Genomic DNA, 106942 nt, shown 5'->3' with positions numbered 1-106942 from the left:
GAAGGGGTCACATCGAGGGGCAGGGCGCACTCAGTGGAGCCCATCTGGACGTCAGTGTTGGGTTTGCTGGCACCCCTGAAGCTGCCTTTCACCCAGCTCTCTGCCTTTCAGACCACCAAGGGCAGGCGGCCAGCTCACTTGGATTCAAAAACCTGATGACCTTGCTTCTTGGGTGACCCCGTGCAAGCAGTGGGGCACAGCCAGGCAAAATGGGTGTCAATGATAGCCAGCTTGGGTTGGCAGCCTGGGGACCAGCAGGGGAGCCAGAAAGGTGCGGTGAAGTGGGTGGGGACGGGGACCCAGGGCCAGAACGGCCGACCAGCTCTGTGAGCTCTGGTAACTCTTGCCACGCCCTGGGCCCAGCCGCCTCTTCATGAAGTCAGAGTGTTGAACTACTAGAGTTTTAGACCATTTCTTGAACCCCGCTGGGCCAGCTGCTGCACTGAGCTCACATGCAGATACACATGGAGTGCAGACATGCCAATGAGCAGACACATGCAGAGACACACAAACGTGCAGACACATAGGGAGAGACATACATACACACACCTGCAGACCCACTCAGAAACGCAGGCACACAGCAACACATGCTGACACTTCGCATCTCGTTGCATTTTAAACACAGCCAGGTTAGGGAAGCACCCCACACATGGGTGTTACGCCGCTTCACACCCAGGGCTGCAGGTGAGGCAAGTGGAGAAGACGCTTGCAGGGTACTGGGGCCTCTCGGGGGACTTCAGAGGGAGCCACAGAGACCTCTCTGGACCCAAGTGCAACCAGCAGGTGGTCTGTCTCCTTTGTCTGATGATGGCCAGGCTGGCCACATTTCTGCTGTGACGGTTACCACTTCAGAAATTGCCCTTTCTTGTCTTGAAATGTTCTGCGCAACCAGAGGTAAGGGTTCCGCTGGGCCTCATGTGTGGGTGCAAAGCAGAGCCTGTGCCGCCAAACGAGCACAAGGCCCCCAGGCTGGGACTCGGTGGCTCCCCTCAGCCTCTGACCTTGGGGAACTGGGAACACTCAGGCCGAGTTCCAACTAGGTGTCATCACTGAGGGCACTTGGGCTCCCACCCTCACCCATCTCTGGCCAGACCATGTGCCACCAGACCAAAGCTGCCCTGTGAGCCCCAGGAGGCTGAGGGCAGGAGGGAGGGGCGGGACACCGTGAGGGCCCCAGGAGCCCGGGGCAGGCTGGACTGGCAGGAAGTGGAGCTCAGCGCACGGTCTGCATCATACCCTCCTGGAGCCCGGGAAGCATTCAGAACAGCTGGGGGTCTGGGTGGATGGGAGCCAGGGGGCAGCCTGCCTGGTCGCTGCACTTCTCAGACCCGGCCCCACCCACCCCGTGCCCCACGCAGGCTCCTTCCAGCAGCAGCCTCTCCCTTGGCCCTGGGCCCTGAGCCCTGGGCCCTCTGACCCCCCAACCCCTCTGACCTCTTGCCCCCTCACCCTCTGGGCACGGGGTATGCTTGATGCCACCAGGGTGTCATTGGGCACAAAGAAATATAAATAGCAAATCAGCCTGTAGTTAGTACTAAATTAATGTTCACTGAGTGAATAAAGGAATTGACACTTCAAAATAGTCCCAAGGTGGATTTCGAGCAAAAGGCTTATTCCTCTTCCTAAGAAATGTTTTAAATGCAAATAAAAATACATTTGTTCACATTATTTTCCCTTATCATTTCTCCTCCCTGTATTTGGAGAGTTAATGCAAATACCTGACTGATAGGTCTAGATAGTTCTGCAGCCCCTTCTCAGCCCCGACCAGTCCTGACACAGCACCTCAGCTGAAGCCCAGTGACCAGATTGCACGCCCAGTGACCATAAAACTACACGCTTGCACAGTCCATCAGTCCTTACCAAATAAAGCGGGACAAATGCCTCCTGACAGCAGGTGGCCGAGGGCCCTCTGGGTGCGAACTCCCGAGAGTATGCCCACCACCTGGCTTCTCAGCCCTGATGCCCTCTCCTGCCACTTGACAGGGACTATTCTACTGGTTTTTCTTCTCTCTGATAAATTCCTTTAGTGACATTTTAACTGCATTAATAGCAACTTACACAGACTTTTAGTAGAAGCTTCTCTTCCTGTGAGGGCACAGGCCGTGTGTGGCGGGCATCCCTCCCAGCCCCTCACTGCAGGGTCACTTGTCACACCTCCGCCTGGTTTTGAGACTTTGCGTCTTCCTCTTCCATCGGACCGTGAGGTCTGGGAGGGCAGGGCCCAAATGTGAGAGGACTACAAAGGGCCTGGGTGTGCTCCACGGCAAGCTGCGACACTGAAAGGTAAAGGGCACGAGGTACACACTGGTGGGAATGCTGGAAAAACAAAGCAGACGCAGGAGAAAGCTTCAGTGATGCTACACTGAGAAACGACGGACTTGGAAAACTGCTTCCCAATAAAATGGCATGAATTCATATCATGAACCTGCCAGCAGTTTGGGAGCTGTGTCCATCACTGTTAAGTCGAGAAGCCAGGGAAATGCAGGAGCCATGATTGGCGATGGTGGAGATATAACAGGAGGCTTCTCTGCAGAGGCGCTGTGGGGAGTGGAGGAGACCACAGCCTTCAAAGGGAAAAGCCTTGGGGTTTTACAGCAACCAGTCTCCAGCTGAGGGGATGTTCCCAACAGCCTGGGCAGGACACAGGTGCAGGAATTTCCGTCTCTTGGTGGGCGGGACTGGAGCCCCAGGGATGTTCTATCCCAGCTTGTGTTGCAAAACAAGCTAATGTAAGCTTTGCACGTATGACTAACTGGTTCTGTCTGCTCAGGGGATTTTCAAGGCTGTTCTCCGTTTGTGTTTGACTTAACACTTCTGTGACCCAGTAACTACCAAGATAAAATGACAAGAAGGTCCCAGGCTGGGACTCCCTGCCAGCAGCAGTGCCACTACGCCCCAAGTGGGGCTCAGACGGAATTCTGCTGAAGCGAGCTGGCAGCCCTGCCGGCAGTGCCCAGGAAAACGGGCAGCCAGAGAGGCCAGCAGGGATAGCCGGTGGGGCCCCCCTGTGATCACCTCACGACTGTGTTTAAAACGGTTAATTAACAAAGAATGAATCTAGGACAAAAGAAAAAACAAAAAATGAAAACTAAGCAAGAAATGAAAAATTAGCAGGAAGATATTTTAAAAGAACAAATAAAACTTTGTCTTATCAGTTCAGCTGCTATAACAAAAATGCTGCTGATGAAGCGGCTTAAACGTTCCTGGTTTCCCACGGTTTTGAGGCTGGAAGTCAGATCGGGTGCCAGCGTGGTCAGGCCCTGAGGAGGCCTCTTTCTGGCTCACTGGTGGCGCCCTCCATGTCCTCCTGTGGTGGGAGGGCCAGGGGGACTCTGGGGACCTCTTCAGGGCACCAGTCCCTCATGGGGGCTCTACCCTTGTGACCTCCTCACCTCTCAGGGTTCCCCCAGTTCTGACACCATCACTCTGGGGGGTAGGATTTCATCACACGAATCTGGGGGACACATTCAGTCCATAAAGAATGAAGTATATCATCATTGAAATTAAAAACACACAGAATGGGATAAATGACAAGTTAGAGAAAAATGGACATCATGTTTTGAAAAAATAAGCCACACTGTTCATTCCAAGAGAAAAAAGTTGGATGGTGGAAGAGGTTCAGACACAGGGAGAGGCGGAGGTCCTGCTGGCCTTCAAGGGTGTCAGGGAGGAGTAGAAAAGCAAAGCTGGAATGACTGCTCCCCTCCTCCACCACGGGGCCCTGGGAATGTGGATGATGAAGATGCTTGAAACATTTGAGAAGAGGCGAAGGCCAATTGACACGGAGAGGGGCGGTGGCTTCTCAAGATCCCTGTGCTTGCCAGAAACAGGGCGGGGGCGCATGCAGCCAGGAGGAAGGACGGTGGTTCGGGGTCTGCGTGCAGCCAATGGTGGTGATGGCTTCACAGGCATCTGTCTCTCTGCCGAAACTTAGCAAATTGCACACTTTAAATGTAATCATCTTCTGTATTTTTGTATGTCAATCATTCCTCTAAAAAGATGTAAGAATTTTTTACAGAAAGACAAACCTTCGCAGTCAGGTTAGAGAGCAGATTAGATAGGAGGTGAAAAGTGGAGGCAGAGGGAAAATGCATTCAAACAGAGTAAAATAAAAACAGCTTAAAAGGTGAAGACATGATGAAAAGTTGATACCATGTGTGTATTTGGAATCCTAGAGTCAGGAAGCGTGACCACTGAAAGCTGAGCTACGCAAAGATAAACCCCAGCAAGCTGCTGAAAACCAAGGACAAGGGGACATATTTTAACAGCAGCCACAGGAAAAATAAAAGTCACTTTCCCAGTAGCAACAAAATGATGGAATCCAGAGAAGAACATACCTGCCTCTTATGGTGCTTAAAGAAAATGACTGCCAATCCAGACTCCATTCCCAGCATAGACAGCTTTTGTAGAAGGTGAAACAGATGCTCAGATTCAAAACCAGAGATAGACATTGCCACTCGTGGTGACAGTGAGAAGTTTCCACAGTGATAAAGGATCAGTGCGCCAGGAGGTTCAGCATCCTAAATCTGTGTGCACCTGCTGACAGACTGGCTATATGATGTAAAAGCAGAGCCAAAGGTTGAAACACAAATCCACAATCACTGTGGGAGGTTTTAACTCACAGATCTCAGTAACTCTTAAAGCTGGTGATACTCTGCTGAAAGATACATATGTGTAAAACAAATTTGTGTGACTGACAAATACAGACACTGCATCAGTGCATAAGCACAGACTTTCCAAGTGCAGACCCGGCATTTAACCAGACTGAGAATACATGGGCATAAGGCAAGACTCCACAAAATGTAAAAGATGGAAATCGTGTACAGGTTTTTCTCTGACCACCTGGAGTAATAAAAACGTGACTTAAGAATCCTCAACCATTCGGAAATTAAGCAATCACCTTTTAGGTGATTCACAGGTCAGAAAAATAAGTCAGTGGAAATTGGAATATATTTGAAATGAATGATAAAAATATGACAACACTTGTGGGATGAAGTGACTTTATCATCTTAAATGAATATTTAAGAAAAAGAATTTAAAAGTAATGACCTAATTATCCATCTTAAGAAATTAAAGAAAAGCAAATTAAAGACAAGGAAAGTAGTGGGAAGGAAATATCAAAGATAAGACAGAAGCTAATGAAATAAAAACCGCACAATAAAGATTGTTTTTAAAAAGATGAGTCTTCGAAAAGACCAAGCATGCTTCACCCTGCTGAAGGCGAAGGAGAGCAGAAGAGGCACCAGTCACTGGCATCCAAGAGGAAGAGCCGCCCCAGACAGCCTGCGGATGCTCAGTGACAGCAGGATTGTTTGGGGACACTTTGTGCCACTTGACAATATAGAAGGGACAACTTCCTCTGCAAACACAATTTTTCAAAACTGACACCAGAGAAAATGGATAAATCTGAATCCATTAAAGAAATAGAGTCTGAATCCAGTAGTGACTCTGGCATCTCACTGTGCTGGTGGGCAGTGCCTGCGATGGGGTGTGTGGGGGACTGGATAACGGGGGGATGCAGTAAACCACAATGTTGCTCATGTGAAACCTGAGAGAAGATTGTGTATCAATGATACCTTAATAGAAAATGAAGAAAAAGAAGAAATGGAGTCTGACATTAAATCTTCCCACAAAGAAAACTCTGAATTCTTCCAAACATTTAGGGAAGAGTTAATTTAAGAGCAAGCTTGCATAAATAACTCCATATAAAATATAAAGGAGGGGGGCGGAGCCAAGATGGCGGCGTGAGTAGAGCAGTGGAAATCTCCTCCCAAAAACACATAGAGCTATGAAAATATAACAAAGAAAAATCTTCCTAAAATAGAGACCACAGGACACAGGACAACATCCAGACCACATCCACACCTGCAAGAACCCAGCGCCTTGTGAAGGGGGTAAGATACAAGCCCCAGCCCGGCGGGACCCGAGCGCCCCTCCCCCCGGCTCCCGGCGGGTGGAGAGAAACTGGAGCGGTTTTTTTTTTTTTTTTTTTTTTTTGGCGAGCGCTTTTTGGAAGCCTTAGAGGGACGGGCCCCCGTTGCTGGGGAGGCAGGGTGGCAGGACCGGTGAGGAGGTGCCTGGGAACGGCGGCGGAGGACAAAGAATATCCCGCGTTTCTCCCTGCGAGACCTGGGGGCGGGTGCCTGAGACCGGTGCCTGAGGACGGAGGAGGTCGCGCGTTTTTCCCCTTTTTTTTTTTTTTTTCTCTTTTTGGCGAGCGCTTTTTGGAAGCCTTGAAGGGACGGGGACCCCAGTGCTAGGGAGGCACGGTGGCGGGACTGGTGAGCGGGTGGCTGGGACCGGCGCCTGAGGACAAAGAATATCCCCCGTTTTTCCCTGCGGGACCGGTGGGCGGGTGCCTGAGACCGGCACTTGAGGACAGAGGAAATCGCGCGTTTTTCCCCTTTTTTTTTTTCTCTTTTCTGCGAGTGCTTTTTGGAAGCCTAAAAGGGACAGGGACCCCGGTGCTAGGGAGGCAGGGCGGCGGGACTGGTGAGCGGGTGCCTGGGACCGGCACCTGAGGACAAAGAATATCCCGCATTTTTCCCTGTGGGACCGGTGGGTGGGTGCCTGAGACCAGCACCTGAGGACGGAAGAAATCGCGCGTATTTCCCCTTTTTTTTCTCTCTTTTTGCCGAGTGCTTTTTGGAAGCCTTGAAGGGACAGGGACCCCGGTGCTAGGGAGGCAGGGCGGCGGGACTGGTGAGCGGGTGCCTGGGACCAGTGCCTGAGGACAAAGAATATTGAGCGTTCCTTCCCTGCGGGACCGGTGGGTGGGTGCTTTTTGGAAGCCTTGAAAGGACAGGGACCCTGGTGCTAGGGAGACAGGGTAGCAGGACCAGTGAGCGGGGGCCTGGGACCGGCACCTGAGGACAAAAAAAAAAAAAAAAATCGCTTGTTTTTTCCTTTTTTTTCCTTTTTTTTTCCTCTTTGTTTCTGTTCCCTCTCTCATTGTTGCTGCTGTTGTTTTGGTTTGGAGAGTGCTTTTTGGAAATCTTAAAGGGGCAGGACAGGTCACTTAGACCAGAAGCAGGGAATCTGGGGATCTCTGGGCACTCTAACCCCCTGGGCAGCAGGGAGCACAGAGGCCCCTTACGGAGATAAATAGTCTCCTGGCTGCTCCCCCTCCAACGGGGCTCCACCATTTTGGAGGAACAGCCCCAGCCAGGCCAAGCCCACAGCAACAGCGGAGATAAACCCCAAAGCAACTGGGCAGGAAGCAGAAGCCCTGTCTGCGCACAGCTGCCCAGCACAAGCCACTAGAGGTCGCTATTTCCCAGGAAAAGGCTACAAACCAACAAGAAGGGAAGCTCTTCCAGCGGTCACTTGTACCAGCTCTGCAAACTATCTCTATCACCATGAAAAGGCAAAACTACAGGCAGACAAAGATCACAGAGACAACACCTGAGAAGGAGACAGACCTAACTAGTCTTCCTGAAAAAGAATTCAAAATAAAAATCATGAACATGCTGACAGAGATGCAGAAAAAAATGCAAGAGCAATGGGATGAGATGCAGAGAAAAATGCAAGAGCAGTGGGATGAAGTCCGGAAGGAGATCACAGATGTCAGGAAAGAGATCACAGAAGTGAAACAATCCCTGGAAGGATTTATAAGCAGAATGGATAAGATGCAAGAGGCCATTGAAGGAATAGAAGCCAGAGAACAGGAACGTATAGAAGCTGACATAGAGAGAGATAAAAGGATCTCCAGGAATGAAACAACACTAAGAGAAATATGTGACCAATACAAAAGGAAAAACATTCGTATTATAGGGATACCAGAAGAGGAAGAAAGAGGAAAAGGGATAGAAAGTGTCTTTGAAGAAATAATTGCTGAAAACTTCCCCAAACTGGGGGAGGAAATAATCGAACAGACCATGGAATTATACAGAACCCCCAACAGAAAGGATCCAAGGAGGACAACACCAAGACACATAATAATTAAAATGGCAAGGATCAAGGACAAGGAAAGAGTTTTAAAGGCAGCTAGAGAGAAAAAGGTCACCTATAAAGGAAAACCAATCAGGCTAACATCAGACTTCTCAACAGAAACCCTACAGGTCAGAAGAGAATGGCATGATGTACTTAATGCAATGAAACAGAAGGGCCTTGAACCAAGGATACTGTATCCAGCACGACTATCATTTAAATATGATGGTGGGATCAAACAATTCCCAGACAAGCAAAAGCTGAGGGAATTTGCTTCCCACAAACCACCTCTACAGGGCATCCTACAGGGACTGCTCTAGATGGGAGCACCCCTAAAAAGAGCACAGAACAAAACACACAACATATGAAGAATGGAGGAGGAGGAATAAGAAGGGAGAGAAGAAAAGACTCTCCAGACAGTGTATATAACAGCTCAATAAGTGAGCTAAGTTAGGCAGTAAGATACTAAAGAAGCTAACCTTGAACCTTTGGTAACCACGAACCTAAAGCCTGCAATGGCAATAAGTACATATCTTTCAATAGTCACCCTAAATGTAAATGGACTTAATGCACCAATCAAAAGACATAGAGTAATAGAATGGATAAAAAAGCAAGACCCATCTATATGCTGCTTACAAGAAACTCACCTTAAACCCAAAGATAAGCATAGACTAAAAGTCAAGGGATGGAAAAACATATTTCAGGCAAACAACAGTGAGAAGAAAGCAGGGGTTGCAGTACTAATATCAGACAAAATAGACTTCAAAACAAAGAAAGTAACAAGAGATAAAGAAGGCCACTACATAATGATAAAGGGCTTAGTCCAACAAGAGGATATAACCATTCTAAATATATATGCACCCAATACAGGAGCACCAGCATATGTGAAGCAAATACTAACAGAACTAAAGAGGGAAATAGACTGCAATGCATTCATTGTAGGAGACTTCAACACACCACTCACCCCAAAGGATAGATCCACCGGGCAGAAAATAAGTAAAGACACACAGGCACTGAACAACACACTAGAACAGATGGACCTAATAGACATCTATAGAACTTTACATCCAAAAGCAACAGGATATACATTCTTCTCAAGTGCACATGGAACATTCTCCAGAATAGACCACATACTAGCTCACAAAAAGAGCCTCAGTAAATTCCACAATATTGAAATTCTACCAACCAATTTTTCAGACCACAAAGGTATGAAAGTAGAAATAAATTCTACAAAGAAAACAAAAAGGCTCACAAACACATGGAGGCTTAACAACATGCTACTAAATAATCAATGGATCAATGAACAAATCAAAATAGAGATCAAGGAATATATAGAAACAAATGACAACAACAACACTAAGCCCCAACTTCTGTGGGATGCAGCGAAAGCAGTCTTAAGAGGAAAGTATATAGCAATCCAGGCACACTTGAAGAAGGAAGAACAATCCCAAATGAATAGTCTAACATCACAATTATTAAAACTGGAAAAAGAAGAACAAATGAGGCCTAAAGTCAGCAGAAGGAGGGACATAATAAAGATCAGAGAAGAAATAAACAAAATTGAGAAGAATAAAACAATAGCAAAAATCAGCGAAACCAAGAGCTGGTTCTTTGAGAAAATAAACAAAATAGATAAGCCTCTAGCCCAACTTATTAAGAGAAAAAGAGAGTCAACACAAATCAACATAATCAGAAATGAGAATGGAAAAATCACGACAGACTCCACAGAAATACAAAGAATTATTAAAGACTACTATGAAAACCTATATGCCAACAAGCTGGAAAACCTAGAAGAAATGGACAACTTCCTAGAAAAATACAACCTCCCAAGACTGACCAAGGAAGAAACACAAAAGTTAAACAAACCAATTACAAGCAAAGAAATTGAAACAGTAATCAAAAAACTACCCAAGAACAAAACCCCGGGGCCGGACGGATTTACCTCGGAATTTTATCAGACACACAGAGAAGACATAATACCCATTCTCCTTAAAGTGTTCCACAAAATAGAAGAAGAGGGAATACTCCCAAACTCATTCTATGAAGCCAACATCACCCTAATACCAAAACCAGGAAAAGACCCCACCAAAAAAGAAAATTACAGACCAATATCCCTGATGAATGTAGATGCAAAAATACTCAATAAAATATTAGCAAACAGAATTCAACAGTATATCAAAAGGATCATACACCATGACCAAGTGGGGTTCATCCCAGGGATGCAAGGATGGTACAACATTCGAAAATCCATCAACATCATCCACCACATCAACAAAAAGAAAGACAAAAACCACATGATCATCTCCATAGATGCTGAAAAAGCATTTGACAAAATTCAACATCCATTCATGATAAAAACTCTCAGCAAAATGGGAATAGAGGGCAAGTACCTCAACATAATAAAGGCCATCTATGATAAACCCACAGCCAGCATTATACTGAACAGCGAGAAGCTGAAAGCATTTCCACTGAGATCGGGAACCAGACAGGGATGCCCACTCTCCCCACTGTTATTTAACATAGTACTGGAGGTCCTAGCCACGGCAATCAGACAAAACAAAGAAATACAAGGAATCCAGATTGGTAAAGAAGAAGTTAAACTGTCACTATTTGCAGATGATATGATACTGTACATAAAAAACCCTAAAGACTCCACTCCAAAACTACTAGAACTGATATCGGAATACAGCAAAGTTGCAGGATACAAAATCAACACACAGAAATCTGTAGCTTTCCTATACACTAACAACGAATCAATAGAAAGAGAAATCAGGAAAACAATTCCATTCACCATTGCATCAAAAAGAATAAAATACCTAGGAATAAACCTAACCAAGGAAGTGAAAGACTTATACTCTGAAAACTACAAGTCACTCTTAAGAGAAATTAAAGGGGACACTAATAAATGGAAACCCATCCCATGCTCATGGCTAGGAAGAATTAATATCGTCAAAATGGCCATCCTGCCGAAAGCAATATACAAATTTGATGCAATCCCTCTCAAATTACCAGCAACATTCTTCAATGAATTGGAACAAATAATTCAAAAATTCATATGGAAACACCAAAGACCCCGAATAGCCAAAGCAATCCTGAAAAAGAAGAATAAAGTAGGGGGGATCTCACTCCCCAACTTCAAGCTCTACTACAAAGCCATAGTAATCAAGACAATTTGGTACTGGCACAAGAACAGAGCCACAGACCAGTGGAACAGATTAGAGACCCCAGAAATTAACCCAAACATATATGGTCAATTAATATTTGATAAAGGAGCCATGGACATACAATGGCAAAATGACAGTCTCTTCAACAGATGGTGCTGGCAAAACTGGACAGCTACATGTAGGAGAATGAAACTGGACCATTGTCTAACCCCATATACAAAGGTAAACTCAAAATGGATCAAAGACCTGAATGTAAGTCACGAAACCATTAAACTCTTGGAAAAAAACATAGGCAAAAACCTCTTAGACATAAACATGAGTGATCTCTTCTTGAACATATCTCCCCGGGCAAGGAAAACAACAGCAAAAATGAGCAAGTGGGACTACATTAAGCTGAAAAGCTTCTGTACAGCGAAAGACACCATCAATAGAACAAAAAGGAACCCTACAGTATGGGAGAATATATTTGAAAATGACAGATCTGATAAAGGCTTGACGTCCAGAATATATAAAGAGCTCACACGCCTCAACAAACAAAAAACAAATAACCCAATTAAAAAATGGGCAGAGGAACTGAACAGACAGTTCTCCAAAAAAGAAATACAGATGGCCAAGAGACACATGAAAAGATGCTCCACATCGCTAATTATCAGAGAAATGCAAATTAAAACTACAATGAGGTATCACCTCACACCAGTAAGGATAGCTGCCATCCAAAAGACAAACAACAACAAATGTTGGCGAGGCTGTGGAGAAAGGGGAACCCTCCTACACTGCTGGTGGGAATGTAAATTAGTTCAACCATTGTGGAAAGCAGTATGGAGGTGCATCAAAATGCTCAAAACAGACCTACCATTTGACCCAGGAATTCCACTCCTAGGAATTTACCCTAAGAACGCAGCAATCAAGTTTGAGAAAGACAGATGCACTCCTATGTTTATCGCAGCACTATTTACAATAGCCAAGAATTGGAAGCAACCTAAATGTCCATCTGTAGATGAATGGATAAAGAAGATGTGGTACATATACACAATGGAATACTACTCAGCCATAAGAAGTGGAAAAATCCAACCATTTGCAGCAACATGGATGGAGCTGGAGAGTATTATGCTCAGTGAAATAAGCCAAGCGGAGAAAGAGAAATACCAAATGATTTCACTCATCTGAGGAGTATAGGAACAAAGGAAAAACTGAAGGAACAAAACAGCAGCAGAATTACAGAACCCAAAAATGGACTAACAGGTACCAAAGGGAAAGGAACTGGGGAGGATGGGTGGGCAGGGAGGGATAAGGGGGGGGAAGAAGAAGGGGGGTATTAAGATTAGCATGCATGGGGGGGAGGGAGAAAGGGGAGGGTGGGCTGCACAACACAGAGAGGACAAGTAGTGACTCTACCACATTTTGCTAAGCTGATGGACAGTAACCGTAATGTGGTTGTTAGGGGGGACCTGATATAGGGGAGAGCATAGTAAACATAGTATTCTTCAGGTAAGTGTAGATTAAAAATTTAAAAAAAAAAAAAGAAGAAAGAAAGAAAGAAAAGGGGGATTACTCCTTAACAGGATAAAACTATTGGTAAATCAAAGATCAACGCATGCTTTAAATATCCTTAATGTTGATCACTTAAAGGGTGTCAGATGATCAGCTATGGAGGTACTCTTTTCTGATAATATTCCTTTCTCTTAATTAAAAAAAAAAAAAAAAAGCAGTTACTGTGTGCTGACCTCCAATGAGTTCTGCACAGTGGTATAGAGGGCATGTCAAAGTGTGGGCAAAGGGTCTGTTTGTTTCTACGCAGAAGATCAAGGCCTAGCTTGGATACCCAGAAAATGAACTAAGATACGATATGAGGAGGAGCTTCCGGCATCAGCACTCTCTGGAGGACTAGTGCCGGGGGATGATCATCAAAAAGCCTCCACAGGGATCCGGACGATGCTGCGGTTGTGGCTGCATCCAGCACACCGTCTCCTGGACTTGCCATAAGAAGGAGGAGGGAGATGTCTAGGCTGGCATGTGCATACAGTGAGACAACGAATTTGACTGGATCTGTACTGTTGGAACTCAACCAGGAGTTGGGAGGGGTGCAAGTTGTAGCACCCCAAAATCTCATGACTATAGACTATCTATGGTTAAAAGAACATATGGGATGTGAACAGATCCCAGAAATGGGCTGCTTTAATTTGTCTGATGGTTCAAGTACAGTTGGAAAATATCCATCATATCATAGATAAATTTTCACAAATGCCTAGGGTGCCTAAATGGTTTTCTTGGCTTCACTGGAGATGGATGGTAATTATAGATTTGCTTTGTTTATGTCACCGTATTCCTATTATGTTAATATGTGTGTGCAAATTAGTTAGTAGTTTAAAACCTATACATACTTAAGGTACTATACAAGAAGATATGTCAAAGAAATAATCAATCCTCCCAAGTTTCCTTCATATGCTACATCTATAGCTTTTCTTCTTCCTTCCTAATTACAAACCTTAAATAGAATTCGTGCCTCATATCGAATTTACCGAGTATCATAATTCCTCCAGGTGGTAAAGATACCTCGAGACAAGTGCTGGGCATAGAAGCCACAGGGCATAAATCTGCAAAGAAGTAAAAAGCTAACCTTTGCAAACAATATGGCTTCTCTCTCACTTACCAACTTTACATTTCCCTGTATGGCCCCGGAAGATGACTGGTTAGCCAGAGACGGGTAAGATTCCTCAAGGGAGGAACAACCTAAGACAGGCACAGTCGCAGGGGGGCCATCAGGTGAGAATTTGGGGATCAACAGAGGTGAGGCTCAGAACCTCACCCCCCCTGCTTTGAGAGAAATCTTCTGCATCCGTGGATGTTTTGCTGCCCTTGTCTAGCCTGGATTAATACTTAGTCCATAGGCACACACCTGATCATCTGATCATCTACATTTGCCTTCTTACAGCACTAAACTATGTTTTCTACCTTTATCTTGCATCTACCTACCACTTCAGCTTTTTATTAAAAATAAAAATAATAATAATAATAGGAGAAATGTGGGATCAACATATAAATCAAGTACAAAAATCAAATGAATATTCATATTTGACCTGATGGTTTATAGGTCATATTGCATGATCAAAACCGAAAGTTTCTGTGATGAATGCCCTTGTACTGTTCACCATGTAAGAATTTATTCACTCTGTAAGAATTCGTTCACCATGTAAGAACTTGTTCGTTATGCTTCAGAAGATTGGAGACTGACGAGAATTAGGCTTGAGATGGATTAATGATTGTACATTGAGCATTGACCCCCCTATACTGAATTTTATTGTTGTTAACAACCATTTGATCAATAAATATGAGAGATGCCCTCTCAAAAAAAAAAAAAAAAAAAAGAGTTCCGCCAAGTGCTCTGGGCTGCAGGCTGCAGGCTGCAGGCGAGCACAGGAAGGAGGGGTGGCAGCGCCAAGGACAGAGACTGAGACGGCTGCAGGAGAAGAGAGGCCCAGAGGCAGGGACCAGCTTGTTGCATGGAGACTCGCTCTGAGTGGACAGGATTCTAGTGATTGACCTGCCACGGTGGGAATAAAGTTGGATATAAACACTTTCCTGTCATTTTTCCAGTCTCACCAAATCAAGAGGGAACTTGCCAGGGGCTGAAGCTCACTGGCAAGACATACTCCCATCTATTCCACAGGCAGAGCGAGGGCCATGGCAGTTGAAGGGGCATCTATCAGGAGGGACCTTGAGGCCTACCTTATTTCAAAAGTAGAGTAGAAAGAAATACTTGAAATTAGCTCAGAGACAGAAAGGCCAGAGTTGCTGAATCAGCTGAAGTAGAGACAACACATTGGTTCAAACCAGATGATTCTATAGCCATGCAGGACCTGATGTATTTTCAGACTGCTGGTTTTCTTGGCTTGAAAATGAAGTATTTAAATTTTCCCCCACTTTTACAATTTTACAAGTAGGATCTGCTGAGTTTCAGTTTATTTATAAATTTCTTACTGAAATGATACTGCCTTAAACTATGCCAGAAATGGAAGTACAATGCATTTAAAATGTATAAATGCAAATTCAGAAAATAAGACAATGTTTTAAAAACATTCAAATCCTTTGACCCAGATTCCATTTCTATTTTTTTCTAAATAACAAAGATTTGTTAGAATATTTAAATGGTTATTTTTAAAAGCAGAAAGTCATAAAATAACTCATAATAAATTATGCCTCATTCATACCAAGAACAATTATATATATCTTAAAGTCATGTTTTTGAAGACTAGGTATTGATATTGTAAAATGTTATATGATACTATTTAATAAAGAGCAGGATATAAAACAAACAAACAAACAAACAAAATTACTCTATGCCTTTCTCTTCTTTCCTTTTTATCCTTAAATACATATATATATTCATTACTGTATATCTAAGAAAATATTACCTAAGAGTTTTAATAAATGTTTTAAAAACAGACAGAATTTAAAGTTTTAGAATAAACAAATCTGTTCTTACTGTAAAAAAAAAAAAAAAAAAAAAAATATAAAGGAAATGTTCCCCAAATAGTCTCATGAGGATGGCAAACCTTCACCCCCAACAACGGGAAATTACAGGAAAAAAGCTACAGATCAATCAGTCTTGTGACCATAAATGCAAAAACCTAAACAAAATGTTAACAAAACAGCTTCACAGAGTGAATCTTTTTTTTTTACATAAAAAGAATAATGTGTCATAACTAAGTTGTATTTGTCCAGAAATTCAAGGTTGGTGATTCAATGTGTTAACAGAATAGAGGAGGAAAACATATAATCATTCCAACTGTTGTGTTTAGAACAGCCGCTCGTGGTCAAGCCCAGGAGGAGCAGGCTCTCTGGCATCCTGGGCCCTGGAGCTCCCTCTGCAGTGGGAACCCGGTCAGTGTGTGCAATTCCTGCCCGCGGGGTGCCGGATGCCCAGCCAGGCGTGTGTGGGAAGAAAAAGAGGCAAAATACAGTAAAACTGCCACTCATGAAGGCACTGCTGCACTGTGAGAACTGGGACCAGATCGCTGTTAGAACCAGCCCCACACAGGAGGCTGTTCGTGGGGCCCCATGGGAGCTGCATGCCTATGACCCGGCAGGAAACAGTAGCTGTGTTCCAGATGCCTAGGCACAGGGTCATATCCCACCAAACCATGTGCTGGACCTTGATGGTCTAACAAAATACAGGCACCCAACACACACGCCTGACACGCTCTGATGGGCTGGAGACTTCCCAGCAGGAGGCCTTGGAGGGGAGAGGGACCTGGAGAGGGACACAGATGAGGCCAAGTGCACCGGCAGGTGCTATGGCAGCCCGCTGTGCCCTGGGCTGCGCTCCGTGTGTCAGTGCTGACGATGGCCTAGCTGCCGGCAGGAGCCCAGCTGAGGCCCGACTCAGTGGGAAGGACAGGGGCTCTGGGGGAGGCAGGTTCTGGGAGGGGCTCCAGAGCAGCCCCTCCTGCGGTGGAGACAGGGCAGAAGAGCTCAACCCTTCCACTTTCCACTATGGCCAGATGGTAGCCGCCATGCCGGTGGCTGCCTGCGTTTGGGTCAACCCTGCTTGCATTCTGAGTGACGTGCCTGCCTTCGGGGTGATGGCAGGCTGCAGGGGCACAGTCTCACGAGGGAACCCTTAGGTCCTAAACGGGACCTTGATGCACTTCAACACGTAGTTCAGGAACGAGCACCATCTTTCAACGTGCTAACTTCTGTTGACACTAACTTTGGTTTCCGTTTCCAAAGCCACGAGAGAGGCACACCTGTCCGCAGCAAGGCCCTGAGCTGAAGTTTACTGAAAAACGCTCAAAGCGGAGAAGCTGGTAACATTCCATTAAAGCAAACATTCAGACGCCATCTTGCTAAATTTCAGAAGGTCTCCCTGTAGGCTCCTAAATTACTGTTTAATCTTGTTCTAAAACATTAAAAGCAGTTCGTGCTCCTCAGGGCTGCAAAGCAAAGCTGTGTGCATGGCCGGGCTTCATTCTTGTGGATGGAGGATGGGGAGCAAAGGGCGGGGTCACAGGCTGCAGGGCAGAGGGCCAGGCTGCAGAGCAGGGAACAAAGGCCTCTGGGCAGGGGGCACAGGCCGCAGGGCAGGGGGTGCAGGCCACACCCTTGTTCTGGCGAGTTCTGCAGTCCTTCCGCTCAGTGCTTGGGGCTGGGCTACTGGTAGGGTTTCAAGTCTAAGCTGGAAACGTACTTGTTTTTTCTGCTTTGATGAAGTTCTGCTGTTTTTCGGGGCTTTGAAGTTTATTTATCATTAAATCACATTAATGACTTTTGAAGTTTATACTTTTGTTCCTGACTTTGAGGTATTGTGAAGGGCATCACATGCTGATTCAAATAACTCAGGGAAATGGGTCCAACTTTCACGTGGAGGCAGAACATGGCATCCGATTTATTACAAGCTTGCATGCTATGGTTTAGGACTGATTTAACTCCCCCTTGAGGCTGGAATTCAAAACTTCATCATGACTTGACGTGGTATTCTTGGAGGAGAATGTTTACTTCCTAACATGAAACCATAAAGATCCAGAGCGTGGATCTTTATGGCCTGACATTGTTTCCATATGAAGAAGCAAACTGGACAGAAGCCGCTGGCAGAGGCCTTGACTCCCGACAAGCACCCCTCCCAGCCTGGGGCTTGGGTCTTTGGGACTCTGATGTTTGGGGTCCAGGGACAACTCCTCATGGTCATGTGTCCCCTTCAATTGAGATCCTGCAGGGGCGCCATGAGGCACACCTCCACCCTGGGCTGCAGGGGTCCCCACAGGGGATTGCAGCGGAGAAGGCAATTCCGCCCGGGAAGCCGGCCTGCGAAACTTACAGGCCTGGGTTGTCAGGACCTTCCGTGGTCATTTTTCCCTTGGGCACCTGCGCAGACCACCAGGGCCCACTCAGCACTCATGGTTCATTATTTCTTCGTTTCTTCCTAAATAATCCCTAGAGCACCTGCCATGGGAGGGTTCCTCCATGCTCTGGGGGCCCAGCAGTGAGGGGGGCCCTGCCCCTGAGAGGAGCTGTCATACATGCTGTGGATATGTGCGTGGCAAACGTCTGGCATCCACACAGTGGTTGATGAAAGCAGGGACCCCCATGTGGCCGCCAAGCATAGACCTGGAGGGACCGAGGACTGGCTGAGGACATCTTGGCAGGGAGCTCCCTGTCCCTGGGGGCAGGACCTGCTGCTGAGTCCGAGTCCAGTGGCTGCAGAAAGATGGGTGGGCAGGTGACGGCATGGGCTGTGGAAGGAGGAAGGAATCCCAGGGTTTGGTTGGGGGGTGGCTGGGCCTGACTCTTCATTTCAGGGGTGCTTTGGCTCCCTGTGGAGGGTACACTGTGTGGGGGCACAGAGTGAGACCCAGCCCTGGGGCCGCTGTGGGCCTGGGCGGGGTGGGGAGAGTGGCTGGCTCTGTGCAGGTTTGGAGGCAGAGCCGACAGCACCTCTGATGGGGTGTGGAGAGGACAGCCGTCCTGGGATGCCGTCTGGAGGCCTTGAGGAGGCTGCAGCTGGTTCCTGCAAGGGCACACGTGTGTGGTGGGTGTGCTGGGGTCAGATGTCACTGGAGGCTGGAAACTCACATCTGGGCGCCCAGGGAGAGACCTGAGGGTGTCAGCGTGGGGGCATGTGCCCTGGGAACCAGGGGGTGTGGGCACCTCTCCCCAACCCAGACCACACAAGCCCCAAAACCGGGCTTGGACACGAGGCCAGGGTGAGGGGGAGTGGTGCCTGGCAAACCTGTGAGGCCCAGCCAGGGCCCCCATGGGACCCCTCGGGATGCATAACAGGTACCTCAGCCCATTTAGATTTCTGGTGACTATTGGTGCATCTGGACTTTTCCTATCATTTCTTAAACTTTACCTTGCTCTGCCTTTTCTGTCTAATTTTTCTCACTTTCTACCTTTATTTAAACTGATAACAAAGTGTTCACCCAACCAGATAATGACTTCGGTGGTCTCTCATACCCCTGGGCCTCCACATCCTTCCTGCGCTGAGTCAATATTTAAAGTCCCAGTTCCGGGTCAGTGTGTGTGCTTCATCTCTTTGTCTTAGTTCTTTAAGAGAACAAACATTATAAAGGCATAGTTTTCACCTTTTCCTTTATCCTCGTGTCTCTTGCATCTTTTCTTGGACGTGTTTCTCTTTTTGCTTTGAGGTTTCCTCCAAAAATGTTTTCATTGTGGGTTTTGTTGGCAAATCTTTTGAAACCTTATGAAAATATTTTGACTATGCCCTCAAAATAGTTCTTCCAAGTACTGTATTTTATACTTACTGTTTCTACTTTGCTCCTTTTTCAGGGTATTTTTTTCTTTTCCACATTGCTAATTTCTTCCCTTATCTTTTCAAGGTACTTGTCACACCTCTTTGAAATGATTTGAACACTTCTGCTGAGACATTATAAGCTTTCCAGGGTGTGGCTTTTTCTTTTGTGATTTTTAAGTTTCTTGGATGTTTAGTGTCCTTGACTTAGAGCTTATCTTCCCATAGAAGTGAGTTAAATAATCTCTGGAGGAAAATACATCATCCAGAACCTATATTTTCATGAGTAACATCCAAGATTACTCAGAATTTCCTATGACCAAATGGCCAAACACCAAGAGACAAAAGACGAATGGAATCAAATGTGAACAGATACTGGACTTAACAGATATGAATTTTAAACTAACTGTTGTTAATAATACACAGACATATAACATGGACAATTTCACAGAAGAGCTTAAATCACTTTTTAATCAAATAGAGATGCTAGAAAAGCTACTTAACTGAAATTAAGTTCTCGAAGATGGACTTAGCAATGGGTTAGACAGCAGAATAAAGGTCAGGGAGCTGGAAGATGGGTCAGTAGAATAATGCAATGAAATCTGAAGGGGAAAAATAAGAAAAAGAGGGAAAAAAAGTGAGATGTAATGAATGACTTGCATGGATTGTAGTCCCAGAAGGAGAGGAGAGGGAACGAGGGAAACGAATGAACACGGGCCATGGAATCTCCAGACCAATGAATGACATCAAGCTGCATGTTTATGAAGCTCTATAAACATGGAGCACAATGAATACAAAGAAAAGCACAGCTAGGCACATCCTAGTTAAATTGTCAAAAATAAAAATAAAGAGAAAAATCATACACAGATGGACAGACAGCTGACTTCTCAGCCAAAATGAGGGAAACCAGAGGACAGTTGATGATATGTTAAAAATCCTGGGAAAAAAATAAGTCACCTAGAATTCAATGCCCAGTTAAAATATTTCTGAAAATAAACATGACGTTAAGATGTATTCAAATGAACAAAAATCGAGAGAATTTTCCATTGGTGATCTTCACTAAAATAAATGATAAGGAACTTTTTCAGAAGTGAAATTATTCTCCCAAATTTTTATTCTTCTTAAGCAAGAAAATAGAGGAAATTGTGAGAAACTACAGACAGAGTAACTGTGTGGGTAAATCTGGGTGACTGCTGATGGAAAACAACAATGGCAGTAACATCTTGTAGAATTTAAGTACACATAAAATTAGGGTGCAGAATAGCCCAAAAGCCAGCACAGGTAAGGGGTTCAAGTCATGATGAGTCTCGCTGTCCAGAAAGGCCACTGTTCTCACTACAGTACGTCAAGGATGTGGGTAGGAGATCATGAAAAAAATAACAGAGATCTAATTATGGGCGAAATAAATATCTGATTAGTCAAAAACTGGCAGAGAAGGATAGAAAAGGGGCAGAGGAAGCCACTACATGGTAAATTCTAACACAAATGCAGCTTTATTTAAACACAAAATAAGGTAACTGCTATTTCATTAAACTATTAAATTGCATGAGTAGTCTAATTAAAGACAAAGATTCTCAGACTGGATTGTAAAAGTAAAACAAAGCACACTGTATGTTCCCTCTGACTACACGCATAAATGTAAGTATGTAAACCTGAAAAGGTGGGGAAAGTCATACCATGGAAGTGGACAGAAATCAGTAGAAATATTGGTGATTTGACAAACACAGTAAGCGAGTTTGACCCGGTCGGCATGTCTGGAACCCTGCATCTGGTAGATGCCCTGGAGCACCCAGCCTTCAGGTGCATGAGGAACATTCACCAAGGCTGCTGATATGCTAGGTCTGAAAGAACCACACATTTTCAAGTGTTGGGAACATACAGAGAATAGCCTGTGACACGCTGAGAGTAATTTGGAAATCAAAAGAAGATACATGGGAGAGAATTCCAAATGTTTGAAAATAAAGTGACAAACTTTTAAATGATCCATTAATCAAGAGGTCCCAATAGAAATTAGGAAATACTTTGAATTGGATGATGACGATAAAAACATGAAGTGTGAAAACTTGTGTGACACAGTTAAGGCTGTACTAGAAGAAAACATCAATTAGTCAAGGCATAAATTAGGAAAAATGTGAAAATCAAAGAACTAAGTATTTTTCTCAAGAATTTGGAAAAATAACAGAAAATCAAGCTATTACCCTCAATAGATCAGAAGAAAGACAACGATGACAACACTGGTGATTAATGAAGCAGAAAATGCACAAGAAAAACTCACCATCCAGAAATCATTTGCTTGCAATAGAAAAAAAAAACAAAATCTTAAACCCCTAAAAGTTATATCAAGGGGAAAATAAACAGGCACAGGTTAACCATATCAAAGATGAGAAAGGGGGCATCATTAAAGACCCCATAAACATTAAATAGTAAAAGGTAATGCTGGGGCTCTCTTGTCCCCTCCTGGTGTGAGCCAGAAGCTCTGTCCTTTCTCTGTATCTCTCAATAAAAGCCTCTCCCTGGCTCTCCTACCTTAACTGTTTGCTAAGTTCATTCTTCAGCTCTGCAAACAAGAAGCCCGGCATCATCTTTGGGGTCTCGTCCGGGATAACTTGGGAGGTGAGTATCGGCATCCAAGCCTGCCTTTTCTCTTGCTGTCCTTATAGACGGAAGCCATCTGTGGCACACAGCGTCGGGCGCTCGTCAGCCACTTACATGAGACCAGCTGGGCTGCTGATCTCAGAGTCTTGAGGAACAGGATCCCCTGCGTCTCCCTCAGGGGATCCCCCATTTCCCTTGGGAGCCGGGAAAGTCACCTGAGAGGAGGCCAGGATTCACCTTCAGAGGCATCGCCTTGGATGCCAGGGACTGAGGAAGGCCATGGGCAACTGTGAGAGTCTAGGCTGAGGCTACACTTCAGTGTCTCCTCCAAGGTCCATGTGTCTGGAATCAGACCCCAACAGCCTGCCTGGGTGTCCGTGAGGAGTGTCTCTCTCTGTCTCTGACTCCTAGCCTGCTTCTCGGGCCACACTGGCCTCTGGGTGAGGCAAGGTCACTCCTTACTTCCTTTACACGCTGCGTGCCTCCAACTCCATCAATCTCACGGAACCCGATGCTTACCAACGCAAAGTAGATCTACACTTTGCTCTTATTCCTGACTAAATGCTGCACTTTTTATCTCATAAAAATGTGTCTGGACACCTGTTAGCCACTTAAAAGACATTAGTGTCAGCTACCAGTCTTAAGTCTCGGGTGAAAGGTCTCCTGGTGTCCGCTGCTCCTTATCCCCTGCCTCCAGATGGACGGGAATGTCGGGGAGTGGTTGAGCTGATCTCCTTTCCTATCCTAATCTGCGGACTCCGAGGGCAGACCGGACTAGTAGACAGTGGTCCTGGATCTCAGCTCCGGCCAATTGACCCCATGGCGCTGAGTGAACCTCCTGCCTGGCTGCTGCCTATGCGAGAGTTGCAGATGACCCCTGACCTCTTGTCTCACAGGTCAGATTTGCTACAGTGGGTGACTGGCTAAATAAGTCCCAGGCAGTGGCAGAAACTGGTGTTTAAGAGTATAGACATCCTCCCCCTCCATAACTATCCATGGCAGTGTCTGTCTGAATTCTATCTCTGGCATTGGAAAAAGTTCCCCTGCTCCTCATTCAAAGCCCTCCTCCTAGGCCTGTGCCACTTTCTCCTGCCACTTTCTCCTGCGTAATGTAAATGAAGTCTGTGAAGTAATCAAGCTGAACCCTGAGCCCAGCATGTAAATGGCTCTATTCTATTGACCTCCCTTCCTTAGAGGCAGCCATCCTGGGGCTATGGCATTTCTACCTGCAGCCCCAGGGAAGCAAAACAGGCCTGTGGCTCAGACCAAGGCTCTGGCAGCCAGAGGTCACACAGTCCCTGCACTTACCAGACAGGCAGGAGCTCTCAAGGAATGATCCCGAGGGTACTATGCTAAAGCCCATGCAGAGAAACTAGGGTCTGGATCAGGACTCCCCACTAGATCTGGGGCTCTGAAGCAACTCTTGCTCAGGGGAAGGCAAGATACAGGCCACGCTGGTAAGGAGTGGTTAATTCCAGTAGGCCTGGCAGAGGTGACTGACCACTGTCACCCAGGCTCCAAGGCGAGGGGACGCCCTCACAGAGGAAAGGCCGACCAGGTGTCACACACCTGTCTTTCTATTCCGGATGGGAGCTTCTTCTTCAAGTTTAAAGCCAGACACGCCTCTCTTGGCTTGCATTCTAAAGAACTGGGAGCAATTTTGATCCCCAGACTCTGAAAAAGAAGTGTCTTATCTTCTGCCTGGCCTCAATACAAACTCTCTAATGGAGAGGCTTGGTCCCTGAGAGAAGTAAACAATATAATAAGGTTATGCAGCTAAATTAATTTTAATGCAAGGAAGGAAAATAGTCCAAAGTCCTGTGGACTACTACAATATGGGACTAGTTTTCTAAATTTTTTTGGTGAATATCTATTCTACTTATTGGGTTCATTATCTTCAAAAATTGGGAAGTTTTTAAACTAAACTCCCTGAAACAGAAGAAATATAACTTTTGCAATACAGACTGGCTTTAAGTGACTGGTGCTAGAATTGTACTTGCATTTTATCTCCAGCCCCCTGGACACACACAGTCCCTATCAGTTCAGAGCCTTCATCAGCCCTGTTCATCTGGGGCCATCTAAACCTTAACCCAGTTATGTAAACTGCTCGCCCTTAGAGTATATTCTTGAAAACTGAGATACTTTTAGTCAAATAAGCTAAAAGGAAAGAAGGCATTTGACTATCAGTAACTCAAATCTTTGTATCAGTTTATCTGTCTGTGTATATGTTCTTTTTTGAAAAGTGTTGCTAACTGTAGTCATTATGTCTCAGTCTATATGTTTGTGTGTCTAAGCGTGTGAATGAAAAACATTTTTCTACCTCTGGATGGTACTAATAAAATTGATTTGAAGACAACCACTTGTAAAAATTGGTTACAAATGATTAGCATAATAAAATATGTGCTACTCTTCTTTATCTGGGGAACATTAACTGATTTCACTGAAGAATGATTCTAGAGCTCAATGTTTAACATAGAGTTTTAGTAGGGGGTTTTCCTTGCATGTAGTTATATTGCTCTGACTGCAAATATCCCGCCCTGCCCGCTCCGGAGGCTCTCACCCTACTCTGACTACATCCACGGTCTCTGTCTCAAAAGGAGCATTACAGCATCAATGCGACATGAACGGACACAAACAGGTATGCACAAGCATCACCCAGAATGCTGAGCCGCTGAGCGCACCGGCACTGTGAGCAGGACCATGCCACGGACACCAATCTTTTCCAGTTTAACTATGCATTTCACTAGAGGCTCTTCCCAGGGCAACAAACCACATGGAGGAGACAGAAAGGAAAAGAAAGGAAAAAAAAAAAACTATCTTAATTTGTGGATAATACATAGAAAACATAAAGGAATCTGTTTAAAAAAACCTCTTAATCGATATGATTTCAGCAAGACCACTGAATGCCCAGGCCAACCTACAAAATTGTTATTCCATACGTTTGTAGCAACTAATTAGCACGACATTCCTTATAGCCACATCTTGCAGCAGCAGAGAAAAACACACCTTACAATGCAACTTCTTGAAAATGTACAGACCTGTACAGAGAAAGCTACAGAGCTTTACTGCAAGAAATCAGAGGCCCTAAACAATCAAGGGAAACAGCATGCTCACCAAAGGCAGATCCACAGAGACAGAAAGTGGACGGTGGGGCCAGGGAGGGGAGGGGGTGAGTGTTCAGTGGGGACAGAGCTTCGGTTTGGGGAGATGGAAAGTTTGAGATGGTGGTGGGGATGCTGCACAGGTGAACATGCTTCACACCCTGGGCTGCACACTTGTCATGAATAAGATGGTGAATTTTATGTGTATTTATCACAATAAATGAATGGAAAAACTAATAAGGGTAAGCAGACCTGGAAAGCACCCAAGCAGGGGCCACACACCCCCTGCCCTGCCCCTCCACCCTGCCCTATGGCCTCACCCCCACCACCCATAGTCGGTCTCCTCGGTCCGGTCTCGGCTGCATGCGGGGCTTCCTGCTCCTCCAAAACCAGATATAAGACCCAGGTCCCCTTGCAAGCCCCCACCGAGGCCGCCCCTGCCTCAGGCCTTTGCACCTGCTGTTGCCTGGTCCTGAAGGGCCCTGCACTCAGATGACCCTCGCTCTGTCTCAGGGTGGCCCACCTGCACTCCTGGTTGGCACATCTGAGACAAGCATGGATGTTTGCCGCTCGCCACCACAGGGGAGGGCCTGGATCCGGCGACCTTGGGGGCCACCGATAAGCCCTTGTCTGCCCTCCCCACTCCTAGTGACTGCCATCAGCCCACCTGCCACAGATCTGCCTGTTCTGGGCATTGACACAGGTGGAAGCACATGTGACCCTGGGTGGCGCAGCAGCGTCCCCAAGGCTCGCCTGGGTCGTGGCATCGGCCCTTCGTTCCTTTCAAGGACGGAGCTCTGCCCCACAGGGCACGCACCCCACACTAACCCGTTGCTGGCAGGCACCTGGGCTGCCTGTGCACAACACACCACATGAAGGGTTCTGTGGGTGTGTGCACTTCTCTTGGCCAGATGCCCAGGAGTGGGACTGCTGGGTCAGGAGGTCATCGGCAGTCTCCGGGGGCCACACCACCGTCACCATGGCCTTTCCTGCCAGCAGCGGAGGGATGTGACCTCACAGCCTCACCACACCACCCCCACCTGTGGGCACTGCACCCTGCTGGGGGAGGCGCTCTGGCGTCCGAGCATGAGGACCTCTGGTGGGGCTTCCTGGGCGGGACCCTCCCGCTTGGCACTGGGCAGGGCTGCTCCCTACGGGCTCTGCGGTTTTGCTAACTTCTCGGGGCCAATTTAGACCCAGAACAAACTCCTCCAGGGAGGGTGGGGCATTTTCTCCAACTGTCCAGTTTTCATGCTGAATGAGACGCAGATTCTCAAATATTCTTGATTTCACAGAATTTTATTCTACTGATAAAACCAAAGATAGGAACCTAGAGAGGACATGAACTAAATCCCAGAAGCAGCAGCTGCAGTGGTATTTACACAGAGTCGTGTGGGAAGGACGCATCGGGTCCATGCAGACCGTGCCATGGGGCACACACCCAACTCCAGAATGCCAAGGCCATGGGCCAGGTGTCAGTCGCAGCACAGGGGTGGTTTTCCATACCTTACCCCCCAATCTCAGTACAGGGACCCTGGACCAGGAGAGGCCCCAGTGCAAGGCGGGTGGACGTCACTGCCTAACTCCGCGTGGAACCCACACGGGCAGGGCTCCAGGGCCCCAGCCTGGCTGCCTGGCACACACCGTGGCCGGTGGTCAGTCCGGCAGCACTCCAGAAACACCCGAAGCTCACATTTAGCTTTGCCCTGACCTGAAATCCGTCGACCAGGTGATTCCCTAGTGAGTCCATGAAGCCAGAGAAGGAAAGGGGCCTGGTGTCTGGGCCCCTCAGGGCAACCTCACTGTCACGGAAACCCTGGGGGTTATAAATAAATAAGCCATGCAGGAAGTGAGGCAGAAAAATCACCGTGACAAACAACAGGCATAATCAAACCCAGGAGAGGCGAAGGGCAGGCCTATGAAGGTGGACGGGCATCTCGCCTGTGGCCACCAGGAGGCGGCATGCAGGCTTCATCAGGACAACCAGGGCATGGCACTGGTACCCGCGCCCCACCCTCTCTCCAGGGGCGTGGGCGAGGACGTGGCCTCATAAGCTGCTGTGCCTCAGACCCCGAACCACACAGTCTGGTCACGGTGCTGCAGGTGAGGAGAATTCTTGGCATTTACTGTTTCTGCATCTCAGAAACAACCTTGTGCCTGTGGCTGGGAGTGCAGTACCCATGAAGGGATGGGGCTGGCATCCCAGCTGCAGACCGCCCAGGCTGGGCAGGGCTCTCTCTGGGGGCACGTCACTCAGGCAGCTTCCTGGGGCATGAACAAGACTGGAACCCAGTGGGGCCGGGGGCACAGGCGTGGATGGCTCTTCTCTGCCTTAACTTACAGACACTCCAGCAGGCAGGTCACAAAGCAGCAGAAAGCACTGCTGGGCCCCCAGCCACAGGCTGATGTCTTACGTACCTCAATGGGCCCAGCAGCCCAGGGGACAGCGCCAGTGGGAGCGGCTTCCCGCGAGCGGCCCAGACGGGGCGTTGGTAGACTGTCACTGCGGAAGCCAGGTGGGCGCCGCCAAGGAAAGGTTACTCTGGATGCAAAGGTGGACACGTGGCCTGCCTCCCTGCCTCACTCTGCTGCTGTGGCTGCACGATGTGCCCGGTACCCTGACCTCCCCCAGGAACACATGGGCACTAAGGCCTCTGCATCTCCCCATGGATGCAACAAAACTTTTCATGTGTGGCCCTTGGCCTGGACAGGAGACCCCACAGCATTCCAAAAACTTGTGGGAAGCCACCCCATCAGGTGAGGCCACTGGGCAGCGTTTGCCATGTCGCAGCCCCCAGGCCTCCCCGCATGGCTGAACACTAGGAGTAGATGGTGATCACCTCCCGGCCACTGCCTCTGACCAGAAGGACCCTGTTCAGCCCCTCAGTCAGGACCTCGAGGAACTCCATGTCTGGGCGGACTCGTTAAGGACACAGTGACGCCTGCATGGAGCTGGAAGCACAAAGGAAGACCTCACTGCCCGTGTCCCCAGGACTCAGCATGAGACAGGACCAAGGTGCATCGGGACGACAGGCCCTCCCGACAGAGCCACGTGATCCCACATGGGTGGGCGCCTGCTGGGGCACACACCATCAGGATGGTGTGCAAGGTGCACACGTCCACCAAGACACCACAGGCCAGGGAGTCCTGGTCACCAACAAAACATGATTCCTAAAGCTTTAGACCCGAGAACCAGGGCTCCGCCCTCCTGGCTCCTGGCTCCCTGTGCCCCGAGTGGAGGGGATGCCTGGGGGTGGAGGGGGCAGGCACACCCACCAGGCAGCAGACATACCCCACTGACTAGGAGGGCTGGGCACCATGGGGAAGGGGGCTGGGTGCATGCCAAAGCATGTAAGACAGTAAGGCCACACACAAGGCCAGGGCAGAACCACCCGCCCATGCTCCAGGCTCTGCCCTGACTGGAGGTGGTGTGCAGCCACAAGAAGCACTCAGGACTGGAGCCCCAGGTGGGAGCCAGTGCCCACAGGCCTCACCGTGCTGTGCCGTCCTGCACCATGCAACGGATGTCAAGGCGGGGCTCCTGGTGGGCTCCAGCCCCTCCCAGGCACCTGGGGGTTTGGTCTGTGCTCATGTCCACTCCACTCATCACCCCAAATCCTGGGTGTCCTGGGCCTCCATGAGGCCTCCACTGTTGAGTGCAGAACACATAGTCACTATTCCCCATGGTTGTCACACCGCCTCCTGCAGCCCAGTGCTGACACCTGAGGCCCGGTCAGGGCCATGCGCTGGTACCCCTGGGTTATGAAGTGTCCTTTCCTTGATGCCTCCTCCCACTCCCGGGTCCACTGCAACCAGCCAAGTGGGGCCCACCCCTCCTCGGTGCCCACCTGCTTGTGGCCCCCATGTGCAGCCCAGGGGAGGGGGGCTGTGGTCCGTCAGCCTTGGGCCCCTGTGGCCGACCCCAGCTCCAGGATCCCCTTCTGAACAAGCAGAAAGCCACCCCCAGCTACTCCAGGGAAACCCGCAGGTAATGTAACCCAGGAAGGATACAGTTCTCATCCCCCTGCCGGTTTCTAGGGGGCCCTGGCATGTTCAGCAAGACCAGCTGGGCTTCCTGGGACTTGCTGAGGACAACCCCATTGAGCTTTACGGCCGTGTGCATCCTCCGGACGTTGGCCTGGTCCCTGTGGGGAGATGCACACTCAGCCTCCCGCCCATGGTTCCACACACAGGCCACCAGAGCCCCGATCTGCGTGCACCACTCACTGCAGACACAGACCCAGCAGAAACAAACCAGGTTCAGATGGCTTCCCCACCCCGGGTCATCTGCCTGACAGTGTAGCAGGCTGGGCGATCTATCCGGCCAGGAGCAGGCCTTCTGCATGTCCCTAAAGCTGCCATGACCCTGTGTGTACGAGCAGCCACCCTCACCAGGGGAGACGGATGCTCCCGGGGTGCAGCTCGCGGTCAGCCACCTGCCGGCTCCAGAACATTTCCCACTGAGATCCCTGCTTTAGCCGCTGCCTCGCTACGTGCCTGGGTGGGGCGCATGTGGCAGCCTCTCGCTCATCCTGGCACCGGCTGGGGGCCGCAGGGGCCTCAGAAATGGAAAGGAAGGACCTTCTTCCCCACCCCCTGAGGCTGCATGGGCCCTATGACCCAAGGCCAAGCATCACACCCTGGATCCTTGCCAAGAACCAGCCCCAGGGAGGCTCCACCCCGGCTCTCAGCCTCCTGCACCCTGGAGCCTGATGGCAGCAAGTGGCCAGGAGCTCCTGACATTTGCCACCTGGCCTGTGTCCCGCATCCTCACTGACTGCCCACAAGTGTGTGCAGTGCAGTGGCTTGTGGGTGCTGATGCTTCTCCAGGTGCCCAGGCCCAGCAGCGGGAGGGAGGGTCCCCAGCCTCTGTAGACCCAGGCCCACCAGCATGCCTGGGTGCTGAGCACCCACAGATCTGTGCTCATTCACTGGGTGAATTGGGCCCCAGGAAGCACACTAGATGCAGGCCTGGGAGAGCCACCTGCCCCATCAGAAAGCTGGCACGGCCTCTAGGCCTCAGGCACCTGCATGGCAGCCGTGGCCCTCTGAGGGCAGGACTCGGGCCCTGGACACAAGGCTGGGAAGAGGCTGGCAGACGCCTTGGTCGGCTCTGTCCTGAGGCCAGTGAGCCCCATGAGAGCCACCCGTTACCAGGAGGAAAGAGGGAGACAAACCCTTTATTTTCTCTCCCTGACAGAACTACAGGTTGGGCCTCTGCCCACAGCACAACTGGGGGTCCTTCGTCACAACAGCCACGAGTTAGCTGCCTGGACAGACCACAGTTCCGGTGCCTGGGGCCGACAGCAGTTCCAGAAGTGTGCGATGTCAAAGGCCCCGCTCACGGTTAGGATCTGACAACATGGGTAATGCCAGGAGCAGGCCTGGGCCTGGAAGGGCCCGCGGCTCCAGCGTGAGGTGCTCCATGCATGCCAGGCACAGGCAGGCAGGGGGCCCTCGCGTCCCAGGGAGCAAACAGGAACCTGCACAGGTTCCCACCCACCGAGAACCCACGAGGAGACATGTCATAAATACGCTGCATCTGGTGGGAGTCAGTGTCCGGGGTGGTGGGCTGCCCGAGGCAGGGGAAGGGTGGGCGGCACAAAGCGGGAATCCCGTCCTGCAGCTCCTCATGGGGCCACACACACCCGGGATGCCACGGCAGGTCACACGTGTCACCTATGGGCTGGCCTCGGCACCTTCCAGAAGCTTCTCCCAGCCCAACCCACACGAAGGAGCCATACAGGAGGAAGTCTTGTCCCCAGCACATGGCTCCCTGTGGAACGTCAACCCACACGCTTCTTCCACGCCTGGAACGCCCTTTTCCCACTCACACTGTTGACTCGGTGGGCCTGCTGCCCGAACCCGACCCCGGGAAGGGTGGCAGCCCACGTGGGGACAGGGTCTCAGCTGGCCCGGGGGCAATGGGGTTTTAGGGGAGAAGCACTACTCCTATGCCAACGTGTTCATTTTGGTTTTTTAATAAACAGAGCTGACTTGGGGGGGATGCTTTTTAGCTTACGATAAATCGGTCTGGTGGACCCCCCTGCAGTTTGCTGAGACATCTACACGTCTCCCTGAGTACGTGACTAACTCAGGTTGAGGGGCTAGAGATGGAGTGGCCGCTGCCATAGACGCCCAGCCCAGAGAGGTGCTGGGCAGGGAGGGACGAACAGCAGATGCCAGCAACCTTGGGGCGCCCTGCCCCCTGGCTCCTGAGGCCTGATCACACGGAGGTTCACCCGCATTCCCGCCACATGTACACAGAAGGCGCAAATGCCACGGGGTAGGGATTAAGGCTATCCTTGGGGAACCGCATGCCTGTGGATGTTGTGTGAGCTAAGAGCTGCCAACACGCACATATCCTCTGCGCTAGAGCTGCCGAGGCCAGCCTGCCCCCCTCCAATTCCCAGGTGTTATTGAGACTGAATCTCAGGCACGAGCCAGGAGCTGCTCTGGGCGGAGGGAAGCGAATTAAATAGCAGCTACTGAAAGCGAAACAGCAGCAGGCACACTCTGCCTGCACACAGACACATGTGCATACACAGCCGTGCACATGTGGTTCACAGGGGGCTGTGCAAGCTGGCATGCAAGGCCCTAAATCTAAGGAGTATCCACACAGTGGCGACTTACAGGCTTCCCCATTCTCTATGCGGAAGGGAAAACAAAGAACATGTTACTCTGGGAGAGAACAGGATGAACTTTCAAACAGTTTCTGGGCACATCCCAAGCTGCCCTTTTTTCAGTTTACATAGGCTTCTCCACCAGAGGGTCTGACCCCATGGACCCCAGAAAGCCCCCTGGCCCCTCCCAGCAACCCAGGAATTTAAGATTTAGTTCCACTGCCAAAGAGCCCTGGGGGCTCTCGATGCCACAGGCAGGAGCCACGGCAGGGAAAGGCCCAGCCCCGAGGGCAGTGGGCACCACTGGTGGGGTCAGGGCTGGGAGTTCCAAGCCCACCCAGAAGCCCTAACATTGCCATTGCAAGACCCAGCGGGGGGCAGGGGCGCTGCTTCAGGTGAGCTCGCTGCCCATGTCCCATCTGGCCCCCAGAGGCAGACCAGCTCCTGGCCACATACGTCCCCCCGAGGCCCATGGGGGTGTGCCTGGGGCTCTCCAGCGGGCCGCAGAAGGGAGCTGCCAGCCTGCACGGACCAACACTCACGGCTTTAGGCTGAAGAGACCTTTGAACCCAGGCATGCCAGGGTCTCTGCTCTTGTGCTTCTCAGCGGCAAGCTTTTCCTTGGTCCAGGTCATCTGCACCTTGTCTGGCGAGGATGGGGCCTGGGTCCTGGCGGCCACTGCAGAATGGGATGCGGTGTTCCGGTCGTGGATTAGCTGAGCCTGGCGGGCAGGGCAACAACAGGCTCACTACGATCAGCAGGCCCAGAGCCCCCCAGGGGAACAGGGCGGGCTGGCCCCGGGAGCCCCAGTCAGGCCCCACACTGGGGCCCCGATGCTGTCCACTCTGGCCAGACCCCCTCCTCCCGAGCAGACTCATGGATTCCACCTGTCCCAGCTCTGAAGCTGACAAGGTCGGGCCGACATGCACATTCTGCCCTGACCTGCTTCCCTCCCTCTCACAGCCCCATCCCCTCGCCAACAGCAGAGGGACCACGTCCTTCGTCCTTCGGGAGGGAGCTGCCAGTCCAGGCCACCCCAGGAAGCCTGTGTCGGAAGAGGCACCACCTGATGGCCAGAGGGCATGGGGGAGGCCCAGGGGTCAGAGTGCAGCCCCTAGAGGTCAGGGACAGAGCCTGGGGAATGACTCACTGGCTGCCTGCCTGAGGACGGAGGTGATGGGGGAGAGAGGCCGGGGGCCTCGGAGGGGGTGACACAGGGGCTGTGCCTGGCTGGGACAGCAGCAAGGGCCAGCGTTGAAGGCGCTGTGTGTGTTAGGTGGGGGGCCACCCAGCCCAGCCCCACCTGAGTGTGGCCCACGGGGGCCTGTGGGGGGAGGTGGAAGCAGGCGCCCATCCACCACCCGCCCTTCACGAAACTTCGGGGGGGACGGCTGGCTCGTAGCTGTGGGACTGCTGGAGGGCACGCAGTGCCTCAGGGGGCTGCCTCCCACCCCATGACTGCTGGCCCGCAGCGGAGGGGCATGCCCGCACCTCTCTCTCCCGCTCTGTCCTGGACAGCTGCATCTGCTTTAGCATCTGGGACCTCTGCTCCATCACCAGTGTCTTCTCATATGTGAATGCTGAGATGTCGTTTTCCACCTGGAACATCCCAAGAGCTGAACGACATGTGCAGAAAGCAAGCCACCCATAGATGCCACCTACTAAACTTGGCTGAGAGCCAGGGCCAGGGCCGGGGTGAGAGGCAGGGCCAGGGTGGGAGTGCCAAGAACACCCCATTTGAACACACCCTGGCCCTGGGGCCATGTGCTGTACACTGACACCCTAGACACCTGCCTGCGAGGAGGCTGCCACAGCCAACCAAGGGCACGCTGTTGGTGAATCTGGATGTGGGCCTGTCTGGCTGTGGCTGCCAGCAACAGACCGAGTGCCAGGACATGCTCACAAGGGCCCAGAGCAGAGCCGATCACCTGCACAGTGTGCCTGCAACTCCCCACTGACCACCGAGCCGGGATCTCCTCGGTGACCCTGGCCTTCTTGCCTGCCAAGGGGTGATTCCTCTCAGGGCCTGTGTGACCCTCCCTGAAACTGAGCTCCGTCTGGCAGGGCCAGAGGGCCTGTTTGCTGTTCCCCTGAACTTATGTATTGTGTTAAATGCCCTTAAGTTTCCTAATGAGTCACGTAGGGAAACCAATGTTCATGTGGTATATCTGCACGGGTCTGTTTACTAAATTCTCACTAAACAGGGAGTGTGTTTTCTTGGGTTCCAGATGCTTAGTCGTTTTGTCTGCAGTACCCCTATTTCTGACCCTTATGGCTCCAACATCAGCTATCCAGCAAGCAGGGTGATTGTGCATGGCCTGCCAGCGGCTGACACCACAGGGGTGCTGACCCCGACTCCCACAGCACTCACTGGGCTGGTTCTGGCCCCACTGAATGTCCACTTATCCTTACTTCCTTAATACTCCTTATAAAACAATTCATTTTAAAGAGGAGTCTCACCCCAAACCCCTCTGTGCAGACTATTCATGGTTTATGCTCCTGACTGGTTTTCCTAAGCCTTGCTGGCTGGGACCAACTCCCTCAGTATTAGTGACCCTGATTCCTTACTGTTAAACTTTGGCCGTTGGCCACTGGCCTCCCCTGTGGGCACCCTGCCTCTGCTGGCCGGCACCCTTGGGCCCCATGCTCAGGAGGGCTCCCCGTCTAGGTGGGCCCTGCAGGGGAAGTTGCCTGGCAAACTCCCCAGATGCAGTGGAGAGGATTGGGGACCCTGCCACTTCCTGGCAGGAGGACCGAGCCAGGTCCAGCCTAGCGGTGCCTGGAGCTCCACGGGAGAGCGGGACCGGCTCCCCCGACTACAAATCCAGGTGGGGTGTCCCTGGTGGCCCTGTCACCATTTCAGTGTCCCCGATGCCACAGATGTTTGTAATTAAGCCTTACTTGCAATTAAGGCTGGAATCAAGCTGAGTTATGGGTTTTGACATTTCTATTAAACAGTCACAACCAACTACCTCCTTGGAAGGGCCTGAGAGCCTCTGAAACACCGTGACTAGTAGGTGGGAATTTTGATGCTGACTCCAAGCTCCGGAATGTGGTCCTCAGCCCTGCAGCCCCTCAGATGGAGGCCAGATTGCCTGTCATCCTAATTCCCCTTAGCTTCAGATGACTTAAAACTGCAGCAGGTCCCCAAACAGGGACAGGAGAGGCCAAAGCACGGTTACAGGAGTACGGCAACCCTGGCGGCAAAAGGCACCAGAGGGCGGGGCAAAGGGGGTGAGCGTGGGGGGTGGGGCTCCACAGGCCCCGCCCTCCCCGCGCTGGCCGTCTCACCCCCACGCCCCCGCTGTCCGCTCACCATCTCCACCACCTCTACCTCGGCGCTGATGCGGAGGTGGTACAGGAACATCTGCAGGTCCTTCTTCATTTGGATGCTGTTGTCATCCTCCTGGGCCACCGTGAAGATGCGCATGCGGCATTTCCTCCACACCTGGGCGCGGGGTGGGGTGAGGGCTGGCCGGTGCCACCCCGGCGCCCCCCGTGCAGCCCACAGCCCCATGCCCGTCTCCACGCCCTGTGCCCGTCTCCACGCCCCGTGCCCACCTTGTGCTGTCGCAGCAGGAAGGGCAGCAGCATGAGGAGGCCTCCATCATGCACGACCCACCACACGTCAATGTTCCCCTCGCCGAGGCGCTCCTGGTTTTGCGGAAACAGGTCCACGTTTTTGGCCACCAGCAGGGCCTGCTGCGCAGCAGTGGTGTCACGCACAGTGTCTGGAGAGGCAGTGGGTGCCTTGGATGGGGCGGAACCGCATGGCCCCACGGCCTCACTGCCCCCAGCCAGCCTGAGGGGCGGTGGCTGCGGGCAAGGCCACAGGGTCCCGCAAAGCCCCTGCCCAGGGCGGCCCCGCCCCACCTGCACAGGTCACCCAGGAGTCACCCAACTGGGAGCAGGGTTGGGAGACTGGGTGCTTTTTAATTGAAGGCCTCCAGAGAGCATGATCGTCAGACCCAGAGGAGCACGTGGAAGCCTGCACAGGCCCTGGGGCAGGACGCACCCACGAAGTTCTTCCAGGAGAAAGGGTTGTCCTCCTGCTTCCAGGACTGTGGCCAGGCCATGAGCACCGTGTTGTGCCTCATGCCCCCCAGGCCGGCCGACTGGATCAGGTGGGACATGCCGTCCCGCCGGGTGCAGGACACCACCAGCTGGCAGAAGCCCTTCATTTTCTCCATGCTCATCAAAGACCGAATGTTCTGAGGAGACAGGTGGGGTCAGGCACCCTGCAGGCCCCAAGGCAGGGCCAGGGCTGGCAGGCGCAGCCTCCACCCCTGGGACCTGGGACCCCGGCCGGGTGCCGGAGGGCCACCTGCATGCGTGTGAGGGAACAGCTGTGTGGGTGGATGAGCTCACGCATGCATGGGCATCGGCACACACCAGTGAGGCCCCTGGTTCCCTGCCACCTCTACCCGCTAATTAGCCCAGACGGTTAAGGCCAAGGTCACCAGCAGACGCCAGCTTTCTGTCCTAGTCAGCACGCTCATGGCTCAGACACCTCCAAGTGCTTCTCAAGTGAAGCTTTCAAAGATTAAAATGATCTCCATAGAAACTGGATTTAAGGCACAAGTCAGGGGCTGCTTGCCCTGCACACTGGTCATGAGAACGACTTTAAAGCTGCCAGAGCAAGCTCAGGGCACTTCTCCCATGCTGCTTCTCAGAAGGGTGCAGTGGGCTGCCCTGGCTCAACCCTCGGAGCAGCACACCGCCTGCTGGCACGGCGGCCAGCGCCATCTCCCAGTTGAGGGCAGAGGAGCTGCCAAGCACTTGTACCACGAGCTGTGGCCACAGTCACACAGCTCTTAGCAATGTCGGAAATAAAAACCCAGGCTTTCCTGCCCACAGAAGAAGGTCTGGCAGGAAATGCCCCAGACAGGCCTGGAGTTTGTCACACCGAACACAGGAAGCAGACAGGACCCCCAGGCTGGGCCAAAACAGCAAAGGCACCAAGGTGAAGGGGCTGCCCTGGCCCAGCCGAGAACAGGCTGATGGACATCCCAAGGTCACCCGCACAGCACCTAAGCCCGTCTACAGTCAGAAACCACCATGCGGAGGCCAGGGTCCACGGTCCACAACCGCCACACTGAAACCAGGGTCTACGGCCAACAATGGCCACGCTTGGATCCAGAGTGTGTCCCTAACTACGATGCTTAAACCCAGGATCCACAGTCAATGAAGGGCACGCTTAAGCCCGGGTCTGTGGCCCACGACTGCCCAGTTAGACCCAAGGCCTAAGTCACGCTGGTGCCTTTGGAGAGAAAGGAATGGAGCAAGCGTGTCACCTGACCTCCAACGAGCTGAGCCTGCGAGCCGCTGAAGGCCAGGGCAAGTGTCTCCACAGGCACTGGCCACCTGGGTGGCCGAGCAAGGGCAGGATCAGGATTGCCATCTGCAACTGCTGACGGGCAACGCTGCCTGTAACCCTGCTCTGAGCTCTCTTGCCTGCCCCAGAATTAACTGCCTGGATCTAAGTGAGCCCAGCAGTGCTGCCTTGATTCACAGGCATGTGACCATGGCTGGGGGGTGTTCCAGAGCACCAGGTATGGGGACCCTCCTGACAGGGACAGGGACCACCCAAGAGGCAAGAGAGGCAGACACGCCACTGGCCTGGTGGGAACAATCCTTACTGGCACGGAGGGAAGAGGAGATCTGAGCAGCTAGGAGGCGAGGGGCTGCTGGGGCGCCCTAGACGTTGCAGGGTGGCTGCAGGAAAGGCCAGCCCTCTCAGAGCAAATGCGGAGAGGATGACAGAGGGGAGGGGGCAGACTGGGCTCAGAATAACCAGGCCAAGGGCAGGGAGGCAGGGTCGCAGGCTGGGGGCTGGCCGCACAGGGCTTGATACTCCATTTGCCATTTCTGTTCACATTTGGATTTCCTGTAAGAAGGTGCCTGAAGGGCAGGGAGTGACATGAAGAGACTGGGCTCAGGACCAGATGCTGAGGAGCCGAGGGCAGCAGGTCAGACGTGGTGCAGCGTCAGCATCTGAGTCAGGGAGAGGGGGCCTGGCCTGCCCTTGGCCCTCATCCCTGCCAGTCCAGAGCCTCTGACGGCAAACGCAGTGGTGGTACACAGGCCTCACACACGTGCAGACCTCAAACGTGGGAGGACGTGGTATGAAGCTGAGTGGTCAAGGGCCTTGCAGGCACCCCATCCAGGGCCTTCCCGAGGCTCATGCTGGCTGGCCCGTGGCACCAGGCCCTTGGAGGCAGGCCCTAGCTTTCCTGGGTGTCACACCTACTGGGGTTTCTAGCCCTGCACACTCCAAACTCAGAAACCACCGTCTCCTCTGACACAGCACGACACGGCAGCAGAAGCGCTTCAGGGCCTCAGACTACAACGGGCTGGGCTGGCCTCCGCATGCAGCCTGGGTGGAGTGACCCCGCTCTGCCCTCCTGCCCACCCACCCACCTACCTCCTCGGCCCGCTGGGCCTCCGCGTGCTTGTCCAGGAAGGTGCCCTCCAGCACGGAGCCCACAATGGTCAGGCCCTTGCCGGCCTTGAGCTGTGTGGTGAAGGACAGCAGGCGCGGGTGCTTCACACCCTGTTCCTCGTCCAGGCTCAGCATCACCAGCACCTGCGGCCTGCGGGGGACCAAGGTTACCATGACAACTTACCACAGCACTGCCAGGTGGCTAGGGCCACAGTGAGCAGCTGCTGCCCAGGCACCCGAGGCACCTGGCTCTTGGGGGCAGAACTCCCTTCCCTCCAGTGGGCAGGAGGCGCACGATGGTCCACAGCAGAGCCCGACACCAGCCAGCTCCCCGACACCGCGCGCCATGCTGTCTCTGCCCACCGAGAGCCCCGTGCCCCTCGCCACCATGCCTGGCTCTGCGGGAAGGAGCTAGAAGCTACTGAGACAATCAGTTCCTAGAGAGAACCATGGACTGTCCCTGGAGCCTGATTTTAGGGACAGGCACTTGTGGGTACAAAGGGCCTGAGGCAGGGTGGGCTGGGGTGCTCACCTCCAGTTCTTGGTGTGGGGGGGACCGTGCTCCACGTGCAGCAGGGCGTAGCGGGCGGCATTCAGCGACAGCCCCCTGATGCCGTCTCCCCACTCCTTCTCGGCCCTGTGGGGAGGGGGTAGCAGTGAGCCTACCCACGGTACCCACAGGAAGGCACCCGTGGGGCAGCCTCCCAGAGAGGATCCTGGGGTCTCTGCAGCACCTCTGGGATGGGGGGCTTCCCAGGCCCACCAGTGGGGTGCAGGAGGGCAGGGCACAGGGAGGGGCAGCCTGGGAGGAGAGGGCGGTGCGGGGGCACTGGCACACCCGGGTGGGACCCGAGTTGGGGCAGGGACTTGGCGGGCAGGCAGAGACCCAGCAGAACTAGCCTCATCAGCCCCCAGACCCACCCTGGAGCTGGATGGGGGGGGGTTTACCCCGCCTTCCTCCCCCTGCAGGGACCAGGGCCGCTGAGGCCCAGAGATGCAGTTCGCCCACTACCGTTGCTGCCACCATTTGGCATTCCACAGGCGCAATTGGAAGCTGGTGATCACACCGATGCCATCACCAGACCGCGTCCGCCTCCAAAGGCACACAGAGGCGCAGCTCTTACAGGCAGGCAGGCCTAATGGCACCACGGCGAGCATGGCACTGCCTGCTGCGCATCATGTGCGCCCGGGCAGCTTGGCTGCTGCGGATCCCCAGGCCCCTGCTCCGGGGGCGGAACACCAACATGCTGGCCTATGTGGACCCCAGGGAGGCGGCCCCCCTTACGAGCGTGCCTGCATGCGGTGTGGCCACAGCACTCACCCACGGTACTCTATGTACTTGTAGATGCAACCCGCTATGAGCATGGCAAAGAGCGCGTAGTACCAGGAGCAGATGAACATCAGGGCCAGGCACAGGCTCATGCCCAGGAAGGACAGCGCCCTGGGGACACAGGCCTCACAGCACTTTGCCTCGCTCGCCCCGCCCCCACCCTCTCCAACCCGCATGCCTTGCCCTGCCCCTCCCACCTGCAGCCTCGCCCACCAATCGCAGGCCCGCCCCGCCCACCTGCAACCCCGCCCACCAATCGCAGGCCCTGCCCACACAGGGCCCCCAAAGTAGCATCTGAGTAGCTGCCTCAAACACATCACCATCAGCACATGATGAAAAAACCTGGTCACAACTATGTAACAGGGCACTTGGCGGGTGGGCCCTCCGCCAGCAAACCATTCTGGGGCACTGTTCAGCCACGTGGGCTCCGACGGGGCCCCAGTCCGCAGCCACCCCCTCCTACCCCAGTGTGCTCAGCACCCCTGTGCACCCAACACAGTGGTTCCCTGTGTCTTCTGGGACGACTGACACGCTGAGGCAGGGGCCCAGCAGCCCAAGGCTGCATGACTCAGACGCCTGGACATCCCAGGAGATGACCAGTGGCTTGGCTGGAGTTCATGCCCCAGAGAACAAGCAGGGACCCCTGGGCCACCCCACGTGCTTACCAGTGGTAGTACTTAAAACGTGGCCGCCAGTTGGGTGCGCGCAGCAGGGTCTGCACTGCGCAGGCCAGGTTCACAAACATGTAGCACATGAGGAAAAACCTGAGGGCATCAGGTACAGCATTGGGGGGCAGGCCCCAGGTCCCAGTACGCCGGGTCCCCTGCCCTCCACCTCCCAGGAAGCACCCTCCCTCTTGGCCACGTCACCATCCCACGGGCAACCGTGTCCCGTGTCCATCCCTGTGTCCCCTGGCAGGCCAACCCAGAGAGTGGGTGCCTCACGCCCCATCTCCTGCCGCACCCGTGGCCACTCACATGGAGAGGATGGGGGCCACGCTGTCCAGGGAGGCGATGAGGATGCCGGCCTCGCAGATGAGGGCTGTGAGCAGCAGGGCCCACGTGGGCTCCCCATTGGCCTTTCCGTGGCCAAACACCTGCAGAAGAAGGGCAGGGAGCTGGTGGCCGCAGCGCAGGGGCCTCAGGAGCACCCTGCATTCAGGGGAGGAGCCCACTGGGCAGGCCAACCCGGGGGCGTCTCAGAGATGCGGCACCAGCAGAACTGGGTAGCCTCACATGTCAGGATTGCCTCACCATGCCCGGGACACCCAGAACTCGTGGGGATAGATGAAGGCCCAGGTACCATTAGACCCCGGGCCTCCGCACAGAGTGCTGGCCGGGGATCACTGGCCGGGGGTCTCCTGGCATCCTGAGGCCAGCCCCAAGATGGAGGTGCAGGGTCCCTTCTCACACCTGCGGGGACATTCCTGGGTGGACCCCACAGTAAGGCCTGGGCCCTAAACCCGCAGCCACACAATGTGGCAGAACCTCCCGGAAGGCTGTGCCCAGCCTCTAGGGACACCACGCTGCCTGCTGCCCAGTGGTACAGAGGGATGACCACGTGAGGACACGGGAGAAGGTGGATGTCCACACGCCCAGGAGAGAGGTGCAGGAGGACCTGCCCTGCCAGCACCTGGACTCCAGACCAGCACCCCCAGGTTGGGAGGCAGTCAGGTCGTGTTTTCTGAGCAACCCTCTGTGGCTTGTGCTACAGTGGCCCCAGGACACTAATGCATCAATGGCCTCACCCCAAAAAGCCTCACCCACACTTGAGGAAGCAGGGGCCCTGGAACATCACATCCTGGCAGACAGATACTGCCCCACAGGTAGACACCCCTGGTCCTCCCAAACCTTTTGCAGAGCCCAGGCCAGCGAGGGACTGCCTGCACCCACACCCTGCACCCTCGGCCCCGTGACCACCTCAGGGCAGGGCTGCCAGGCTGAAGGTGGGGATCTTTAACAGTAAGGAGCATGTTGTGGGGGCAGACCCTTGGGGACTCTCCCAGAGGGCACCCTGCTCTTGGGGGGCTGACAGCAGCCACCGCACTTACCTGCAAAAAGGGGACGATGCCATCTCTGGCAATGGCCTGCAGCAGGCGTGGAGCCCCTGTGAGGCTCTGCAGGCCAGCGCCGCAGGTTGAGAAGAAGGAGCCGATGACGATGACCCAGGGCGATGGCCAGGCCAGCATACCAATGACGAGCTTCCCCTGCAGGGCCTCCCCAAACCTGGGGCAGGCACGGGTGGCTTTCAGAGCATGAGCCCAAGATGTGAAACCTTCCCACGTTTTGAGAACGTAACTGGCCCCACAGCAGTGAGCAAACGAGTTCTGCCTCCTAAGGGCCCGTCCTCAGGAGCAGGGGGCACGGCCCAGCCCACGGTCCACACAGCCACTGCCCCTCCTGCCACAGCAGGGTTGCCAGCAACAATGGCTCAGTCACAGCCTCTCCATCAGGGACCAAGGGGGACCCCTGTGCCCAAGGGCTGCTGAACGCGCACCCACAGAGAGGACAGTGGTGGCAACGAGGTGGTGGGGTCTCCCAGGAGCCTGCACCTCCAGCTCATCAGGGTCTGAAGTTCCTCTGGGTCCCCAGCTCCACTCTGGAGGACTGGGGACATACTGGGACCAAATGGGGTCCCAAAGGGGCCATGGGCTTCCTGCTGCACAAAGTGTGAAGGCCTGGGGTGACCTCAACTTCAAAGCTAAAGTCTTCAAGAAAACCGACGCTGACCCCAGAAGTTTCTAGAAGGTGCAAAGGAAAACCAACATACTTATCTCGCAAGACCACGCCTTCAATGCAGGCCCCAAACAGCACAATGCAGGAGAGGTCTGCGGCTCAGGTCAAGGAAGTGGTAGGCGCGATGTGGGGGTAATGGGGGCCCAGACACCATGTCCTCCACCCACCTGCCCTGTGTGCCCAGCCATGTCCCGTGACCCCTGGGGCGCCTCCCTCACTGCCCCATCCTAGCTCCAGAGAACAGCCTCGGGCAGTCAGGATGCACAGGGCCTGCAGAGCAACCACCATGGGAATGAACTTCAGCGACAGAAGCCTTGGCTACCCCTCCTAAAACAGTGGCTCAGTGATGACCACGACCAGCCATGGGTGCACGGTCAAGCTACGTGTGTGCAGATAACTGCTGCACATGCTTTACACACAGTGCCGTGCTCCGTGACTGACCTCGAAGGTGGGAGTCGTGTCCCCACCTCTTGTTATCTTTCACAAGATCATCACCAGCCCAGCTCCCTTGGAGGGGCTTGCACTGTGGCCAGAGCTCACCTCTGTCGGCCATGAGCTGAGAAGGGTTGAGGGGGCCCGGCCCTTCCCCAGTGCCCTTGCCACCTGACGCCTCTGCCCCAAGGATACAAATAAAAGACGTGGTCACGATGGCCATGATGGTCCCTGTGGGGATTGATTTCTGGGCATCCTTGAGGTCCCCAGACCGGTTTGAGCCGGCCATGATACCTACGGAGGCAGACGTGTTAACGTGTAAACCTGGAAACACCGCAGCTGCTGGTCAAGGCCCATCTGAGGCGGCATCTGCACACAGGGCCTGCTGGCCTGGACCACACTGAGCCATGCTGGAAAGGTGTGATGAGAAGCGCTAGCCAACGCCTGCCTGCTCTGCCGCTGGGGCCCCAGGCAGAGCTAAGGTACAGCATGGAGAGGCAGTGAGCAGCCCCTCGCGGGCTGGCCTTCTGGGCACATGCAGGCTCCAAGCGGGGACCAGGAGCTGACCTGGCAAGGACCAAGGGACCAACACGCTAGCAGCCACAGGCCGTGGGGTCAGCCAGCACAGCCAGGTGGGGGCTGGGGCTCAGGTGTGCCAGACAAGCTGAAGTGCAGGCATGCATGCACATGTGGGGCAGGGGGCACTGGTGTGCACAAAGGCATGGGGTGCTGGCGTGCCCCGTGGGCAGTCCCAGAAGGTTGGCTGACTCCCTGTAAGGACAGGCCCTGTCCCCACTCCGGACCGCCACAGCTGCAGAGCTCCCTCACAGCCCATGACTTCCCGGGCCCCACACGCAGGAGATGGGGGCAGAGACCCGTAGGACGGGTTCTCAAAAGTGGGAAAGGAAAGGGGGCCCGGGGTCAGGGGCAGTGCAGACAGCCCCACCGGGAACGCAGCCTCACCAGTCACGGAGGGGAAGTAGATGCCGACCAGCATGGTGAAGTAGGTCATGATGTCGGTGAGCACATAGGGCAGCCCACTGGCTCTGCTGTCGCCCGGCACGGGTGCTGAGGGCACGCCCCCCTTCTCCACAAATGCCCCCTTGTCCGCATAGGCACTCCACAGGTTATCTGTGGAGACAGGCCGCGCGACAGGACTCTGGAACCTGCTGCCAGGGCCCTGCCATTGAGGTGGCCCAGCAGATGTGGTGGGTGACGAATGGTTCATGTGGTTCGTGTGCCCCCATGGCTGCAGCCTCAGCTGAAGACAGGGGCGACTTGCTCAGAGGAACTTGCCTGAGGGAACCTGAGCCATCGGGGAGCTGTGGCCACCGGTACACATGAGGCCCAACACAGAGGACCCCCCGAGGCAGCGAGGGTCCCCACCCCACTGCACAACAAACCCAGGGCGGATCCCAGCCTGGGCCTCCCTCTGCCGCCTGCAGGCCCTCCCTGCCTGGACCCCGACCCAGACCCACACCCCCACACCTGGGACCCACCCGTGCCCTTCAGGACAGGGCGCCCTGTGCTGCAGCCACAACTCATTCCAGTTCTCAGCTGGAGGCGGTCAGTGCCTTGCTGCCCACCCACCCCACCTCAGCATAGTACCAACCCACCACAGGCAGGCACTGGGACCCAGCTTCACGCTCAGGGGCACGGCTCCCCTCCACCGAGAGCTCAGGCCTCTCCTGGGCCGGGGGTGGGGGAGCCGGCCCAATTCCTCATCACAGAGGAAGGCAAGACCACTTAACAGGCTACATCCCCGTGCTGGCTCCTGTGGTGGCCTGAGCCTGAACCCGCTGGCCTCCACCAAGGGCCCGCAGCAAACCGCGGCTGGGATTGGCCAGGGGCCCCTGCAGGGCAGCAGCAGGGACTCTGGGATGAGCCTGCCAGCCAAGAACAGCAGGGCACTCACCCAGCAGGACGCCACTGGCCACACCAGGAATGCCCTGGATCTCTGTGACATTGTTCTGAGCAAAGTACTCGTCACAGGTGGCGCCAGGCAAGGAGCTGTTGCAGAAGAGGACCCAGAGCGTGGTGGTCACCGTGCCATTGCCGGTATTGTGGACTTTGGCACAGACGTTGAAGCTGCGTCTTGACAGTGTGCGATTCCCCAGCAGGCAGACCCTGGGGAAGGCAGAGGGTGAGATGTCATGCCGCCCTGCCTGAAATGACTTCTGCTTTTCTTGCACAGCCAGAGGGAAGTTTCCAGGGTCCCCGCAGCTGCTGATGCTCCCTTCAGTGACAGGACATTGGCATAAGCTGCTAGGGCTCAGTGTCCCCACAAGACCTGGCCCAACACCATGCTCCCTAATCCCAGGCTCTTAGACGGCTGGCGCTGAGGGATACCATCCCAGGGTCTGACGCAGGAAGCAGGGATGTCCCCCTGTGGGCAGCTTGCTCCACATGGAGACAACAATGCACAGGATTTTGGGGGGCTCGGCATCAGCCGCCCATCCAGCAGCTGGCTGCACCTCTGCTCACAGGCCCTGTGACCCTGGGCCGCCTCCTCCCATCTCAGCATCCTCACTGAGGCCCAGGGACAAACCTGCACAGGGGCTTCCGTGCACTCCAGGGAGCCAGGACACAGGGTCTGTGCACTCCAGGGAGCTGGGACACGGGGTCCGTGCACTCCGGGGAGCCGGGACATGGGGTCTGTGCACTCCGGGGAGCTGGGACACAGGAGCTGCTAAGGCTGGGCCGCACTCGGGAGCCTGTCTGCCTGACTGTCCTCCAGGCCATGGGCTACCCCCTGTGCCCCTGGGCCTCCACTAAACCCTCTATGCTTACAGAGGGCACAGCTATAGGAGCATCCTGACCTGCTCAGTCTGGAGCCCAGCGAGAGATGGGAAGGCCGTGGGGCACAGGCCGCCACACTAGGCCTGACCAGTGTGGTCAGATGTGGGCCAGGCTCTGGGAGGAAGTGCTGCATCTCTGCTGGCCTGGCACTGGGCAGAGGACCTAGGATGCCCCGGGGTGGGACCCAGGACTCACGGGATGTCCGGAGGGCCAAAGGCAGTCTTGATGACACCAGCGTAGATGGCGAGGATGGACAGCACCACACAGGCCAGGAACACCAGGGCCAGCTTGTTGACATACTTGACGCCCACGAAGACCACCACGGCCATTAGGGCCAGTGCGCATGTCCCGTACACGCGCATGTTGTGCAGCATGGCTGCGTCCTCGCTGCCGGCCATTTCAGCCTGGACGACAGCCGCGCCAGGGGAGATGTAAGTCTGCGGGGGTGGAACCAGGTCAACAGGGCCACCCGCCCTGCCTGGAAGAGGACCCACAGCGCGGAGGGACAGCAACTCTCTCGAGAAGAAACTCGAGACCCCACAGGGAGGCAGTGTCAGACACAGGATGAGCCGGTTTGGAGAATCGATGGGAAGAGCGGGGCTTCTGATAACAGGGATGTGATTCCAGCTCAGCCAGTCCGAGCCATCCCCCGAGAGCTGCGGGGGGCTGGCACCCAGTCCAGCCACACTCAGCGGGGACTCATGCCTCCTGCTGAGGCTTGGGGGACCCGTGGCCAGGGCCTTCACTGCCTGAGACACAGTGGGACCGGGTGTGGGCCCTGAGAAGCGGGGATGTCAGCCTGCCCACCATTGGGCATTTCCAGCAGCCACATCCATGGCACCAAAGCAGGTGAACATGATGGAAGGTGAGGTACCAGCGGACTCCCCGAGACAGCCTGACCTCTGAGAGGCCTGGGCAAACCGGGAGAGCACTTCTTAACACATATAAAAGATTGAGCAAATACTTCATGTTTCAGGGCAAACCTTGTGCATTTGGGGAAAACCTTGTGTGGAGGGACCTGGCACAGGTACCAGCTGACAGGGAACAGCCGAGGAGAGGCTGCTTGGAGGTCAGTGGGCCCTCTGGGCCATGTCCCATTCTCCAGGAAACCATGTGCATGCACCCCATGCAGGATGGGCCTGCTGATCTGGAAAGCTGCGAGGTCACATGCTGTGGCTGACCGACATGTGTGTAGATAGAGCAAGAAACAACAGGAGGGCCAGAGTCTTCACTGGGGGGCTCCCTCCCAGCCAGCCCAGCCTCCTCAAACCATCCAGACCAGGAAGGCCAGGGCCACACGGACAATCGTGGGCTCACACCTGTGGCCTGTCACACACGAACACCTGAGGGTCAACCCAAAAGGCAGCGAGAGGGACGCCAGGTCATGCTGAGAGGACACTGTCCAGCAGCAATCACAGCCCAGCGCTGAGGAGGTGAACACGGCCCGCATGAGCTCCAGGAGGCAGGCACCTGGGCACTGGGCGAGCCCCTGGGAGGGGATCCCACAGGGTCTGGGACAGATGGGTGCCTTTTGGTGCCAGAACAAGTTGACCCTGGGCTGAGGGCCTGGGTACGGGAAACCAGCTCCAAAACAAACACTTACCAAAAAGATCTCAATGGTCCCCAAAATATACATGGCCCCTGCGAATGTCGTGCCCAGGTAGAAGCAGAGGCCCACGGCCCCCCCGAACTCAGGCCCCAGAGATCTTGATATCATGTAGTACGAGCCACCGGCTGCAGAGACACACATGAAGCAGCAGTTAGACATGCCCTGCACTGTGCGTGATGTACAACAGGCCCTGCACTGTGAGCACCCTACACCATGTGGGCCCTTCACTGCTGGCAACCTGCACCATGCGGGCCCTTCCCCAGGGGCACCCTGCCCCACGTGGGCCCTTCACTGTGAAGATGTGGTGGGTTTGGAAGCTGCAACCCAGCAAGATCGTGAAGAACCGTCCTGACGGAGGCCCAGAGCTGCTCCCCTAGGATCTCCTCATCCATACACTGGACGACCCAACATTGAGGTTCTTTTAACTTCTGCTCCCCAAAGCCTAAGAAACCTCAGGGTGCATCACACCCCAGTGTGGGTGAGGTCCACAGCCCCAAGGGCAGTCACCAGCCTGGCTGCCAGCTGAGATGATGGCATGACCCTGGGCCATCTGGAGAACTCTCTGGGCACAGCCCCTCTTCTGAAAAGGAAACTTAGCACCAATCTGCCTCTGGAATTGTCTTCCTGAGGGAGCCAAAAAGTTTGGGGGCCGCCTCCCAGCTGGCCATGAATTGGGAAGGGGTTCCCCAGGACACAGCACAGCAGAGCAGGGCTCAACCCCGTCTGGGTGGGCAGGCCCCACATGGAGGCCCCTCACCCTCTCCTTGGGCAGAGGGACAGCCCTCCCGTCTACACCTCCACCACCATGGAGCACGCGGTGCCCTGCTCAGGGGCGGCCAGCTTCTCAAGGACCTAGAGGCCAAGGCCGGCGGGGCCTCCTCATGCACACGTGGCTGCACATGTGTTGGGGGCAGGATGGTGTCTCTCCGCTCCTGAATCCAGGTCGCAAATAAACCAGAGGCCTCTGGCCTGCATCTTTTCTCATGAGAGATAAAGAACATGGCCTGAGGTGCAAACCGTGTACCCACCTTCCCTGCCCACCCATGTGCACAGTCCCCCAGGCAATGGAGCCGGTCAGCCTGCCACACAAGGGGGAGAAACAAGCCATAATCTGGGGGCTCAAGGCCAAAGTGAACCCCACTGGGAATGGCCCAGAAGGTCCTCCCGGAGTCCCAAGGCAGACACGTGTCCCCACTGTGTGCTTCACTCTAGTGTCAGAAACGACTCAGACTGAAGAGAGAATGCTGGTCTGTGGGGGCCTAAACTTCAGAGCCAAGGGGAAGCAACAGCTCAGAGCACCAGCCCCCAACCCCGAGGGCAGCCGCATGAGCTCGGCAGGAGCCCATCTCAGAGGCGTTTACGGTACGTTCCCACGTAGGGGACGTGTTCCTCAGTGGCCTGAGCGCCTGGGCAGAGGCTGGGGGATGAGTGCACGGCAGCCCCCAGCCTGGTTTTGCAAAAGCCCACTGTGTCCTTGGGGGGCCTTGGGGGAGGGTGACGGGCTCTCAGGTGTCTGTGTGCAGGCTGAGAGCTGGGGGCCATGTGAGCATCACAGCCAGAGGCGGGGTCTCCACTGACGGGGCTGTGGGAAGGGCCTAGCTGTCTTGGGGACCCTCTCCCACCCACCCCCGGGAGGTCTCCATCCGCAGGAACAATGATGGGAGGCCCCCTTCAGCCGGCCCCCAGGTGGGAAAAGGTGCACCTGCCCAGGGCCTTTGGGACAGGGCCCCACTTTCTTCCTCACCTGAGGCCACCCTGGGTGAAGGCCAATGCCACGGCCATCATTAGCACAAAGTGGTACGAGCTCCAGCCCACAGAGAACCGGCTCAGCCCGCCCTGGGGAAAGCGCCCATGCCCAGCCCTGAGCGGCACCCCTTACCTGGGACTACGCCGTTGGTTGCAATGGCGCTCATGGAGATGGCGGTCAGCATCGTCTACAAAGACACGTGACCCCTTCAGAAGGAGGGTGCCCCCAAGGGCCACCTGGTGACAGACAGGGTGCCCACCCACAGGCCAGCCGCCCACACCCCAGCTCCTGACCCGGGGGCTGTGCTCTTGGGCGCGGGAGCCCTATGGCAGGACAGCAGCCGGCCCTTCACTCCCACTTTCTCCCCCCACCGAGTACCTGCAGGTCTCCCGGAAAACACTCAATCAATGCCCCAGGCACACTGAAGGGCTGGCTTATGCCTGGAGCCCATCCAGCCCCGCAGGGTGCAGGGGGGCCCACCCAGGTGCCCTCTCTGGGGTGGGGGGTTCTAAGGCAGCTGCCTCTGGTCACCACCTGCTCGGAAGGGGCCATAGTGTGGCTGAGGAGCAGTCAGTTTATGACCTGAAGTCCCTCCGAGGGCCCTGGACCCTGGGGCCTCTGTAAGGATGACCCCTCTGCCCTTGGGCAGGTCTGCTTCTCGTAAGGAACTTCCAGGCACATCAGGCGGAGCAGGGACAGCATGTGGGGCTGCTCAGGTGGCCACGCCAGAGCCTTGAGGGCCACGGGTGGGGGCGTCACCCAGAGCAGACCAGGGGGTGAGGAGAGCTCAGGAGGGCCAAGGGGTGCTCAGGGGGCCGAGGGGGGCTGAAGGGAGCCGAAGGCACCAGGGGTCTCTCACTCCCGGCCCTGAGCTCCCTCAGAGAATATCTTCAGGTGACTCCCGGGCCCAGCGCAGCAGGGCCACCCTCTCGTACTGGGAACAGAGGGAGGCAGGAGAAGGGTGCCAAGGAGCTGAGCCAGACACAAGCTGGCACGAGAGAGGGCAATGCCGTGAGGCTGGGTCAGGGATGTGGGGGCTGGGCCAGGGGGCCACAGTGTGATGGACCCTGAGAGCAGCTAGACGCTTCCACGCGGACCCCTGGTCCTAAGACAGGCCCCTCTCAGGTGGTGACGGTGCCCACATTCCACCACCTGTGTGGCCCCCCCTGAGAACACTGCCTGGGACGGGTGCCAGGCAGCCTGGGGCCTCAGCACAGCACATCCCGGGGTCCCAGCTGTCCACATGGCAGGCCCACGCCCAGCTGCCGCCTGGAGGGGAGGGCGCTGTGGTCACTCACACAGGTGCAGCACATAAACACGATGAGGAGGGACTCGAGGACGCCGGCTGCCCCCACGACCCACGTCAGGCGCAGGAAGAGGATCACGCCCAGGATGTTCTGCAGGCAGGGCAGGTAGACGCCGATGAAGGTGCCCATGCGTGGACTCTGCAAGACAGTACAGTGCGTCTGGGAGGCCAGCCATACGCCCAGCCCAGGGACAGCATGGGGCCAGGGGCAGGGCAAGGGGGAGCCGGCAAGGGACGCAGGACCTGGAGAAGGGCTGGCGCAGGCAGACCCCACAGGAGAACAGGTATAGGACACAAGGAACTTTCAGGGCAGAAATGGATGCCCAGGGATGCGTGCCGGGACAGAGTAGGGCTGCAGAGCCCCTGGAGTTCTCAGGCTCCACCCGGCAAGCGGGGAGCCAGGATCTCCAAGCCTGAGACAGACTAAGCTCCCGAGTTGAAACCACCCCGGGCAACCTGCTTTTAATGCCAGGCCTGGACACCAAGGGCCAGTGCCCCACCCCCACGCCAGGCCATCCCAACACCCATGTGTGTGTAAATAACCGAGGTGGCTGTGGATCCTGCACACAGTGCCCACGTCACATCTGGGACATCTCAAACGCAGATGAGAATGCAAACGTGCGGGGAGCAGGGCCAGGTCAGTGCCAGCTTCTGTCCCTGGGGTTCAGTTACGTGGGGTCACTGGCAGTGCCCTGAAGCTGCTTCCTCAGCTGCAGCCAGGAATATAGGCCCATGTGGACAATGCCTTCCCAGTCTCGCCTGATCCAGTGAGTCTGAAGCCAGCTCCCCACCCAGCGGCTAAGGTGCCCAAGCCACCTGGAAGGGCACACGGGGCCTCAATTCTCTCAAAAGGCAACTTTGAAGGTCAGCCCAACTGGATGTGGCCCAGGCAGCTGGAGGCACCAGGCACTGCAGACAGTGCCCCACCATAAAACCAGGCCCCATTTCTGGGACAAGTTCCTGTGCCCAGTCTGTGGAGGGGCCAAAGAGGGCAGGGGACCCATACTCAGTCCTAAGTGGGGCGCCGATTCAGCTCAGCCAAAACTCGCCTATCTGCTCACACAGCAGTTATATCTAGGGTCACAGGACAGCTGGTCCCCCCATGACTGACACCCACCTGCTCCCGTGTCCCTAGGGGACAGAGGCCCAGGTCCGGACCTGGCAGTGGGTCCCCACAGTGCAGACTGACCAGGTGGGCACTCGGGTTACATCTCAATAGCAAGGGGGGTCTGGGCTGTGCTTCTGTCTGCTGCCAGATAGGCAGCCTGGCAGGCTAGGGTGGTGAGCGGGGGTCTGTGGGGCTTCCAGCTGAGGCCCAGGGCAGATGCCAGGAAGCACTGGGACCTGAGCCTCCATGGGAAAGTGTCCTTTCCCTGGAACAGGCTGACGACTCCCCGGAACAGTTCCCAGCAGACAACTGCCTTCTGCACAAAGAAGGCCTGTGGGCCCCCTGCAGCCTGGAGCCAGAGCAGAGCCCAGGAACCCACAGGCCATGCCCGCATCACATGAAAAGCCCCAGTAATGAGCCTGAGAGTGACTCATCCAGAGCCAGGACTCGGACAGTGTCCTACAGCTGTGACCCCCACTGGTGCCACCCAGGACTCCATGGGGCTAGTGGGGGTCCTCACCAGGCTGTCCCAAAGAGGCCATGGCCTCACACCCCAGGTCCCCCCATCCCCCATCCAGTTCAATCCTGAACAAGGACATCCTCTCAAACACAGAGCCAATTCCTTGGTGTCCCGGAGGTGGGCACTGGTCCCGATTCCTCCACGAGAGGAAGGACACAGAAAGGGCCCCGGCTGGAGCCCAAGGGGCCAGACTGGACACGGGTGCTTGGGAGCAAGACACACCGTATGGATGTGGGACTCTGCACAGTGGCGGCAGTGCCAGCCTGTCAGGCAGGGCAGATGGCGGGGGAAGGGAGAGTGCAGGGACGCGGCCATCGGGACACCCGCTCCGCCACTGCCCACACACTGCGGGGGGGCGCTCAGCTGTCACGTCCAGCTGGTGGGAACCCCACAGACAAGGCCTGGCCCTGCGTGCCTAGGGCAGGAGCTCCGGCCCCACACCGCCGTGCTCCCTGGCCTGTGGGCCTGGCCCGCTCACCCTCCTCCCAGGAGTGTTTCCTGAGCCCCGAGTGAGAACCACCCTTCAGGTCAGCAAAGCTGCCCTGCCCGCGACCTGAGCCATCTGCACTCGCCACACGGGGAGGAGCTGAGACTCAGAAGGGTGGCGCTGCTGCCGAGGTTGGGGGGACAGAAGAGAGAGAAGGGTGGCCCCAGATTTCAGAGGTCAGGCCTGCACTTAGAGGGTGATTTTCAAAATTTTTGTTGTATCTTAGATCTTAAAGTAACACAGATGGAAGAAAACATACAAAACAGAGGAAGTGGGAGGAAACGAGAATCACCCAAAGGCTGCGAACAGAGAGGATGCGTCCGTGCACACGCGGGGTGCTCGCTCCTGGAGCCACGGCCCAGCCCAGGCATGGCGGGTGGTGGGGGGCACGGGCAGGGGCAGGGCCACTGCACACCTTGGCCTCGCGCCGCCGGCTCTCCTCGGCTTCCTCGTGCTCCACCACGCCCTGGCTCAGGTTGGTGTAATTGGCCAGCTTGTTGAGGAGGGAGGAGACCATGGGGTTGCTGTCCATCTCTTCCTGTTTGGGACCAAGACGTGGAATTAGTGACCCAGTCCCCCCAAGACACCCCAGGTGAATGGTCCAGTCGGCCTACTTCTGGGCTCTGCCTCAGCCTGAAGCCCTCAGAGGGGACATGGTGATTGGGAGCTGAAGTTGGGGATCAGGGGCCCCAGGCCCCAGCCCCTCCGAGGGGCCCCCAGGCCCTCACAGGAAGGTTCTGGCCACGGGGCCTCCTCCCAGACACTGTCCAGTCAGGCGGGCAGCCCTGCCCGGACTCTGTGCTTCCTCCGGGACTAGGGGGTCCATGGCCACGGCCTCTAACCTCGTCCTGCTGTCTGCAGAAGGCACCACTCACCTCAAAGAGCGCCATGTTCCTCCCTTCAAAGCCGCTCTCTGAGTCCCCGTCCACGCTGTGCATGAACGGGCTGCTCTCCCGAGGAACCCCATCACCTGTGGGGAGACGTTCTGGTCAGTTCCCGGGTGAGTGGACACCAGGGAGTCAGAGCCATGGGGCATCTGCTGTCCCCAAGAAAGGCCTCCCGGTGGAACACGGGCCCCATGGCCACGCTGCACAAGGCAGTGCAGAGGCCACACGGTCACAGTCCTCAGACCACAGACATGCACGCCGCCCATGGACGTCACTGTGCCCGGACCCCGAGCCAGCGAAGCCCACCAGGGTCCTGGTCCCCAGCCCTAGACACTGGGGTCAGAAGTGGGACACCCCCTGGCCTCAGCACGAACCCCACATGGCGGCCACGTGAGCACAAGACATGCCCGTATCACGGGACGGAGACATTGCCCACTCCTGGGGACCATCAGCTGCTGCCACTGGCCACTGGGCTGCCATACTCGGCCTGGACTCTGAGGCAGGGTCGCTCACCCCATCCACCCCACCAGCTGCCCAAGCCTCCCCAAGGCCATCCAGGTAAGTGACTCTGGGGTCAAGAGCTGCTGCTGGGTTCACAGCCTGGTCCTCCCTGCCTCAGTTTCCCCGCATCCTAGGACAGGACTCAGTATGACCACCTTAAGGGTGCCGTGGGAACACGGGGGCACAGGGGGCAGGTACTTGGGGGCCACACCATCCTGGAGCAACGGGTGGGGGTCAGGGGCTGCCACTCAGAAGGGCAAGAGGCAGGCATGCAGCGCGAGCCGGGCCCACGCAGCGTGGCCTCAGCAAATGTGCAGGAGGGCAAGGACCCAGGCAGGGAAGGGCAGTGTTGGCAAGACCCCGCGTCTCCCCTCAGGCCTGGGTCACCCTAGGGCCCCTGCAGGCAGGATCCGCCAGCTGCGCATGCCTAGCACCGAGGTGAGCGCTGCCCCTGGCGGTGAGACCCAGGCGGGAGGCCTCGGGGGCTCCTTGCAATATGCAGGACTGTCCACAGGACAGCTCACCCGTCCCCTGGACCACAGCCTGACCACAGGGAGGCCCATGCCTTGCGGGGACCATACCTCATGGCCACATCACCCTGCACAAGGCCCCAGGCGTTGGAACTGACACCTTAGCTCCTGTTTGCCAAGAGGGCCGGGGGTGGTCAGCAGCCTGAGCACCAGGGCCCGGAGGGAGGGTGTCCTGGTGCAAGTACGCCCCAAGGGGTTGCAGATGGAGTGGACACCAAGAAGCGTCAACACAGGGTGCCCCCTTCCCCACCACTCAGCATGGCCTGGGGCCAGGGGCCTCCTGTCCTAAACCAAAGGCCAAGTCAGCAGTAAGATACACAACTGGCTGCTTTGGAAGAACACAGGATGCAGAAAACCCCATGTATAGTGAGGGCTGCAGGAGCTGCAGTGCACGGAACCCTGCACCCCACCCCACAAGGGTATGGATGGATGTGGTGGGGCTCACCACCCTCTCCCGCCAGCAGCACCGGGAATGAGGCACAAAGGTGGCCTCAGTGAGGGCAGGGGTCACACCCTGGCCCCTGGCCAGCGAAGAAAGGGTGGCCACCGCTCACCTACTTCCCTAAGCACACAGCAGGTGCTGTAAGAATGAAAGTGCCCAGCACACACAGACTGCCAGCCTCACGCCATGTGTCCAGAGCAAAAGAATGCCACTCCCGCCTCACCCCATAGGCAAGGGGCCAGGGGCCAGCAGAGCAGAGCCTGTCTGGGGGCCCAGTGGGGCAGGGGCTCCGGTGTAGGCACAGGGTTTTAGCTGGCACGGCCATGCCTGCCAAGTCCTGACCTTTAACCAGATGCTTTCAGACACATCGTACAGCACTTTATAGGGTTAAATGAAACGGCCAAGTTGTTCATAGGCAGGAATTGGTCCTCAAATTATGGTTCAGTTCACAGCAAAAGTCTGTGATCCTATTTAAAAACAGGGCTACAGCCGACAGGAAGTGACGTCCATGGTGTACTAGAACAGCAGGTGGTACATCCCATGTGGCGGGGTTGCAGCCCCTGGGGTCCCCCAGAGCAGAGCGGTGCTGGGGCCTGGCAAGGCCAGCTACCTACAGGGTCAGGTAGGAGAAGCCCAGTGTGGCGCCTGTGAGGCCCAGAAGGTCCTTCGGAGCTGAGGGCGATGTCTCAGAGGGCCTGCACTGTGCCAGCCAACAGCCTGGAACCACCAGGACCTGGAGGGGCCCCTGGGGTCAGGCCCTCACAACGCTATCTACTGGCTTTGCTTGGACAGCAGCGGAGTTCTGGGGACCAGATCCTGCAGGACCACAGGCGTCCAACCAGTAACCCCATCAGCCTAGAGCACAGCCCCGTGAGGTGCAACCTGGGGCCCAATGTGAGCACTGCCCTCGGAGGCCTTTCGGACCTGTCAGGCCCCCGGTCATGGACTTGGGCAAACCAGCCCTCAGGGTGACCGGGCCACGGAGGAGCACAGCGCACAGGCCTGAATTCAGCTGGCGAGCTCACAGACGGGTCCCGAAATGAAGGGCCTGATCTGCCACCCTAAATTCAAAATGGATGGAAAACTCGTAATGACATCGCCCAGGTCAGCAACCCCTTGGTGATTCGGAGCCCTGCCCTGTCCCATCTGGTCGGGGGTAGCAATGCTGTCCCCAAAGCCACCAGCAGGGAGCACAGGGGCCCGGGAATGGGGCCTACCGCTCCGCCTGCACTCCCATGTCCCCACCACCTCACCTACCTAGGAGGCCCGCCACTGGGCCTCTGCCAGGTATCACACTGCCATGACGTTCAGTCAGGGGCCACCAGAGCAGGGGCATGAGGGACACGCCCAGCAGACCTCCACCCCGTCCACCCAGCCTGCCCTGGCCCTCCCAGCCCCACGCAGGCCAGCCACCTCCTGCCGCACTGCTGGGCTCTGTGTACCAACCTAACCCCACGCCAGAGGGATCTCAAGTGAGAATGAGGAAGAGGCTCCCCAAAACTGGGTTTTCTCAGGCCACCAGGGTGCCCCAGGACCCCTGGTGAGTGTGACACAGCAGGGTCACCTGCTCACAGGTCCTGGTGGTGACCCTGTCACTGTTGGGCCAACAGAACCCCCAAAAGATGGAAGGGTCACCAGCCCCTGGTGTTCAGGCAGGGGTGTCCACCAATCTGCCCCCATGGTACCTTGAGGATGTGGCAGGGAGCTGGCCAGACACCCAGGACCACCACAACCCGGCTCCTCTCACCCCGACTCAGTCGACTGGGCCCTGCCCAGCCCCACACCCACTGGTTCAGGCCTCCCTGACTCCTCCCAGCCCCTGGCAGCCCAGCAGCACCCGTCTTCTCCTGCATTCAACTCAGCTTGTGGGGCACGCCTTGCTGTGTAGCCTTTGAGACCCCACGTTCCACACACTTAGCAGAGGAAAAGCAGAACAAGGCTGAAGTGGTGGAACAGAAACAACTCGGGTGTCTCAGTGGTAAGTCAAGTGACCGCAAAGACAGTATCAGATGGCAAATGCCGGGACAAAACCTCTCAAGTGATGCTAAGCTCACCTCAGGGGGGTGGATGCACAGACCGCCCAGGCAGATGGCCCGCCATAAGCTAGCGCCATCCTGGCGGCCATGTGTGGGGACACGGCTCCGGCTCGCAGCTTCCTTTGTGGGTGCTTTTGAGGACACACGGTGCAAACCCAAGTAGAGGAGCCAAGCGGGGGCTGGGACTGGTATGGGGAAGGCTACCATGGGTGGAGCTCTTTATCCACATGCACGTGTGGGCAGGAACTGGGACCACACACACGCATTTCCCTGCTCTCTGCTGAGGTTGTCTGGCAGCAGTAGAAACACGTGGGTCAGCAGACACGAACCACTCTAAGACTCTGGGCTCCACAGAGCAGTGGCGATTCCAGGCTGGGGCAGGGGACACACCCAGGACAGAGCGGTCAATGCACAGGACTCCACAGCCGCCTGGAGACGGTCTGAGCATCACAGTCAACGGTCACAGTGAAGACCCAGCTCACACATGTGACCACAGGACAGGCGGCAGGCTGCTTCCTCCAGAGTGCCAGCTCACCCTGGGGGCCAGCATGTGGACTAGCAGGTGGAGGACAGGAGTGGACCCAGCCACGCACAGTACCCTGGGGCACTCAGCCCAGAGCAGGCAAGGACATTGAGCAAGGGTCAAGGTCGGCATCTGGGCTGAGAAACCCTGAAGGTGGGCTCCTGAGGCCCCCGCAAGGCAGCTGCGTACGATGGTGGGGCCATGACAGACAGGCCGCAGGCTGCTCCAGGCGGAAGGGACCATGGAGGGCTGGGGGCCGCCCAGTGTCTGCAAAGGACCTGCTGGGCTGGACCTCAGGTCAGTGATGATCCCTGGTTTGGGGTCCACCACAGGAAAATGCTTGTAAGAAATACACAACCACCCTCAAAAGTTCAGGAGAAACCGGACAGACAGAGGCGGAGGGAGACAAATACGTGGCAAATGTCATTTATGCAGCACAAGAACACAGGAATCCTTTATTCTTTGGATCTACCACAACTTTTCCAAAGTCTAAAGCTGTGTCAAAATTAAGTCTAAAAACAAATACACTCCAAAAAAAGGAATTTCTGAAACCCTCTGCTTAAACATGGGGTCCTTGCATTTTGAGGGGATTCCTGCTCAGAGTCTTTTCTCTGGAAGCAAAGCTCCATGCTGACCCACACCAGAGGCTCCCAACTGTGCTCACGGAGGAAGGGCCGCAGCTCTCCAGGCCAGGCCAGAGGACACGCAGGCCCGGCAGGGAGGGAGGGAGGGGACCTGACCAGGTTTCAGGTTCCAGCCCTGTGCACATGACCTTGGGCAAAGTCACAGCTACTGGGCCTCATGTTCCCTGTCCCGGGGAGAAGTAGCCGCTGTGCTGCTCAGCTCTGGCCTCACCAGCTTCCTGTCCCCAGAGGTGCACCCAGGCCACAGAGCCCAGCTCAGCTTGGAAAGCACAGCCTGGGTGCCGCGGGCTCCCACAGCGGGCGGCACAGAGACTTGTCTGCAGGTCTGAGACTTCTGCCAGCCACAGGGACAGCCATGCACCAGCACTGGGTGTCCATAACCTAAGGACATGCACGTCCCTCCCGGGGCACCCAGCAGCTCTGGTGCCATCAAACGGGGGCTAAAGCTGCCCCACCTTCTCATCCGAGCATGCGCCCCTGTGGGGCTGGGAGAAAGCAGTCAGGTCAGCTGCCACTCAGGGACTCGCTCTGCTCCAGGAATGGATGGGGAACGTGGGGAACCCAGTGAACACTGTGCCAGCAAGGCCAGGACCAGCCTGGTCAGGACCTCTGTGCCTTCGGTCACGCATCCCACAGCAGCTCACGGTGCATGCACGGCACGGGATGGGCACACACAAATGTGGACGGCGGGGCACACCTCCTTCCCATCTGAGGACAGCACCCACCTCCCAGAGTTCATCAGCAACCGTACCCGTGGTCTCCTATTACCCAAGAACTGTGAACCCTGATCTCAACCACCCGTCCCTTAAGGAGAGTGCCACCCGCTTCATTTTCTGAGAGCCTCATTTAGTCCATTGGGCGCATTTTCCAAAGCACTCCTGGGCCGGCAGAAACACCCATTGGGAAGGACAGATGTGGGGGCATGAAGGTGGAAGGAGGCCTGGCGGGCACCCCCACTCTGCTCCCTGGCCAGGTTGGCCTCGGGGACAGCACACCTCCCTTGATGCTGCGGGAGTCAAGACACTCGAAAACACAAATGCTTCTCCCTGTGGCCTCACTGCGCGTCCATGAAGGAGGACACTGGTGATAATGCTGGGGCCTCTTGGGGCCCTGGCGGCTCTCTCAATACACGCCAACTCTGGTTTATGTCTCTTTATGTGTCCTTAGAACAGGTCACAATCAAAGTTTGAAGGAAGGAAGCCTTGACCCCATAGTCCGCAGGTCCTCATGCAGCCTGAAGGCAGAGCCACCTCCTCCAGGCAGGGACTGACGACACCAGGCACAACTCTGCCAGGCCCACAGAGCTCTGGGGGCAGGGGTGCTCCTCTGGCTGGCACCCACTATCTGAGGGAGGCCACTCACCCGGCTCATACCTGCTTCATCTGTGCCTGTTCATGATGGCAGAGGTCGAGGACAAGCCTGGACAGAGGAAGACTGGGGGCATAGGTGCTGGGGGGCAGTGGCCTCCTGGGCCCAAGCGTCCTACTGTGCGGGGTGCCTGCGCTGTGCCAGCCGCCTCTCCAGGCTGCGTGATGGGGGACGGCCGGATGCCGATCAGGTGTCGCAGCCTAGCAGCAGGAAGGCACACCCAGCCGTCGCCACTCTTGGGCTGGCGGACGGACGTTCAGTCGGTCCTGGGGGTAGGGCGCTGCCACAGGTTAGCCCGAGCCGTCCCCAGCACACTCCTCTCCCTCTTCCTGCCCAAAGGTAGACCCGTCTGGGACCCGCCTCCACACCGCACCTCACGCTCACAGAGGCAATTGTAAACGCATTCCCCGCACACCACGGAGGCAGCTGCCTTTGTGCAGCCACAGCCCAGAAAAGGCGAAGGCCACTGGTCACAGGAGCCGCACGCACACACTGAGAGCTCTCACAGCCGTGCAACGGTGCTCACGGTGGAGCGACGGCGACAGCACCTCCAGACACGTGGGGTGCAGAGATGGAGCCGGGACGCCTGGCTCCTTGGGGCCGTTGGTGCTGGTTCCCACAGCACTGAGCAAACGGCCTCCTCGGGCTTTAAAACGGGGACCCTGCAGCCTGTGACATCTGTGGTGGAACAAAGGGCCTGGCCAGAGAGTCCCCACAGACCCGGTGGAGGTGGCACGGGGTGGGCACAGCTGCGTTGTGGGGACATCCCACGGGAGAGAAAGAACCTAAGGCCCTATGGTCCTGGGAGGATGGGAGGCTACCCAACTGGGGCCGAGTGGGGAGACTTCACCCAGGGAACCACATGGCGGAAACACACGTGCCGGGACACCGGCCCCAACTGGGAAGGCTTTGGGAGGTCAGTGCGTGTGCCCCAGGTGGCCCCAGGCAGATCACGCAGGGGGTGCGGGCCACGGGAGGCCGGGCATGCCTGGCAGGAGCCGTTAGCCCCACGTGAGGCCGCTGGGCCTCTCCATGCGCTCTCACACCGGTGAGCTGCTCTGTGGCGTCGCACAAGCAATTTTTCTCTAGCCTGCGAGATGCATGTGTAAGGGTCCTGCGGTGGGCAGGGAGCCGGGGCGAGCTCCCCACGACCCCAAGGTCCCGGGACGGGGCAGCACTCAGGGCCCCGGGCCCGCAGCACAGCACCACTACATTCAAAAGCCAGGACACTCGACATTCAGACACTCACCCCGCGTGACGCGACGGGCCCCAAAACGTGCAGTCTGAGCCCCAAACCGCAAGTGGTGATTGGTCACCATGCTGAAGAGAATCCACAAAACTATTTAAAAGAAATTAAAGTGCCACGGGAGGCTGGACTTAAAGCTCCAACTTCTACAGTGTGGGAAGAGGAGGCGACCTTACAGGGGAGTAGGGCACAGCAGGGTCCCTCGCGAGACCAGGAGGAGGATGTCCAGCCCCTGCCCAAGCCCACTGCCCAGACCGGTAGAGCAAACAGACAAGTCCACCACCTGCCCTCCTCCCGACGGTCCTTGTCACCAAAAGCCGGGGAGGTCTCCGAAGCTGTGGGCAGGTGCGGGCGCGGGAGTCCGGGCCGGGGCGGCCAAGGGGGTGACGGGGCACCGGAGGGGGTGGGGTCTGGGGCGGGGCCCGGGGAGGTGCGTGGGGCAGGGCCCGGAGGAGGGAGGAGCCATGGAAGGGGCGTGGCGAGTCCAGGGCGGGGCCCTAGGAGGGGGCGTTGCCCGAGCGGGGAGGGGCAGGACGTAGGGGGTTCCAGGGCTGGGGCAGGGCGGGGCTGAGCAGCCCTCCCGCCCTCGCAGCGTCCGCACCGGGGCGCCCCCTGTCCAGCACCCGCAAGCTCTCCGAACACACGAGAGGCGGTTTGTACCTTGGTGGGACCACGAAGAGAATCTGTAAGAATCAAGGCCAAGAAAACGCACTGGGCGGCCAGGGCAGCGCGTGACCTCTGCGCGCACGTTAGAAGCTCCCACTGTAACCAAGGGATTGGGCAAGAGTCTAAAACCACAGGTGCACGGAGGCGGCAGGTGCGCCTGATTCATTACAAAGGGGAGGAGGCGTCCGGCACTGGGACCGTCCAGGCTCAGCAGAGGTCGGACATCAACTCCACAGCCAGGCACGTGAACTCCATGGCCTTCTACAAGACATCCAGCGGGTCCTTCACGCTGTCCAGGTGAAGACAGCAAGGGGGGGAATGTTCTAGTGTTCAGGTCTAGCAAGTCTTCTCTGCAAAGGGAGGCTGTCCTGCCATAACACTGCGCCGCCAGGCCCCGTGTGAACAAGCAGAAGAGCTGCGTCCTCATAAAACTACTGACGGCAGGCGGCCACCTCAGGCCACGGGCAGCCCAGAGGCTGGGCTCCCCAAAGCACGGCCACACATGATTCTCCCCAGGCCCAGCACCGCCAAGGGGGAAGTGCTGGCTCTTCCTCCAGCCCACCCAGCACCTTCCCAGATGGGGGGTCCGTCTCGGCCCCGCCTCGCTACACAGGGGGCAGAAACCACCCGCTGAAGCCCCCTCCCTGAAGAGGCCCCATTGTCCGGAAGCCCCAAGCCGCCTGCAAGAACCGCGCTCCATGGATCAGGCCTCTTTAATGCTCAGCCAAGCCTCAGCGACTGCACACCCACGGTCTCCCTCTGGGGTCTGAAGAAAGTTCTGGTAACACACTAGCACCCTGAACACCTCTGAAACAACGCACACAGAGCCCACCCACCCCAGAGGTGTGGCTCTGGACAGGGTGCGCCCAGGATGACCAGGCCGGGGACCAGAGCTGCAGCTGCAGCCCCCTCTGCTGGTAGAGACCCCAGGCTCCGGTGAACATCATCAGCGGGAAGGGGCGTGGAGACCTCGCAGGGCGGGCCTAGCCAAAGCCATGCGTCATCTCATTGCAAAACGCTTGAACTCGGCCATTCCAGACATTGGCCAGACCCGCGCACCCCACTGCACAGGCCGCCCACCCCGCCCACCTGACGTCTGAGAGCACCAGCACCCTGCGAAACTGACCCCTTGGGGACCCAGAGCCCCCCACCCGAACACTCCCCAGGCCTGCAGGCAACCTGGCTCCTCTCATCCTGTCCGGAGATGCCCGCGTTTCTGGCCCCATGAAATGCGAACTTAGCTCCGAGGTCTGTGAGCATTACAGTGACCAGCACGTTCAGGGAGGGGGCCAGCCAGGCACAGGGCACAGGGCTCCTTGGCTCCAGCCCTGGAGGACTCGGGGCCAGGCAGTGGGCAGGCACAGTAGTGCCCTGTGGGGTGGGCAGGGCGGTGGGGCTCGGCCTTGCACATGGGGTCAGAGCTGAGGCCAGCAGACACTGTCCTGCCAAGGCCTGGTGCCCACCCCTGGTAGTGGGCTGCAGATACTGGGTGAATGCCATGCCCATGCAGAGCACTGCATCTCCGAGGGGCCCTAAGGGCACTCAGTCCTCGTCCAGTTCCAGCCCCCTTTGCTGCACTATCTCCAGGACGATCGCCTCCTCCTAAGCATGCCGGACATTCCTCCTCACTCCTTCTTCCTCTGGGATCCCATGTGGGATTTCACCACCGGCTCTCCCAGCATGGTTCTTCAGGGAGGGCAGAGAGTGGGCTCTAGGTCCCAGAGCCAGACACCTTCCTGAGGGTTGGCTGGGCGGCCAGCAGCCCTTACCCCTTCCTGCCACCAGGTGAGGGCTTCTGCCCACTGCAGACTGGATGCCAGACGTGGGTCACACAGGCGCTTCCCGGAGATCTGGGGGTGGAGGAAGCACACTGTTCCCCCAGGGCCGCAGGGCCCCTTCAGCCGAGCAGTCCCTCTGGGGACCGCATGGTGTGTCCATCCAGCTGGACCCAGAGCACTGTCATGGGCCACCCCCCCACTGGCCGGGTTCTCTTTGAAGTGGTTAAGTGCTGGAAAGTGCTTTTAGGTTCCACAAGGCTAATGGTTCACTAATGACCCCTGGGCCTTGACCTGTGCCCTCCATGCTTTACATCCAGGATCAGCAGGGAATCTGAGATCCCGCAGCCAGGCAGTCTTGGCTGGTGAGGACCTTGGGGGCCCTGCCTGAGAAGAAAGCTCTGCTGAGGAACTGAACGGCTTGACACTGAGCACCCACATTCCCAGCAGCACGTTTCTGGCTAAAAGAGAAACGCATTCTGCTTTGAAAACAGAGGAGATATTCAGGGGTGAGAACCACCCACAACCCTGTGGGCGGGGACATCCACAGCCCTGCAGGCCACCTGCATCCCGTGGGTTCTCCGGGAGAACCGACCCCGATGGGGGTCCCAGGAAACCCTGCCCCCCAGAGGCAGGGGGAGCCTGCAGGCAGATGGGGTGCCTGCAGGCCGGAAGCACCTAAAGCTCCAGGGCCGGCCGGTCCCTCTCACGTGACCACCCCACCTGGTCTCCCCAGTGAGCACACTCCATCTTGCCCTCCTGACCCAGGTGCCTCCACTGAGAACAAAGCCCTTAAGGCCAAGGTCGCCCTGCGTGGGGTTCTCTGCAAGCTGGAGCACGGCTGTCCTAACACCAGGACTACCCCCAAAACAGCGAGACATCCAGACGCATCAGCATCTGGCTGGCCTTGTGGAGCCAAGCGCCGGGGGCCGGGGATGGGGGAAGTCCTGCTTGGAGGGGCAGGTGGGCCACGTACACCCCCCTCCTCAAGTCTGCCCCACGGGGTCACCACGCTTCTGGAAGCACCTAAAGCTCCGTGGCCTCAGCACCGTTGTGACACCAGGTGAGCTGACCAGTTGGCGCCGGGAGATGGTGTGGCCTCGGGCAGACATCCTCTGGCTCCCCACAGCCCTCTCCTCCCTGCCCTCGGTTCCTCGGGGATGTGGGCAACTCAGAGGAAGGTCAGGAAGGCTCGGATACTGGTGGGAGGAACTCAGCCACCTGTCAGGCAGGACGAGGCCTCCCCCTCCACCAGGCTCACGTTACCCTGCTGGAGGGGCCCTCGGTCTCCGGGTCGGGCAAGGACACTGCATGCTCCCGTTTACTGGCCCTCCCATGGGCTGACAGAGAGCACCAGCGTGCTCACAGCAGAGGGCTCGCACTAGCGCGCTCAGCCATACAGGCACCACCAGAGGTGCCAACAAGGAGTGGCCAGAAGCCCTGGCAGCAGAGTAAGACACCCATGTGCACAGACATGAACACACACATACACATGTATACACAAACCTGCAGGCAGAACACATGCATATGTACAAACATGCACACACAGAACACACTTGTGCAGACACACATGCACGTGCATTTATAAGCATGCACACATATGCATGAACACATGCACACGGGGCATCCCTGGGGACCACAGCTTTGAGAGCTTCATAAGACACCCCTGCGTGAGATGGCCCCTGTGGGAAGTGGCCTTGGTGGACTTCCCATATTCTGGGTATGGGGATGCTTGTCCAGGTCCTGCTCCTGGCCTGGCCCGGCCCTGATCTCGGGCCTGACTCTGGTCCTGGCCCTGGTCCTCTTGGCCTGACCTCTCCTGCCTCAGGGCCCTGCAGTCTGTCATCGAGCCCTGGAGGAGGGGCCGGCCAGCCATGCTGCAGGCAAGCACAGGCAGTGGGTGGGTAAAGGCCGCAGCTCTCCTTACAGCACAGGCTCCTGTCTGGCTGTGGCCATTCAGATGAAGAGGAAACCCAAGAACAACCTGGCATTTGCTGCCTCTGCTTGCAGTCCAACTGGACCCCTCCCCACTGGCTATCTCCTGCCTCCCAGGAACCAGCCCGACCCACAGGCGCCACAACCACATGTATGGGCCCAGAGGAGATATCTGGGGCAGGCTGGCCGCTGGAAAGAGAGACCGAGGCATGAGAGCGCTCGGGCTGCCCTGGGGGAACACGCCCCCAAGAGAGTCAGGCCTCTGGGTCCCACACAGAGTTCCCCCGCATCACATGTGGGTACCCTCCTCCCAGCAGATGGTGTCAGGGCACGGCCACTGTGCCATCAAGTGAGTGGTGCGAACGCCCGGACCGGCTCTCTTGGGACACAGCACAGGCGGCTCAGAGTGGCTCCCAACGGCGGCGCCACGGCACCTCTGGCTCAGCAATGGACTTGGGTCTGGGCTCCCTGCCCCCTCCCAGCAGGGACAGGCCTGCACGGGACAGGCCTGGGACACTGGACCAGGAAGGAAAGCCTCGCACCATGACGCCCCGCCTCCACCCCAGCCCATCCCTGCCCCCAGGAAACTGAGAGACTGCAGCCGCCTCCCAGCTGTTTTCTCAAAAAGACACCGCCCGAGGCAGAAAGAGGAAATGAACCCCAGGGGGAGCTGGCCTCAGCTTGCCAGGGCACCATGGATGGCCAGATGGATGGCTAGCTCTATGGTACCCCAGGCCCCAGGCAAGACTCAGGGAGGGACCCAGCGCTCACAGTTTACGCCCTTCCAGACAGGGTCATGGACCTCCAGATGCCCTAACCCCTGCCACAGGGCCGTCTGGCAGGGGCTGCTTACCAGGGCTTCCAGCAGGAGGTTCAAGGACCCACATGGCGGCAGTAGCCATGCACATGGGTGTCGGGCACCTCATTCTTGGGCTAGCCCTGCTGACAACAACGATGCAGAGCTTATCTGCACAGACCAGATCTGGCTGAGGGAGGCCCCCCCCACCTTTTTCATAGAGGAAAGGTGTTAACCCTTTGTGCTCCACTGTCTCTACCCAGAAGCACTGCCCAGCATCCTCCTGAGGGAGCCCTAGCCCTGCACGTGCCCACAGCCAACTGCCTGCCACGGCCTGGACAGCCCCAGGCCCAGAACCCCTGCCTGGGAGATCAGCTGGCCTATTCCCGAGGGCCGTCCATTCCCCGGCCCCACTGGGGCTTCTCTCAGAGGCCCCACCAGCATCACACTCCCAGAGCTGCCCACAGACCCTGCCGCCCATGTGGCAGTGGGCACCAGCTGACCCCATCCGCCCAGACCGTGCAGCAGATGCCACCAGAATGCAGGCCCCTGACACGCAGGCAGAGTTAATGCTTAACGTGGCTGTCAGACTTTGCCCTCCAGGCCCACATCAATGCCCAGGGACCTCATCAAGTTCACATTCCAATGTGGGAGCAACAGGAGACCCTGGCGGCCGCTGGCTGCAGGGACACAACCCCTGGAGTGCTCCCCCATTTGCCTTGGGCCTGAGCACAGCCCCCGCCCTGCACCCTGCACAGGCAGTGAGGGGCAGCCTTCCCCAGCAGCCAGGAGCGTGGCCCTGGCCCAGGGTCCCTGGCCCTGGTGCAGGCGCCCAGGTCAACCCAGTCCCCTAGTTCCCCCGGTCCTTAGGCAGAGGCTGCCCTCCACAGCCTGGTCCCCCAGTGGGCAGGAGGCCAGGACAGCCCTCCATTCACCTGTGGGTCTGACCAGGCAGATGCCTCTGGTGCACTCCAGCCACCCCGTGGCAAGGTCAGTGACACTATGAGCTGTAGCAAATGGAGACCCCCAGAGCCAGCCACCACCGAGCTCTCACATGGCCTCAGCCCCAACTGGCTCTAAGGCCACAAGGCATATCACCCTCTCAGCAGTCCCCTGCCACCTGCCCCCCAGGAACTCTGTCCACACCCCACTTAGGCATAGAGTAAGCCTGCCACACACCTCTGAGTAGAGGACATTTGGGGTCATTTACTTGAAGCAAACACCCAGAAATTCAGCTGAGCCACTACCGAGGGACAGCGAGGAGCTGCGTGGCTCCAGTCCGTTTCCAGGTCCCAGGTCAAGGGTGAGTAGGGAATCCCATGGCCCCACCCAGCCCCACAGAGCTGCCGGCAGAGAGGGGTGAATTAGCGTGGCCTAGGACACAGCACAGTGGACCATGCATGTCCATGCCCCACCGGCATCCGGGCCATCCCTCCCTGCTGGCGGTGGGTGCCCAGCCAGCACATGGCCCGGACCCACACACAGGTGCTCCCGGCCACCCCCACTCCCGCAGGCCCCCTCGGTGCTGGTATGGAACTTCCCTGGCACAGCTCAGTGCCCTGTGGCTTCAGACCCTGACTCACTGCCTGGTGACGCCCTTGCCTGGGGCCAGCTCACCCCACAGGCCATGTGTTTCACTCTCAACTCAGGGGCTCCACTCCTGGGGCAGGCTGCTCACCCATCCCTGACAGGGGTCGGTGACAGTGACACACTTACAGACAGGCCCGGCACATACGTGGACAGCCCGGACCCAACTGCCTGTGGGCAGGGCTGTGTGAGCAGGGCGACTGTCTCTGGGGTCCCTTGCTGCCCGCTCATGGCCATGGCCCACCCTACAACAGTGCCAGGTGGGCAGTGGGCTCACCTGACAGCAGTTCTAGCTGTCCACGCAGGGACACTGCGGTCCAGAGAAGCTGGAGGTCTGGAGGTCACACGGCCTGGAGTGTCACAACCAGGATGGCCTGGAAGCCCCTGCTCTCCATGTGGCAGGGCCCAGGGTCACATCTGAAGGCCCACCCCAGCTCCTCACACTGTCCCTGCTGGCACCAGTGTCCACAAGCATCCCCTTCCGAAGCCACCCTGACAGCAGCCTGTCACTGTGCTGTCTGCAGTCCCCAGCCCCAGCAAGGAGGTAGGGACCGCTGCTCACTACGCACCCAGGACCGTGGTGGAGCAGCCCTGGGGGCAGGAGGGGGCGCTGTTCATCAGCCATCATGGAACAAACAGCAGCTTACAGTAACCAGTGCCCAGGGAACCCCCGGGGCTGCCCTCAGAGCCAGGCCCTTGGAGGCATCCCTCCCACCCAAACTCATGGTGGCTGCCCCCCCGACTGAGCAGCACCAGCCCCTGCTGGTGTCAAGCTCAGACACTGCCCCAGACCAGCATCAGGACTGGGAGGTCTGGGAACTTTTCAGAACAAGAGACCACAGAGCTGGAGCCACGAGGCTACAGGCCCTTCATACCCAGCACAGAAACCTGAGCTGGGACAGACTTCAGATCAGACACAAAGATGTCTCCCAGACGGAGGTTGCGTCCCCAGCCACTTGAATGGATGGAGTCCCCTGGGGCTGAGAGGGAAAGAACTGAGGCCCAATACCACCCGAAGGCATGACCCGATGTCAGTGACCACCGCAGCCGTCTCTGCTTGCCGCTGCATGCATGCATGCACATATGCTGGCACACACAGAGTCATGCACGCATGCACAGGTGCACACACACTGGCGCACATGGAGGCACACACACACAGGTACTCACACGAAGGCACACATGCACACACATACACATACACACGGAGGAACGCACGCAAGGTACACACAGAGAGGAATCCAGGCATGGGTACACACTGGCACGCACGGAGGCATGCACACACACACAGGCCTGCACAAACATGAATGCAGGCCTCCAGGCACACACATGCAGGCCCTTACACATGCACAAACACGCCCATGAACTCCCCCCACACGTGCCCACATGTTTCCACAAGTGTACACATACAACAACATGGGACATGAGCTCCCCACACACACATACACAGGCTCAGCAGGATTTAAACCACTTCCCCACTTGATTTCTGAGAACAGGACCTGACTCTGCAGACAGGCCGGGTGTGTGAGGCCATGGAGGAGAAGTGACCACCGCACTTCCACACAGGGCAGCCACACTGCAAGGGGAATACATCCAACTACTCTCGGTTCCTCTGCCTTTAGAGACGGGATCTGGCACATGAGGCATGTTTGCCAAGCCCCCAATCTGGTATCAATTCACCCTGAACCACGTCACAGGGGCCTGCAGTGATTCCCAAGGAGATGGTGTCAGCCCCTGACTCAGGCACCGGGTCAGGACAGACAGCAGGGTGGGCCTGGTCCCTCCGCGCCCCCGAGTCAGTGTGACGCATTCCTTCCTCCTTGACACCCGGCCACTGAGCTGCTGCTCCGGGTCCCTGCCTGGTAGGAGAAAAACCTGGCAGCTCTGTCTCTGTCACCCCCGAGCCACACTGCTCCCCAAGCCCCACGCCCCAGCTCCTGATCAGCTCAGCCAGCCCGGCATACCAGCCCCTTGAGGGCAGTGGCCACACTTGCTCAGGTGCCCCCGGGACCTCTGAGCCAGGCCAGCTGATGGTCTCGCCACTGCCTGACGGCCAGCCTGCCATGCACCCCAGCAGGACAAAGTGACACTCCCCAGGACTGCTCTGGAGGAACACAGGTCCCCTTGATGGAGGGAGGAGAGGAGGCAGGCTGAGCCTCAGAGCATGACGTCACTCATAGAAAGGACCCCAGAAAGAGGGAGCCAGAGCTGCGGGGAGCTCCCTGTGAGCAGCAAGGGTCTCAGCTGGGGGACCTGGGGCTGCAGGCCCAGGGAAGCCCCGGAGGGCCAGCCTCACTGATCCCTTCCTGGGGCCCGTCCACCTGTCTGCCCGAGGCCTGCAGGGCCGGCTCACAAGACCTGGGGACGGGGAATCAAGCAGCCCCCAGCCCTAGAGTGAGTCAGGGTGGGCTCTCCGAAGCTGTGTGAAGCCCACCATACTGGGAAGTCAGGGAAGATCTCCACTCCCTGCACCGTCCTGGCCACCTACTCTCAGTGAGGTACTTCCATTGAGAAACAAGTGCCACACAGCCCAGGAACCCCAGAGATCATCGTCCACTTCCAGACCAACATCCCCTCCCAGTAAAAAGCAGAATAAATGTGCTGTCACTGGGGACATGGAGCCCATCCTCAGGGAGAGGACTGGCTCCCAGGAATGATGAACCCCAGTCATTCCCAGAACAGACTGAATGCAGAACACAGCCCCACTTGCTGATGGGGTGAAGGGCCTCTGAATGGGTCTGTCACTCCTTCTGTCCAACTCCAACTCCAAGGGGACCCAGGCCTCCATAAGGCTCCACCTGGGTGAAGGGCCACAATCTGCCCAGCTCTGAGGCCCCAGCCACAGGCTTGCCCTGATAGCCAAAAGGCTTCCAGGAGCACTTCAGAAGGCCTGCCCACCAGGAGGCCCACCTGGGAAGGCAGGTGCCTCCCGAGGGGTTGAGGGCTGGCCAGAGTCAGGCAGGAACTCTTGCCAGACATCCTGTGATAGGGCAGGTTGGATCACGGGGCACGTGCCCCACACTGTGGGCCTTTGGCAGGGAGGCAGCTGTTTTCCGCAGCTCCTGTGGGCCTTTCCCCACCAAGCAGAGCGTGTGGCTGCTTCCCCAGGGGCACCCCCAGGCATGCTGGCGACATGGTGCGGGTCACACAGCTCCTCTGGGCACTGACTGTGATCTGACATTAAACATCAGAGCCCAGCCCAGCAGAGACAACAGCACTAAGCTCTATGATCCCACAGCAGGACCTCCTTCTGCAGAACACGGGACATCAAGGTCCAGGCTAGGTGTGCCAGCTCAGCCAAGCGCCCAAGTTCAATTCAGACCCTGAAGGGTTCGTTATAGAGCAGGCCCAGACCTGCATGCATCGCATGCTGCCACACCTGGGACCACACAGGTAGGTGAGGTTCCTGACCGCTGTAGCAGGAACCGAAGGGGGATTCGGCTGAGGACGCGGCAAAAGCCCTCCATGAGGGTGGGCTGGGGGCTCCAGACCTGGGCTGCACCTGCCTAGCTGGGTGGGATGCACGGCCCTCCTGGCAGCTGCAGTGCCAGCTTTCAGCTCACAGGCCCAGGACTGGACTGCCATGGCTCAAGAGCTCCTAAGCAGCAGCAAAAAAAATGAGCAGGAAGGAAATTATCCCTGGCTTCAAACAAACCTCAGTCAAGGTCTGGAGGGAGAGGGGTGGTGGCCCCTCCGAAGGGGCCAGCAGGCAGGGAGACTGCAACACCCATGGGGACGCGGTGCTCCTGGGGGCCATCAGAGTGACCCGAGAGACCACACGGAGCGCGCCCACCCGTTCCGCCCGGAACACGGGCAGTGGTGAGCACCTGAGCCACGCACTGCCTTCACCTTCACCTGGTTTCAAGCCCGCAGCAGCAGCAGCCATGACCAATGCCAAGTCCTAGTGAGAGGAACTCACTGGGCGGGCGAGAAGGCCATCCACCCCCCAGGACAGAGCCTTCGCAGGGGCTCCTCCCAGGGTGCCCCCAGGGGGGCCGGGCCTTGCCTGCCAGGCAGTGGGCTCTGGAGAGTCTGAGGCCTGGCCACAGTTTGGTCCCTGTATGGCCAAGGCCCTCGCTCCTGAGCTGCCTGGCCTTTCAGAGTGAGGCTTCGTCTGTGTGGTCCTACAGTCCCTGAGGGGTGCTGAGGCCACCGACAAGCTAGGGTGAGCGTCCACCAGCTGCAGGGGTGTGGGGTCTGGAGCCTGGACACAGATGGTGGGTCCCCCCCCCCACTGGAAAGTGAAAGCCCCAGACACCTCCCGATTCCAGAAGCAAAGTGGGCAGGGACCCTCAGCACGGCTCCACGGGGTGCAGTGGTGGCCCCCAGCCCCATCAGGGGCCTGCTGTCCTTCCTGCCAATGACCCCGCAGGCTAGGCCTGACCGCGGTCAGGCTGCGCACAGAGGAGCCCAGCCGGGACCTCCGCCCCTCCCGCAGGAGCGGAGCAAAGGCGGCGCGAAGGAAACAGGAAGGCTCTCGGGCCTCGGAGGTTCTCGAGAGGAAGAGGCCCTCCCCGTTTCCTTGGCTACCCCAGGGCGTCTCACCTGGCCTCACCGTCCCACCACAGCGCCGGGTGCGTCCAATCCCTCCTGGGCTTGGGACCCGGGGCGAGGAGCAGAGGGGACCCCCAGTCCCCTGGGCGGTGTCTGCCCACGCAGGGGCTCTGCGCCCCAGGGCTGGGCTTGGGGAGGAGGCTCTGTGGGCTGGAGGAGTGCAGGCGGGACAGCGGCAGGGGGCGGAGAGGTGAAACCAGCGTGGAGTGAGAGGTACTCGCGGCGGGAGCCCCGAGGAAAGCGGCTGCAGCCTGCGCCGGGGAAGCGGCCGCCCCCACCCCGGGCCGCCCTTTCCTCCCGGGCCAGCCCCGCCCCGCCCCGCGTAGCCGGCTCCGCTTTGTCCCGCGGCAGGTGCGGCCGCGCTCACCCGGGCGGGGGCTGTCGGGCTCGCCGCCCTCGGGGGGTCCCGCCGCCTCGTTCAGCTCCGCCGCCTCGTCCTGGCCGCCGTCCGCCCGCGCCCCCACGGGCACCACGGTGAAGCTGGTGGGCATAGCGCACAGCCCGGCCGTCCCGGCCGCTCCTGCCGACGCGCCGCGGAACTTGGGCGCTAGGCGGGGTCCGTGCGACCCGCCCCCGGCCCGCCCACGTGACCTCACCTGCTGCGCCCGCGGCCCCCGGAAAAGTTTACGCGCGGCCCAGCGGGCGGGGCCGGGCCCTGTCGCGGAGGCCTCCTCCCCCAGCCCGCGGCCCCCGCTCTCCGGTGTGGCCCGCCCCCCAGCGGTAGCTCTCCGCTCAGCTACTGTCGCGCCACCCGCCCCCCAACAGGGTCCTCCCCGCGCTGACTCCCCCACCACGCAGGCCCCCGCAGTCTGGTGTGCTCCCCCTTATTCTGCCTAGTTGGGGCTCACCCAGCGCGCCAAGAGGGGGTTCCAGCAGAAGGCGATCATGTTTCGCGGCGCGGGGTCTACCCTGGGGGGGTGCAGTCCACAAGGGGCACAACCAGGGCGCAAGTCACCAGGCCCTGGGCGGGTCCCCTGACCCCTCCTCCCCGCCTTCCCTGCTGCCTCTGCCGTGAGCCTTCCCTGGCCCCCACGCCCCAGTCCTGGTCTAGGAAGCTTGCAGAGAAGGTGGGGCGGGAGCAGGCTACAGAGCCCTGCCAGGCACATCCTTGGATGCCCGGCCCCAGTCCTCCAGCACTTCATAGGACAGCCAGGGAACAACCTGCTAAGGACAAGGTCTAAAATGTCCTCAGTTAAGTCACATAAGGGCGAAGAATAAGGGAGAGACAGGAAAGGTCATCAGTCATACTCACAGCCTAGCTGACTAGAGACTCCACCTTCTTGGAAGCATCCAGAAGGCCCAGGACACCGCATCCCCGGTGCGCATGACCAGTGCCTGACCGTCAGCAGCCCTCCACCCACCTTCTCTGCGGACGGCCTGTCCCGAGCCTCACCCCACTTCTAGTTAGTCCCCCTTCCTTCTCTGTAGCCAATGTGAATTTAAAGAACTCCCTTTCCTTGAGGCCCTCATAAATGTGCCGTTTCTTGAGTCTGGCAGGCAAGTTGTTTCTGTCAACTGGTCCTGCTTACGGTGGGGCAGACGCTTCCGTCCCAGGACTCAGACCTTATTTTGGTCACATGTGTAAGGGCTCAGATCCCGCCTATGTCAGAGCTCTCTGTGTCTAGAGTTTCTGATTTGTCAAACCAACTGTCCATTGAAGGGAAATTAGTCCAAAAAGTTAGGCATCTCTGATAGGCAGAAAGGCAGATATGAATGGGATGAAAAGAGGGTGGGGCCCACTGGGTGGGGGTTGGGGCCCACCCTGGGGCCCACCCGGAACTTAGGGAGTTAATGAGATAAAGCCAGAGAGCCAGAGAGGACTCAGAGTTAATGCCCTTTGCAGTGTGAGTTCATTCCACGTGAACCTTGACCTTGAGACTTGCTTCATCTAATGCAGGTGAGATAGGGCAGAAACATGGACAAACATCATGATTAATTGTCCTAAAAATGCCGAGATATGAATAGCATAGTAAGAACAGGAGGAACTTATCTTAAGGCTAAGATTCCATTTTAAAAGCAGAGTTGAGAAGTTGGCTTCCTAACATATTATTTGGTAATCAGACAAGAACCCACCCCATCTTAAGGCAGGACAAGCAGTCTGGATATGTCCCCAGTGCTTGAGGGAAACCACTATCTTAGAGAGGAACTGGATCAATAAATTCTTGTGTTAAGTTTATCCTACAGAATTATCTAGAGGACTGACTGTGGATGGTGACATAGTGTCCCTCACCAGAAAGGCATCATGAGACCACAAGTCAAGCCCATGCCCAACAACCCCCAGCCACCCCGCCCTGTGCCCCGTTCCTGAGAGCCTTCAAAGACAGAACCCTAAGCCCTTAAGTGCTCCTCCTCTCTGAGGCTGCCTGCACTCCCCTTTCTTTGAGTGTGTACTTTGAAAATAAAGCCTTCTTGCTGCTCAACCCACTGTGCTTGGCTCTCCATGCCCATCCAGTGGTAAGCGTCTTCGTTTCTTCGTTATTTCAGTGTTTTCTAGACTTGAGCACTGAGTGTTCACTCTCTGCCCTCCTTCATCCCTGCTGCCCTCCCTCTGATGAATTCCTTCCTCCCTGCCCTTTTACAACCTGTGACCTGCGTGAGAATCCTTTCTCTTCCAGAGGCAAGAAGCCTCCCCCATCCAGGCTGAGGTCTCACCTGCTGTGCAGGGACAGCCCTCCCCGGACGCAGCTGCTGGACAGCACCTGGCCCAGTGCACTACCCCAGAACACTTTTACGACGTGAAGATGGAAGAGGCAAAGATGGCCATGACATGGCGAGAGAGTCAAGTGTGTGTGAGTCCCTACAGGTCCCGAGGCCGCTGGAGTCCCTGCATTCTGGGCTGTGGGATCACAGAACCCGGCATTTCCTCAGCTTTGTTCTCATTTTAACAGCCACACAACAGGCACTCAAACCCAGAGAAAGTATTTCCAGTGAAAGACAAAAGAGAGAAGCAGGTGGGGTGGGCCGGGTTCCCACCATTCCCCAGGCTCCCAGCAGCAGCTGGAGGCTTGGGCCCCTCCCAGAATGTCCTGGGGCCCTGCCTGCAGCGCCAGACTCAGTGGGGGTGAGGGTGCATGGGCCTGGCCACCAGGCACCTGCGACTGAACCTTGTCTACACTGCACAGAGGGGGCCTGGAGTCCCAAGGAAGGGGCAGGAGAGTCAGATGGCAGAGGTCAGGGCTGCAGGCAGCTCCCCGTGGCAGCAGCATGGAACAGGAAAAGGCCACCCCCCAAAGTAGACCAGTTTCTGGTGTCCTTCCCAGGAGGGCTGGCTCTCTTAAAGACCTAGACACCGCTCTGCCAAATGGGGTGTGGTGTCCAGGGGCAAGAGCATAGGAGCAGAGGCACCTTTGCCCCATGGGGCCCCACAGAAGCTTCTGCAGACTCTGCCTGGACTGCCACCCAAAGTTGCTGCCGCCCACGGGGATGGGAGGACCTCACTGAACAGACTCGCAGGGTAGGGGGCTGTGGTCAGGGCCAGGGCTCATCTTTGTCCAGCTGGGTTGGTGGGCACCAGGGCTCATCAGCAGGTCCAACTCTTGCATTTTACAGATGAGAAAACTGAGGTCCAGAGGTTAAGGGTCATTTGCTGGGGTTGTCTCCCTTCTTTTTCAAAGGCCGTGGCTGGTCTTCCAAGTCTATTGGCCCAAGACTCAGCTGAGGCCTCACCCATCCGGGCTGGGAACACACTGTGGGCCTCTCCAAGGAGGATGCGTGGCTGGCCTCGCGGGGGCCCAGGGTGTGGGAAAGAGGTCAGCTCCGAGAGGCACAGGACCTCTTTCATGGAGTTAGGTGGGAAGGGCTGGGCACCCGCCCAGGAGCCTGCTCCTGCCTGTCCAGAGTCCATCCTGGCGACCCCGCAGATTCCCCGCAGAGGGGGCTGGATGCCTGGGCCTGCCGCAGTGACCCCCAGGGCTCAGGGGCTGGGGGAGGGGTGGAGCTGAGCTGGAGGGGACATGGGCCTGGTGCCTAAAGCTGCAGTTGTTTTTTAGAACAGAAAGTGTGCCAGCGCTTCAGGCTGGACGGTGTGTGGGCTCAGCCAGAGCCAGAGGGGAGGGGAGGGGACTCTGGGAACTCTGGCCAGCTGCCCGGGGGACTGGCCTCCCCTGGCCGGCTGGGCAGGGTAATTTCCAGAGAGGCCCAACCAGAGCAGGGGTGGCTCTGAAGCCCCCAGTCTGCCCTCCCTACCCCCCTGCACAGGCTCAGAAAGGGGGCGTGGCAGTGCTTGCCAGGTTCTCTGCCCAGGCCCCCCCAGCATCCCTGCCATCTGCCCTGGGGACACATCTCCCTCCCAGGAGGGACAGGCAGGCTGACTGCCCAGCACCTAACAGGCTCTGGAGTTCTGCGGAACAATGGCCCAGCTCCTCAAGCACGTCACTGCCACCTGAGACCTCACAAACAAACGCCTGCTCAGCAGATGAACAGCCTGAAGAGGGGCGGGCAGGGTGGCTGCTGTGAGGACACTGGGCCTCTGGCAGGGCCCTCCCTCCGTCCTGCATTTCTCTGTAGCTTTGACATTTTCCAAAATAAGATAATTTTACATTTCCAGGTAAAGCTCCTTGTTTCAAAGCAACAAGTGACCGTATCTTGAAGACATGATAGTCTCCGTGACCTTCAGTGCCCCCTGGTGTCATTCCGACATCCCACTGCCAGCAGGCCCTGCTGGCCTGTCCCCAGCTCAGGACGCCCATGTGCCCAGTGGGTGGGTGGCCACCTGCGGGCTGCTCCCTCCATGCAGGAAGCCTCGAACCAGCCCCGCCTGCCTCCTGCCCTGCCACCTCCAGGGTCAGCAGCATGTGAGGGGGAGCAGACCCCTGCATGGGATGGAGCACTGCCCAAGGTGGTGTAAGAGCTCAGAAGTCTCAGAGCATAGGACCTGCTGGATGGGCAGAGATTCAAGCTGGTGCACGCCCCTCTGGGAGCCCCCGTGCTGGCTGTGGGGTCTCCATTCCTCATCTCCTGGCATCTTCTTGGGGGTGGCACACCAACTCTCCAGCTGTTGTTCACATGGAAATCCCATCCTGCATTCAGAGCTCACCACTGGGCTCTGGGAAAGCCCATGACACACCACAGTGCCCCCTCCCTTTAAGCTGAGCCACCGAAGCCCCAGCTTGGCCTCCAGCTCTCGGTCAAGTCCTGTGGTGACTCCTCAAATAAATCTTGGTAGAAGTGAGAGAAGCAAATAGAGACATCCTCTCAACTCCCCTCCTGGAAGACACAGCCAGGTGGGGCTTGCCCTTCCATCAGCACTGGCCAGGTGGGGGCCCTGCTGCCTCCCCATACCCCCTCAGTGCCCCCTAGCCAGGCCTGGGAGCACACCTGTCTGCTTGGTGATGCAGGTGTTGCAAAGTCGTGCTGGAAATGTCAGGAGCTGCGTGGCCACAGTACAGCCCCCCACCCACTCCTGTCTGTGTATGGTGGCCACACTAATGGCCTCAGCCCTGGTCAAGGACCTGGCCTCAGCCCCTCCCGGCTGCACATGGGCCTGGGGCAGGTGGCAAAGTGCAGCCGTGACTGTCAGGACAATGGGGCCCTGTGCCGCAGACCTCGCCACCCTGCATCCCTCTGCTATCTTTGCACCAGCCCCCTCCCTGGGCTGCCGTGCACATACCCCCAGCCCAGGCCTGAGACGGCTCTCTGCCTGAGAGGGCCCCACCCTTCTCTCCAAGGCTGCATTTCAGGGTACAGGCCAGAAACAAACTTCCCTCTGAAATTCCCCCAGGGAGTTCCAGGTAATGGGTGAGATGGGCGTCCAGCTGTGGGCTCTGGCCCCCGTGGGCCCTCCTCAAGCCTGACACCCCCGCGTCTCTCCAGGACCCACATGCAGGCCGTTCCCAGGTACATCAACCCCTAAGGGTTGCTGGTGGGACATAGGTTCCAGGACACACTCCTGGTGTTGGCTCAGGACCTTTCTGCTGTTGGGGCTGGCACCCCTCAGAGTGCTGTGAACACCCCATGGAGCTCCTCTGAGCTGGGCCCTGAGCTGGATGTGAGGTCCAAGCTCAGCAGAGCAGGCCTGCAGTCAGGGGCTGCAGAACCCAGGTTCACACCAGAAATGGTGGCTGTGGGTTCCTCTGTGGCCTCACACCACACATTTCAAGGAAGTGAAGCTCACCAAGTGGTTGTCATTAACACCAGATACTTCTGTTCCTGAGAAAGTGGAGATGGGGCCATATGGCACCAGCATAGCACCCACGCAGCGCACTAGGCCTGCGTGTGGACTCTACAGAGACAGTCTACGACCAACCAGGGAAAGGCAAAACCTGAGAAGAAGGGTGGAGACATGGACAGGTGCCCCACAGGGTGGGTGTCAGCAGCCACATTCCAGGGGCACGGACCCCCAGCGACTGCAAACAGGGCTGACTGATTGTGGACCGGGGTGGGAGCCCAGAACCTGCCCCCACCACATGGAAGGGGCAGCCACTTTGGGAAGCAGCCAGCAGCCAGGGGCCTTCACCATGGCACATCATGCCAGCCTGGGAGCGACCCACATGCCAGCCCAGGGTGGCAGCTGGCCACTGGCTCCATGGGTCTGTGTGCCACAATGTGGGCAGACAGGATGTCACGTGGCCCTGTCCACCTGAGCTTGCAAGTCCACAGATGGCAGGGCCGCAGCTCCCTGGGGACGGAGGGGCGTCTGGGGTGTGGGTGGGCCCTGCTTTGCCTGGAGGGGCTGTGGAGAGCTCATTGGGAGTAGACTGACCTGGGCACCTTGCCAGAGGAGGCCAGCCCTCACAGGGGAAAGAAAGGCGGCCTCAGGCGGCCTCTGGGGCACTGAGAGGGAAGCAGCCAGCCTGCCCCTGAATCACCTCCCCCGGCCCGAATCCCTCATTTCCCTGGCAGCAGGAGACCTGGGCCATTTCTGTCACATCCTGTCGACAAGAGGAGGGCAAGCTAGAAAACACTTGTTAGATCACAAAGCTGGCTAGGCATGAAAGGGCTGTGTCTGGCAGACGCAGTGCTGAACAAAGGCCCTCGGTGCGAGGCCTGAGGTTCGCAAGTAGCATTTCCAGTGGATGGACCCCGACAATGGTCTGTTCAACCCGGCAGGCTTTGGCCCTGCTGGGGGCTGTGCCCGGGCTAGAGAGCTGGAGCCCCCATCTGCTCCCGAACTGGCCATGCTCCCAAGCTGACATCCCCATCCCAGTCTCCAGGCCCTCCTGGCAGGCACCGTCCCCACGGCCAGGTACCTCTCTGAGCCTGCAGTGTGTAAGCACAGAGAGATGACCGTGTGGAGCTGCCATTGTGTGGGGCCCAGAGATCCTAGTGACTTGCTAGGTGTCATGGAGCCAGCGAGTGGAGCCAGACGGGGCTGCGCCTCTCCTGGGATGTGAGCAACTACAGACCCAGGCCTTGTGGGCCCGAGGGTGGATCCCAGGCCACATCTGTGGCCATCAACAGGAGCTGGCAGGGCTCTCCCAGGGAAGTGGAGCTGTGGGCACACCCAGCCCGGTAGGCATGCCGGTCCTGTCGTCCTGTGGCCTGAGGGTGGTGGTGTCCCCGGCAGGGCCGAGCAAGGGCAGGGGCTACTCTCGCGGGGAGGGTGGGGAGGGTGGAGGGTGGGCCCTTCACTGCAGGGCCCTTCATCTGCTCCATGCTCCATGCCATGGACCGTGGCCATGGCTGGACACACAGAGCAGGGACGGCGGATCCCTAGGTCCCAGGCTCCATCTGGTCTGGGAGGTGAGGTTACCAAGCCTTGTGGACAGAGGGGGGCATGCACAGTGCTTGAAGGGGCAGGTTCCCAGGAACAGGAGGCCCTGGCTGGTAAGCAGGTCAAGAGGACAGTGAAGGGAGGGGAGGCCCTGCAGGGGAGCCAGCTTGGGGAACAGGCGAGGGGTCTGCGGCACGAGGAGCCGGACGGGAGGCTTCTGGGTGTGGTAGGAATGGACAAGAGAGGGCAGAGGTGCCAGGCACAGGGGGACATCTGCCTTCCTCGGGGGTCCGGGGCTGTCAGGGTGTCTCTGCCGATGGCTTGGGGGTCTGTGTGCTGGACCCACAGCTGGGGCTGCTGAGTATGGCCCCGAAGCCACAGCACCACCCCCCCCAGGGGACTGGTCACACCAACCTCCAGCACTTTTAATCATTTTGACTTTTCTTGCCTTTAAAAAAAAATTTAATTTAACTGTGATAAGATATCCAGAATGTAATTCTAACCATGTGGAGGGTGTGGTTCAGTGGAACTGAGTCCCCTGTGTGGTGACCATCAAGCAAGGAGGTCACCAGACTGGGTGGCTCCAGGAGCCAAGCCCTGGAACTGGGGAGAGTGGGTCTGGGAGCGCCCGCCCCAGGGCCAGCCGCACAGCCTCCTGCTGGGCTTCTCGCCTCCTCTGTGGACCCTTCCCTCCATCCCGCCGGGGAGCGCTCCTAACCGCTTCTGCCCATTGGAATCAAAGTTTGCTCAGAGAGCCTTAGAACCTCAGGGTGCCTCAGTTTACCTTGGCACCCCCCACCCCCACCCTCTCCAGGACTTCTCTAACTTCCCAACCCGAGGTTCTGTCTCCGTTAAACACTCCCTCCCCTCCCCAGCCCTGCCATCTACTTTCTGTCTCTGTGGACCCAGGGATCCATGCTGTGACCTGTGCCAGGATTTCCTTCCTTGTGAAGGCTGAGGAGCACTCCACTGTGTGGCTGGGCCACTGTTTGCCCATCCATCAGAGGACACCTGGGTTTTTTCTGCCTTTTGGCTGCTGTGAATCTTTTTGTTTTACTAGCTGATTTCCCCCGTGTAGAGTGATACAGAAGATTTTCTAGCATTTTTACCTAAGTACAAAGTAAAAGCATTTAAAGTACATCACCCTTTTGGTAAGAATCACACAACCTGCGCACAGCCTCTCTGGGAGGAGGCGGAGCAGCTCAGCGGGCGGAGGGAAGGGCTTGCGCCAATGCTGCCCCAAGCTGTCCACACTTCAGAGTGTGTGCCAGCATTGCCGAGACAAAAATACTTTACAATCATTTACATTAAACAGCTGCTGCTGTCCAGAGATAAGCAGGTCATACTCTGTGCCTAGGGCGATGATTTCTACCCTATTATTACCCACAGCGCAGATAAGGTGACCTATAGCCTGTCCCCAAAGACACACCCATGGTCCCATGAGGTGGGGACTGCTCCAGGGTTTCAGATTCTCCATGGAGAAGGGATCCAGGGCCACCTCAGACTCCCAGCCCAGAGGAGGGGAGACCAATGCCCACTGGGTCCTATACCTCGGGGGTCCTGCCAGCTAACGACACCAGCCACCTTGCCCCCAGAAGCATAGAGAAGCTGACATCAGGGGATGTCAGCAGATAAATGAATAAAGCCTCCTGGCCAGCCCTCCTTCCCCTGCAGAGGGGCAGCTGCTCAGCCAGGGGACAAGGCTGACAACTGAGGTCCAGGGGTCAGCATGCCCACAGTGGTCTCTGGGCTGGGCCCTCTGGGGCTCTCTGTGCACGGCTCTGGGGACATGCGCGTGTGTGTGTCGGCCCACCCAGTGGAGCCCGGCGGCCAAGGGCATGCACACACTCAGTCATGGTTGGCTCTGCCCACTTTCTCCCAGCTGGCTGAAGCACCGCCTTATTTTAGACCTCAGATATCTCCTTGGCAAACGCAACCAGAATCCACTTCTTTTTCTTGACTTTCTTCTATTCCATCAAGAGGAGAGAAAAAGGGAAGCACATTTGATCAATCGTTTCTGAGTTTATAACTATGTCTTGGCTTGATTACTTCATTCAGACCTTAAACGTTTGGCCTGAATCACTGGACAACAGACAGGAACCTGGTACACAGCGCACAGCTCTCTGTAGAGGACCACGTTCTGTGTAAATACCACAGGCTACTCATTTCTATATTCTTGGGGCAATGAGTTAAAAATACACTTTCAAAATAAGCTGATTGCCACTGAAGCACACCAAGGTCACAGGGGCCTCACAGGCCGAATCCACAACCGGCCCCCAGCAAAGAACCAGGTCCTCTAGGGGCCGACCTCACAGGTCAAAGCAGGCAACGCACAGGTGATGGTGTGGACGTGGATGGGAAGTAACAGTGGAAAGCTGGGCTGCCCAGGACTGCCCTTTGCCCACCTGCTCCTTAGGAGAAAGGCGCACTGACCAGGCAAAGCCACGGCAGATTTGCAGCCGCCTGGGGTGGCCGAGTGGCAGGTGAGGCAGCCACAGGGAGCCAGAGGCCAGAGGCCACCAGGGTATCCACAGCGCTCAAGAGAAGGACTGCACGCCCACAAGAACAGCCTTCAGAAATGAGGGCAAAATAGACATTTCCAGACAGACAAAACCCGGGAGAAGTCTCCCCAGGCTGCAGGCAAATGGCTCCTGATGGAGGCTCAGAGATACAGCAGAGGCTGAGGAGGTGGCCAGTCAGGACACAGGCGGGTAAGACAGCAACCGCGGTGCAGGGTGCAGTTTGAGTGTGGGAGACATTAACACATGTGTAGACTTGAACTGCAAAACAACAGTGAATCAGGAGTGGGGGAGGCACAGGGTCCTGGCTGCGGGCTGGGAGGTAGTGCTTCATCCAGACAGAAGCAGCTGAGAGCAGGGTCGCCGAGAACAGGAGCGTGTAACTAACATGCCATGGAGGGAGAAAGTGGACTAGTAAAAATGCATATTAAACAGCAAAAAAGGCAGGAAAGGGGGGCCCCAAGCCAACTCCAACCGGATCAACACCGTGGCTGATTAGTGCCTCCATCAACATGCACTCTGATGACACGGTCACAAACAGTGAAAACAGCAGAACTAACTAAAGACATAGGCACTTCGTGCTAACAGCTGGAGATTTTTTTTAATTAGCAAATGCTCCCTTCTTTTTTTTTTTTTTTTTTTTTTTGGTAACAACAATAAAATTCTGTATAGGGGACTCAATGCACAATCATTAATAACCCCAAGCCTAACTCAACAGTCTCCAATCTTCTGAAGCATAACGAACAAGTTCTTACATAGTGAATAAGTTCTTACATGGTGAACAGTGCAAGGGCAGTCATATCACAGAAACTTTCGGTTTTGATCACGCATCATGAACTATAAACAATCAAGTCAGATACGATTATTCATTTGATTTTTATACTTGATTTATATGTGAATCCCACATTTCTCCCATATTATTATTTTTTTTAAATAAAATGCTGAAGTGGTAGGTAGATGCAAGATAAAGGTAGAAAACATAATTTAGTGCTGTAAGAGGGCAAATGTAGATGATCAGGTGTGTGCCTATAGACTAAGTATTAATCCAAGCTAGACAAGGGCAACAAAACATCCACGGACGCAGAAGATTTCTCTCAAAACAGGGGGGGTGAGGTTCTAAGCCTCACCTCTGTTGATCCCCAATTTCTCACCTGATGACCCCCCTGCGACTGTGCCTGTCTTAGGTTGTTCCTCCCTTGAGGAATCTTACCCGTCCCTGGCTAACCAGCTGTCTTCTGGGGCCATACAGGGAAATGTAAAGTTGGTAGGTGAGAAAGAAGCAATATTCTTTAAAAAGGTTAGCTTTTTACTTCTCTGCAGATTTATGCCCTGTGGCTTCTATGCCCAGCATTTATCTTGAGGTATCTTTACCACTTGGAAGAATTATGATACTCGGTAATTTTCGATATGAGGCACGAATTCTACTAAAGGGTTATAATTAGGAAAGAAGAAAAGCTATAGAAGTAGCAGACGGAAGAAAACATGGGAAGACTGATTATTTCTTTGACATAACTTCTTGTAGAGTAACATAAGCATGTATAGGTTTTAACAAACTACTAATTAAATTGCATACACACACTAACAGAATAGGAATACAGCTACATAACCAAAGCAGACCTACAATTACCAGCCATCTCCAGTGAAACCAAGAAAACCAGTTAAGTACCCTAGGCATTTGTGAAAACTTATCAATGATATGATGGATATTGTCTAACTGAATTTGAATAGTTTGAGAACAATCAGACAAATTAAAACCACACATTCCTGGGAACTGTTCACATCCCATATGTTCTTTTAACAGTAGATAGTCTATGGTCACACGATTTAGCTGGAGATTTTTAAGACGCCTCTCTCAATAACAGAGAGAATGGGTGGACAAAAAAAAGAAAAACAATCAGTAGAGATAAAGAAAACTTGAATCACATGTGTAATAAGATCGACCTGATCAGCACTAGAGCATGCACTCAGGAACTGCACATGCATATTCTCCCCAGTGCTCACAGACATCTGGCCACACGGACCAAATTCTTGACCATAACACAGATCTCTGCCCATTTCCAAGAAGGGAGGGACAGAGTGGGATCACAGGGAGGTGAAGCAGGAGGTCAGAGGGAGAGAGATTGTCTGCAAATACCCTGGGCACTTGGAAGTCAAGCAGTGTGTTTCAAGAGATGAGCTGAAGACGAAACCACCACTGAAACATAGTATTTTGAACCGAGTGATAATGAAATTACAACTTTTCAAACCTGTGAGACGCAGCTAACACCATATGCTATGAAACTGTCACCAGAGCAGATGCTGCAAAGATCACCAAGACAGTATAGAGGGTCAGACTGTGTCCCCCTAGAAGGTATGTGGAAGTCCTGACCCCAGCAGCTGTGGGTGCAGCCTTATTTGGAAATAGGGGCTTTGCAGATATGATCAAGGTTAAGGTGAGACCGTCCTGGAGTAGGGTGGCTGCCATCCAATAAGTTATAAGAAATACAATTGTTCCCAGGTGTATTTGATCTTTGTCCATAGTTCCTGAAAACACTGCAGTCTTATAGGTGAAATGGGGGTCTTGTTATGTTAAGAAGAGACTTTTGGACCCCACCCAAGGGTGGGGGGGGTGGAGGCTGAATCAGCCAATGGCCAAAGATTTAGTCAATCATAACCACGCAGTGAAGCCCCCACAAAACTCAGAGCGTCCCACTCTCTCGGGTCCTGCTTCTCCATCAGTGCTTCCGTGCTGGGGGGACCAGACACCTCCCTTTATTCGGGACCCCACCCTGTGTCTCTTCATCTCGCTGTTACCTCGTATCCTTTACAGTAACCTTTATTAAACTGGTAAACCTGATTTCCTGAGTTCTGTGAGCTGCTCTAGCAAATTAACGGAACCTAAGGGGGAGGTCGTGGGAACCTCCGATCTGTAGCTGGTAGGTCAGAAGCACAGGGAACTGCCTGGGCTTGTGACTGGCTTCTGGGGTGTGGGGTGGGGGCAGTCTTATAGGATGGAGCCAGCCCTTAACCTGGGAATCTGGTGCTGTCTCTGGGCAGCTAGTGTCACAACTGAATTGAGTCCTTGGACACCCTGCTGGTGGTGCTGGAGAATCGCCTGGTGTTGTGCACGAGAAGACCTGCGCACACGTGCATGTACACACACACACACACACACACATACACACACACACACAGAGGCATTGGAACTGGGTCTGGGAACCCGAAGTGGTTGTGTGTGAAGAAAACACAGGGGCCCTGACCCAGCATGACTGTGGCCTTCATCGGACAGATGCTCTGAAGGCCCCAGGAGGCATGGGGAGGGTTGTGTGGTCATGCAGGCAGACGGTAGGGAAGAACCACCAGCGCAGGGACACCTGGAGCCCCAGCCGCCGGAAGGCAGAGGAGAGGCCCCTGCAGGGTGTCTGGAGGGAGCCCCCATCTTGATCCAGGACTGTGACCTCCAGACTGAGCAGATACATTCCAGTGTTCTAAGCTACCAGTCTGTGATAATCTGTTGCAGTAGCCCCAAGAAATTGATACAGATAGTAAGAAGATATGAATAATTTGGAGATAATAATTTTGTAATTGTGCATGAAATAGACAAGTTGTTTGGGAAACACAGCCTACAAAAATTTACACAAGAATAAATAGAAGCTCTGAATAGTACTATGTCTCATACAGAAATAAAATCTGTAATTTAAAACCTTCACACACACAGAGGCCCAGCTGGCTCGGGGCTGGGAAATTTTTTCAAATACTTAAGGAAGAAATAGCACCGATTATATTTAACTTTTTCAGATAGTTTTTATAAAATAAGGAATATTGCCTAACTAACTCATTTTATCAAATTACATCTGTCATCAAAGATCTGAAGATAAGGCTGCACCCCATGAAAACACCCAAAATGCTCTGAATTAGGGGGTCATGCTGTACTTCTCACCTGGAGGTGGTTACGCATACATATTCACCTTCTGGTTGTTCTAGAAGAGATAAAATAGGAGTGAGCAGTTGTGGGGACCACGGTACATGTCGGTGCATGCTTACTTAAAAATTGTGTGTCCGTCAGGAAGTGAGCAGTGGATGGGGACAGCAGCCTCAGCTCCCGGCTTCAAGAGAACTGAACGTAGTTGGCAGTCTGCCCCATGCCAATGAGTCTCAGCTGGACAGGGGTCAGGGCCAGCCCAGAATCCAGGGAAACCAAGGTCACTTGCCTGAGTTGCCTAGATAAAGTCTTTGTCCTGAAGCATGAATTACAGAATCTGAGCAAGGGGCTGTTATGTAGAACACGGTCCGGGAGGCATGGTGCAGACCAGACATCCTCACTTCTCAAAAATAAAGATGTGAACAGGTACGAGGTTGGCCAGTGGGCCCGCGGAGGAGGCCTACCCTCTCAGCCGACCCCAGCCTGCCAAGTCTCCTGAGACCCTGGGATAGCTCAGCACTGACACCACAAACAGAGGTTCCTTCCCCTTCATCTCCTTGAAAGAAGGTTCTAGAATTAGCCTGCTCAGATGAGGAAATGTGTCTTGACCCCACTCCCGTCTAGTGTTCAGCACAGTGCCCGCTTGCCCCCAGTAAAATCTGCTAAGTGACACTGGTCTGTGAGGACCAGCCCTGCCATGGGCAGGAGGCCAGAGGCAGACACCTCGGAGGCCTGGTCCCCGTCAGTCCCCACTGGGCCGCAGTGGAGTGGGTGAGCACGAGCGTGTGTCCACTCAGGACCCCACTTTTCCTGGGGCACAGCCACGTGTCCTGGACACAAGGGCATCTCTCAAGAGTCCTCTCACAGCTGTGACCCGTCCGTTGGTCCCCAGTCCATTCCTGGGGCTTGGTGCCCGGGTTGTGCTGACTGGAGTCCCACCCTGCCTCAGGGAAAGCCATGCCTCTCACCTCCGCTGGACGCCCCACATGGATGCTCCCAGGCAGTACCAGGTCCAGCAATGGTGGACAGTCAGCACCCTGTCGGGGCAAATACAGCCACTGCTGGGCTCTGTGGCCAAGTGTCATACTCGCTGAAAGGGTGGGAGGTCTGGGGCCCGGGCTTCCCCCAGGACAAGGAAGCTCGGCCCCCGCCTCTTGGGAAGGATGGTGCATGAGGTGTGAAGGGGATCATGGAGATGCGGGCGCTGTGGGCAGGCAGCGCCATGGCTGTAGTGTTAGGGATGTTTCTGGAGGGCAAGGGTGCGGGCAGGGAGGGCAAGGGTGTGGGCAGGGAGGGGTGGGATGAGGCTGCAGAAGGTCTGCCGGGGCGTGGAGATGGCCCACGAGGACTCTGGCTCCAGAAAAACCTGTTGGCGAGCACCTGGGGCTCCGAAGGCCCCAAGGCCTGATCAGGGTGGACTGACCAGAGGTCGGTGTGTCATGGCGAGAGTTCATGGAGAAAGCAGGGTGTTCTGGGGTGGCTGTGGGGACGGCTGCATGGCATGGGGCTGTGCTTAATGACCCGAACTGTACACCTAGAGGAGGTTAAGGTGGCAATTTGTTTATTTTGTATATTTTGCCACAATTAGGAAATAAATTTTAAAAACCTGTGCAGTTTCAACTAAGAAAGTCTGAGGGTGGAGGGGGCTGTGGTGTCCTCCCTGACCCTCGTTCCCTCACCGTGAAGCCAGAGGGGGCCCCAGATGTGCCAGTGACCCCCACCTGTGACCCCTAGATGTAGGGTCTCAGGGAGCCTCAGCACCCACCTCAGGCATCACCAGGAAAGTCACCAGGGGACCATGTGGGGCCCATCAGAGACCCAAGGCCCAGGACACCCGGCTTTCCCGGGATGAGGTGCAGAGCCAGGCTCCCCTCCTCTCACCCTGTGTCTTTCCTGTGGTGTGTGGCCCGAGAAACCAGTGGCCCAGAGACCCCAGTGCAGGGGCGTGGCTCCAGATGCCTGGCCTGCACAGGCCGCCTCGACCCCGAATGCCATGGGCCTGAGTCAGGGGCTGGGTCAAAGTTGCCACACAAATACATGGGTGCCCCTTGGGGACAGTCACAGCACAGATTCTGGGTCATACGATTGGCAGGAGCAGCAGGAAAGTAAAAGGCTCCGACTGGGACGACACCCACGGCCACCACCGGCCCTGATCCCAGGGCACTGCTCTGCTCCTCTGCCAGAGACCCAGTAATTCAGGAGGAGCAGCAGCCACTGTCGTCGGAAGCTGGACATCGGCCGTCACTGTCACCTGATTCCTGGGCAGGTGAGCTTACAGGCCTGGGCTCAGGCCACTGGGCACTTCTCCATTTCTCCCAAAAAACGGAAGTTAAAAACACCAAGAAGACTTTGATGTCTTCCATAATTTTATCTCTGGATCTAGATAAAATATCCTGAGAATCACCTAAAACTGTCCACGTTTGGTATATGAGCCTTAGCTGCAGTGGAGACTCTTCACTTCCCCCATCAAGGGATCTGAGTCAGCAGCCCAGATCCTCTGGAATCTTCTAGAGGTCACAGCACTCACTTTGGCTAGGTGATGATGGGCAGGTCCCCCAGATGAGGTGGCCTCCCAGGTGTGGTGGGCCCCAGGTGTGGTGGGCCCCCAGGTGAGGGTGTCCCCCAGGTGAGGCAGGCCCCCAGGTGAGGGTGGCTCCCAGGTGTGGTGGGTCCTCAGGTAAGGGTGTCCCCCAGGTGAGGCAGGTCCCCAGGTGAGGGTGTCCCCCAGGTGTTGTGGGCCCCAGGTGAGGGTTGAGGGTGTCCCCCAGGTGAGGCAGGTCCCCAGGTGAGGGTGTCCCCTAGGTGTCATGGGCCCCAGGTGAGGCAGGCCCCCAGGTGAGGCTGGCACTGAGGGGCCTGTGGGGCATTAGGGGCAGCATCATGGGGCTCTGTGCCCCAGCGCCTGGGAGGGGCCCTCTGCACATAGGGGTAAGGCCCCCCCAAGGGTCTTGAAGTGTGGGGAGAGGGCTCACGGGCCGAAGGCTCTGAAGCCCCCAGCTGCATGCAGGGCCTCCCAAACCTGCCCCAGACCCGCCCTTGTGGCCCCTTAGCTGTCTGGGGAGGAAGGAGAGAAGCTCCATCTTGTGTGGATGTGCAGCCTTGGGCATGAGCAGGGCAGGAGAGACCAGCCTCTGCCTCAGGGAGGAGGCAGCTCAGGGGCCTGGGGGTGGCAGGGAGCCCTGGCAGGTGGTCTGGGGCTGCGTCAGGCCCAGGGTGCTGGTGGGGCCCGAAGAAGAGACACCTGAGCCTACCTGGGGGCCTGCCACACCTGGGGGCCACCCCCACTTGGGGGTGCACCTGTGGCAGGATGGGGGAGGGTACTGGAGTGTGGCTGAGGTTGGACTGAACTTCCCGGAATTCCCCCTTTGACCCTGCAGCTCCTGGCAGGGTGGGGAGGAGGGGCGATGACAAGGGTCTGGCATGGTGAACTGGCCTCGGAGGTGAGTCAGGGACAGGGCAGCCCCCAGGGACCCAGGCCGGAGGCAGAGCTTGGGCTCCAGGGCAGGCGACTCGGGACCCCAGACTTTAGGTCCCCTCACCACGGGGCCAGGGTCCGCCCCCACCCCCTGCTGGCCATCCTCTTACTTGCCCAAATGGTCACCTGGAGGCCAGGGGCCCTGGGCCCCACCCTGAAGTCTGGGGGGCCCTGGCCAGCACTGAGGGTGGAGCTTGCCAGGATGCAGAGGAAACCCATGTGGGAACCACTGGCAGCCTCCTGGGGTGGTGGGCTGTGTGACCCCCAGGACATCTGAGACTCAGGGCCCCCCACCAGCCGGGCAGGGCCATTTGTGCAGATGCCCCACCCCGCCCTGTTCTGCTTTCTGCCTCTTTCTTCCCCTCTCCAAAAACCCAGGGAGTGAGGGCCTCACCCATTCTCTGGAGCACGCCCATATTGTCTCAAAGCCTCCACACATCTCAGCTTTTCGGGTGTCTCCCCCTGGGACCCAGGGAGCATCACTGCGTCCTAAAACCAGCTCTCCTCGGCATGTGTGGCCACAGGGCACCTGATGGGGTTGCCAGGCAAACAGGGTTCTTGTTGAATTCAAATTTCAGGCAAATACTGGCTTTTGTTTTGGTATGAATTCCTGCACATTGCTTATACCAGTGTCTGCAGCCAGACTTCAGGGGGCCTCCTGTGTCGCTGTCTGCTGGGTCTGGCACCCTGCACCAGGCAGCCGGGAGGGTGTAGGTGGACACAGCCCACAACACCTCCTAAGTGCTGCATCCCACCCGCCACCTCTCCAATGGAGGGGAAGATTTTCCAAGGCCAGCCTTCAGGTTCCCGGGGACCTTGCCCCCCAGCGCCTGGGGAGACAATCAGGTGAGGGCCGGGTGCTTGGCTGAGCAGTTGGGTGCATGTTTCATCAGTTTTTATCGCCAACAGGACCTCGAGCAAGAAGGTCAAGGACACATGGCACAGGGGCAGGGGACAGGCAGGGGATGGCAGGAAGGGTGTAGGAGCCTCTGGCTGCAGCTGGGATACCACTGACCAGGGTCCGCACAGCAGGCGGCACAGTGCCACCCTGGAGTGTGATGGAGGTGGGAGCCCAAGGTGCCCTAGCGAGGCTCCTGCTGCTCCACCCTTGAGTTTTGAGATTCCCTCTGCTGTGGTCCCTCAAGGAAATCAGAGGCTGGGGCCAGCCCGGGCAGCCTGGCAGCTCGCAGACCACGCCCGTGGTCACTGTCAGTCAGCTTTCCAAGTACTCCCCTGGCAGCTGAGTCAGGCCCCTACCAACCAAGGCCACAGCCTGGACAGGCTGGCTGGAGGCCCCAGCTGCAGGTGGTGGTGAGGGCTCTTGTGCTGGCCACTGTGCCCCCCTGTGCAGCAGGAAGAGAGGCTTAGGGGGGCCCCCAACCTGCTCCACACTCAGCCGTACAGCTTGTTCTCAGGTCAGACTGCCAGACCCCCCAGAGTCAGAATCTAACACGTGCCCAGAAGCATCTAGAAATTCCTGGAAGCTCGTGCTGCTGCTGCTCTGGATCCCCTCCAGCTCTAGTTCTGTGATCCCGGAGCAGCTGCATGTTTCTGGGCCAAACGCCTGAACCCCTAGATGTCCTTCATCAAGGACACAGACGACGACAGTGCTGCCAGGGACAGGGAGCAACCGGAACCCTCCCGTGAGGCCAACAGGGAGGGAAGTGCGGCCGCAGTGGAAGGCAGTGTGCAGGGTTTGCAAAATGCTGCAGGTAGAAATAGCACAGAGCCCGGAAATCCCACCTCTGGGTCTGTCCTGGAAGAGCTGAGAGCAGGCCCGGGATTCTCACACACCGTGTTCACGTAGCACAATTTACAACAGATGCAGCATGGAAGCAACACAAGTGCCCATCGATGGATGAACGGGGAGCATGGCTTGGTCCATCTACACAGCGGAGCATCGTTCAGCCTGCAGAGGGTGTCCAGGCCCTGCCACAGCACACTGGACCCCGAGGACACTGTGCCCGTGGACCAGCCAGTCACAAGACAAACCCTGGGTCCCTCATCCAAGGCCCCTGGAGGAGGCAGATCCACAGAGACAGAAAGTGGACGGTGGGGTCGGGGAGGGGAGGGGGTGAGTGTGGTGGGCAGAGCTTCAGTTTGGGGAGATGGAAAGTCCCGTGGTGGTGGGGACGCTGCACGACATGTGAATGTGCTTCACGCCCTGAGCCGCGCACTTGACGTGGCTAAGATGGTAAATCTTGTTATGGGTCTCTCACCACAATAAAACTCAGAGCTTCTAGGCATGGCAGGGTATGGTGGGAGGTCCACAGGGGAGTGGGGTGTGCATGAGGACAGTGCTGCCGGAGCCCTTGCCTGTGTGCATACCACGCTGGGTGGTGCTTTACCAGCAGCACACGAGCTCAAACCGCAGTCCCTGCTGGGCAGGTCATGACAGCCCTCTGGCCTCAGGGATGAGCAGCGGCCACAGGATCACAGGGGCAAGAGCAGGCCCAAGGCTAGTGGGGCGGCTAAGATGCGCGAGGAGGCCTGGCCTCACCCCTGAGCTGACACTGCTGTCCAGCACCCGGGGTCAGATGGTGGCCCCAGTCGCCTGGGGTGTGGATCCCGCAGGCCTCTCATTTCACCCAGGATCAGAGTCTGAGCAGCCGGGCAGCCTTGGGAACAGGAACACGAACATGCACAAGGAGTGGAAGGAAGGACCCTCCTCCTTTGGGGTCCTCTCTGCACCCCCAAGGTGTGACCTCCCATTCTGTACACGGTGGGCAGGTAGGTGCCCACAGCACGAGGCTGGCGCCCTCCTCTGCTCGGCTCCACCAGAGTCCAGTCATTCCTAGCGGGGCCCGGGGCAGCACGGACCTACCCCAGCCTCCCCAGCTCTGGGAGGGGACGGGGATGAGGGAGAGACACTGGCACTGAGGGGGGTTGCTCCAGGCCTGAATCTTCATAACAAGAAAACTGAAGACATGCCTCTGAGGCAGGAGGAAGTGAAGGGCGTCCAGGGACCAGCAGTAAGGCAGCAGGGTGTTCCGGAGCCTTCACACAGACACCCTCGGCATGCGTGGGACTGCCACGCTGGACTCGGGCACATCACGTCCTCCCATTTAAAGAAACGGAAGGACCTCGCACACCCAGATCCGGCTCTGCTCACTGTGCCAAACCTGCCCCCTCGGTCCTGACTTCCCACACTCTCCGCCCCGAGCACACGGGGAGCCGTGGGTGGCCTTGCTGGTGCGCCCCAGCTTTATTGATGGGCACTGCCCATGGCTGGCTGGTTTGGAGGGCCCCAAGCCAATGCCTGGGGCGGGCCCTGGGGGTGTAGGAGGCACAGCCTGGCCCCTGCTCCCTCCCTCTTCAGATGTGCAGCCAAGTGAGAGGTCAGTTCACAGCTCCGTAAACTCACGCGAGCGTGTTCACGAGTGAAGAGCAGTGACAGCAGATGGCTCAGCCCACGGCCCCGAGCCCGATTCCCGAGCCCCTCAGCTCCTGGATGAGATACAGAACCACTGCTGGGTCCCCAGCCCATCCTAGGGCAGGCCCCGGCCCAGGGCCTATGCTACTGTCCCTGGGCTGGACACCAAGCAGTCAAGGCCCTTCTCGCTCACTCAGCACAAGTAGGAGCCCAGATCCAACCGGGAGGCAGCGCCATCCGGGAGCCAGCTCCTTGCAGAGCACCAATCCATCCCACCAGCACCTGGTTCAGGGCCTGGCACTTGGTAGGGGACCCACACTTCCTGGCCTTGTTGACCTGTCAAGTTGAGCTGGTCCCACAGGGTCAACTCAGCTTTGTCTGGAAGATGGGGGCCCCTCCTGGGGATGACCACGCAATCACACACCTTTGTGGGGTGGTCTTGGTCTGAGGGGTTTGTCCAGCCCTGTCAGCCCAAAAAGAGGGGAGACTGAGCCCACAAATGCACCAACATAGTGGTGGAGATGAGCACCATCAACCCAAACTTGCGGTGATCTGGTGCCGTCTTGTGGGATTTCAAGAGAGCAAAGCCCTCCACCTGTCTGCTCGGTTAAATTTGCACATGGCACTTGCTGGCTGGTGTGGCTCAGTGCATTAAGACGAGAGGAGCTGGGCTGGAGCAGCGTGGCCGGCATGGTGTGCCTCCCGGCCTTCCATGTCCCTCGACACGGGTGGGCTCTGTGCCCCTGACGCCAGTCAGGACCCTCCCAGCTGCTTCTGAAGCTACCACCCATCCATGGGTGGGGACACGCACCATGCTGGGCTCCCAAGGAAGGCGTGTGACCAGATGTGAGCAAAGTTCAAATGCCTGGTGGAGATAAAGTGCACGGGGCAGCCCAGGGACAGGGTAGGGTGCCTCCCTCTCAATTTCAGGGAACATGTCTACTTTTGTAAAGGCAGCCACTGATTTACAAGCTCATTCAGCTTCTCTGGGTGGCGGGGACTCTGGGTGGCCTGTGCTCTGTGGCACATCTGGGGGTTGTGGGAGGAGCAGTGAGGCCTCCAGTGCTGGCTCAGTAGGGGGAACCCCAGGGAGCCGTGTGGAGCCTGCGCTGGAAGGAGCTTTGGTGCTCCAGACACAGCGCTCGGGCAGGCCCACCTGCCCCTGCTGGCAGCAGGCGCACAGGCTCCCTCCGGGGGAGCCTAAGCCTGGGGTCCAGGGGTCCCAGGGCTGCGCTCCCTGCTCCTCCAGCTAAACTCCAGCTCCCTGCTCCTAAACGGATGCGGAGCAGTGTGGCTGGGCCTCCCTGTGGCCAGGATCCTGGTGCCGCCCGCTCTTCTCAGCTGGTCCAGGGGGACCTGAGCTCATGGGTCTCCAGGCAACGGGAGGCCCAGCCCCAGGGGAGGGCTCCGGGCTGCCCGAGAGGGGCTCAGAGTGACCTCGGGGGACCATGGCAGGAGGCAGTTCAGGGGGAGCCTCCTGGGGGATCAGGGAAGAGCGGGGATAGGGGCATCGGCGTGGTCTCTGAGGAGGCCTGGCTGAGACAGGCAGTCCGGCGGGTGACATTCACCTCCACTTAGGTGAAACAGGCCCCACAGGTGGCAGGCAGCTCAGCCGGCACACATTCAGGTCTCCTTTCCCCAAAGCTGGAGGCCCAGATCTAGGCATCCCAGGGCTGGCCTCTCCCCAGGCGCTCTCCTTGGCGCACGGGGGGCCAGTCCTTGGCCTGAGCATCGTCCTTACAGTCTGGAGGCATAAATTTAACCAGGGCAAGAGGGGCCTTCCTCCCCCACCACGGGGATGATGACTGACGGCACCTGCACCCTTTATCATCCTGTCTGTGTACATACTTATCAGCCACAGTTGGCATTTGCTGGCAGGTTCACAGGTCACCAGGCTGGGGTGGAGGTGGGGTGCCAAAATTAAAGATGGGCTGCAGAGGATGATGCACAGGGCCTGTCTGCCTGAGTAAGTCGGGAGAAGACCCTAACCCCATGTATCCCATCCACTGTCTTTCTCCATTTTTAGGAACATTATGATGACACAAAGCTGGCTGTGTCTCATCTCGGAATCATAACGGCATTTGTGCAGCTCAAGATTATTTGTAAAGTAAACCACATGTTCAGCCACTTAAAATTGACTTCATGATGCCCACAGTGGCAGTGAGCACAGTAGGTCAGGGACTCCTGGCCCCATGGCAGAGAGGCATGCTCAGTCGTGGTGCTGGTGAAACCTGACCACATCTCTCCACAGAAACACCACCAAAATGCAGCAGCTGGCTGCAAGTTACAGAGAAAATGCAAAACACCTTGAAGGGCTGGTGAACAGATACCCAGGCCTGCGTGGGCATGAAGAACGATGGCCAGAAATGAGCTCACTGACAGCTGGGAGTCCCATCGCCAGAAGCTAAGCCATCTATTGGTTTTATAACACAGTTGTAAAGAAATTAGAGTCAAAGAATAAAAAAGATAAAGGCATTTCTCTTTAGAAAAGTATGTGCAATACGCTGAGATGAAGGTGTGAAACATCATGCACACCATGGCAACAGGTGTGTGCATGATGCGTGTCCCTGAGCACACACAGCAGCCACTCCTGGGCACCTCCTCTCACTGTTGCGATGGTAGGTCTGATGTGCCGGCTTCGTGGGCCGTGGTCCTGGAGGGCGGGTCAGACGCTGCTCTGGAAGCTCCTGGGAATGTGCTCGCATGAGACCAACGTTCAAGGTGGTAGGCGGAGCCAGGCAGGTCACCCTCCCAAACCAGGGCCGTGTCCAGTCGGTCAGAGGCCCGAATGGAACAGAGGCTGACCTCCCCGAGCAGGTAGGGGTCCTGCCAGCAGATGGCCTGTGGGCTGCAGTGCGGCATGTCCCTGGGTCTGCGGCCCGCTCGCCCCCTTGCAGCCTTGGGCTCACCAAGCCACAACTGCATGAGCCAGGTCCCTAAAGTCTGTCTCCCTGCACACACCCTCTTGGTTCTGCTCTCTCGGCCCCAGGGAGGCACTTTCACATTCTCTCGGTGCCACCGGTTGGCACCAATGCCCAGCAAGGCTTTTGGGGAACTTCCCAGGGCACTGAGTGCCCACAGGGGCCCAGTCAGCCCCAGTGGGTGTGGTGTTCAGACTGGACTGCTGCAGAAGGAAGGGGTCTGGGTCCCCCACACCCAGTGAGGGTGGGTGGGGTTGGGGAGCTGTGTCTCCCTGGCCCCTGATGACAATGTGGAGCATGCCTTGTCCCCTCACTCCCTGGGTGGGTGCGGGAGCAAGAAGGTGACGCATGGCATTGTTTTCAAACTGTCTGATGCGAGGACGCTGGTGTGATGGCAGCCCTCCTGGGGCGGGAGAAACCTCACTCGAGCACATACCCACACATGCATACACACACATGCACACTCCCTGTCCCACCTGTCTCGCAGTGGCTGATCTTGCCTCAGTCGAGGTGCACAGGCCCCTCTGAGGGCTCGGGCTGGAGAGCAGGTTGGGCTTGGCATGAGAAGGGGCCGTCCCAGGCGGCAGCCCCCTTTTGGAATCTGAAGGCAGGTGCCAGCCAGCAGCCATTTTTCCCCTTTAGGACCATCCTGGAAGGGTCATACAGGGTGTTATTTAAAACAGGGAGATCCCTGGGGAAAATATCTCTGTCCAGAATCTTAACTCACACCTTGCAGAGGAAGATTCAGATTAGGAGGGGCCCACTCCTCGGGAAGACTGCGGGGGGTGGGGACTGACTCAATCAAATTGCCCTCCTCCCAGAAACAGGAGACCCTCAGGCCCTGGGAGGGACAGGGAGGGAGAGGGATTTAGTTTCCTTATGGACCTTCTTTCCTTCTTGATATTTTTTTTCCTGGTATTTTTCTTACTGTATTCAAGCATATATAACATAAAACTTAATATTTCCAGCCACAGTTCAATTCAAGCACCTTCACGTGCTGTGCAGTGTCCCCCCCACCACAGGACTTTCCATCTCCCCAAACCGAAGCTCTGTCCCCAGTGTACACTTACCCCCTCCGTCCCCTCCCCTCCCAGCCCCACCATCCACTTTCTGTCTCTGTGGATCTGCCTCCTCCAGGGACCTCGGATGAGGGACACAGGATTTGTCTTTTGTGACTGGCTGGTCCACGGACACAGTGTCCTTGGGGTCCAGCGTGCCGTGGCGGGTCCGGAACTCCCTCCTCTTTAAGGCTGATATTCCACTGTATGGCGATTCCACACCTCCTTTACCCATTTTCTGTCCATGGGCACTTGTGCTGCTAACACCCTCTGGCTGCTGCACACACCCATGTGCAGATCTACGCCCATGTGCCTTTCAGTCCCTTTGCATCATGTGTCAGAGTGCAAGTGCCAAGCCACACGGCGAGTCTACATTCACCTTTGCAAGGACCTGCCAGGCTGTGTTCCTCAGTGGCTGCACCATTTTATACTCTCACCAGGCACACCTGAGGGTTCTGATTGCTCCACATCCTCACCAACACTTGTAATTTTCTTCGTTCCATAGAAGCTGCCCTCATGGGTGTGAGGTGGGGTCTCCCTGTGGGGTTGGTCTGCATTCCCTGAGGACCAGGGATGCTGAGTCTTTCCATGGCTTCCTGGGCACCTGTAAGTCTCCTCTGGAGAAACGTCTACTCCAGTCCTTTGCCCATTTTAACTGGCTTGATTCTTTGTTGTTGAGTTGTGGGAGCTCTTCACATATTCTGGACAGTGAACCTGAGCAGATTTGTAGACGTGGTCTCCGGTGGTGGACTGTCCTCTTAGCGTCCTCTGAGGCACGCTTGCATTTTTAGCCCTGTGTCTGCAGTCACATTTTAACTGCCCCCAACATGTTTGTAGGTAGCCAGCATCTGTGGATGCACACTGAAATCCCCAGCCTCACTCCTGGGGACAGAGGCCTGGCTGGGAGAAGCGAGGGAAGGGCAGCTGGCACCCCAGTGGAGGCCACCCCCAGGGCAGCAGGAGGGCAGTGCTGGGCAGAAGGGCAGCCCCTCTGAGGTCCTGAGCCTGCCCCCATGGCCTCCCAGTGGGCTAAGGACTTTGGTATGGCTGCCTGAACACCCAGACTCTCATGTAATTTTTATGTAAAAGGGAGTTGGTACCTCAAAACCCGTGACACCCCCCCATGGAAAAGAGGCCCAACTGAGCAGAAAGCATCAGAGAAATCGGAGTGTTAAGCCATGTTTGGTGAGAACTCTGCCGGGGCAGAGTCACAAAGCTGTGAGTGCCTGGGCGGTGTGGCTCTGTGAGGAGGTCAGATCAACTCATGGGCCCTACCATAAAATATTTAAGCCAAAGGGAAACAGCCTGCCCAGCGGGGTGGCGGGCTCTCTGACACCAGAGCCGGCTGGCCTCACCTCGGCAGTGAGGGGGACAGGCGGCAGGCTGTGGACCCGCACTCCAACGGGAGACCCAACTCGCCCAGGGAAAGACGGCTTCTGCCTGAGACACTCCCGAGGAGAAACCTATGGCCAGACTCCCTGTGCGAAGGCCAGGCCCACGAACGACATCATGTGATGCACAGACGCCCTGCCTGGGCTGGGAGGCAGGCTCTCTGGGGTCCTTGGACCGGCAGAGGGCACCTCGCTGAGAGCAGGCTGACTTCCCAGAGCACAGAGGCACCGGAGGCCAGGGCTTCACTCTGGAGCTTGGCACAGTTGGGCCAGCAGGCAGTGTCTGAGGATGGCTGGGCCTCATCCTGTCGGCGTCACCACATCCCCTTCGTCCCCACCACTCTGCACCCCTGAGCCTGAGCTTTCAAACTACAGCAGCGTCACAGCTGGGTGGTCAGCCTCCACCTCCTCCCTGAGCAATGAAAAACCAAGTGCATGGACACACGGATAGAACATACAGACACACAGACACACACGGACATAGGCACACGGACATAGACACACACGAACACAGACACACAGACACATACAACACACATGGACATACATACATACACAGACACACATGGACACACAGACACAGACATACAGATGTGCACGGACATAGACACACACGGACACACAGGCAGATACATACAAAACACACACACACACACATGACACATGTATAAAACACTCCCTCGAGTGTTCTGAGCAAGAGACATGCAATACTGGCCCTCAAGGCCTAACTATGAGGGGCTGTGGGACTCCCCCAGCCCCCCAGCTGTAACACCCTATTCAGAGGAAAGCAAGTGCCGGCCCTCTGATCAGGGCCTGGCCTCTGTCCCAGGGCAGGGTGTGGCCGCGAGCACACACAGGCAGGGGCTGAGGTAAGGGTCGGCCTGACCCAGGGAAGCCCTCACTGCCTGCTGGCCTCCCCAGGAGCCTGGGCAATAGAGGCAGACGTGTGGCAGGCGGGTCTCCCCAGGGCCCCTCGGCGTCAGGCCCTGTGGCCACCCGGACCTGTGGCCACCCCACTCCCACCGCAGACCTGCCTGGGCTGTCATCTGGGGTGGGACTTTAGGGACAGAGCCAGGCCGGTGCTGCTCAGGCTGCTGCCCCCGCACAGCTGAGAGCATGGCAGAGGGACTGCACGGCCTGTCCTAACACCCATGCATCTGCTCCACCCCCTCCTCCCCACCTGGGCAGCTGTAGACTGATGGTCAAGCCACCCACCTTCCCCTGGTCAGGGCAGTGCCCAACTAGACCGGGGTCCTTGGCCCCTGCTGCCCAGATGCACAGGCTGCCAGGCCCTTGTGTTCCCTTGGCAGATGTGCCCATCCTCTGGCTGGCTCTGTCAGCCCCCTCACCCAGGAGGTTGCCCCCTTCCCAGGCAGCCCCATGGAGGTGTCAGGCTGCTGTCCACAGGTCCTGACCCACAGGCTTTCAGAATCTCCCACTCAGTCTGCTTCAGGCACAGTCCACGCCAGGGCATGGAGACTGAGCAGTGTGGCCTATAGGCGGGGGTTCACAGGTGGGGGGCAGGCAGACTGTGGCTGGTGGGGCCCTCCCTGAACCTCACTGTCCTCAGGGCAGCCCCTGGCACAGTCTCTTTCCCTTTTCTCCATCCCTGTAGGTGGGTCAGGAGGGGCGTGCCCACCTCACGCCTTGCTTCTGGCCCTGGCACCCCTTTGCAGCCACCGCAGGAGCTCCCTTTCTGGGAGGAGAGGGCGAGCATGGGGACCAACCAGCAGGCTGCCCTGTTCCCGCAGACTTCGCCGCCCTCACCTCGCAGGTGCCACCCACTTGGCTGCAACCAGGGACAGGGATGCGGACACAAGGACATCGTCTATGTCCTGTCCCTCAGCAGAAAGGAGGGAGACCCCAGCACAAGGGCACGTTCTGCACAGACTCATAGGAGGGGCGCCTCTCTGCTGCAATGAAACCTTGCTTTTTTACACTTAGTTATATTGTCTTAGAGGCAGCATCAAATATCAAACATAGGTCTTCTGTTCACCAGTAGTGGGCACGACACAAAATCATTTGATCGATTGGAACTGCTCCACACCCTGGAGGTCAGCTGTCTACAGTAAAATGCAAACACGGTCAGCCCTGTGCGCGGGCACAGCCAAGGCCTTGGGCTCAGCACTTTCCACGCCTGAGGACTGGAGTGGGGCACGGATGGTGACCTGGATCCCCAGCCCTGGGGGGATGGGGACGCAGGTCTGGCCCTTGGACAACCACACACAGGAGAGTTGCCAGGTCGGCAGGATGCCCTGGCCCCATCAGCCCGTCTCCCACGTGCCACATGGAGGACTCTGGGGCAGTGCCCTCCTCCCATGTCAGCCTGAGGATGGAGACATAGCAGCCCAAGGAGAACAGAAACATAAAGACACGTGGAGACCCGAGCATGTCTCCTGACAGCAGACCCGCCCCCAGGGCACAGGCTGTCAAGCTGGGCTACGAGAGGGGCGAGGCAGAGGGGCCCAGAGAGGGGAATGGGGTCCAAGGGGGCCCTGGAGGGCCAGCCTGACCCAGCCATATGCCTGCGGGGTGCTGGGGCCAGACTGCGTGCCAAGAGAGTGCCCCTGGGGAGTCCATCTGCCAGGCAAGAGGACCCCGAGGCCCCAGGTCCTGTGGGGACCAGCAAGCCCAGGCTGGCATCCCCAGCTCCATCACCCGCGGCTGCCCGCGCACTTCAGGAAGCCTGCCCACCTGCGCCCTCTCTCTGAAGTCTCCGCTGACTCCCTTTGTCAAGCATTTCCCTCAGAACAGACAGGAAGCCTGGCACAACTGCTGAGAAATAATTAGTTGCTCTGGTTCCTAACAAATTTGTGACCTGCAGATTCACCAGCTTGCAGACAACAAGAGTGTGTTCCTGGGTCAGCAGAAGCGGACGTCTCAGCTGTCTGGAGAGTGCCCCTCAGCCCGGCCATAGTGGCTGCGGGGTGCAGAGGACCTCCAGCCTGGGGATGAGACCACAGGTCCAAACTCAGGTTCTGGAGCCCCAGAATTGGCTCCCAGGGCTAAGGGGCAACAGGGAGGAAGCAGGAGCTGAGCTCTGCCCCACCCAGAGTAACAGGTGGCCCTCCCACACCTGAGCTGGAGCTCACAGCAGAATCGGATGGAGACAGGCACAGTCCTAAAGAGGGCATCTGCACACACGCGCACACATGGGCACGGCCCCCACACCACGCAAGCCCATCGCTCACCCTGGAGGCCTGGCTCCGCTTCATCATCATCTTAAAGAACTTTCCCAGCGAATCAACAAAAGGCCAAGGTGGAAAGGAGCTGTCCCTCATGCGGGAGCACCAACTCTCCCGAGTGGGGGCACAGGAAGGGCTGCGGGCTGTCTAGGAGGCTGCGGCCAGCAGGCGAGCGGTGCCCAAGGGCTCTGTTCCCACGAGCGGCTGGGGGTCAGGCCAAGGCCCTGGACTGGGCAGGCTGGCCAGGCTTAGGGTCCGAGGCTGGGGAACACCCAGCGGACAGGCAGAGGCCGGGCAGCGGACACAGCCCCAACTCCCGTCGGAATCCGGGCGAACTGCCTGGGGGTCTCCTAGCCTCCTCCCACTCCCACACCCCCGGAGCGCGCCTTGGCCTGGATGCTCTGGCTCAAGGAGCAGCGGGGTCACAGGGCCTCCGGCGGGTACCGGCCAACCCCGCAGACAGCGAACCGGCGGCCTGCAGCGCCTCCAGGGCCCACGACGGGGCGGCAGTCAGGGTCCCCCAGGGGTGCGCCGTGCAGGCGCCACTGGCTCCATCCCAGGCTGACCCCGCGGCCACGCGCGGCCGTCCCTAGGGCGCACAGACGCGACGCCCGCCGTGAGCTGACCGGGACCCGCGGCACCTACCGTAGCGGCTCGGTTCCCGGCAGTAGCGCAGGATGGGCAGCGCGTCTGCCCGCGGCGGCTCCGGGGCGGCCGCGGGGTCTGGGTCCGGGGCCCGGCCGGGGCTGGGGCGTTGGCCGCCGCCGCCCTCGGGCCCGAGCCCCGCGTCCCCCGCTCCGCCCGCCGCGGGGGTCACCACGAAGCGCCGGGACATGGTGGCCCGGGCGCCGGCGCCGTCCCAGGGTCCCGGGCGCCGCGAAGCCGCAGGTCTCGAGGGGTTGCAGGGCGGGGCCCCGGGGCCGCTGGGGGGGCGGGGCGAGGGGCCGGCGCAGGGGAGGGGCCAGGCGCCCGGACCTGGCGCGCTCGGGATCCGAGACGGGCGCGGGGGCCGGGGAGGGGGACCGGGGAGGGGCCCCGGAGGCGGCCCGCAGCGAGGCGGGCGGGCAGGCGTCTGGAAAGGCCTTCGGACACCGGGACGGAGCTCTAGGCCAGCTTTCATTGGGGTACCCTGCCTACTCTGGGACACAGACGCCTTGATCTTGAAACTAGTTCTGCCCCTTCAGAGCAGCACAGCCTTGGGGGCTTCCCTGAAAGAGCTTGGAAATCCCCAGGGGCGTGGGTCAGCCGCCAGGGCCTGGCAGGGGAGGCACAGGCTGTGGGACGCTGGAGGCCCCTCTCTGGTCGGTGGCCAGCCTGGGGACCGCGGTGATGGGGTGCTCTGGCCGGGCAGGCGCCCGTCCCCCAGCTCCGGCCTCTGGTCCACCAGGGCTTCCAGCCCTTCGGGAGAGGAGGTCAAGCTGACTTCACGGGGCCTGGGAGGGCAGAGGGTGGGAAGGGGGAGGTGAGGCAGGCGGAGGCCCAGGTGGGAGCTGCCCACTCTCCCGTGGGCTGTCTCAACGCAGCACCGGCCATGGGCTAATAGCTGTTCACATGGCTCCCACTTTACGTTTGTTTATGCTGCACTTCACAATAACAAGTGTGTTTGACACGGCTGTTCATTCAGCACTTTACGGTGCCAGCTGTGCCCGGCCCTGCAGATGGCGTAGGGGCAGAACTGTACATTCTAGAGGGGAAAGAGCTTGGAAATCCCCAGGGGCGTGGGTCAGCTGCCAGGGCCTGACAGGGGAGGCACAGGCTATGGGAGGCTGGAGGCCCCTCTCTGGTCGGTGGCCAGCCTGGGGGACCGCGGTGATGGGGTGCTCTGGCCGGGCAGGCGCCCGTCCCCCAGCTCCGGCCTCTGGTCCACCAGGGCTTCCAGCACACCTCCAAGGAGCAGGCTGGCCCTCTGCTCCCCCAGCCCCTCGGCACAAGGCTGTGCTAGAAATCTGGAAGACTCTGGAGCTGTGCAGAAAGCAAGGGCCAACCTCAGCCTGGGTGCACGGGCCCGCTGCACCCGCCAGCCTGCTTGGTCCACGTGGGTAGTGGTCACATCCTTGAACCTGGGAGGTCTTTGGTGAATGCCTCTTGGTACTTCAGAACCCCCTGTGTGTCCAGATGGGGGTGGAGTGACTGTGTGTTGAGAAGCCAAGTGGCTCCTGATATGCCGTTACCTGCAGAAAGAAGAGATGCAAAGTATCTAGTTAGGTCTTTAAAACGCTCCAGTTTTCTAAGCCCAGTGAAGGATGAAGGAGCTGGGGGTAGGGGTGAAGGGCCGTGGATGCAGATGACCCCGGCGGTGGGGCGGAGGGTGCCAGTCACACCAGGCGGGCCAGGGGCCTCGTGCCCAAAGGCACCGGAGGCTGTCTCGTTACCTTTTCTTCTTTTCCTCTCCTTCCTTCTGTCTTGATCCATCCCCGGGGCTCAGCCCTAATCACTCAGCCAGCTGTGCCCTGGGAGACCTTCATGGGCTCATCAGGACCTGGGGCCTCCCCTTTCAGCAGCCTCTGTAAATGGGCTCGGGAAGCGAGGGTCTCCAGGGATGTCCCCCTCCTGCCAGGAGTGGGTGCCCAGGGAGTCTCTGGGAGTGAGTGAAGGGTGCGGGTAGCAAGGAAGGGATGGAGACAGAGAGACAGGGAGGGGAGACAGAAACAGAGAGAGATGGGGAGAGGGAGACAGAGACAGGTGGGAGAGACAGAGACAGACAGACACACAGGGAGCAGGAAAGCTGCCTCTCATGCTAGGATTTTCTCTTCTCCTGCACCAGGCATGCTGACTATGTCTGCTGAACTCCAGGGGGGAGGTCCTCATCCGCTGGCCCCTCTGCAGGTAAGTCCTGCGGATGCAGAGCAACCTGAGGTAAGAGGAGGAGCAGCCCCCTGCTCCACGGCCCCCAGGAACCCCTGAGCTGTTCCTGGCAGTGCACATCTGGGGCACTGTGAAGCCTTGCCTGCTGGCTCCCCGAACCTGAGCCCTGCCCATGATGAGCCACAGGGACAGATGGGGCCACACTCAGCCACAGGATAAAAAGGTGGGCACAGCCAATCACAGGGACAGACGGGGCCACGGTCAGCCATGAGGACAGACTGGGTCACCGATGTGGTCCAGGGGCTGAGCCACAGAGGCTGACAGGGCCCGGGCCCTGTGGCTGTGTTCCCTGAGTGGGCTGAGCTCTGGTCACATGCCATGGGCCTGAGGTCCATTAGTGGGGGCAGCAGGGGGGCCCACGTGGCTGGGGTCTGCTCCATGGACCCGGCACCCCTGCAGGGAGCCCGGAGCCACTACAGGCTTCTTTTGCATCTTTACTGAAGGTGTCTGTTGCCTGCTATGATGCCCTTCCCCCCATGGCTCAGTCCTGAGCCAGCACTCCTCTCCATGGCCCCCCACCCGCCAGTATTATTTTGAACCAAACTCCAGCCATCAGATGGTTTCACCTGTACATATTCAGATTATCTTTCATTTCTGGATCCAGTCCCGACCTTCCCCGTGAACAACACTCCCGGCTGCCCTCAAACACCTCACTGGAGGTCAACCTTCCCTTCCCAGGGCAGCAACCGGATCCCTGAGCCTTGGGTCTCAGGCTCCCAAAGCCATGTGTCACCTCTGTGCAAAATGCAGTGTCCTCCTGTGCGAGTGGGCAGGCCCGCCAGGCAATGAGCTGCTACGTTGGGTGCCATGCGCACTCAGGTGGGGCTCACCCGGAGGAAGGGTCCCTCAGTGCCTCGTCTGCTCTCAGCCGTAGGGATGGGCTGACGGGGGTGCTGAGTGCGGTCCTGGCCGAAGTGGAGGCGATGCCCCTCCCTCTTTCTCCCCAAGGCTGCACCTCTGCCCTGGAGCCACAGCCACTGCCTCTCCCACCAGCTCAGGCCCAAGGAGGGCCTGGCACCAGACGGCTAGCTTGAGCCACAGCGCGGACCCCTTGTGACGACAGCCTCTCCCAGGACCATACTCAGGACAGGGGCACATGGGGACTGTCTGTACTTCACACTGAATTTTCTGTCATCCTAAAGCTGCTCTAAAGAATACAGTCTATAAGGTTTAAAAAAAGTCAAATGAACAGAAAACCATATATTCAGTAAGATGCTAAACTGAGCCAGCTGGGTTATGACGTCCTGGAAGATTATATTTTCTCAGTCCTATTCTTGAGTTCCACAGCAAACATGTGACCCATTGATACCTTGGGGGGAGGCAGTGACACTACGGGGAGACCAGGGCCCAGGCTGTGACGTTCTTGGTTGCCAGGCCCTCGGCTGGCCGGAGGCAGGGTGTCCTCGCCAACAGTCGAGGCCTGTGCCAGCCCATCCCTGGAGACTGCAAGGCAGGTGTGCACCAGGTCCCATGACGCTGTGGGAGGGGCCTCTGCCTCCAGGCTCTCCCCCTGTGGGACCTGCTGGGAGAGTGTGGCCCTCACGGGCTGGCAGGGGGCCCGGCCCGAGGCCAGTAAAGGCACAGCCCACAGCAAGGCTCCTGCTGCGCCTCCCTGGTGCCCCCCCTCAGGAGACGGGACCCCCTTCGGCTCCGGGCAGGACTCTGGGCGCAGGTTTCTCCCGGGATGTGGGGGCCTGCATGCCGAGGGCCCTGGGGGTGCCAAGGCACATCTGCAGCTGGCCATTGGGGCCGACTCAGACTGGCACTGCCCTGTCCCTCCCTGGTTTCCATCACGACTCCCTAAGAGCGTCTGAACAATCGTGCGGGAAATATTTGCCCCCCTTCCGCTCCCAGGTACTTGTTGGCCCGGTGGTGGTGGGCAGGCCAGGCAGGCTTTGGCCAATGGAGTGTGAGTGAGTGGCTTTTCAGTAGCAGGGTCTGTGCCTGCTGCCCGCTGGCCCTCCTCTCTCAGAGGGAGAGCCGGAGAGCGTCCATCCCCACCGCAGCCTGGGGCCAAGGCCAGTTGAGTCAAGCCTGCCCCGCTGACCCCGGGCACTGCACAGTGCTTGAGCCAGGGGGACCTTTACTGCTTGGGGTAATCGCCAGGTGGCTTTACTGTAGTGATAGCCGAGTGACACACTCATTCTGTGCTGAGCAGATCCTCTGAAAGCCTGTGGCCTCTGTGTGGCATGGGAATTCGGTGGTTCATGGCCTGGGGGGCCAGTGTGGGGACTGCATTACACCAGCAAATGCTGCTTTTGTCAGCACCTTTACAAGCCAGATGCCAAGTCGGCCACTGGTGCATCCCCACTCTGTGGAGTGCGGTATGGTGCCCAGGCTCAGGTTGAAGTTTCAGAGCCCATGCCCGCATGTGCATGCTGTGGTGAGAAAGGCCAGCTGCCTATGCGGTAGACCAGCCTCCCATGGCAGGTGCACCTGGGTTACTCCCTGCAGTGCAGGAGGCATTTGCTTTTCACAAACCCCCAGGGCAGGGGCATTTGGGGTCCACTCCGGCCTCAGCATCCCTCACCTGTGCTGGGATGGGCAGAGACAACAGACCTGCAGTGGCCACCCAGCTCGGTAGTTCTGTATGCTTCCTGGACCCTGGAGCACAGGGGTTACTTTCTGGCCAAGCTGGTTAGCCAGGCCCTCTGTTTCTGGCCATCAGGAGTCCAGGGAGGGATGCGGTGATATGGGTTGGGGGCAAGGCTGGGGCCTTGGAGTATGATGGGAGGTGCTGGGTAAGTGCTGGGCTACTGGACATCGGCCAGGAAGTTATTCACACTGGAGGGTCCTCACTGCAGCTTTTCTGCTGGAGCAGAGCTGGGCCCTATACCTGCAGGGCCCCAGCAGGTGACTCTTGGGGTCTGCAGGACCACTCAGGGTACGTAGGTTGCTTTTGGTGCCACTCCCTGGCTTTTAGAATGTCCTCCTTCAACTC

General features: G+C 57.1%; 1 protein-coding gene and 1 long non-coding RNA gene across 12 annotated transcripts; one reads left to right on the top strand and one right to left on the bottom strand.

The window, feature by feature from the left end:
- Positions 1–2221: 2221 nt before the first annotated feature.
- On the bottom strand, positions 2222–102007 carry SLC12A7 (solute carrier family 12 member 7). 11 transcript variants are annotated; one of them, XM_037015429.2, is made up of 26 exons: positions 101782–102007; positions 53051–53145; positions 52591–52713; positions 50053–50199; positions 48887–48941; positions 47002–47132; positions 45594–45835; positions 44515–44726; positions 43563–43730; positions 42795–42893; positions 42202–42259; positions 41483–41657; positions 40410–40528; positions 40098–40196; positions 39424–39543; positions 39115–39195; positions 38635–38739; positions 38085–38253; positions 35676–35871; positions 35222–35391; positions 34995–35108; positions 33152–33259; positions 32203–32381; positions 31671–31685; positions 29049–29182; positions 26316–27948 (listed from the first exon to the last, which is right to left on the bottom strand). In XM_037015429.2, the coding sequence occupies exons 1-26, from the start codon at positions 101969–101971 to the stop codon at positions 27857–27859; spliced, it is 3396 nt and encodes a 1131-aa protein (XP_036871324.2). In that variant the 5' UTR covers positions 101972–102007; the 3' UTR covers positions 26316–27856. The 11 variants fall into 11 exon arrangements, with proteins under 11 accessions (XP_036871331.2, XP_036871324.2, XP_036871322.2 ...); XM_037015427.2 differs by having other exon boundaries at positions 34977–35108; positions 101782–102003; XM_017678778.3 differs by lacking the exon at positions 101782–102007 and adding an exon at positions 72915–73180 and having other exon boundaries at positions 34977–35108.
- A 1040-nt stretch (positions 102008–103047) lies between these two features.
- Positions 103048–105132, top strand: LOC118971871 (uncharacterized). The gene is made up of 3 exons (XR_005060583.2): positions 103048–103171; positions 103901–103962; positions 104950–105132. It is a non-coding gene; the product is annotated as an uncharacterized lncRNA (long non-coding RNA).
- The last annotated feature ends 1810 nt before the right edge of the window (positions 105133–106942 follow it).

Source organism: Manis javanica, chromosome 1 (genome assembly GCF_040802235.1).
Source record: "Manis javanica isolate MJ-LG chromosome 1, MJ_LKY, whole genome shotgun sequence".
Lineage (NCBI taxonomy): Eukaryota > Metazoa > Chordata > Mammalia > Pholidota > Manidae > Manis > Manis javanica.
Note: the sequence above shows the minus strand (reverse complement) of the source record. Positions and strands in the feature narration are given on the sequence as shown.

Bases quoted from the DNA above. Each gene is read 5' to 3' on its own strand.
- SLC12A7 (XM_037015427.2), bottom strand. From the start codon at position 101,971: ATGTCCCGGCGCTTCGTGGTGACCCCCGCGGCGGGCGGAGCGGGGGAC. The intron at 39,196-39,423 runs GTGAGTGCTGTG...GTGCCTTTGGAG, and splicing joins AAGTACATAGAGTACCGTGG to GCGGACGCGGTCTGGTGATG. The intron at 32,382-33,151 runs GTGCGGGCATGC...CCTGCCCGCCAG, and splicing joins GGACAGAGCGGGAGAGAGAG to GCTCAGCTAATCCACGACCG.